At 44.3% G+C, this 144,179-nt stretch overlaps 1 protein-coding gene across 14 annotated transcripts; it reads right to left on the bottom strand.

Moving 5' to 3' along the window:
* Positions 1-63,887: 63,887 nt before the first annotated feature.
* Positions 63,888-124,002, bottom strand: GPATCH2L (G-patch domain containing 2 like). Of its 14 annotated transcripts, XM_037393667.1 has the most exons (13): positions 123,934-123,997; positions 123,403-123,483; positions 123,163-123,310; positions 122,389-123,059; positions 116,067-116,131; positions 112,663-112,839; positions 112,220-112,299; positions 110,098-110,165; positions 109,149-109,203; positions 107,064-107,149; positions 98,048-98,139; positions 64,794-64,954; positions 63,892-64,657 (listed from the first exon to the last, which is right to left on the bottom strand). In XM_037393667.1, the coding sequence occupies exons 4-13, from the start codon at positions 123,045-123,047 to the stop codon at positions 64,529-64,531; spliced, it is 1,572 nt and encodes a 523-aa protein (XP_037249564.1). In that variant the 5' UTR covers positions 123,048-123,059; positions 123,163-123,310; positions 123,403-123,483; positions 123,934-123,997; the 3' UTR covers positions 63,892-64,528. The 14 variants fall into 14 exon arrangements, with proteins under 14 accessions (XP_037249569.1, XP_037249566.1, XP_037249568.1 ...); XM_037393672.1 differs by lacking the exon at positions 109,149-109,203 and adding an exon at positions 109,256-109,295 and having other exon boundaries at positions 63,888-64,657; positions 123,163-123,483; XM_037393669.1 differs by having other exon boundaries at positions 63,890-64,657; positions 122,389-123,056; positions 123,163-123,483.
* Between the last annotated feature and the right edge of the window lie 20,177 nt (positions 124,003-144,179).

The following is a 144,179-nucleotide window of genomic DNA, read 5'->3' as shown; positions in this document are numbered from 1 at the left end:
AGTTAAACACAGTTCATACCCAAAGCATCCAGGAGCCATCAGCTTGTCTTTCCTGGAGCAGGAAAGGCCAGAAAAGAGCATCACACAGGTCTCTGCTGGGATGGAGCACATAGAGAGCCCCAGGCACCCAGATTGCCATGCAAGCTTTGCACAGCTTACAGTAAGATCCCTTCAGAGCAATAGTGCTTGAGTACACAGCCGTTTCTCTCTACTCGTGGTTCAGCTGCTTCCCTTTAAACACAGATCAAGTGTCTCTAGGGACTCAGCAAGCATTTAACAGACCTGCCTGATGGAAGGACCTCCAATGAGAAAACCAAGACCTGAAACTCCCAATAGACATCCTCAATTCAATCCACAGCTGAGATAAAGCAACCCTGAAGTTACATGCAACCGGATCCTAACTGCACAAAAAGCATACGAGCCTAGTCTGTATCCAAAGCTCACCTAAACATTCTAAACTTAAGGGGGAGGGAAGGACTACCAGATTAAACAGGAGGAAATTTGTGAACTGAAAAATCAGCATAGAAATACTATATTCTTGATATTGTATCAAGAATTCCTTTTCAAGATACAGTACTGTCTTTCCTGATGCAATTTCTTATTGTTTACCCAAACTGGAGGATGAAGAGGAGTTATTCCCTAAAATCACGGAGTTCCCATCAATATTTGGAGTTCACCCTTCACCACCAACTGAAAAAGAGCTGTAGAGACAGAGACAGACAAATCTGCCCAGTCAGGCATCTGGCAACTATCTTCTTGTTCTGGCTTTGGTCAGAGGGCCACAAAGAGGAACCAGGGCTTGAAACCATCAAACACCACCAGAATTTTTCACTGGAAGATGCTGCAGAAAAGTAGTGTTGCAAAAGGGTCACTGATGGGGACTGAACAGATTATACAAGTGACACAGCCTGCACTGTGTCAGTTTGTGTCTCCATGCAATTCATTACTGATGAGATGCCAGAGATTGAGATGAAAAGGGCAGGAGCAGACAGTGAACTACTGCTTTAGACACATCTCATTCAACATTCCTAGTTTATTCCTGCTCTGCCTCTGCTAGTACATTTTGCATTAGCCCCCAGCCATGATATTCTTCCTCAATTCTGGTTTCAAATAAGTACATTGTTTTGTGCCATTAAAGATACAGCAAAACCAGTTGTGACAGCAAAATAACTCATTAATACATAAAATGCTTTGGGAAACCTTTGAAAAGGAAGGGACTGAAGAACAAGAGAGTATCATCTTCATCAAGATCAGTGACCCAAGATAGGCACAAAGCCTAACCGTATTTCATATGAGTCCTAACTCAGACTGCCTCCTCCCCACACAAAACAAAGTGATTTCTGCATCTAATAAATGTATAAAACCAGGTTTGTTCTCCCAGTCTATGTTCCTCCAAAAAAAGGGCAGTATAGAAAGGATCCATTCTCCATTCAGTGAAACAGGTCTTTGTCTCTCAAAGGAAACATCCTTTGCTTCCCATTCAGAGACAGGTTACATTTTTAAGGTTTGTGTAACCTTTGTTTCCCACCCTGGGAAGAACATCATTAAGCAGTGATAGCTACTTAGCCCTGACAGGGAACTGCTCCACAGAGGGTTGCATCCCCTAGGGAGCTACAGCACAGACAACTCAGGCCTCTCTGGGGAGCTGTTCTGCTTTGACCATTGACTTATGGCTTGAAAATCTTTATGGGGCCAAACCAAATGCATTGCTAGTTCATAAGTGCTGGGGTTATTCATTTGCGTGCTTTAACACACATTGTTTGGGAAATTCAATTCATCCCTTGATTTGCTAAATACAGCTTTAGGTTCTAAAATCCTCCAGAGTCTGGAGTGTCCTTTGCCCCTTCATGCTCATTTGCCTTTTTTATTTCCCTTCCAACTTGCCAAAAGAAGAAAAAGTCCATTTCAATTCTGTTCCTAGCCAGTCGACCTTGCTTTCAGAGCCTGGCACACCAACTTCCCCTGCTGCAATGGTCAGGTTACAAAAACAAAAGAAGAACATTTGCTTCCTTGTGAAACACTTCCCATTGAGATTTTTCAGTCACAATAATTTCTCTAGCATGCTCTGTGCTTTCAGCGAGTCTCAGTTTTGCAGAAATACAAGGCTTAATATTGCCTTGTATAATAAAAAATACCCATTTACATACATTTGACAGCCAGGAGGAGGCCTCTTCTTCCTGCTAAGGTATGCTCAGGTCTCTCCACAGATGCCAAATGCCTTCGTACTCCTGGGCATAGGCGTCCCCCAACGGCATTTGGTATCAGTGATACCCAGTAGTGCTCACCTCCTCTCCTCGCAGGCTTTCTTTGCATGAGAATGTTACTGCAGTATAGTTCAAGGTACAATTTTAAATAGATTAACTTAAGCTGGTGCAAAAGGCACTCATTACTATTGGAACTAAACCTGTTTAGGCATCTAATGAGCAAAAATGAAGCATCCTCAAACTGGCAGGAGAGCATCCACAGTTTAGATTTTCACTAGTTTAAATGGATTATTTTAAAATCAATGCAATTTAAAGTGTACAGCTTCCTTGTGTAGAAAAGATCTTCCCTGGACTGAGGAAACAGCAGCACTTCTAAAATAAATGACTGCCTGTGCAAGGGGCAACACCCGTTAACAACTACCACAAAGGAGCAGAGAGTAGAAGGGGCTGAGGAGATGGGGTCAGTTGCTTGCACACAGCCTGTTAGGAAATACTGCATTCAAATTGACTACCTATAAGCACCCAAGAAATGGCATCCAGAAGCGACAGCCAACTAGCAAAAGTTTCAGGGACATCCCAATATTCTCAGGATCCTCCCTTGGCTGAAAAACACGAGGGGAAAAAAACCCACCAAACACATGTGGGTGCACCTTTAGAGACACAGAATGTTTTCTGACACTCGTGCAGCATGTGCATTACATAAGAGTGCAGGTCTCTCAGTCAGCAGAGGATGCAGATTAGTTATTGTAAAGTGAATGCTGCATAAAGCAAGGATGCACATCTTGCAGTACTCCTGCCCTACACCCAGGGCAGTCCCTGGAGCCTTGCTATTAAGAAAAGCCTCTCAGAAGACACAACAGCCTTTGTGGGAGGCTGGGGCCAGAATCCACTCCTGTCAAACAGCTCTCCGGACCAGGATGTGACTGCGGCTGGCGAAACATGTTAGCTAATGAAGATTGAGTCAGGCAGGCAGAGATGATCCCCTCAGCCTGTTAATCCACTTAGGGAAGGAGAAGGGAAACCTGAGCTCAATTCCTGTGCTCCCTTCGAGGAGCTGTGTTGGCTTTAGCACCTAGGCAGAGCAAACGCAGCCAGAGCTGGACTGGGGAGAGCTCTGGGTGCAAGACTAGTGGTTTTGGGAGACAGAAGCAAGAGCAGAGGCAGGGAACAGCAGTCCCTAGGGAGAGAGGCAAGGCTGGATTTTGTGTCCACTGGGAACTAATGAAGCAAACTGAGCTTTACTTGCCCTCTTACCATGAGAAAACAAGAAGGAGCTGAATGTGAGCTTTTGTCCAACAGCAGGGCAGGGAAAACACACACATCTTGCACCCATTTGACAGGGCAAAAAGGATTCCCAAGGGGCCAACTCACATTCCTGGTTTAGAAAAGTCAGATAAAAGGAGTTTGTGCCCCCAACACCCATCCCAGCAGAGACAGAAAGCCAGCATTGCTTCCCACCCAGTTTAACTGGCGGCTTGCGGGGATGATGGGTGCCAATCCCAGGAAATGTCAGATCATCCTTAACCACCAGAGGGTGCTCCCCATCTCAAAGACAGAATCAATGTCACAGGTGCACCCAGACAGCTAAAGGAGCCTTTATTTCCAGCAATCGTGGAATCCGAGCAAGGGAAAAAATAGCAAATTAATAATAAATAATAATTAATGAATCTGATCCTGTGGCTTACCTCTGTTTCCCCATCCCTTCTGGCCGGGCAAGGTAAGGCCCTCTGTCCCATTTGTCCTCTGTGTCCTGCTCAGTCAGGTGATTTTCCTCACATTGGAGGTTAAATCACTTTTATTCTTTTCTCCTAGATCGTGGATCCAGAGCAGCAAATAAACATTTTCCGCTTGGCAGGTCCATAAAGAGTAAGATTCTGACTTGCCTGCCCCTGAGCACAGTTAGGATCACACCCTCAGGTCACACACATTTTTTGCAATGCCAAGGCCTGACCTTACCCCTGCACTGCCACAAGTGGCATGGGGGCCACCAGCCTGTATGTTCAGGTTCATTTTCCCCACTCTGTCCTAAGCTGGTTTTCCAGAGAGCAAAGTGCCTATTGCGCAGAGATGCCTCAGGACGGCTTTTTCAAAATATCATTTTTGGGGCACTAACACTACCTAACTCTGTCAGTAAGACACCCGCAGGGAAGACTGTTCACTTCGGCAATGCAGTGCCCACAGCCTCTCTTCCTTCTCTCACTGAAGGGAAGCAGAGGCATGTGACTGAGGTTGCACACTCAGAGGCTATGCACCTGGCAACATGCCACCTTGTGCCTCGGCTTCCTGTTTGTGTAGGTTAGAAGTAGTACCCCAGAGTTGCATCATACGCAGAGAACAGAGCAGTTAGGATTAAATCATAATGGTTGTATTGCACCCTGAGATTCAGAAAAGGAAAGAGTTTAAAGCATGCCAAGTAAGATCAGGTGCCTATGCAAAACAGACTAGCTCTGCTGATGTGTCTGGCATAACATCTGTTTGTCCCAGCCTCAGCTTACTTTGATAGTCCAGGTCTGTATCTCCCATAGGGAAACCAGCTCTCATTGATGGCTCCCACCCAGCACATGCGCTGCATCTTGCTGTCTGACCACTAAAAGAACAGATTGTTGTATTTTTTTAATTGCCCTTTCCTCTTTCCTTTGGCCAGTAGTGGCAGGCCCAGCCTGAGGGGATTTTTCTCAGAGTTCCTGCTTTTGGGTACCCTAGCATCACTTTTTCTTCTGTCCACTTCAAACCATACGATACATTTGTCTGATGAAACTGTTAAAACTGAGAAGTTAAACCACTGCACAAAGAATGTTCATTCAGTCTCCTACAGAGGTTAATACGTTTGGTAGGTTTGGCTTACTTCATTTCCAGAATGAACCATTATCTGCAGCATATGTGGGAACCAGTGCTTTCCAAGTCATCAACTGGCCAATAGTGATACTAGTCATCCTTGAGAGAGGCATCACATTCTACAGCCTAAATAGGCTAATGAATTCCAGTATTTGAGATTGTGAATGGGGAACAGAAGGGGAAAGATGTAAGTGGAAAAGATTTTATGGTACATTTCTTAGACATTTGCCATAGAAAATTCTACTTCCTACCAAAAAAACCCCACAAAAAACCAAAACAAAACTCAGGGGTATGTGTCACAGCTCCATTTTCATACTGTTCATAATATTCTCCCTTGGAAATATAGCAAATACCAGTCACGCCATGGAGAGGTTAACCAGCATTAGGTTTGGACACTGATGTCCCAGCACCATTAACACCCAACTTCTCAACTTGATAGCTTTTAAAACTACGCCGTTACCACTGCAGTCAAAATATATTTGTTCCTAAACACACACATAATCAGTCATCAAAAGTGTGGTTATTTAAAATTAGGTATTTTGAGCATTACCTTTCTGCATACTTTCGCTAGGAGCTTAAGCTTTGCCATTCTTCCTGCACCCATTACAGCAAAGACTTTTAAAGCCATTTCACAGCCCTAGTGACATTCTCCTCCCTTGCATATTGCTGCATGGGAAAATTACTGGGGGTTTTATTGTTTTAATTACTGCTAGCAGGTTGTAAGATCTCAAATATCCCCAGTTCCTTCACTGTTAAGAACAGCAGCATCTGGGTGTCACTTTTGCTCATGACAGCAAATTACAGGGTCAGATTTGCCTTTCTCACTCACGCAAGTCCACACCTCAGTGGAGATTACAACTTGTGGAATACATAATACATAAGATGATCAGGTTTTGACTACCTGCAATTAGCTGATCTGTAAATACATGAAATGGCAACACTTAATCCAAACGGAGAGGCCAGGACAACACCACCTTACAGCACATAAATCTGCAAAGCATGACCGGACCCATGAAATAAAGACAAACCAAAAAACTGTATGTTAAATAGGGCAGACTACAAATAAAATCAAGAATTAGGAAATGCCAGAATTGTGCTTACTTGTGAGAAATACTTTTAGCCCTCATGTGCATATGCATTATTTCATAGCCCTTAATTACATGATCATATTTTTTCCACAGTACCCCATCTCAGACTGCGCTCAGAAGGGATTGCTCCCATGTAATGAGAAGCTATTTGAGATGCTGGTTTCTGCTCATTGTTCAGTGCGTGGCCCCAGGCCTTATTTACTGCACATTATTCAAACCTGACTCTAGAGATTCATTCATTTCCTTATGTGTTTTTCTATGGGCTTATCATTACACTGTCCAAGAGCTTTGCCAGTTCAAGATCATTTATTTTCACACACCTCTATGAGAGAAGGGGGTATTTTTATTCCCATTTTATGGGTGAATGACTGAAGACCGTATTAAAATATACTTGCTAATTCTGGGTGCCCAGTCTGAGACACCAACAGCCTGACTGATCTGTGCTTGTATAGCAATTTGGGTTCAGTGGATTCCCATTCACTTCATTTGCAACTGTAAGCACTCTGTTTCTGTAAAGCAAGTCCTTTGGGATCAAAAAGGTCCCCCAGAAAATCAGGAACACACAATTAAACAACCACTGGCACAACAGCTGCTTCAAAAAGTCTGAAAACTATTGTACAGAGATGGTCACAGAGAAAAAGTCAACTGGCAGGTCAGAATTTCACTGCCTCAGCTATAAAAGCTTCGCTTTCTCTCCTGCAGTCCCTTGTCTCACTCAGTACACACCTGACAAATGAGGCAGAGGTCCTACAGATGGTCTCTTTCACTGTGCAACTCTGATTTATCTCAGAGCAGGCCCATCGCATGCAGTGAATGAGGCAGGGGTCCTGTGAAAGAAATGGCACACAGTGACGTAGCTAAAACATGAGTTGTGTAAGACACACAGCCAGGTAGATAGAAATGCATGCAGAGGATAACTGGTCTTTCCCCAGCTTCCAGTTCTTGCATTAGCACCCTTCAAAGCGCCCTTTTCACAGAGTTTGTTTCTTTTAGAGTGAAAAAATTCGCTCCTGAAGCATCACAATGACACTTGTGTGGATTGTCAGAAGAGACATATCCATCACGTGGACCGTACAACCAAGGCAATGGAGTAAATGGGCTGCAAGGGTAACTCGTCCTTTGTGAAGACTAACATGAGGAGCATCAAACAGTGGGTGAATTTCAGATGCTGATGACAGTTGAGGAAGAGGCTTTTCCAAACATTCGATCCAAGTCATGCTCTCTCCTCTCCAGACCATCCCAGCACACTTTTTTCTCTTCACTGCCTTTGTCTTCTCACCCCAGCTCTTTCCTTTGCTCTCATCTCACCCCACCAAACACTATTCCCCCAAGCTCCACAGCCCAAGCCTCCTTGTTCAACAGTTGCTTTTAACTATTTGTTTTCCTTCCTCACCTTTTTACCAGCTCCCCTTGCCTGTCTTTCCATCACTGTTTGGTGGCCCCACTTTCTGACACTGCCTCTGCTCTGACACAGACCCAGCTGTCCCTGCAGCCTAGCTCCAAAACAGACGCTGATTTAGAGATTTACAAACAGGAATCTTGACTCATTTTTAAATGGAAGGAAGGCATAATTCAAGAATATGGCATACTCCCTACTTTTTCTTTAAAAAAGAAAATAAATTGCTGGTTTTGATAAAAATTTCCACAAGTCTGTCAGAGGCACAGAAAGTATTTACAGCAATGATTAAAGCTTGGCAGTGGTATGAACAACAAAACCTAAATTTTACAGGAAGCACTAGTAAAAAAAGATGGTGCTACTAGCCTGTTTGTTGTATGTGGCAGTGAAAATGAAGATATAAATTAAGAAAGTAGGTTAAGCAAGAAAGAGTGCTGCTGCCATCTCTTTTTAAGACTTACCATGGTTTGGTAGACTAGCATTTGAATAGCAGGCCTCTGAAGGGGAGCATTTGTACTTCTCCATACAATATCCTGGTAGCTTATAGATGCTAGTGCTTATTTGATATATACACCTGTACCCATCTCAAGCTTGCATCAGCTGTACACAAGATTATACATGTCTTAACATTTCACAAAGTCGCAGAAAATAGGGCTAGGAGCAGGTCAGGTGTCCCAATATATATATAGCTGATCTGTCCCAATGTAAGATCAGCTATAACAGCATTATTTTTGACAGATGTTTTTCCAGCCTGTTCTGAAAAAATTTCACCCCTTCTCAGACAGTCTGTTCTAATGCTCCTGCATCATTGCTAATACAAGTTTGGAACATCAAACGGAAATCTCCCACACTGCACTCAAAGCCCATTTATTTCCAACTCTATCAACAACGGACATAGCAAATGGCTTAATCACTTCCTTTTGGACAAAGCCTCTTACTATTTGAAGACACATTCCCCAGACCTTGCCTAATATCTAAATTTCCATGACAGAAATATTAACCTGCCTACCAGAAATAAATTAGCACCTCAGTCCCTCTAACTTAATTCCTGCATCTCCAAGCTTATTATCTGGAGGGCCACAGAATTTTTACGAACACCTTCAACAAGGAACAAGGGTTGCAACTAGCAGGCTGGATTGCTGTAGACAAGCCAAGCCTCCCTTCACTTCTAGGGGACTCCAACTGATTCAGTAGTAACACCTCACTGCAGTTTGGGGGGGGAGGAGGGGGAAGAAACAGTGTTAGCCCTTCACTGAGGCAAATCTCCCAGCTGGATTCAATTTCTCATGCTCTTTCAGAACCTTGAGCTGAAAATTTGGGAAACTTGAGAAAATATCTTCTGATAAATCAAGGCTATAATCTATTACATTCACTACGCTACTAGTTAGAGCAGCAAAATTTCTTAGCTGTCCTTGATGAAGCCGAGACCTGTGCCCATGGTCCTGACTTCCAGTGCTGTGCCTTGAGCACAAACCAAGCTTTTCTCACTGACAAGCAAGAAAGACCTGCCAGATTTTGTATGAAACAGCTCCCAGGAAACTGGAAGTCCACATCCTTGGCGCATGTGGGTGTAAGAGTGTGCTGAATGGCCAGAGTTGTAACCAGAAATGTCGTAACATTAAAAATGCGGGTCAATATTGTTTAACACAGATTTGTCTCCAGTGTTACAAACGGAGCTCCGAGGGAAGGCAGGAGCCCTTCTGTGCAGATAGGAAACAGAGGGCCCTTTTCTACCATAGGTAGTGTAACAGGGGAAGGCAAACTAACAGCTCAGAGGTGCGTGCAAGTGCTCTGTACTGTGTGTTTGCACAACTGCGTGAGAGTGTATCCCTTGGTGATGTTATTCACAGGCCTTGGCCGACAGTAAATAAGACTGTGGAGCTTGATTCATGAGGGATGACAGGAAATCTATAATGTGTGGGCTCTATAATCTGCTCGCTACTGCGTAGCAAAATGAAAGAACAACAGTCCAATTACAGAGTCCTTGCTGATCCCAAGCACATCCTCCAGATCTTGTTCTGCTCAGAGCAGCGGGAGTCCGTTGGCACCAAGGGAAATCAGACTCTGGAACAAGCCATCTTCCATTGCTGGGGTGGCAACAGTATTTTGGAAGCACCAGACTAATTTTCAGTGGGTACGAACATAGCCAAGACCATGGCATGAACTTCAGAGCAAATTTCAGGAGAGCAACAGGCTGCTGAGCTCAGTTCACCAAAGGACTACTTATGTGGACACCAATTGCTGCACTCCGTTGCAGGCATCCCATGACCCAAAGGCCAGGGAGCAGTGATCCACAATGGCAGCTTGGCCCAACCACTTGGTTTGGTGGGGACAGTGAACACCGTTCCCCCCTGTGATAACACAACCCCAGGGTGCAGCTCCACGATACTAAAGGCAGGGCTATGATCCAGCAGGACACAGCAGCTGGGTTACAAATGGTGTCCAAAAAGCACCTTAAGGGGAAGGATGCAAAAGCTGGAGGGAGATGTGGATTCTGGGGCCAGACAGAAGAGGGATCGCTGAAGGTATGATTCACATCAGGTGCAGAGCTGGTCCATGAGAGAGCAGGGAGGCAGTCTGTGACAGCAGCAGCCGCAGACCAGACTGCTCTCATACAACTAATGCTGAGGACACATGGAAAGACAGAAGGTGGTTTCTTTTGGACAAAACAGCAATGGTGGCGGTGGGAGGTAGAAGGGCTGCCAATTGCAGACAGAAGGAGAAGGAAATAATTTTGCTTCTTACTGTGCAGTGGTTAGAAACCCCACAGGGCTGTTCAAGGCTGGGAAGGCACAGGACAGCTCAGCAGAGGATCCTGGCAGCTTGGGAAAGACCGTTCTCTCATTTTTCTCTAACCAAACTTACACTTTTCATTTCTTGTGTCTCTGGTCCTTAGCACTTAACACCTTTCAGAACTATCTTCTGCTCTCTAGGAAAGGGGCAAGGAGAACCTTTCTCACGCTGGCAACAGGTAAACAGGATGGCAGGATGGGGAGTGGGGAACAATTTCCACTCCAGCCCTAGCACAGGCCGCCTTTGCTGAGCGCACACTCTGGGGACTGGCCGTCCTTTCCCTGCTTCCCCCTACAACCATCTCTGCTGCCACCTCCCCTCCCTTGTTATCTGTCAGTAAACAGTAATTAAAGAAGTGGCCTGCTTGATAAAGCTCCCGCCTGCCCTCACATGGTGCTGCCCTCTCGGACGTGTCTAATTAAAATCCTGATGAGAAGATGAAGAAATCCCAGCAGCTGGGAGTCTGCTGACTCTCCCTGCGCTCAGCCTCTTCATTACTGACTACGAGGCAGAGAGATATAAAGGACCCCAGGAAACGCTCCGACAGGCCAATCGATACAGCCTTTTGTGGGACGTGACGGACTGCTCAGGACTGCCTTTTGAACTGTGTGGATAATGAGGATGCTGGAGCATGGCTCACTGCATGGGGCTGATGGAGCCAGACTCCCCCACTAGTCCCTGCAACACCGCTGCTCCCAGGAACAGCACCCAGGGCCCCTGTAGCTTGGCAGTCACTCACACCATATAGCGAATTCATGCAGTTACAGTAGCTGGGGCACTTGCCTGTCCCCCACCAACCCAAGCTCCAGAAATCATTGCTTGTAGTGCCAGAATACTGTCAAACCTCTAACCATTCCCATCATTTCCATGCAAACACGGAGGGTGCATGTGTGTACATACACTCCAAAACGCTGAGAACCAGCGCACACGTTCCCTAAATGAAACCAACACCACACACAATGTGCACGCTATTGTGTTTACATGGACACTTGTTCATGGGAACAGTGTGTTTTCACTGCTCTCCCAGGATTTTATGCTAAGGTGAAATTCTTGGTATGCATAAAATGAAATAAAAGGTTTACGTGAAGTGCACAGCAATATTATCATCATCATGAATCACCTTAACTACGTTTAGACACACTTCAGATGCAAATACATCCACTAAATGGTTTTATTTTTGTGTTTTCTTTCTAATACGAGATCAGCTTTACATGGAAACAAGCCCATTTTCACTGGCAAACTCATGTTTATCCAGAACACCTGAGAGTTCATTGTTATTATTTCTTTCATCTTGAAACTAAGAAAGAGATGGAAGTAGATCTATAGTTTCTAAAGTTTGAAAGTGCATCTCAGGCACCTACCTCCACGTCCCTTTTGAGCAAGTCTACAGGAGGTACAGTCACCCTGGGAATTTGGATCATGTGGAAGAATGGGAGTGCATACATGATCACAAGTACAAGTGCACTGTGTATGTGCATGAACGAAATGCATGTTCCATGTGTGGAATCAATAAAAGCACAAGCTTTTATCTGTCTGAGTTCACACTTCCTGCTTCACAAACCACTACTTCTCCTGCAATCAGCATCAGTCCAGCAAGAGTTGGTGCTCTTTTCAGAGCCTCAGCTAGGTCCTTGGGACCTAGTTTACTCAATAAAGACTCAGTTGTTGGGTTTTTTTCCCACTCCTTCAATTTTAATTACTTTCCCAGACCACACAGACTGAAAAAAAAATATACTTGAAAAAATGTTTCCTAAAAGTCTTATAAAGTAAAAAAACCCTATATTATTTCCCAGATTGCCATAATCCTGCCCCACTGTCCCTTTGTCAACCCAGGCCCAGAGAGAAACTAAGTAACAAATCATTCCTGGGCTGGTTTAATACTGAGTTAAACTTGCCAAAAAACCCAAACCACCTCAAAAGAAATAGTCCATAGCAAAATATAATCAGTAACAGCAAGAAGTTAACCACATGCAGAGGTAATGGACCCAACGGTAAAAGCTCAAGAGCGCTACTGGGAAGGGACTTTGGAGAATCCCCTGGAAAAGACAAGTGAAAAAGGGCAGCAGAGGGGAGGTCCTGCTGGGAATGGTGGCAGAAGCACTGCTGCTGGGAAGTTCACAGCCTCTCTTGGCCCTGCAGCCTCCTTTGGCAAGAGATGCTGTTGTGCAGAACAAGGCAGCAGTGCTGGATGCACAGAGCTCTCCATGCAATCCCTGCCTGTCCCAGTACCTGTACTTGATGGAATGACACATTGCTGCGGCAGCTAATAAATAGAAGTAATTTGATTAGCTTTCCCTAACTAGCGATAAGATCCTGACAAACCCTTTTTAATGCGTTTCTGGAGCAGGATGAAATTGTTTCATTTGGCGAGCAGGGCCCCACGGGAGTTGCCTCCAAGCTCCTTTAGTGAGAGGTAAAAATATGCCAATCATTAATGAGGGGAGAATTACGGAGACTTTAATGCAATCAGAAAAGAGGAGCCCTGAGGCAGCTGGGGAATAAAACCTGCCCTTAAATCAGAGGCAGGCAGCCGGAGCATGGAAATAAAGGCATACACAAGCATGTACATGCACACACACATACCTACCGCACACACAAAGACCATGTGGAGCTGCTGTAAATGCACTGGGAGTTTTGCCTGGGCAACAAACACCTATCTCAGCAAATGGTATCCATCTTCCCCAAAAAGCATCTGTAAAATCACAGCAAGCTATATCCATTTGGCAGCCCACTACCCCTACCAGGAAGGGACCACTGCCCTGCAATCTCCTCCCCTTCACACACGTATTTGCACAGAACTGCAGTTTTCAACATTTCAAACCAAAGCCTTTTGTGGAAGAGCAGCAAGGCAGCTTTGCCAAGTAGAAAGGTGCCTCTCAGGGCCAGACTTGCTGCATGAACACAACATGTATAAACCCCTCACTCTGTCCTCCAACCATGGCACTTGTGCCAGAGGCAGCATCTACTGTGGATGTTGAAAGGCAACTCCTCCCATCCCCTCCCCACTCCCTCCTCAGCCACTTCAGTGAATTCCCTTCCTCAGGTGAAACAGCTCTTGCACAAATCACATAACTTCTTATTCCTAAGCAAAACAGAAGTCTTTAAGTTGCTGTCATTTCTCCTCGCTGGCAGCCAGGAGCTGGGGCAGACACTAGTGCCCTGACTAGCTCCGATATTGCAGGTGGCTGTGTTCTTTCAGAAACTCCTTCTCTGACAGAAAGCATCCCATCTTTCTGTAGCGATGCTTTAAGCCCAGCCAGCACAATACAGGTGGCTGCGTCAGCACAGACTGTCCCAGAGAATGCTAGTATCCAGTTTAATGGGAAAAAAACCAGGCCAGGAGTTTTCTCATGGCTCTTCCAGATTCCCCACCTTGTTTACTTGAAAATAGTGAGTACTCGGATATCAAACACCAGCCACCTTTCCTCTGCCAGATACACAAAACATGATACCACAAAGGCCAGGCATGCAGTGCTTCAGCCCTTTTCCCTAGTTTGGCTTAGCACTAACATGGTAGGGAGCAACTGAATGGCTGCTGAGAACTCCAAGAGGAAAGTCAGTACTTACTCTTGGCCTTAATATACACTTGAGGGGATGCAAGACAAGTATTTCTTCCTCCCGTAACTCCTGCACTATAGTGAGAGAGTATCTGTGGCACCCTTGCCCTCTGCTAGATGGAATGACTATCCTGCTTAGCGTGCACTGTAAATCCTGTACTGAGAAAGCTATACGGCTGTTTCTTCTGCCACAAGATGCACCAGGCATCTCTGCCACAAAAAAGCTGTGCTGCTCCATCATATTCTTACATACAGTAGACAGCTGTGGGACTAAAACGCTGGTGTGACTATTAGCCATTTAACTCTACAGACAAAGCAGTTCCGCAGTTACCAAGACAGAATAAAAGATGAAGGATAAGTAAAGAGGGACCTGTCCTGAGACACAGAGCCTGAAGCTTAGCAGGCACATTCCCAAATGGGTATCAAGCATAGAGCTGCATGTCCCACTGCTAAACAATCACAGAATACTTAGCCCCAGGCAAGGGGGGCTTCATGTCCCTCAACAGCAACTCCAACTGACTGCTTGAACCATTCCCAAAGAAATATGGCAAAGCTCCCTGTGGCTGAAAGTTCAGAATGAAAAGCTCCTCAGAGGGTAAAGAAAACCTCCATGGTTCTCCCAAACTCTCAAATTCAGTGTCTCTAAGACCGAAAGGATCGAAGAAGTCTTGCTGTTGGGCCACATCACTTGGAAGTCAGAGAAATCACTTTCCACAAACACAAACAAGCAGAAGACCCTACCACGGAAACTATCAAGGCTGCAAAAACTAGCTACCAGGAAATTCAGCATGGCTACAGCACAATGCTGTCTAGCATCTGGAAATTGTATTTCTGTCCTTTTCTGATCAGGGCCCGTTTTGATCCAAAAGTCCAGTCAAATTCTGTGATTTCTTCTGGTCAAGAGCTTTAGGCTATTCAAGATAGTTACTAGATTCCCTCCCTGGATCCATTTCTAGCAGTGATCCAGGTTTTATTGTGGTCACAGTCCAACCTAGTTTGTGGTGGCACTCAAGCACAGCAGCCTTGTGTGACTGCTGCCCCTGAGCAGCAGGCAGAGGTCTGAAATGGTGTCACACTCTGTGGTTCCACATGCAGGCCCTGCCCTGCTGCAAACAACTCCTTCTCATTCTGGTTTGTTATGATTAAAAATGCACATCACCCAGCGACGCCTTGGAGTGGAACCCAGCTGGAAATTGGATCATTAATATTCCTTCTCATGCCCATTGCCACAATTTCTTACCTCTCCACAAGTAATTGCTAACAATGCAACAATTTAGGGTCTCAGACTAAAAGTGAAGAGAAGTCAAGACTAAATTTCCCATTGTTACTCCAGTTCACCTACCCTTGCCCATATCCTGGCATCCCATCAACCTTATGCCATTATGCCACACATACAGCGTGCTGTATATCAGATGTCTTTCATCCCTTTGAACTGTTCCCAGTTTATCTAACAAAAGGTCTTTAAGATCCATAGTCTCCTATGGAGAATCAGGAAAGGGATTCAAGATTATCCTCATTCCTGAGCAGCTGGAAACACAAGAAAGAAAATTCATTTGAAGAGTCTAGCCACTGCGTGGCTTTCACTCTTGGTCACCACACTTTCCACACAATTAAAGTACTCTCAGAGGGCTGGAGGGATAAATGCAAATCAAGGGTAGGACTTACCACATGATGTAGAATCCCACAAATGTACAAATGGGGATATTTCCATTTCTAGCAGACAGAGTTACCTACATGAGCTCATCTCAACCTTATGTGCTGTTACTGCTGCAACTCATTAACTAAGCAAGCTGTGAGAGACGTGGAATTCTTCCATCGCTGCTACAGTGATCCTTCAACAAAAAGGATCCGGAAGCACAGAAATGGCACAGGACACACAGCAAGTCATTCAAAGCCTCCACAATAGTAATTATGAGCACTCACTGGCCTGTTTGAACCTTCCACCCTGTATGGCATTTACATTAGACATCAAGCAGCACAACGAAACCAGAACTACAGCATTGATTGTGGAAAAATAAAAATCAGAAGACATTTTCTCTTTGGACTTTAGCATCGCCACTGTGGCTTGCTCATGCACACTGGCACCAGGCAGAGGAAGTTTGTTCTTGCTTGTCAGCTCACTGAGCTGACATTCCTTTGGCTGCAGGCAGCACAGCCTCCAAGAGGTTGAATGTCTGGTGGAGAGCTGGAGAAGACAGAGGTGGAGAAACCTGCTAGACAGCAACTAGCACAAGGCAGCTGGGAAAACAGCACTGGTCACAAGAATCAGGACAACACCAACTAGAAATTCTACTTCAAACACCTATTAATTGCTATTAAACTACCCCCAAAACTTCTGCTCCCGGTAAGCATTTTGCATCTTAGGTGAATAAACTCTTTAGGAATCAAAGGGTCTGTAACATATTATTGAAATGACCATCAGGCTGAGGACTTGCTCTATGTGCCTCTCTGTAACACAAATAGCTCCAGAATGAAGTGTTCACTAATACAGTGGTATAATTTAATGCTAAACTGGCTTCTGCCACACGCAAATTTGTATGTTTGGCACTTGCACTTTGATATCACGATTTCTTTAGTTTTATGTCAGAGATAATAATTTTCAGTGAAAAAACTTTTGACAGTAAAATGCATAGCTACATTACCAGCCATCTTAGTGCAGAAACGTGAATGGTGACAGTCTCAGAGTGGTAGGCTCAATGAATGTACACAGCACTAACAGTGCAAAGGAATTTCGAAAAGGAGCTGTCTTATCAGTCAGCTAGAGCAGCCAAGACCCTGCCACACCAATCTGAGATAAGCACAAAGAAACAACAAAGAAGAACCAGGGGGTCTGGAAATGTATGACTGGTCTTACTTAAAATATGTACCCATTTCAAAACCAAAAACCTAATAAACTTACTGCACCACACCACAGACATTTCACTTCAAGGAAGAGAAAGTAACCACCACCATTGCCTGCTCCCTTTAGCAGCCCCAGCTGTTGCTGGTATCTCAGCCTAGTGATCTGTTCACGAGGCCAGAGCCTTGATTATTACTGAAAACCAACAGAGCTCCAGCAAAGTCAAAGCTGCAGTCCACATGAAGACAAGTAAGTGATTAAAGGTATTTTAAAGAGACAATAGATAAGAAAAAAGCTCTGCCACAAGATTTGCAAGCTCATGGCTCTGTCAAAGAAATACAACATGCCATCTCCACACAAGGACTGGTAACTTCTTGTGCATCACTGAAAGCCACAAAGTGCTGGGTGTGAGCAGCTCAGTCATTCAACCTTATCACAATGCTTGACTGTCAACTTTTCCTACCTGGACTGAGAAGCAATGCCTGAATCCTCCTCATCCACCAAGCCCCAGCCTCCCCAGCAGTCCTGGGACCAAATCGCATGCCTTTTCAGATGGCCCCTTCAGTGAACATGACAAGGGCAGAGCAGAAGAATGCTCTTAGTAGTCTTGTTCAGGGAGCACTGGCTGCCATGCCACAAATTAACATCATCCTCAAATTATTTAGGGGGGGACAGTCAGAAAAATTTTGACTAGTTTCTCCTTTCCTGCCAATTGTTCCCATCTTCTACCTCAATTCTGGCTGGATTCCCCCTTCCCCCTGTCCTCAGCTAGCACCGCCAGGCTCAGTCCTCCTCACCCTAGCCCCCCCTCCCCAAGGACAAGCAAAGTTATTACAATAATGAATTAGCCAGGCTGCTTACTGCTGCCAGTGGCGAAGGCAATTATCCCACTCCATGTCCCCAGCCACCGCTCAGCTCCCTCATAAAGAAAGGCTTTTGGGGCCGCTTTGTGCTTTGATTGGAAATGAAGAGATTGCTAATTAGGGAACCCCTGCTGGGATCGGGCTGGCAGGAACAATGGTGAAACGGACGGAGCACGCGTCCATTTAGAGAGGGGGGGAGAAGAGAGAAATGTGAGCTCCTCTGTAATGTAGTGCATCCTTCGCTCACACCATAAACAACAGGGCAGACAATTTTATAGAGCTTTTCACCTTTTAAAGCATGCTAATTTGTTTATAGGAAGCGATAATTTGGTGTGTGTTTGCATAGGTCAATGCCTGTAGTTTCTGTGTACAGTATGAATTGACGCATGCATGCATACATACACTCTTTAAGAAAATGCCTCTGGAAACAACTGTGTATCTACACAGCTGACTGTATATTTCTTGTTATTCGCTGAGCAGCACATATCAATCCTACACTAACAGGGAAAGAGGCTTAGAAAAGCCTGTTGATGAGTATTAACACAGTATTTTAATGCCTGAATTCACAAATCACCAAAGTTGAAAATGACTTACCAAATTAGTCAGTTCACCTGAGGCTTGCCCAGCAACTGCTTCCACTGCTTTGCCCAAGTGCTTTAAATGACAAGTGGACCTCCAGGAGGAGAAAATTTCACTATTAACACAACATTTTCTTAAAGTCATTCTGAAATTTCTTCTTAATTCAATTGCTCTAACTGTCCATGGGGGGGGTCACAGGAGCTAAATTCACCTTTCTTAGCTGATGAATTGTGCACCAAAAAATTAGAAAAGGTCTCCCTCACAGTGCCCCAGTATATCTGGACAACTTCATAAAACTGTACCAACAGCTCTTATATACATAGCATGCTCTTCTTTTGGCCTCTAGACACTTTTAACTCTTGTCAAAGAAAAAAAAAATACCTCCCCAACAGATCAACATGCAAATCATACCATTTATAAAATACAGCCTGTCAACAAAAGCAAATGCCTCACCTTTCTGTGCAAAGCTGATAGAAAGCAGTTGGAATCTATCCTGCATTGCTCAGTTAACTAAGTAATTCCATCAGGGAAGCACACAAGTACCATGTTAAAACTGAAAGTACAGCTTTCAACCACATATTTGACTTGCCATGCAGAAAACTTGCATATTGTTGATTAGCACAATGTACTGTGCACTAGGTGACTTATGTAAGCTAAAGCAAATTTCAAATTTTAAGCTTGAATTTACATTTCAGAATTCCCTTGCAGATACTGAAGCATTTGAATACACAAGTGTGCTTTCCCCTGAAAACCTTTTCAGTAAAGCACAAGTCTTAACAGAAAGTGAGCACTAAAGGGTGGAAACACAGTTGAACTGAAAATGACTTTCAAATTCACAGACTATTTCTCCCTGCTGTTTGCTCACCTCTAGTGTTTATATCCTTCAAACAGTTGTAGGTAGTTTTCATGTTCCCTTCTTAGTCATCACTTAGCCAAGCTCCACATATTTAGTTCTTTTGATCTTCCCTCATAAAAACAATCCCTCCAGCTCTGTTATCATTTTTGTTGTTCTTCTCTTACCACCTTCCAAGTTTCCTCTGTGTTTTTTGCTGCTAGTGCCCAGAGCTGAAAGTCTCATCAGAATGGTACCAAGCAAGAACACTACCTGCAGCACAATCAAGTCTCATATGAAGACCAACATTTGCAACCCACCCATTTTGCCCCCTTGGTCTGCCATGCTACAATGCCAACTCAGATTGAACTTGGCCATCACTATCATTCCCCCACACTCCCTCACTCCAGTTCTCCACTGTGTTGCACTTACCTGGTGGGAGTATTTCCCCTCATGTAGGTATAATCTGAAAGTAAAACCCTCTGCTAGAACCACACTCAAGAGTTGTTTTAGGTTGCTGACAAGCCTGTAGTTACCTATTGCACATACAAAACCTGACCACTTAAAAGCAAGGAAACATCTACCTAACAACACCAAGGGCCAAATTGTAATGTGGTGTACAGTGGCAGAACTCATTTGGTTTCACTGCAGCTGTACCGGTTTACACTAGCTGAGAAGCTATTTCCATAAATCTTATACTGTCCATATCACAAACAATCACATTATTCAGAGAAAGTACAAGGAAGGGTATATTTCACTCCAGTAGCTGCAATTCTGATGCATGAAGCCCCGTTACCGTGATTTCATAATCCAAATATTTTCTTTTTAGGGATACAGCTACAGTGAATGTACAAGCAATTCAATATATCTACCAACTGGTTCTGGAATTCTTTAGTAAAGCACTTACAATTGCTCTCTTGATAATCAAATTCTAATTTAATAGAAGAGGAATAAAACTCATGCTAAAATTATGGATGTACAAGCCACCTGCATTTGAGGCTGATGAATGGGCTTCATTACTGCATCCATTCACAGGGTCTGATTTGACTAGCCTTAATATCCTAGCAAAGGGGGGTGAAAGGAGGTGGCCTTCTCATGGCATTATAGCAGGCAGGTCGGGGGAGACATTGGAAGAAATAATCAAATGTTCTAAAATCCTGCAAGAGAGAAGAAAGCCCATTCTCAGATTGACCCTCTCTCGACCCTAACAACAGGCTACTAGTTCTGGCCTTGTGTGAAACACTTTTTCTTTTAGAATTTCCTTGAAGTAACTCTGTTCTTTACATCCATTCCTGGGCAAGGCGGGAAAGTGTAAATGTAAAAGCACCCAGGCCAGGATTTCTTCCCCTCATTCTTCCTGGAGCAACACAACTACATTCTACTACATACAGCATGGGTAAAGCCCAAATGCTTTTAGAGCACATTAAGTTTCTTTCCCTGGGAGATTTTAGTGTAAGATTTTTATTTAAAAATCACCAATGAAAGAACTGCATCTCTTCCTCCCCTCTGCAGAATTGTAGATTTTCCTTTCATTTGATACAAATAACACACACGTGTTACATTCAAAGAGCATAAAACTACATTGTTCTTGCCTATTTATTTCTTTTAGGAGTTCAGCTTTTACACATCAAGTTGTAGAAAAATGAAGTGCCTCTACGCAGGCTGCAGAATCTTTTTAATCCACCTCTGTTGCTGAAAGAGGAGATCCCACCATCCTTCCCACCCCAGCAACATTTGTCCTGTTTTCTCCCTTGTGTTAACACATGTGTTTGTACAGCTCAGATTGAGGAGCTGATCTGGGTTAAAAATGCCAGAAGGCTAGTTTAATTCAAAATGACCACAAACAGGATTACTATAAGTCCAGGTGTACACAAATATCTGTATGTGACATATGACCCCCACATTACAGCAGCTGTGAAAGTTGTGAAACCATTAGCAATGTCAAATGGTTTCTTAAAAACACTCACATCCGGGGTATTTTTCTTTGAAAACTTCCCCATTCAGGTAGGTAAATAATGACATGGTTGAGACAGAATAAGATTGAAAGACATAAATTACTGAACTGAAAAGCGTGGTGCTGTCAAACTAATACCTGCTTGAAACAAAGTCTATTCAGTGAGAGATCTGAGAAGCATAATAAATTTAATTCCAAGAATAGGCTAAGGGGTGACCTGATCTAATTGTAAGTGGGGGGAAAATTAAAAGTGGAAAGTTCTTTAATCTAGCCTTAAAAGGATGTAAAGCAAGACTATTCCTGGTATCCAAACCTAGACAAATTTCACTTAGCAATAAAGACATTTTTAAACAGCAGGAACTGGCCATTGGGACAACTTGCCATGAGGCATGCTGGATAATCTATCACAATGTCTTTAAATCAAGGTTGTATGTCTCTCCAGAAGACAGTGATGAGAAGCTGCCTGGATAAGCGCAGGAGTTACTAGGTGGAATTTAATGGCCTGTGCTATGCAGTTAGGCCTAGAGCATCAGTGTGGTATGGGTCTGCCTTAAAATCTGTTTAGATTTCTTATGGTTCTATAAGAGTTGTAAAAAGCAAGACAAATGTATGCAAAGACAGTATCTGCTTTGGTCTGCTGAAACCATTCACTAAGAAGTGTCTGTGCTGTATCCACTATCCAATACTTGTTTGTTCCTTGTAAGCTTCAATTAAAAGGAGTCATACATGGGTTTTTTTAAGGCAATTTCTTATACATTGCAGTAACCTTTCTATGAAAAACTAGCCATTTTTACCAGAGGACATACGCTTCATCTACCAGAATGTATAAAGCATACATAAAGAATGTGTAAGCAAGGGCTGTGTATTGCATGAATCATAAACAAGAGGAAAAGCGGTCAGCTAAGTCTGTCCATGTCTTGAATTCAGTAATCTTGTGGGTGGAAGGGAGGGAGGGGGGGGGGTGTGAGGTGAGGAAAAGGAGATTTTTTTTTTTTAAGACCTTCTTTATTCTTTTGAAAGTTCATTCAAACTCCATAGAGTAAGTTGCCAATAAGAACAAATACTACAAATCCAGTACATCATGGTTACAAAATGAGTGAAGAGAGCTGTTTGTTGATCAGTCAGTCTCAATACATTTGCCTCACTATCCAGGTTTGCCTTCACTATTCAGTATGCATTTTTGGTATGGGTGAGCTGGAAGCCTGTACTCAAGCCATGAACTCTGCTGTAACACATGCTCATAAACAGGAGAGGAAAATCCTTGTTCTTCCAGTTTCTCACATACTCCAGCTAACCAAACACTATTCTAGTTTTAACAGATAAAACAAATCTGTCATTTAATTCCAAGTGAATATAGCCATGTTCTATCAGAAGAGAGTCTGTCATAATACTGGGGAAAATATTTTTCTATTCTTCTCCATTACATGTCAATTTACTACTTTATTGCTTATTGAAGGCTTCTTAAAGGCACACACTGCTGTTCTCCAGCCCCCTCTCTGAATTGTTTCATAGAAGGCTGTTGTTTAAGAACTGATCACCTGTCCTTTCTGCAACATCTCTCAAACCTCAGCTTCTAAAACAATGTTAGGAAGACACACTTTCTTACTACAACTTACTGCCCCTTGGCTCTCACTAAGGAAAATCTATATTGCTTTTCCTCTACAGGGTTCATACCAGCCTTTTCATCCTGCCAGATTCTACCTTTCCATAAGGGTGACCCAGGATTAATTATGTTCAGCCCATCGTTCATCTAGAAAGGCAAAGAACTTAAAAAAAGAAAATAAACTGTGTATCCACTGAATATTTTCTAGTTTTCTTCACTCTGAAATTAAACTCTCAACTCTTAAATATTCTAGCTGAATTCAATGAGGTGTCTTTTTTTAAAATCACTTCCTGAAACAACTGATTGTAGGGTTAAAAATCCTTGGCGACACGATGCCCCAGCCATACTTACTCATCTGAAATGCTACACTAGCACAGCCTGGGGAGAGAGGAAACAGAAGTGACCAGAGTAATTTGTGTTCTCAGTTTCAAGTACCTAACCAAAGAAGAAGTCCCTGAATCTTGGCAGATGCTGACTACCATTGCAGAGCTCCAGCGATGCATCCATGAGGGCTGCAGCAAGGCTGGCCCAGATCACAGATGCAGGACTCACCAGGTGGTAGCCTCTCTAGGTAGGATAGCCCTGTATCTTAGGGAGTGTTTTTATTGTCTAGACCTTGATGGTGACATTAGGGTTGAATGTTTATGGGTGAGAATCAGGAGGAAGGCCAACCAGGCAGATATCATGGTGGCAGTCTGCTGTAGACTACCCAACTGGGAAGAAGAGACAGATGAAATACTCAATAAGCAGCTGGGAGAAGTCTCACAGTCACCAGCCCTTGTTCTCACGGGGGACTTCAACTTAACAGATGTCTGCTGGAAATACCATACAGAGAGAAGAAACAGTCTAGGAGGTTCCTGGAGTGTGTGGAAGATAAATTCTTGGCACAGCTGGTGAGGGAGCCAACTAGGGAAGGTGCCTGGCTGGACCTGCTTTTTGTGAACAGAGGAGGACTTGTGGGTGATTTGGTGGTTGGAGGCTGTCTTGGGCCCGGCGATCACAAAATGATAAGAGTTTTTGATTCCTGGAGGAGGGGGTCAGCAGAAATGTCGCCTTGGACTTCCAGAGGGCAGGCTTTGGCCTGTTTAGGAGATTGGCTGACAGAGTCCCTGGGGAGGCAGTCCTGAAGGGCCAAGGGGTCCAGGAAGGCTTCAAGAAGGAAATCTGAAAGGCGCAGGAGCAGGACATCCTCATGATGGATGGAAGAGGAGCTGGTGGGGAAGAAAGCCAGCCTGGCTGAACAGAGAGCATTGGCTGGAACTCAGGGAAAAAAGAAGAACTTATGACCTTTGGAAGAAGGGGCAGGCAACTCAGGAGGACTACAACAATGTCATGAAATTTGAAGGGCCAAAGCCCAACTAGAACTTAATCTGGCTACTGCTGTAAAAGCAATAAAAAAATGTTTCTATAAATTCATTGATACAAAAGAAGGGGCTAGGGAGGATCTCCATCCTTTATCAGACATGGCGGGGGCGGGGGGGGGGGGGAAATCTAGTGGCAAAGGATGAGGACAAAGGATAAAGACTCAGGCGAAGAAGGCATTAACAGTAAGACCAGTTGTTTGCTGGATACCCAGCCCCCTGAGCTGGAAGACAGGGAGCAGAATGAAGCTCCCATAATCCAAGGGGAAACTGTTAGCAACCTGCTGCACCACTTAGACACACACAAGGCCAAGGGGCTGGATGGGATCCACCCAAGGGCACTGAGGGAGCTGGCAGAAGAGCTCACCAAGCCACTTGCAATCAAATTTATTACCAGTCCTGGCTAACTGGGGAGGCCCCAGTTGACTGGAAGTCAGCAAACGTGCAAGAAGGGCTGGAAGGAGGATCCAGGGAGCTACAGGCCTGTCAGCCTGATTTTGGTGCTGGGAAGGTTATGGAGCAGATCATCTTGAATGCCATCACACAGCTTGTCCAGGACAACCAGCCAGGGTTTATGAAAGGCAGGTCCTGCTTGGCAAACCCAATCTCTTTCTGTGACAAGGTGATCTGCTTAACGGATGAGGGAAAGGCTGTGGATGTTGTCTACCCAGACTTTTGTAAGGCCTTTGACACAGTTTCCCATGGCATTCTTCTGGAGAAACTGGCTGCTCATGGCTTGGACAGGCATACCATTCACTGGGTAAAAAAGTGGCTGTGTGGCCAGGCCCAAAGGCTTGTGGGACAGCCAGTCACAAGTGGTGTTTCCCAGGGCTCAGTGTTGGGGCCAGTTCTGTTCAATATCTTTATCAACGATCTGGGTGAGGGGATCCAGTGCACCCTCAGCAAGTTTGCAGATGACACCGAGTTGCCTGCTGGAGGGCAGGAAGGCTCTGCAGGGGGCTCTGGGCGGGCTGGACCGATGGGCTGATGCCAACTGTTTGAGGTGTAACAAGGCTCAGTACCGGGTCCTGCGCTGGGATCACAGCAACCCCACACAGTGCTACAGGCTGGGGCAGAGCGGCTGGAAAGCTGCCTGGGGGAAAGGACCTGGGGGTGCTGGTCAACAGCCACTGAACAGGAGCCAGCAGTGTGCCCAGGTGGCCAAGGCAGCCAACAGCGTCCTGGCTTGTGCTTGAAACAGTGTGGCCAGCAGGACCAGGGCAGTGCTCAGCGCCCTGTGCTTGGCAGTGGTGAGGCTGCACCTCGAATCCTGTGTTTGGTTTTGGGCCCCTCACTGCAAGAAATACAGAGGTGCCGGAGCGGGTCCAGAGAAGAGCAAGGAAGCTGGTGAAGGGTCTAGAAAAGAAGTCTTATGAAGAGCAGCTGAGGGAACTGGAGTTGTGTAGCCTGGAGAACAGGAGGCTGAGGGGGGACCTTGTTGCTCTCTACAACTACCTGAAAGGAGGTTGCAAGCAGGTGCGGGGCGGTCTCTTCTCCCAAGTGACAGGACAAGATGAAACAGCTTCAAGTTGCACCAGGGGAGGTTGGTTCAGATTGGATATTAGGAAAAATTTCTTCACTGAAAGGGTGGTCAGGCATTGGAACAGGCTGCCCAGGGAGGTGGTTGCGTCACCATCCCTGGAGATATTTAAAAGATTTATAGGTGTGGTGCTTGGGGACAGTTTAGTGGTGCACTTGGCAGTGCTAGGTTAACGGTTGGACTTGGTGATGTTAAAGGCCTTTTCCAACCTAAACAATTATATGGTTCTCCAAAGGCCTTGTCCAGGCTGGAGAGATAATATCCTCCTACCCACAAAGAACTGCTACCTCTGACCGCCCTTGTACCCTAGCCTAGAAGACAAGTTTAAGACAAAGAAAAGAATCAGTAAACTGAAAGTGTAAAACCTTTTCAATAGAACTACAATAAAGATTATATCACAGTTCAAGAGACTGATGCAGTGTTGTAGCAGAGGGAAAAAATAAACAGAGACCCTACTGGAGGCAAGGAGGATTCAGAGACAGGACTTACTGTCCAAAAAGTATTGAAGAGTGGAAACAGTGAGGAAGGAACCGGCAACATGAGAGAGAACTAGGGAGAAAAAAGAAATTAAGAAATAATTTAAACTGAATAACCAGGAAAATTATCTTGTAGCAGAAGGAATTGAGCTGTGGAACTGTCACCCCAGAAGTGAACAGGGATGGAAGAAAGCTGTGCAAGCAAAGCAAATCAAAGAGAAGAAAAATAATTGAAAAAACCAAGAAGTTTTTCCCACCTCTGACTGCTGTGATTCCCCAATCTGGAATAGCTGGTAAACTTAGAAGAGGTGTAGCTACTATCGCAAAATATCTGTAGAAAATGGCACATCAGCACTTCCCTTCAAACCAGTAGCATGTTACTGATAGGAACGGTTTTCCATGCTCAGGAAAGATTATAGCCTTCCTCTTTAAGGGACATTGAAGCATGGGAGTATTTTTTCTTCCCTAATGATAGGAGAAGGAAATGAAGGAGGTCAGAGTCCTGTAGACCTCTCTGTACTCCCTGTGGTCTAGTTTAGGAGATTTAAAAGGATTCAGATTAACTGGGGTGGCTTTGTCGATTACACACAGAGAGGAAAATGACCCCATGTGGTAAGTGTTTCCAGGACAGCTGCTCCGTTGGTGAAACACTGCTGCATTCCAGAAATAAACTCCTACAGTCAAATTAGCAGCTCAAGTCCTCTCTCTGCAGAAATGTGCCTTTACTAAAGTTGCAGCAGTTCCCAAATGAATGGGAAACCAGCAGCATAAATTCCAGCTTGGCTCCAATTTTAAATAGAAAATGGTACAAAAAAGATGTTTGTACAATATCAAATCAGTCTTCATAGTCACATAATTGCCCCACATTACTGATGGGCTCAAAACAAAAAAGGAAAATTGGGAATATTTCAGGCTGGGTTGGAGAACTAAAACTAGCATGGTTCCCCAACACTCCAGATCTGTCATGAGTTTTTCAGGCCCAAGTGCATATCAGTGCTTCAGTGTAAGAGATTTTGGTTTTGATTCCCATGTGGGTCAGTATCTACCAATGCAAAGTACTGAAGAAACATGCAAAAGATTACAATCTACATTTGAAGCAAGATAGGAGGCACTGTTGCCCCTTGCCCAGCCTCTTCTAGCTCCCAGAAGGTAAAGCAGAGCTGTCTTCTCACTACAGAAGTGAATTCTGGGCCATGAAAGTAAATTTGCTCAGAAGCCCCAAGGCACTCATGTTTTACTGAAGACATACATTAAGCAGCAAAACTACATGAGACAGCTTCCAAGTTTACACAGGTGTACAACTACAAGTTTACAGATGGCTGTATTGGGGAAGGCCCCTAAATCAGGAGGGGAGGGGGGGGCAGTGAGGCAAGGGTGGGTAAAACACCAAGCTATACTTTTCAACAGATAACAGGGCACTTTTTCTAGGCTCACAGGGTAGGTATTGTACAAGAAGTAGGCTGCTCCACATAAGAACTGAGTGCACAAGTGTTTGTGATCCTTCCTCTCACACTGGACTCTCATCTTAAAAGCAAAATACCTTGTTCTTGTCCAAATGCTTCCTCTGTCAGGTGAGACCTGGGAAGGTGTTCCCAGATGCTCCACTGCAGAAGCAAGGTCCTGCAGGCACATCACTCCCCTTCACCCACAGATGGGAAAGATGAAGCCAGAAGTTAAAGGAACAAGTACCAGCATGGCAAAGTCCCTGCTGGATGTTTAGTGTAGTGCCCATTTATTTCAAGAAACTTTCACCAACTGGTGATACAGCAATGCAGCTCCTCTGACTGAACACACTGCCAAACCAAAACCCATCAAGTGACTAAACCTTCTGCAGACTATGCATTGCAGATTAGAGGTTGTTACACATTGAAACAAACTCACAGCTGCTGCATAATGTGGTCTTAAACATAAATATCTGAAAGCATCCTCTAACCTATTGACTCTTTCTCTTTGGGCCTGCTCCTGCCTTGCAAATTCCACTGCAAGAGCCACCCAGTCAGTGGGAAGGAACACACTACCAATCAGAAAGGATAAATTCAGGAAGCATCATTTCTGCTTAGCTCAGCCTTGCTCCCTGGTTGCTTTCTTGTCATCACTGCTACTTTCACAGTGACATAGCTTATCTATCCTAGGGATTTTCACAGCTTTAAAACACTGCCTTTAACAGTAGGAAAACATTCTGGGTAAGCACAATCAGGTACCTCAAAATACAGATATTGCATGTCTGTAACAGAGTATCGTGTAAACAAGTAATTCAGCTATCTGCAAAGAATGACAACACCGATTCCAGTTGCAAGAAAAGCTGTGAGGACAGCTATGCCAGGTCAAGGTACGAAGTCACCTAGTCCTATATTCTGTCTCTGATACCAACCACTAACACCTGCTCAGGGAAAGACTGTAAGAAGGAAGAATGTTTTCCCTGCTCTTCACCTTGCTGCACCTTTGTAGACCTCAAAATGTGAGGCTGTGGCTTAGGCTTTCCCCTCTAGACCATAACACATACTGGCCACTGATGAATTCACGTTCCATATATTCCTTCGTATCTTTTTGAATCCACCCATAACATCACCGCTGAATGATGGAGAGGCCAACAAATCCCACAGTTTAATTTTGTGTTATGTGAAAAAATACTTCCTTCGGTTTATTTAAAGCATTTTTTTTAAAAGAGAAAAGGATGACTACAGCATTGAAAAAAGGGGGGAAACAAACATGCAGCAGAGCTCTCTTCTTAACTAAGAAAATGGAGGTGCTAATTTTTTTAAGAATTAGGCAGTTATTAAACAGGAAAATAAAGGCCTATGCTCTTTTTTCCTTATCTTTTAGTTGAGTGCAAAGCAAGTAAAGCCACCTGTACTTCAAACATGCCACACCTGTAGCAATACATTACCACAAATTCCTATCTCTGTTACCCTCATCTTTCTTCTAACCACAGACTTCATGACTGACTCTACCCCCTTGAGATTCAAGTCTCTCGCCTTGAATCAGATTGGAAGCTCTTTCAGACAGAAGCTGTCTCATGGCTAAATGCAGCAGCCCCAGCAGTAGGGAACATGTCAAGATACAAACAATGAGGGTAAAATGGAAGCAACAGCCAAAGCTGCCAGTATAACTTGTAGCCATAGTCTGACAGCTGGTTAAAAAGAAGTGGAACAGTCATAGCATGAGATTTATTTAGTAGTACTAAGTAGTAGATAATAATTTTACGTTACATAATACACAATATTGCATACTATATTAAACTCAGTATTGTGAGCCTCTAATGTTCAATTACTGGTGAAGTCCCAAAATAAACATAATTATATTCTATATGATACATCAGTGGTTATTCTTATCACCCTCTTTAAAAAAAGATAGTTGGCATTGCTTTTTAGTTGTTCCCTGAAACCTGTGGTCTAGACACTTTTCTTCTTTTAAAACAAAACTGCCTTTTTTCTCATCCTTTGCTTTCACATGGTGGAGATGTAAATTCAAACACCAAGTACAACGATAAAGTTGTTGGCAACTTCAAAGAGGATGAAGTACAGAAATGATATATAGGGTAATTAAATGGTTCTGTAAGTTATTTGCGTATCTCTCTATATAAAGCTGGCCTGACTTAATAAAGAAGCATTTCACAATAGCTTTTTGGCCCTCCTGGCTTTCTACAAGTTTTTGCAATACCCTCCAAATGGTCTTGAACTTTCCTGGCCTTCTGACCTGGCTATGTGAAGCTGCAGAGACCTGCCTGAGATTCCTCAGGACACAACACCACATCCAGAAAGTGCAAAGCACGTACAAGTACAAAGCACAGAGAAAAGAGATAGAGAGCCTGAAGAGCAAGCTGCGCTTACTTCTATGTGTGAGAGTCCAAATCTTGTAGTTATCAGCAATGGTCCAGTTAACAGTGCAAGCCAAGCCCAGTTAATCAGCTGACTGTAGCTGGTGCCTCAGGGGGAACAGTGTGAGGGCTTTCCCAGCCCACTGTGCTACAAGGACAGCTCAGAGCCCAGAAACAGGCAGGAACGTACGCCCCACCAGCCCATGGTTGCCAAAGCACCCAACAGATCCTGTTGACCAGGCTGACATTCTGCATGCTGTGCTCTTTGGACATGTTTCATGCACCTGTAGGGGTGGTGTACCTGAGCAGATAAAAAGCATTGTTCCTCCAGTGGCCCTGGCAGCAGGTAGGTGTTTCTCCCTTTGCCGCCCTGAGGCCAGAAAGAAATGCCTGACCTCTTAGGGCAGGTGGGATGTTTCATCATCGACCCCCCCTCAGGCCACACAGGTGGCTAGAAGTTAGCATTAGGCTCACAATGATCAAAAGCACTCAACCACTCTGTTTCAACTTAGAAGACCAGCTGGGGGGGGTTGGGGGGGAGGTGACTGCCAATTGGCCAGAAAAGGGAAGGGAGGGAAAAGGGTGGGAGAGATGGTTACCCTGTGACATGATAGCCTGATACTTCATGGAATTCTACAGACCAAGACACTGCCAGCAAACACTCAGTATAGCAACTCACAAACTACCATTTGCAGCCAATCTCCATTAAAGACTATAAAATAACACTTGCTGAGCTACCTCTCTGCACACACACCTCTCCGTACAAGCAGACAGACAAGTGGTAAGCTAGATAGGTGTCTAGCGCAGGCTTTTCTGGAATGGGTTAGCAACAGAGCAGCTCTTCCTTTGCACTATCCAAGGTAAACAGAGGATGTTGCTGGTACAAAGTGCCTCAAAGTGGCAGGAACAGCATTATCACTTCAGTGCTGTTTCCTGAAGGATCAATAAGCCAAGACAATCAATTCTTCTGGCTAGTCCTTATTCCCCAGGAGAAGCTGTGGCTCTCATCCCCCATCATTTAACCCTTCACAAACACAGCAGCAGCCCCATTAATTCTGCCCTCCTTAAACACACATTCCATGAGCCCATATGCCAGAAGAGACTACAGAGCTGGAAGTAATGTAGCCAGGTGAACATGATGCGGCAGAGAGGTATGGCCCATTACTTCAGCACAGCAATAACATGTCTAGATACTGCCCTTTGAGCACATGGCATTGCCCTGAGCAAGGCATCCTTGCATCCGATTTCTTTGCACAGGATAGAGGGTCCCGAAGAAACCATAGCTCTGTATGCCCCACTACTTCTCTGTGCAGGGAGCCCAGAGCACCAGCTGATACTCACAGAAGGGGGCTGCATAGGCAGTAGATGGCATGGACAGTTATCAGAGGTCACAAGAGCAGAGCCTATTTAGGGACACAGAAAACTGAAGTTTAATCCTATATAGCAAAATGAGAGTAAGAGGGATGGGGAGAAAACTCAGGAAGAATGGCAGACTCATATGGTTATTTGCAATGTAAGTAAGGGAATGGGGGCTAGTGGAGGCAAAACACAGGACTGTACTCAGAGCTTGTATTAACACAAAGCATTTTGCTGTGCAGTTCTCCACAGATCCTGGAGAACAGACAAGGAGGAACCCCATTTAAGATGGGCAAAACACATCACATCAGTGAAGAGACTCACCTTAAACAGAACAGGGAGTCTGTCAGAGCTAGAATTAAAGAACAGTAAACCAAACAGCTTGCTATAAAGACTGGCCATGAATACATTAAAGCTGTACACAGAAGTTTCCACCTAAAAAGCAGTGGGGCTTGGGATAGACTCCTAGAATGACTTTTGGCCAAAGTGTTAGAAAGGATGCCGAGGCAATGAATCCCTTCTTAGCCCATGTTTGACTCACAGAATCCTTGCTGTTTGCCCCCATGCAAAGACAGCATTAGCCAATAGTTATAACTTGAGTGCTCCCATACTCTCAGTGCTACAGACTGTAGATCTAAACAGTATGACCAAGAGAATCATGTTCACATGATCTCTTCACCAATCTACATGAATTCACATCACCACAGAGAAAGGTTGAAATCCCCTGTACTTGGCCATGGGGACATGATGCAACAGGGAAGAACTTCTAATTTAGAGGGAAGCAGTAGAAAGAGCTGTCAATGAGAGTAACTGCAATTTAAAAAAGCCCAGGAGACCTGTAGGAAATGAAAGGCCTGAGGATGGAGAACAAAGCAAACAAAAAGAAAGCTGTCTGGCAAGCCTGGTGGCAGACGTACCCTCTCTTGTCACCCAGAAAGTCATCCTCTAGGTCCTGTGAGCTTTAGAAGGATGTCAATGAAATGCCTATGTTTTAATATATGGCTACCGGTCATTTGCTCAGGTCTACTGCAAAGAGTTGATCATGGGAGGCTGAGGAAACAAGAACTTCTGGAGTGCATTTCCTGCTGATCCAGCAAACACAATTATGAAGAGAAAGAGAACCCATTCTGAGAGCAGCATGAAACTCTTGTGAGCAGGATCATTCACATCTCACATCGTTGAAGGAAAGGAAGAACAGCAGTGGCTCCTTAATGAATAAAAATAGCCACTTATGCTTCCCTCTCATACATGCTGGACATATGCTTTCCAGTATCCAAATAACAAGATTTAGTTGCATTTTTTACCCCATTAGAAAAGGTAATTTCCCCTAAAGACACAGCCCTTTTTCTGAAGGCTTTCAAGAGTCCTGAGACTTTAAAACTGTCATTACTTTCAAGTCATCGTGTCAGCTAAACTGTGTGCTTTAAAAGTTTGAAGAGTTGCAGTATTTCCTTCCCCAAAATTCCTACACTACTATAAAATAATTTTTGAAGTACTTGTGGCATGCATGGAGGACAAGAACACAGCTTTCTGTGTAGCTTGTAAAGAAGTTGAAAATTGGTTTTCAGTTCCCCAGCTCTTCATAAACTGTATATACACCAGGCAAAGCTGCACTGAAATGCAGCCACCTTGGGGGTAACCGGCAGCAGGTCATTCATAGGATTTAGCATAGCACCGAAAAGGACAAAAAGGAGAAGGAAGAGTATTCTGCCTGAAAGGTCAGCAGGGGAAATTTGAGTATAAACTGCTAGGCCATGGTCACAGCAGAATAGTGCAAGAGAGGAAAAGGCGGAGGCAAACAGAAGGGGAATGGGCATGGGAAGGGGAGGAAGGCAGGAAGAAAAAAGTGTTATACAGTGTTCAGCTCAGCTACAGAAAGCTCATGTCTCAAAGTGATCTGCTGTGGGTGCCAGTTAGTAGAAGGAAAGAACACAATTATTATGTATTTCAAATGCATTTAATAACGTACACTCTAGCTGATGGTGTTCTCCTCAGCAGGTCCAGGCACAGAGCACAAAGAGAAAGGGGCCTCAGGCATTCACATCAGGTCCCAGTTTTAAATAATTTTTAAACTAGGGCAAGGTGCCAATTCTTACTTCAAGGTGCTGCACCCAGATAGACATGTCAGCAAAACCAAGGTCAGTGTATACAGGATGACCATCGATACACATGGCTCCAGACTAAACAGGAACTTACTTTTTTTAGCCAAAGTTTACCACTTTTGAGTAATAAATCTGGAGCTTCATCTCAACAAGAGTCACCAAGACCAAAATCAGTTCCAGTGCACAGGACAATGCCATTGAATATTATACTAGCCTTCTACCTGCTTGTCTTACCAAAATCAGAAAACCTTTTTGGTGACTTGTACCAAATGTATTTAAAAAAACAACAAACAAACAAAAAAACCCACAAAAAAAACCCCAAAAAATCCCCACCAAACCAAAAAACCCAAGTTGTGTAACTCTTATTGCCAGCACAAAACCCACTTGTTTTCATGCTGTGCACCTGTGTCAGTGATTTGCAGTTTTTGCCATGGGGATTTATATAATAAGATTGTTCTCTTGTAGATCTTGGAGTAATTTTGATGGTATCATTTTAAAGGCAGGGAAACTGAGGAACGTGGAGATACAACTTGGCCGTGTGTCATAAGACAGCAGGTTTCTACCCCAGTTCCTTTTCAGGACCTTTTTACAGAAAAGACACAGGATCATGGCACAGTCTTGATTTTCTGCGGTTCACCTGCCACAAATTTTCCAAGTCCAAGCTCAGGACAAAAAAGCCTACTGCTGGCTAGTTCACAACATACCAGGCCTTAGCAGCACAGAGGTCCTCTGCTTGCTGCAGGCAGGCCAGCCTGCTCTTTTTCAGCAGCAGCAGGGTCTACCCAAGCATGTATTATGAACTCATCACAAAAGCAATCAGACATTAATTTGGTCAATCATTCCTGTGACAGCAAATCCAGTTCTCCAGCTAGACTATTTGACACAAGACTCCAGCTAAACTGAAGGACAGAAAAAATGCTTCAAGATATACCAGTCTACAGAACAGAAACAGAACAATTTAGATATTGACCTACCCACACTTCTTTATCTTTCCTTTTTTTTTTTTTCTTTTTTTAAAAGAAAAGGTTACCCAAGAGTTAAGTAGAGCCAAAAATATAAAGCATTTAAAAATTTAAATCGGGACTTCCAGGCATTAATAACAAAAAGGCAGCCCACCCTCCTCATTCAGAGGAGTATTTATTTGAAGTTTCTATTAGGCTGCTGCATGCAACTGCGTGTATCCTGCTTCACTAAAGAAGAGGCTTTTTGAAGCATCACTTGACTTTGTTTTAAATATCTCGCTACAGTTTCCATTTTAGCTCTGTGAGATGATTATTTTCTCTCACCAAACTGAAGTTATACAGCAGTTGAAAATGCTGATGGCTTAACTGGTTTCCTTCCCCCCCCACCCCCCTCCACAGCAGCCCTGCGGGGTTTTAACTCTTTCTGCAGCACTGAAATGCTGCTTTTGGAGTTCAATGTTTAACTCGCGCTGGGAGACTCATAAATATTCGGAGTCACTCTCTCCCTCTCTGTTTGATTAGGAAATGAGCCTTTAACTCAATGTAATCCCCAAGCCATTAACAAAAAAGCCCTCAACAGCTCCACTATTAGAATTTCACTCCTAACCCACAGAGGATTGAATTAGATTAACATAACTACCCGCAATCTGAGTTTATTTTCTGTGCCAGATAGAAATGTGTCTTCAGGAAAGGAAAAGAAGAGAATGGGAGAGCAAGCATAGCATTATGAAATGTAAAAATAGAGAGATGAGAAATAGATGGACAGATGTACAGGTGAAGCGATAAAAGAGGTAAGAGAGAGCGAGAGAGAGATAGCTACACAATCTTTAATAACTGGCTGCTGGCTTTGGGAGGTTTATTCAGAAGGCCCCTAAAACCACAGAATTGTTTCAAGAAGAGTATTTTTTTCCTGCTGGTGTTTACTCCATATTCTCAGGGATTTACAGCAAGACACCTGAGCATGCTGTACTCCAGACACCTGTGCAGCGGATTTGGCACAGGTTTTATTTATAATTCCCAAGAGATGTCATACTCAGCAATGAAAGGAGGGGCATGAAGGAGAGAATCTGCATGTCAATCATTACTTTGCAGGCAAAGAAACAAATAAACTAGGATGAAACAAAATATGTTCTTTGGTTTTTTAAGGAATGAAAAAAAATCATGCAATAACCCTGTGAAAAACTACACTGTGTAGAATAAGTCAGTTTGAAGGTTGATAGGTGCTTAGTCCACAAAACATGACACATTAGTGAAGCAGAAACTAAATAACAAAGACTTCCTTCCACATAATGCATCAAAGTCTTCCCTCTAACCACAGATAACTCCCTCTCTCCCTCCCTCCAAATAAAAGTAGTCCCATAAACCATTGATTGGTATGCTACAGGACAGTAGTAGTTTGCTTATTTTTTTCCAAATGCAGTAATAAAAAGATATGGCAGGTTTAACAGGGGAAAAGACCCACATGCGGTTGAAAGAGGAAGATGAAGTCCAGCAATGTGGACACAACTATTGCATAGTCCAAGAAAATTCTTAAGGGTAAATATTTTCTATCTGTATACTTGAAGGACTTTCGAAATTCTTGGATTCTGCAAAAAAATGTATAGTAAAAAGCTTTTGTAGTAATTCTAGAGCATAGTCATGCTGATATTTCTGTTTGTGTAGGGAAGAAAAAGATTTTTATTTTTATTTTTCAGGTGATAAGATGTCTCTCAGTTTTCAATTTTTAGGGGGACCTCAGACCAGCTATATTCTTTGTTAGTTACAGAGTCAGCAATTTTATTTCTTTAATGCCTTTCAGAAAAATCTGCTCTCCCTTTATTACACAATAACGCTGCATTGTCACAGAGAGGCAATAAATGTAATATCATGGCAAAACAAACAGAAAAGGGACTTTAAATAATTCAAATACATTCATTTTTTAGTAAAGCAAGAAGTCTTAATAATCAAGACGAAGCCTCCTGTGATGAGAATGGTCAGGCTGACAGTTTTGTTTTATATGGGGGGAGGGGAGCTTTATGGCAAGAGGTGTATTGCAATGATCATTTTGGGCAGTATTTCTGTATGTAAATTCACCAGGTTTATCCATATTGCCCTAAAAGCCTTCCTTATATCTAGAATTCTAGGTGAAAGATCAAGTATTTATATCAATGGTTAAAAACTTAGAATTAATTTGTAGTCAGTATTTTTTGTTGCTATAACTTAAGTTAAAAACTTTGAGTATTGTAAAATGTACATAAAAGAAATGAAAAATAAATAAATAACAAGCCTATTTGCCACTTTTCTACAGTCAGTCCAAGCAATTCAGCTATCATGTATTTCTTAGGACTTGATATTTTAACTGTGAGACTGCTCTAATTTTATTATACTATTTTTATTAGACACTTGTTCCCCCAAATTATTTTATGTTTAGCTTCATTTTATTTGTTGTTGCTTTCGAAAGTAGTAAATTGTAGGGGAAAAAAGTTTTTCGAACATATATTTCATGAGACAATTAAACTTAAAAACTTAACATACTAAAATAAAAAACTGTAATGTTGGCATTTTTGGGATAGACATTATACATACAAGAAATAAAGGAATTTTTTCTATACTGAAAAATAAATATTAAAACAAAATTATGTAAAAGAGAGAACTCAAACCTCTGAGGTAAAAATATGGAACAAGAAAAACCTCTTTTTATTTTGACAGAAAATGTTATGCTAAAATCTATTAATAAAACCAATTTCTGACTAATTATTATCTTCCCTCTCTTCATATTCCTGTTAACAAGAATACTCCAAAAAATATAACATTCTTCAAACATTTTGCATTTTGGCTGCTTTAAAGTAAACAGCTCATTGGTGATGAGAGAGTAAGTTCCTCCTTTGATTGCCACTGCACCGACTTTGCAAAGACTTGCACCCCTCTTTTGCCACTGAAGAGTCTTCAGTTACTTTGGGACATTTAAGATTAAAGAAACATCAACTGCTTAACAGTAAATGCATTCAGTAAAAGAAAAATTTCATTTCACCTTCCTGCTAAGAGAAGATTTGATAGGAAGCTAGGAAGGAGGTGCTGGGGTTTTTTGATAGAGGAAAGGGTGTCGTTTGGTTCTTTTAAGACAGGACTGCTGAAGTTTCCAGGTTTGCTTTTACCAGCATGGGATAAATAGCACCTGTCCTTGGTAAGCCCTTAAGCAGAGTTACGTTATACATTGACCTTTTTGGAATGCCAGCAAACCTGACCGTTTCTATTCCCAAAACAAAACTGTTCCACTCAAACTTTCATTTGATTATTTCCATAGGAAAAAGCCACTCTCAAATAGCAAAACTGCCTGATTTCTACAAAGTTCTGAACCAACTCCTCTCCTTGTGGGTCACACTGACCTTCCTTTGACAGTGTGAAAATAAAAAAAAATAAATTATTACCTTTAACCATATCGAGATGCTGCCATAATTTTTAGCCCATATAAAAGGATTGGTGCAGAACAACATTTGGATAAAAAAAACCAAAAACCCAATGACAAAAACCAACCCTATAAATGCAATAAAACGTAGAAGTTTGCTACTTACATGCTGCAGGCTGGGAGATGAAGCTTGAGGCTGGAGTAGAATTTCCCTTGCCCTCAGGTGTTTCTAATTGCTGATTAAATATCTTTTGGTTCCGCCTGCACCAGCCGACAGTCCCCTCTGCGTCTCTGCCTCTCTTTGTGACTAGGACACAGTACTCCGAGTCCCAACCTATAAATAGATCCCAGCTCTGTGATTGATATAACAGGCAGCTGACAAAAAAAAAAAAAAAAAAAAAAAAAAAGAGAGAGAGAGAAAAGAAAAAAAAAAAAGAAAGGAAAAAAAAAAAAAGAGAGAGAAAAGAAATAACCAGGTCTTAAGCAAAGCAGCAAAAGCTGGGCTTTTAACTCTGCACTGAGCCCAGGGAGGAGTCCCCCACAGTCACCCGTGGGCATCAGAAAAAGAAAGTGCAAGGCAATTACTTTCCCAGCAGCATTACAGCAACTTGAGGCACGTAAAGCGAATGAACAAAATTCAATGCACAAAGAAGGAGAGAGAAAGCATAACTGGCAGACTGCTTCCAACTCTTCTGCAATTTAACAAAAATAAATGCCATTTTAAAAACAAGTTGGGGATTCTGACAGAATGAGAGAGGAGTTCAGAGCTGAATTCTAGGGCTTGGTCCAGGCGTGCTTGTATTTCTGCTGCAGAATAAACTAGGGCTAGTGGGTAGGTCAGCAATTTAACAGCTTGGCAGTCAACTTAGGGTCTCTGCCCACAAACCCTATTTGATGAGGCTGTTCCTGAAAACAAAACTGAGGGCATTGATGGTACCTCCCCTATTGACTCAGCAAGTTCCTTAGGTCTCAGGGACCTGAACCATCACTCCTGCTCAGGTCCTTGACCTCCAGGAGAAAACTGATGTTATAGGTATCGGCACAGCTCTTTTGCAGAGGCTGAGCTGGGAGCCCACTATCTGGGCAATGACTTGAGAGAACACATCAGAAATGCTTCTGTCCTAGTCCCATTAAGAGATCTAGGGGTAATGGTCCTGGATGTTCCCATATCTAACCTCTGCAGATACTCCTGTCAGAGCCACAGTCAAGCAAAGCCAAAAGCTTTTCCAAGAGGCAACTGGTTCTCCAAGCCTTTGACAATTCCTAGATATTCATGATCTCCAGTAGAACCTTAATGGTTATGCAGTTTCATAGCAAACAGACTCAAAGGCAAGGCAACTCCTAACAAATACCAGGAGAAGGGTGGGGGAAAAGAGGGAGAACAGTAGGCAGAGAGAGGCAAAACAGCCTTCACTACACTGCTACCTTTAGCAGTATCTCCTACAATCATCCCTAGTACCATGCTCAGCTCTGCAGGCAAAAGTACTAGTGCAGACAGAGTACCAGATCCACCAGCCTTCTTTTCATATTGCTAGGGTTGCTTAAGCTGAGATGGTAGAGAAATGCTGAACGCATAAAGAGCAGGATCAAATTCTCAGGCACCAAGCCCATGCTGAACTCCATGGTTCTTTGGCTCAGTGGCTAACAGTACCTGAACTATTTAAGCTAGTTTAGGCATGTCTACACTACACTGCAGCTGCTGCTCTTGCTGAAGTAAAGACAGTTAGTTCAACAGGAGCAGCTATCCTAAAGCAAGGCAAGGACCCACCACATCATAGGCAAGGTCTCAGTTCAACTGCAGCTATTGATTATGTGGGAAGATAAAGTCATTTTCTCTTTTTGGGCCAAATTTGGCTGTATGCATAATTCACCTCCTGTCAGTATGCTTCATGTCTAAGCTGGTAAGATTTAGTCAATGAGGTTTATTTTTTTTAAAATGCCCTTTTCATAGTACAGGGACCTGATGACGCAATGGGCAAAGACTCATGACATTTAGACATTTTCCTGAGTTGAGCTACTGCCCTGTGTGAAGTCTGGCTTGTCACTTTACCACTGCTGCATATCCCCCAGCTTTAAAAAACCCCAGAGATAATATTACTTAACACTGCACTTTAAAGCAGTTTCATATGTATAGATGAAGACCTACAAATGAAGAGGGGGAAAATAGAAAAGTATCTGAGAGGCTGAGGTCCAGTGTGGAAACACATCCTCAATTCCCTGCCAGATTCTGGTTCTTCACCTTCACTTAGTTGGGTCAGATCTCAGATAAAAACTTGCTTGACCAAACAAAGAAAACTCTGAATTTCTGCCCTCTCATTTGGGCTGACTAGTACGAGATGGTTTGGGCTTTAATATTGAGAACTGGAAAACATTTTACCCTTCCCCTTGCCATCGGAAGGAATTTTAGAAGCTCAGTACACAGAATAATCAGACTGAGGCATGGCAGATCAAGGTCCCAAAACAGGGGCACCTAAATCCAACAGTCACTTTTGAAAAATTCAGCTTTGACAAAGGCATAGTCACATAGATCCTGAACATGTTACCACTGTAGGACGGTTCTTTGCCATTCTATATTGCTGACATCTAAAGTTCTTCAAATACTATTCTGTCAAGCCTTGCATTGTAAAGAACAGGGTCATCCCTACCCCATGACATTGCCATGGGCCAAACTGAAGCCCAAGGAAACCCCATGATGTAGTCTAAATCACAAGGACACTTTGGGCACATCGCCACCAGGTAGCTGGGAAGCTCTATTCAGTTCTCAGGCCCAGGTCCAGTGCTTATCATTTGCATCCCATATCCACAGCAGAGCAAGACCTGAGCATACATTAGTCCTCCATCCGTCCACTTTCTGCCTGGAGGATGAAGGGACAAGGACTTGCCAGTATTACACAGTTAGCAAGTACGGATGAACTTGAATGGAGTCAGCATTACTCCATCCTTTCACTGCCAAATTTATAAGGATGTATGACCTTAGTTGCTCCCCACTGAAGCGCCCAGCAATCCAGAGAAGATCTGCTTTAGGTAAAACTTCAAACACAAGCCCTCTACCCTCACTGCCAGCACTGCTGTGCACAAACCCCACCTAATTCCAGCCTCCAGCCTCAGGATGAGGCAGGGAAAGAATCCAACAGTAGAGGCCTTGAGACCAAATGCCCACTTCAAAACACTGCAAAAAGAAAGCCAGAAGATTTCAAAAGCACCCTCAGATACATTAAAAAAAAAAAAAAAAGGCAACAAACAAAATAGATCAACGTCAGTGACTTGTAGACTCTATAAACTCTTTCCTGGAAGCACCCAGGTAGAAGACAGTGTAAAGTGCAAATGCAGCTTTGCATTTTTTTCTACTTGTTGTTTGGGAAGGTATTTTTTTAAATGCTTCTTGCATCATAAGTATGTATTTCAGTCTCAGATTCTGAAGTCTATGATACAGAACTAAGATTTCAGCGCTTGATTTTCTTCAAACACAGAGTTTGAGCTTTGCACTTATAAATCTGGGCAGAATTTGCTCAGCTGCATACAAGCTATTACAGAAGAATGCAAAATGTACTTTCCTTCTATTGACAAAAACAAACAAAAATTCACAGCTACCCTTTTTACATAGGGACATGGCAAAACCAGAGAGAGCTTGAAAATACTGGTCTAATCAATGTAATCTTCCAATTCCCCCCACCCGCACATTAAACCACACAGATAATCTTTGTCCCTTCTCCTGTGAGCCTCAAATGCTTCTGTGCACATCTGATCTATGTGCCATAAGTTTGGCACTCAGAACCACTGCTGCTTTTACATCGGGAAATGCAGGTATGAATAAAAGTTTTACAAGATAAACTGAGAGTCAGCTCTGCAGCTTCCAAAGCCAGCCACAAATTAAGAATAATAATAGTAACACACAACAAAAAGTTTCTTCGGCAGAGTCACACTACTTCGAAAAAGTTTCACAAACCCAAAATGCCAGGACAGCTGTATTAGTGCCCTGCTGGATTTAGTGAGGTGTGAATTGCACAGATTTCAAACAGGGACACCAAAAAAGATACTATAAAATGATAACTCTTTTAACATAAAGGAAATGAACATCAAAAAAACCCTCTTCCAAGACTGTGAAAATAACAAGATAAGGAATAAAATGTAAACAAAAGGAAAAGTTTGAGTAGCAACTATCTTCTGGATGCTTGGCACACGTAGTATGACTTGGATTTGATTTAACAGATAGTTAAACATACTATGCCTTTTGATACAAAACATGCGCTCTGAAAATCAGCAAATATTCAAGAGGGAAATGCTGATATTATTGCTAGGAGTTTAGCTGGTTTATTTCCTTATTTGATTTTGATGCTGCAAACTTAATATTACTTAAGTTATTTTTCTGTGCAACCAATATCCATAGCAGGGTATTTTTTGGCACACACTGAGCCCAACTTCCATGCATGTGCATCCAGTTCTTTCATGTATCCTCCAGGAAGGTGCATGCCATGCTGTCACGTCACGTCTCTGTCATCACCAGGGAAAGCCATGCTGCTTGGTTAATACACTTGTTATTTTTCTCCTTCTTTTGCTTCTATACATTTTACTATTTTTCAGGAATGTGGAAATGACTACGATTTTAACAAAGCCCCCTACCAGATTTAGCCATTCCAGCTAAAGATGTTACCACCTTCCAGCACCTGCCAGCTGGAAAATTGGGACTCCAAAAACCCTTTGGCAGAAGGGAACCTGCAAAAACTTTCTAAAAAGCTTCAAGCAAAGCACATCAGGTTAGGACTAAGGAACTTCCCTGGATTAGGCAGCACTCAAATCTATTCTTCCATTTTCAGAGCTGCAGGCAGAGAAAAGTCTTCACCTGGCATAACTATTTGCAGAGTTAAGCTGTGGAGAGGCACCATCTGTGGCTGCTCAGCAGAGCTTATGCCATTGGCTTTAACAAGAACGAGAGCAAGCACAGAAGAATGCTACTCTCCCTTGTTTTTCAAGTCCACCACTAATAACAATGCACTAATGAAAAATAGCTTGGCCTGAGCAACAAAACATACCAGAGTGAGTTCAGACACTATCCAGAGGGAGCATTCAGCTCTACATATACACACAGAAATAAAATCTGTAAGGATTTAACTAAAGCCTGAGAGCACTAGGACAATCAGATGCTGCATTACATTTAAACACACAACCTTTACCAGTCTATCATGTACGCTATGACAACAGTCCTTTCCACCTTTACCTCATTTTAGAACCCTCCTAAACTTCCACTGTACTATGGAGCCTTTGCTTAAAAAAGGCTTCTGTAAACACACCCAGCACAAAACAATGAAACAAAGTAAGACTTCCTAGATGTACTCCTGCCTAAATTGTGTAACTATGATATTCTCTTGCTGGAAACCACCACCATCTTCTTCCAGTCTTACACTGCAACGTGTTTTACCAGTGCTGGGCTATCAATTTCCATCATTTAGGGTAGGCACCTTCCGTGCTTTCAACTTGTTGTGGATGCCTTGCAGAAACTCATTGTTGTTGTTGTACCACTTGTTTAGGACCTTGTTTAGCACCAGCAAGTCCACACCTGTGCTGGCAGGGCATTAGCTGTGCACTCAGACAAATCTCAAAGCAGCCCTGCAGCCTACTGAGGTCAGCTTCAGGCAAGAGATACTGTTTCATGTTCACAGTGACCTTGGCCATGGTGGGGAGGGAGAGGAAGCATGGTAACTGTCATAATAAAGCTTGTAGCAATTCTGATCGCAGGAGAAGGAGGACAAAGTGAGATTTAAACCAGTTTTGGTGCCAGATCAAATAGGGACCAGGATTGCCAGAAACAGGTCCCCCTTGGGTTTTTGTTTCTGTTTTGTTTTTAATTCAGATTCCTTCAGACAACTTCTACAAAACCCAAATAACTATGTTATAACCGCAGATGGGCCCAACCATAATGTCTGGCTCAAGATCTAAACTTACAGCCAGACTCTGAGCTCAGCTCCTCAGAAAAATCATCACCATTTTCCAAATGCATGTGTCAGGGGGGTTACTGCTGCTCCCTCTTCTCTCCAAGGAGAGGCTGCATACTCTTTGATTGCGTGTCTTGCTCAACTAAAATACATTTAAAAAAAAAAAAAAATGAAGGCAAATAACTGGTGAAGCTCCTCAAAGGAGGGAAATGTTCCTGGCTGCAGACACCCAGATGAGGAATAAGCTTTTCCAGAAGCCATTCCCGTGCAAGCTGAGGGCTTTCAGGGCCGCTCACCTGCCTCCGTCCCCGCTGAGGACATGCCTGCCCGCTGGCATGGCCCAGCAGAGCTCTCAGGGGAAGGCCAGAAGCCACACAAGTTCCTCAGCCTCTAAAGCAAGGAAATAAAGAGAAATTCTGCAGTGGGTCCCTCATGAGCCCCCTCCAAAGCAACACCACTGGCCTCCTGTCCTGCCTCATCCCCTAGCCCAGTTTATCACGCCTGAGGAGCCCTTACCGCTGCCCTGAGGAGCCCTTACCGCTGCCCTGAGGCTGGGGCTCTCGCTGGTGTGAAGGCGGCGGCGTAGCTCTCATCCCTGTCAAAATGCCACCAGCCAAGTGTCACTCAGCATGTCCCCATCGGGGCTGTGGTGAGGCGCTGGCAGAGGGCTGCTGGGCGGCGCCTGTGAGGAGTGGCCAGGACCGCCCCGTGCCAGTCACAGCCGGTTCCAGCTGGTTCCAATTGGCTCCAACCAACCCACCACAGGGCACAGCTGGGCCCCCGCAGTTCAAGGTGGTGGTGCCCAGGGGAAAACATGTTTAAGAAAGGACAGAAACGTGTTTAGGAAAGGACAGAAAGTGCTGCACAGGCTGTGGGAGTGAGAAACAGCCCCGCAGACACCTGGTCACAGCGGAAGGAGGGGAGGAGGCGCCCCAGGTGCCGGAGCAGACAGTCCCCTGCAGACACCATGGTGGAGCAGGTGGATGTTTCTTGAAGGAACTGCATCTTGTGGCTGGCCAAGTTCAGCCCACCGCAGTACCTCACAACAGATGGAAAAATCTGCTTCATTCAGTAGCTCTCCCTCTGCACCCAAGACCCAGCCAAGCCAGCGCCCCCAGACAGGTGATCTCTGGCTGACAAGGCCAGGCCTCCTGTGCCAGGCAGGACACACCACAGGGATATGTAGGAGACAGGCCACCAAAAATAACCCTGAACCGTTCTGGAAACTGTCTTGTTACAGTGGGAGAGACTATTCTCCCACACAGATCACATCAAAACCCTACCTACAACTCCCAACCAACGAGGGAATTAAACCATCAAATCTGGGGGGCACTTGAGGGCACACAGGACTTCCACAGACAGAGGGATGTGTACGCAGATGCCTGCCTCAATCCCCTTGTTGGCAGCGAAGTTCTGCCACCATAATATCACTCCCTCACTGTGGGTAAACCAAACGTGAAATGGCAGGCTAAACACTACCCTCACAGAAGCTTCTCCAGCACACAAAGCTATGGCAAGGTTCACTTGCACCCTGAGGGGAACAAGGAGCTAATGCCTCTCAGCTCTGTGCCATCTAAAATCACTTCTGAGCCTACTCTGTGGCTGCCAGGCCCTTGGCAGAGAGCTGTAAACCCTTGTAATGTGTTGAACAGGCACAGACCCAGGTAAAATCCCCCCCTCCCTTGTCTCTTTTTCTTCGGGCTAACTATAGCAAGTTCTCCTGAACTTTGGCTCAGCTTCATCTTAGCAATGAGGTGTTTTCTCCCCCTTCACTGCAACCCTGCTGCAGTTTCCTTGGCCTCCTCACCCCATCACCTCAAGTCCTTCATCTCAGTGCTGTCAGCCACCTCTGAAAGCTCTCCTGACCCAGCCCCTTCGTGCTCTGCAGTCTGGAGCTCCTCAAAACTCAGAGTATTTCCTCTCCAAGAGAGTGGAGAGCGGGAAGGAAAAGAGGGAAGGAGCCTTTTCTTTAAATATAGTTATCCATATTTGCAAGAAAGAAGAGTTTTGCAAAGGGATTTACCGTTCCTTTCCTCTGCTCTCCAGGCAGTCAGAAACAGCTCCCCAGCACTGAGTTCATCCCAGATGAAGGAGCAATGCTATAGCACACACAGAGAGGGAACAAGCTGCAGGGGCTGTCTGTGCTGCTGCCAAGCTTTACTGCTTATTTCAGGCACTCAGGATTTGGTCTGAAGATGCTTTGCACTGACAGGATGTGAACAAAGTGCCACACACATGGTCCCCAGCAGAGATGACAGTGCCAGGGAGTGCCAGAGCAATGTCCCTGGTGCTCAGGGAAGTGCACCACAACTGCCCCACAGCCAGCCAGAGCTACGTGTTGCTGCCAACCAACAGCCCGCCAAGCTTAGAAGGAGCCAAAAGCTCAACAGTTTCTCTACCAACAGTCTTGGCATGTGCCACAGAGAACCATCTCCCCCCCTGCAATACCTTTGAGGCCCTGGTGGGGACCATGCAGTGCCTGCTCACCCACCCCGCACTCCTGGAAAAGCTAGGGGCAGCTTCTGGGCACAAAGGTGCCCTGCAGTTCACCACAGATGTTCAAAGCTGCTGGAACCTGAGCTGGAGCTCAGGTATAGCACAGTCTATAGCAAGCTACATTGTTTTCCATCCTCCCCTCCTCCTCCCCACCCCCCCACCTACCCCCTGTAAGAAGATGTCACATTCACTGAGACTTAACAGTGAGGAGGCAAAGAAAAATTTGTCAAATTCTTAACCTCTAGTGGATTTACCCAAAGCCCCTTGGAAACAGCTGCTTGAGGAAGGTTTCTGTTGAGCCCGTGTTTCAGATGCAGACATTTGGTTGCTCAGTCTCTTGCTGCCTCTTTAGTCTGTGCCCTTGACGCACCTGGACCTGTCTTTGCCTGGAATAACCAGTCCCTTCCATCGCTTCTGCCTAGAGCCTTGCTGTTTCCAGGAGGTGAGGCCCAGCTCCCCACCAGTCCCCTCCCTCGAGGAATGTGTCACAGGCATGGCTTCACATACACTTGCTCACACATGGCCTGGCTGTGACTCCCTGCTGAGCACAGAGAGGAAGATCTAAAGCAATCACAGCAGCTTCTTCCCTGACATGCCATGTACTACCGTGCAGCTCTCCTGTGCTCACAAGCTTGGAAAAGAAACCAGCCCCACCATGAAATCACAACCTTTCTTTAGCACCTCTATGCAGCATTAAGCTCTGTGCAAGTGGTGGATTCAGCCTTGTGTGTCTTTGCAAGGCAGGACAGTGGCACTGATGCAATTTGCACCTTTGCACACACAAAAAAATTGCACTTTGCAATCAGGTAACAGAAAGTCCAGGAGAAGCAGCCCCATTTTTATGTCACACAGCAAATAAGGGTATGTTAGGAAAACAGAGCTATACAGGGCTACTTCAGCATGCTCTGAATGAGCTGGTTTGGGTTTTGGCAGTAAGATAGCATCGTTCATATGGACTTTATATCCAGATGAGAACCAGGCTGTATTAATTCAAATGGAGAGCACCATGAGATTGTATCTAAGCTGAGTTATCACTGCATGGTGCTCTCCTGTGCCCTGTAAATACACTTCATGTAGCATAGACAAGAACAGAATATCTCTCTCTTGAATACTCACCATATGCCTTGCCATGAGATCCTGGGATTCACTCACCTGGTGAAACCCCATGGAAACTTCTGCTTTTTGGGAGCCTGTTGCTCCAGAGTTGTTGTGCTATGTCTGTGTCATTCTTCCAGAGGAGTTTCTTTTTGCCACATTATCAGATGACACAATTCATGTTTTTAAATTGGTAGAAATGGGAAGCGGAAAATTTTTCATGTCTCCTTCTCAAGTTTCCAAAGAAAACAGCTCATTTAAAAATAGTTATTTGAGTCTTTACTTTCTCACAGGTCACTAGTTCATATCCAGGCAGAAAGCAAGGCTCTAATTTGGAGGCAGGTGGACTGCTGGTCATAACCATAGGGCATTTCATATTTCTCAGCTGTATCAGCAAATTCCCCAAGAAAACACTTTCCTAAAACATGGTCATTCTTTTATGAAATACAACAAAAAGCTGAGTTTTGGAGGAATTATTTAAAAGTCTTCTGTCTTAACTACTGTTGCTCTGCGTAGCTGGCAGTAATTTGGAGAAATTGTTACTCACCCTGGAAAACTAATTAAAGAGTAAACAAGCAAACAAGACTTGACACGAAAAGCCACAATATCAGGAAGCAGCCCCCTGTCCAGAACTGCTCCTTGATTCCCTCCTTCAGAGGTGATTTCTTTAGCCAGGTTCTCCATAAATGAGAACTCTTGTTTCACCTCCTTCTTCAGAATGTGTCTGTGCAGAGAAACTGCTCCTGCATTGCTACATTATGCTTGCGCAATGTTACCTGTTCCCCTTGCAAACATTGTTAAGTGAATCATGAAGATGGACAGCCTCAATGGTCCACATAATGGCAAGACTGCAAACAAAATCCATTCAGCCATTACCTTCATTTTGTGCTATAGAGCAAGCCAAAAGCAAGGAAGTTCCCTGACAAAAATGTCATTAAGGCTGTACCATGACAGAGATGACTACATAGTTACTGTTCATCTCTGAGAGTTAGTTTGTGTTTCCAGATGCCTCATAAATGATAATTTTTACTACAACTAATTACAGACACACTGTGGTGACTCCCCAGCCAGACTTGTAACCCTTTTATGTTATTGTTATTATTATTATTATAAGCATCATTCGGAACCTGGGCACTCTGACACTAAACACCACGCATATGCAAATATGGTCTCTACTGCAAATACTTTGTAATTTGAGGCCTAGTCCACATTATTTTTGTGTAAATGTAACTATCCCACTTCACAGGATGATTTTTTAAGAATATTACACTAAATAAAATTATATAACTATAACTACATTCATGTTAGCCTAGCTTACATTTCCGAAGAAGTTATGCTGAACTAAGTATGTCACACCAAAGTAATATTCATGCCAGAACTGTACCAGTTTAACTATACTGGGATCCAAAAATCACAGTGAAACCAGCACTCAAACAGTCTAATATGATGAAAACTGGGACACACATAAGCTAGAGGGCAGAAGATACAGTCAGTACAGACATCAGCAATTTCACATCTGCACCTCAACTTACCTCCTGAAAGAATCTTCTACTGAAAATTTTGTGTGTGCATTGCCTTCTCAGATACCTGGAAAAAATATGCCTTGTTTCCAATAGCTTTCTCTGTTGTGTTTGACTGGTTTTTAAACTGTATTATACTGAGGCTGCAATGTTACTCACCTTTTATTAAATTCCAGGGAATCGACATGCATTAGCAGCATTATGAATGTCCAGAAAGAAGGAAGCTTGTGCCTTACTAGTCGCTAGAGAATCTACAAGAGACACTGACCAGCCAGTGGATCCTCTGTTACACACACAGTAAGATGTGCGCCTCAACTGAACTCTTCTGTAATTGGGGCATTTGGACAGTCCCTGTCCCATGTGGTTTTCCTGGACTCTAATAAGAGTGAGCTCATTCTACAGGCTTTCCCTAAGGGGTAATAATAAGGTCTTCCTCCTCTACCTGTCACCTATTTCACGAAACTTGCGTGAACTTAATACCTTTCAGACTTCTGACTGGGTGCAAAATGCATTTTAAATTAGATAACAGGTTCAAAAGTTACACAGACTCAACCAGTGCAATCACATATGCAGTATTCTCTCAGAAAAGCTGCCTAACAATAAATTCAAGTTAAACCAACAAGGCATTTTTCTAAGGAACACAATGTTGCAATACAATCTGTATTTCATTTTCTTTAAAACCAAAACAAAATCAACCAAAAAAACCCAAACAAACAAACAAAAAAACCCCAAAAAACAAAAAACACCCCACTTTTCAACCGCAAGGAGCTGGATATGGAATCAGGAGCCCTCACCTGTGCAGTGCTCAGCTTCATCCCGCTTCACTCTTCCTGGGCTGCCATACCCCTCCCTGCTGATGAGCATATCCCACCCGACCCTGCTCTGCCTTACATGCAGCATAGGAAGAGGGCAGGCAAAGGGTTGCATGAGTGCTTCTGGATTCTATGACTGGTGCCAGATTTAGGGACAACAGTTTCCCTGGCCCCCAGCAGATGTGCCTGGGCTAACAGCTATCTTTCACATGCTGATAAATTGTCACTGTAATTCACAAACCCCTGGAACTGAAAGCCAAGATATCCTTCGATGTTTAGCCCCTCTTTTCACCAGTTTCTCTGTTTCAAACCACTCCTGTTTACTCTAGATCTCTTGGGGAACTTGAGGATTTGAAGTGATGATGGTAGGCTGCAACCTGGATAGCTTTTTGCTTGTGTTGTATTAATCCAAGGAGGCTGGGTAGGTCCTCTGCATGTTCAGAATCCAACTTCCTACTAGACAGGTTTCTTGGAAGAAAATGCAGCAAACAGCTGTTCTCTAGAGTCAGATCTCAGGATAAATAGGTCTGGATTGTGTTGGTCCTGTATGAGGTATCAATGCTATGTCTTTGTCTTACCACTCCACTCCTCCCTCTTTGAAAACCCAAAATATTTTCTCTGAATAATGACAACTGCACTGATTTCTTCCCTCTGTAAGGGAGCCTGGAGCCTGCACTGATATTTTTAGGTAACCCACTTGCTTAGTTTTCTTCCCCTTTGTGAATAGATCCTTTGCTTAGTCTAACTCATACTGCCACACACATTCCTTGTCTCTTTCTTGTTCTGGCACTCACTCAGAGCTGTAAATGCAGCGCCTACTGCTTAGATACAGGGCTACACTATCATTTTATGCTGGGGTTTGTGTCTGGGCTCTCCCAGAGCTGTACCCACTATGACCAGAAGTACAGAGATAGAGACCACAAGGAGACCTTGATAAAAGTAGTAAGCAGTTGAAGTATTACGTAGGAAGCCAAGAAAAAATTCCAATTAGTATTTTTATATATATATATATATTTATATTTTATATAAATTATATATATATTTTAAATAATTTATATAAATTATAAATATATATATATATATATATATATTTTCTAAAGATCCCATTCCAAAGGAAGGGAGTGAGAGACCCAGCCAGCAAAAGAAAGTAGCCTACAGCTGAAGTTTCTCATCCAAATTCTCTCCTGTTTCATAGTGACACCTGGCACAAAATATCACTACTTTGACGTTGGTGTCAAGTTTGTGGAAGTACAAACAACAAAACCAGTGACAAGGATGGAGAGGCTCAGTTAGTCCTGGCGTGTCTGTGTCCAACACACGCTACTGTTGTCTCAAAGGAGCTTCCCCTTGGGTTCTAAGCATATCCTGGTTCCTTGCCTGTCTTCTGCTTTGGGAATCTTGGGAATGTCTTTTATACATACTTTTTTCAGCCTGTGTGCTTTGTCCTATCCAACTGCTTTTTTTCCTCATGCTTTCCATTCTTGTTCCCAGTCTTTCCCTTTCCTTTTTATTTTGGCCCACAAACAACCCCCTTCCCCAGCATGTCAACAGCAGTGGGAAGTAACCTAATTAGTAGTTCCTTGATAGCCTACCCCACACATGCACATACCCATCCCCCCAGTATCCCACTGGCAATTCAACAGCCCTCTCTCAAGAAAGGAAAATATTTCCATACTAATTAATAACAACATCGGGTATTTCTGAGCGGAAGGATCTGGGATTCCCATCTGGGCCTAGATCTCTCGAGCTGACAGAGCAACTGTACCTTAAAGCACATTTCCTTTTCCAAATCCTTGTGTCGTTAACTGTTTACACTGCTCTCTGTACGGAACATCTTTGTCAGCCTGGCTTGTGTATTAGCTGGTACCTTTGCAATTGAATTCAGGCTGAATTCCTTCAGCACTCAGCCTGAGTCTCTCTCTCAGCACATGGCACTTGCTCGTAAACCTACATTACTTTCCTTCTCTGTTCTCCAGCAGGATTCACATGAGCCAAGGACCTTTCCACGCTGTGGTTCTCAAAAGACACAGATGTTACTAGATCCATTTAAAATGTCTCTGCTGCTTGACATCCCCTGACATCCCCTTCACTGTCTGTTTCTGCCACAACCACTAGCCAAAAAATCAAGCGCTGTTTTTGAAGCATGTCTACAGAAGAGGAGTATTTCCCAGTGCTGACTGACATACAGCACAGATTTTTTCTATATGTAGTAGGATAGTCCCATTCTTGTCTTCATACAGGAGAAGGGAAAAGTAGGAAATGCTTCCCCCTAAGGACTGTGTTCAGACATGGGCTTCCAGAGAAGAGAAGAGAAGGAGCATACGTGAATTTTGCTATCCCATCTTGGAATCACCAAAAAAGGGAGGGTTGTGTCTCCTGCCTCTAGAGGTGACCTGAGACAACATGACTAGTGGGTTCTTCTGCACCACAGGCCAGCAAGAGAATGAAAAGCAAATAAAGAAAAGTGTGGGAAACCCTGGTGGTTTTGAAAAAATGCAAAAGACAGCTCTTCCCAGTGAGAAAAACCAATACAGGTCCTATACTACCTATCAGCTCCTTAAAGCTATGACAAATAAGCAAGACTATTTCCTAGAAGCCCTATACGGACAGCACTGTGTTTGGGGACGCCAGTGTTGAAGCGGGACTGCCAGATCCCATCCCACACACTGGAGGACAGCAGGCTGTCTCTGGGGTCTGTTGAAGTAGCAAAAACACCAGCAGCAGCTACAGAAAGGTTTACAGCAGCAAAAAGCAGCCCACAAGCATGCGTCCTTCTATACCGAGTGAGCTGGAAAAATACTTTCAGATAAGCATTTAGGTAAAACAAATGCACAAGGAGCACATTTACTAAGCAGCGGGCCAGTGAAAGGCATCTTCAAAACAGAGTAATAAGGAAGGAACTGTAAAATAGAATAAAGAAGGGAGATAAGTGAGGTGCCTCCACTTATTCTGTCACTGCAGTATCGCCTGCACAGCCTCCACTGCGTCACACACTCTGCATGTCCATTTCCCATGCCAGCCTCCTTCTGAAGAGCTTTTTATGCCCTGGCTGCTGCCCAAGCCTCACTGCATCTGCACTGTCCCCAGTGCCTGCCTGGCCACAGTCTTGCCCAGTCTCCCCCACCTCTGCAAACAACCATCACATTTCCATCCACAAGGCTGAAGTAAGGAAGGATGGAAGGAATGAAGGAAGAAAGGATCCCTCTTCAAGGAGTGGGAAGAAGGATGGAGACAGAGGCAAATAGGAGGGAGAGTGAGAGGGGCCATAAATTCCCTTCTAATTCCAAATAATTCCGATTACATGGATGAGTAGTTTTCAATCAGAAAGATAATCTCAAAGATAGATGGCAGGATAATTGCTCGTCGGCGCGACGTAAATATTGTGTCGTTTCTATTAATCTCAGCGAATCGGGTGTCAGGGTTGTCACTCATTCATCAAAACAAATTAAAAAAAAACATATTAAAAAAAGAGAGAGATGCTGGAGGGAGGGGGATGTGTATCCAATAAGCAGCTGAAGGCGTGCAAGGTAATGAATGCTGCTTACACGCTGTTTGTATTTTTTGGTTTATAAAACCTAAAGGTAACTCAAGCAGTAGGTCTTTATTAACCTCTCAGTAGGGACTGCAAGGGGCACTGCTGCATGCAGAACAGAGCAATAGGGCTGCAGAATGGGACTGTGGTTGCACAACATGGGGAAAGTAGTGGACAATACACCCTAGATATTGGGACTGAATAGTCTGGGCATCAACAACAGGCAGAAGGTACTGCAGAATCACAGTACCTGGGGAAAAGGACATGGATCACAGCACAAAACAAAGGCAGTGCCTCCATCTGCCATGTATAGGAGCGGGCAGGGAACAGAGAGCGATGTGGGGAGGCTGGCAAGCATGGGACACAGTAGTCCTTGGTGCAATTTCCCCACTGGCTGCAGGATGACAGCATGTCTCTGCCCCACTACTATATCCCCTGTCTCCTTAGCATTGCATCCCCAGGCATTATTCACCCCCGTTTCCCTGCCCTTGCAACCTGCCTGGCCCCAGACACCCTCCTCTTTGGTCCCCTGGCCAGTCACTGATTAGTGTATTGGCTTAATTCATTTCAGCTGACCCAGCAGGACCGATCCCTGCCTTCCTGCACCCCCTAGCACTGTCTCTCTCTCTCTCTCCTGGGAGCCCTCATTTGCTGGGGAGAGTGCCCTGACTTGGGACCTACAGGTAATAGCTTGGGTCACACACTGGTCAGTCACCAGTGTTTCTCCACTGACTGCACAGAGAAGTTCCTTGGGAAGACCGCCATCCCACCCATGTCAACCCATTTCCTGAGGGTTGACACCTGTTTCCCCAGGTTAGGAGCCCTAGCCTTAGCTTCTGCATGTGGGGCTTTCTCCAGTGGATGCTGGGCTGAAACTACCACTCACATCACACAGCTTTACTGGTGGAGATCAGGTTGGCTCAAGCAAGCTTGAAGAAAAAGTTCTCCATGTGAATTTCTCCTTACCCATGGACATAGTCACATCTTTCCAAGAGTGAAAAACTTCTTCTAGACAGTAGCCCCCAGCCATGCCATTTTGTGTTGCAACCTACAAGAGCTGGTGAACCAGTCAAGGCTAGATAAGCATCGGGACAAATGACTTCCCCAGCAAACTCAGTCACGGGCAGGAAGCAGTTCCTAACTGCGCAGGGAGGTTCTCCACGCCAGGACTGTTTGAGCCCGATGCTTGCTGCTGCGATGTGACAGGGAGCCCCTTCAGTGCATCACGATCATCTGTAGTCACTGAAGTGGTGCTCTTTGAATAAGTCACTTTGGTTTGCTGTCACCTCTGTAGCATTTTTGTGGGGCTTAAAGAAAACTGTTCCTTTCCCTGCCTGCAGTCTGGAGCAGCCAAAACACTGCCTGAAGCTTATGCTCTGACTGACGTGTCATAAATACTTTGAGATGAAAGAAATGCAAAGATATTATGTTTTTAGACCAGACTTAGTTTGTCAACTAAGACAAGTTTTGCCCTCCTGAGCTCCAGGAAGAAGCTGACAGGTTTTGGCTGTAAGTTAGCTTAGTGCTTTGCAAACAGCCCACTAACACAAGGACCTGAACCAGTGCCCAGGGACTGTCTTCACCAAACGGATTTGAAAAATGCTAATATTTCATCCTTGGCCATGACAGTGTTTCTGTTCATTTACTGCTGCTGTTTGCTAAGTGAACTTATTTATTTAAAAAGCCATTCTATGGGTTTCAACTCCTGTTGAAAGTTGGAAACAAATTCCCCATGGATGTCCTCGTGCCAGGCTATGGCAGAACTGGTCCCAGTGTAGGCCAAGATTCATTAGGATTGAGTGCTGATCTCACTGCACAGTCCTCTGGGACAGAGGGAGCAGGGAGACTTGTCCCAGCAATACTTTTAACCTGTCAATCCAGCCAGCAACGCAATATCCGCTGGGGATTTCAGCTGCTTCTGTGATCCTGCCTTATCTCCCTACATCCCCCGGTGTGCCCGCCACTCGGTGAAATGTCACTTCTCTCTCCCTTTCTTCCAAGCTGGAAGTGAACTTGTGTGCCTGGCAGGGGGGCTGACAGACATGAGCTGAAAGGCTGTCAAGGACCCACTGAAAAGCGGGCAAGCCACACTGTGTCAGATTTCGGGGTCTAACACTGCAGCTTTCTGTCTGCACTCAGGCTAGCTCTAAATGGAGCCTTTGATAGGCAGCCAGGCAGCTGTCATCACAGGGTCAGCCTCAGAAGCAGGAGGGTATGAGCACCTGGGAAGCACATGCCAGCGAGCAGAGAATAGCAGAAGTATTGTAAGGCTGGGTACTGCAGGGAACCACGAATGCCAGAATGAAGGGAGAGTCAAGCACTGGACAATGGGATACACCAAGTGCACCCACCCACAAGTTCTGGACAAACCTCTGTTCCACAATGACTTCTCAGGGGTGAAGTGTCCCACAAAACCAGCCTCTGACTAACTCCTCAGTGCTTGTTTCCTTCTCTAAGAGATTAGCCCAAAGGAGACTCCTCGAGGTGGAAGAGTGCAAAAGCACTTACCTTCCATAACCACCCAACATCATTTTCTGCTTCCTATGAGTGGGTACTGTACTAGCCTTTGCCTTCCCCATGGCTGGAGTCAGGGTACGTAAACATGACTTGATGCTCAAGAAGAGTACGCCTCCTCCCAGTACGTCACGGCTTTCCCAGTGAACACCTGGACGGCTACCCACTACAAAAGATTGAGGTCACCCATAGCGGAGGTGAGGGAAGAATAAAATCAGGAGATCTCCCTGATTCCCACACTCAACAGCCTGATCCCTATACTCATGCAAGCTGTAGTTACAATTATGACCTTAATTAATTACAACATATAAACTATACACAATTATACATAAATAATTAATTTACAGCTACCAATTGAGCCAGTGCTTTCACTCTGGAAGAAAGAGTTGGTCATTTGCTTAGTGAACTCCTTTCAAAGTACCAGCTGACAATCCGGACCTTCATGTAGTGCATTTTTCAGAGACATTCTCGGAAAACAACCATCTGTGGAGTGAAAGTTTGTCACAAATGAGAAACTGGATGAAACTGAAAATGTTAGTGAAGAACAAAGAGTTAGTCTTCAGCACGAGACCAGATCAGAAGCTCAGTTGCACCAGGGTCTATGCTAAGACTGTTGAGGTATTTTATGAGGGACCCGGAAACTGAGAAGAACAGGTGGTAGAAAACTGCAGGTGACAGCCTCGTTTAAATTAATCAACACAAAAGTAGACTGAGAAGAACCTGAGAGTGACAAAGCTGGACAGAAAGGCAGACAATTGTGGGTGAAGTCCAGCGTCAGCCAGGCAATGCAGGCTGCCCTCAGACAGCACTTCCATGGGGCTGGAATTTCCAAATGAATACAGGAAACATAGACAGTTCAATGGAAATGACCTTTCACTCTACAGTGGTGGTGAGGGGGGAAAAAAAAGCAGGGGACAAAAAAAAAAAGCACTCATTCAGATACACCAGGAAGGAAATAGTAAGTGATAACGGATAGGAATTTTTGTCCCTATGTTCTGCACTCTATAGTAGCACTATCTCTGTATGCTGGAGGAATCTTTTAGGGGAAACATCTCTGCCTTCCTTTTTCCTTCCTTAGATACTACCATAAAAAGCACAAGGGAACCATGCCCTCAGAGAGAGCTACCATAGTCAGTTAGTACTGAATATCTTCTGGAAGAGAGCAGAAACGGGAGTGCAAAGCCGGGAGAGAAAAGTGCCTGGAGAATATAGAATATATGAAGCCACATTAACTCATGGGACTTAACCCCACCAGGTAGCACTGAAGATACAGATTAAGCAGGATTAAAAATAGGATCAGATAGGTATACGAATTTTGATCTGATCTACGCAGGCTCTCCAGTCATCTATACTCTCACTGACAGCGGTCAAAACTTGCAAGAACCTCATAGTAGTCTGGGACAATCTACCTCCTTTTGTAAAATTATCATCCTGAAAGTCAGAGGTCTGGTTAAAACTCCCAAATTGGTAAAACTCTGAACATCAGAGAATAATGGTGCACCCAGTGCCACATCAGTGACTGGATGCCAGCTGAAGGAGCCTTCCACGAGCTTTATGAATAAACTGGGTGGCAACCCCTCAGCCTAAGTGCCTGACTTGGTTTTAGGCTTTGCATACTGACACAATAACTGCTTCTATATCCAAATATAGATATATTACAGATCTCATCCAGAGATGAGAACTGTACAGAGCTGCCCCCTCAGCTCACCAATGCACCACCAGCTAGACCCACCTTCCTGGAGAAAAGGCAAAGAACATCCAAAATTGGAGGCTGAAGCCAACCTCAAAGCATCAGAAAGAGAAAAAAACCAAAACCCTTACCCCCCAAACTCAGTTCTCCTGGAGTATCAATGACTCTGGGAAACAGGACTCAGGAGAGGGGGATATTTCGTGCAAAGTGGTGTGGTAACTTCTACTTTTCTACATGTCACCCTTCTTATAGCTCTATTTCAAGTGCTGAATGGTTCCTTTCAGTGTAACTCCCCTGCACCTTCTTCTCTCCAGACCTCCCTCCTGTGCTTCTCTAGATGGGGAGATAGGTGTGGACACCAGAAGCTGCAGCAAGATAAGTCTGCTTTGTTACCCAGAGGCAGAACAACTGTGCTGGCCACGTGAACCCAGCTTGCAGAGGTCAGGCTGGAAAGCACTGCAGGGTACAAAAAGCCATCAAAGGGAAAAATGATAAGCTTCCTTCCCTTGTTATATTTCCCAGCTCTGCCTCACCCTTCCATGACCTTTACAGACCAGCAACCCACTACTACTGAAATCTCTCCCCTTGCACACAGCTTCTCCCACATGCTGTAACAGCCCAGGACCAGCCAGCTCCAGTATTTGGTGGGTCTAAACAGGGACTGAACTGAGCAGCAATACTGCATTCAGAGCTTGCTGTAAAAAGTGGTTCTTGGGCCCGTCAGAATCAATGCTACCCTACAAAACAGTTTCAATGTATATTCCCTTTAACCTTCTCACTTCTCCCTGCTCCACCGAGGCTAGGATAGGCACAGCAGAACCTCTCCAGACTTGGTGAGATGCATAGTAAAACTTGCCCTGAGGAAAGTTCATCCACTTCCCTTCAGCCCCTGCCAGCCCCACCTGAGCACTGCAAAGGCCGTGCAGAGACTTCGTCACTGCGGTGAGCACCCCTGGGACATCCATGACCCTGCTGGCTGGAAAGCCCACACACAAAGCAGCCGGGCACTCCAGGCAACCAGCCATGAGACAGACATGCAGAACTGCTCTTTCAAGGGATGGATTTTCAGAATTCTCTCACATGACCTCACTGTCCAGAGCTGCCAACTACAGCTGGTGGGGGGATGAAAGGGCATGTTTAGCACATGGTCCACTGAACAGGAATGTCAGGGGCATAAGGAAGAACAACCTGCAGCAATGGCCCAACACAGTCTAGGTGGACAATGAGGCAGATTCCTCAACACCACAAAGGGTGAATGTTGACCTCCAGGAGCCCTACCGCTCCCTTTTGTCCCTCAAATGCTAAATGGACAAACCACAGAAAATGAGACTCCAATGTCACAACAAAAGCCTGGGACTCCCAGGACAGAATGTGGTTCACTCACATTAACACCTCCCTGGCGTCAATCTCATTACTTCTCTGCTCCTCCATTTCTCCACCAGAAGTTTCCCTAGGGATGGTGTTGATCAGGAGGCCATACTTGAGCAGCTCTCTGGAGATGCTGGCAGGGGAGCATTGGAGAAGGCCAGAGTATGTTAGTTATAATGCATTTGGTTATTGACGTCACTAATTTTTTTCCTTGTCATTCTCCCACTCCTGCACTGCAGCAAAATCCTTCTGCTCTCACCCCGACCCCCATTCAGATCCCTTCTGACACTGTGATTAGCTATGTTGTCCTGTGGACACCCTGAAGTTGGAGCTCCTTACAGAGGACATGGGTTCCCTGATCCAAAGCATGCCTACTGATGACTCTGCTGGGTGCACATAGTGCTTCTGACCGCTCTCCCACTGGTTCATCCATCAGCATTCAGACAGTCCACAGGCCATAGACAAACCTCACTGAAGCCTCTGGGAGGCTTTCCATTGACTTCCACAAACAATGAGTCAGACTTACTTCTCTCTCCAAGCAGCAGTCTTAGGATTCCTCCAATGCACAGCAAGTTGCCAACCATCAGACACCAAACAAACACACTCACATGGCTGCATCTCCTGGCACTATGGTCTTTTAGGTTTCTCCTCTCTACACATCAAGTTCAATGTGGTTTTCTTTTACTTGCATGTGTCCTGGCAGCAGAGACCTTTATTTGTTACCCTTGTTTCTAATTTCAAATCCCACACTGCAGTCACTGGTTACAGTGCTCCCAATTTGGTATCCTTTACAGATTTAATTAATAGTCTGTTTACCTCCTCTTCCATATATCTAATGAAAAGGATTAATCATATCAGCTTGAATGCTGATCCCTGTCCCACCTCAGTGGCCATTTCAGGCTATTAAATGGCAAAGACCAGATCCTTCTGCCTCAAGCTCGTACGTATGATCCTTTTACAATCATCACTGTACTTTGACCAGTTTTAAGTTCCCAGTCTCCCTCCTACCTGGAGAACAAATACACACTGCTAATGGGATTTCATATAGCAGAATCAAATCCTTCACCAGCGCTCAGATGCATGCAAAATTCAGACAAAGAAAACATAAGGGAACAAGCAACAGCAATGGAAAGCCAAGAGCACTTGCGCAACCCGGTTTGTTCTCCATACTGTCTTTACAGATGTCATTGCCTGCTCTCAAGAACTCCACATAATTCCTTTCTCTTTTCCATCTCAGTTTCCAAGGAGTTACCAGCACTGCAAGAACTCCAGTGCTTCCGCCATCCCTCTCTGCCATCCCTGTCCCTTACTTCTAGCCTTCCTTGAGCACAATTCCCCTGCAGATGCTCTCTTACACAAAAGCTAGGGGCAGGGACAACAAAGGTGTATGCTGAAGAGCTCAAGAATTTGTACAAAAGTAACTGCAGTAGCTGAAGGTACTTGCATTTCCACATGCAGGTATGCCAGTGGATGTAAGGGTCACATTCTGCCCTGGAAAACCTCTCACTCTATTTATCCCCATTTAGAAGATGGAGCACATGGAAATCTCCCTTTCCCTCTGGGAAACCAGTAGGAACAGGACAGCTTCTCAGCAGAGCTGCTTCTCTCACCTGAGGCCACTGCAAGTGACCTGACAAAAACATGCTAACATCTGATACTGGGTTGAAACCTGCCCTCTTGCCCTGAGGCCAGCAGCAGATCAGAAGAGGTGCTTGAAATGGCTACCTCTTCCCCTCTCTCAGCCTTATCGCCTTTCCTCCTGGCCTGCCAACAAGAAAATTATTTCTCTAGGCTTCTTGCAAGAAGGAATTGGGCACAGAAAGCTCTCAACATACAGAGGAACTTTGCAGCTTTGATTACAACAGCTGTGTTTAAGCTGCCTGTGGATCACTAACTACAATGCCGACAGGTACACCTTGAGAAAAATGAGACCGATGCTCCAGCTCCCTCACTCTGAAGCTTGCAATAGAGGGATGCACTTATTTTTAACCGAACTTGTCTCAAGGAAGACGGCAGGGCAAATGTGTCCTTCCAACGTCCATGACATTTGTCAGGGTTGGAGTAGAAGTCCGAGAGATACATGGCAGACAGCATGAGGACAGATGCCCAAGCATGAAAGCAGATCTCCCTCAGTGAGAGGCAGAGTGACACTGCATGGAGGAGCAAGGAAAAGGGCTTTAAGGCCTCTGAATCAAATCCCTCAGAGATCTTTTCTGTGGAATAAATGTACTCACCCAGAGTCTGTGACTGGGGAGCAAGTAGCAAACCCTCAGTTAAACCAGTCATTGCTTAAAGGCCAGCTCATGACAAAACCCACCATGTGCTCTGCCCACCATGCTCCCCTATGACCTGCCTGCCTGTGATGGGCTCTCTCCACTTCGGCATTGCAGCTGAGTACTCTGCCCCTTGTTCCACTCCACCTCTCCACTAGCACCTCCACGTGGATTAAACCCCACCTTTGAGATCCCACCTTCACTCTAACCTACATCTTAGCCCTTCCTGGCTTCTCATGTCCCTTGGTAGCACATCTAAGGCAGCCAGAAAGCTCTCGCACCCCATCCGGGCATGTTACCAGCTACTCTCTGCTGGCTGTGAGCTGACTAAGGAAAAAGCAGCCTAAAGCAGCTGACTTTACAGACTACGGGTTTCTCTTTGGCCTATAACTTCCTTCTGATCCATTTTCCAAAGAGGTCCAAAATCCAATAAATTAGGACCAGTCAGCATCACCTGTGTCCTCGGGAGAATGATGTAGTGAGCCCCCTTAGAGCATATTTTGGGCACACAAAGGAGAAGAAGGTGGTTAGGAACAGTCAGCGTGGATATTCCAAGGATAAATCATACCTGACCAATACGATTCTCTTCTATGATAAAATGGGACTTGTGGACAAGGGGAGAGGCATGGAAGCCATTTACCTTGACTTCAGCAAAGCATTCAGCACTGTTTCCCAGAATGTCTCAAGTTTGATATAAAACTATTATGAGTGGACTATCAGATGGGCTAAAAAATGATGGAATCATCAGGCTCCGAGGGCAATGTTTATATGCTACCTGGAGGTCAGTAACAAGATGTATGCAGGAATGTATCCTGGGACCTGTCCTGTTTAACATCTGTATCAATGACCTAGAGGCTGCAGCAAAGCACACTCTTACCAAGCTTGTATGTGACACCAAACTGGGGGGACCAGTTGATATGCTCAAGGCAGAGCTGCCATCCAGAATGGCATAGACAGGCTGCAGGAACTGGGCTAATATGAACCTTACGAATGTCAGCAAGGACAAATGCAAAGTCCTACACCTTGGAAGAAATAATCCCCTGTGACAGTACATACTAGGGACTGCCTGCCTGGGTAGCAGCTCTGCTGGAGAGGACCTCAGGGCCTGATAGGGAGTAAGCTGAATATGAGCCAGCACTATGCCCTGGCAACAAAAATGTCCAGCAGTGCCCTGAGCTGTATTCACGGGACCAGAGCCAGTAGATCAAGGGATGTAGTTATTGTACTTCACTTGGCACTTGTCAAACTCTGTCTGGAATATGTTGTCCAGATTTGGGGCCCCAGTATAAAAGAGAAATTGATAAACTGGTGCAAGTTAAATGGAGGGTGAGCAATGTGGTCAGCAGGCTGGACCGTTTGCCCTGTGAAGAGACACTGAGGGAACTGGGCTTGTTTAGCCTGAAGAAGGTTTAGAGGGACCTAATAGCAGACTTTCAATAAGGACCTTATCAAGAAGACAGAGACATTGTGGGTTGGCAATACACAACAGATACAAATGGGAAAAAAGAGAGGTTCAGACTGGATAGAAGGAAAAGCTTTTCCAGCGTGAGGACAGCCAAGCATTGGAACAAGCTGCACAGAGCAGCCTTCATTTTTGGGAGACTTTCAAGATGTAACTGAGTAAAACCCTGAGCAACCAAGACTGAATTCAGTCTTGATCCTGCTTTAAGCAAGGGACTGTACCAAAGACCTCCTGACATCCCTTCCAACCTGAATTATTCTGTAATTCAATGATTCCACAGACGGCAGAAGACTTTCATTTCTTGCAGAGGTATATCTGGAGTAGGAGCAGGTACAAAAATGACAGGACCTGGCTACCACTTCCCACCAGCTCTGCAATTACTGCCTCTTCACAACAGCTCTTCTCATAGCACCCATGGAATAGGTGGGCCAGGGCCCCTGTGAGAGAAAACCAGCTACTCGCATGCACTGTAAGGTGAAGGCCTGGCCCTGGCCACTGCCAGACCCAAAGCAGAGATATTTTTTCTAGTACAAGTGAAGGAATGGCTCATGGCTTCTCGGAGGTACCAGCAATCACAGAGCACTCTGCATGCAGTGTGCTGTAGAAGTATCAGCTTCTCCAGTATGTCTCTCCATAAGAACACAAATCCTTCAGAAGAAAACCCGTAAAAGACGGTTTGTACCAACAAATATGCAAAGCTATTTCTATGGGAAAAAACCAAAGTGGGCTTTGAGCAGAACTGCATCACAAAGAAGTTGGGGCAGTTGATTGCCCCTCAGTCTTCACATCTGTAAAAAAAATGTTATTTCCCAGTAGCACACACATAGAGCTGTCTCCTCATAAAACCAAATTATTATGGTAGGAAAAATGTCCTTGTCTAGGCCTAAATAGTTGGAGAGATGGCAGAAATTTGTAGCTAGTAATTCTTTCTAGAACAGGAAGGACACAGGATGGCTCATCCCATATATCTTACGATGGAAGAGATCCCTTGTTCTTTACAGTCAAGGGAAACATGAGGAAATATCTGTTGAAAGTAAACACTTCCCACTGGAACAACCTGAGGGGCCTCCAAAGAGCTCAACAGTGATGTCACCTAACACCTTTTTTAAAAAAAAAACAAACAACACTGAAGCAATGATAGTGAGATTCCTGTATTTTGAAAAGAACAAAAGGGATGTTGGCAGGGAATTCTAGATCAGTTAAACTTGATCTCAGGCTGGACAAAACAATGAAACAGTTAATCCAGAATTATACTGGCAAAATAAAATCAGAGGCTAAAAATATAGTGGAAAGTAGGTCTTGTTAGGCTGCTACCTTCTCTTTCCAGCTCTTGCTTTTTTTTTTTTTTTTTTTTTAAAACAGGATGACACATCTAGTAGGTAACGAAAGCACTGCTAGTGCAGCATACCTGGACATCCATAGCAAGGCTGCAGCCACAGCCAGTTTAGGTGTCGTTTCACACCCAGTGTGCAGGTTCTAACACATTCCTGGCCCACAAACCACACTGCTGTCCCTGTTCAGTACATGCAACAAGCTTCAGCCCCAAATGTGCTCTGTGTATAGCAAAGAAGCAGGGGCAACGAAGGCGGCAGTAGCGGCAGCCTGATGACAGTGGCATACTGCCTGCAATATGGGGAGCTGGACATGCTGCTTTCACTCAGTCTGCCCAGCGCCCTCTGCTCTGCACATCCTGGAGCCAGGGCAAGCTCTGGGCTGGGCTGCAGGGGACAGGGACACAGACTGACAGGCACGAATGGCAGGGAGATCCATATCCCCATGGAAGGAGAAGGATAGAGCTGAGGATCACAAGCCCTGTTCCTGGTCACAAGCAGGCTGCAGCCCCTGTCTCTGGAGAAACAAGTGCCATGAGGAGCCTGGGGCAGCGCAAGCCAGAACAGGCATCTGGGCAGGGTACAGAGACGTGCCATGGTCTGGGCCAATGAAAACACTGAGCAAAGTTTTCAGGAACCAGTCTTTCCCACAATCACCTTCTCATGAGGAGAGGAACATGAAGGACAACATTCTTTGCCTCAAACTTCCTTCTGTGACATCTCAAGTAACAAATGTATGCTGTGAGCAACCCATAGGGTATGCAATCTATGGATTAAAAACTGGCTCCCCATTTGAGATTCAAGAGTGATTGCCAATGGAAAAATAGCACTAAACAGAGATGTTAGCAGGTGCATGCATTGGCCCATTGCAATTATAACTCATTGTTGGTATAGGTACAACACACAGGTGGGTGAGATGAGAAAAAACAAGGAAAGAAGCTACACACAATCACATGACTCACATCATTCTCTATAACCCAGCAATGCACAACCAACGCAACGTACAAAGTGGCTCTGATGCTGCAGGGGATTGTCACAGAGGTAGTCTTGGGGGTCCCAGGCACAACATGAGCTCTCATGTAACCATTGGATCTACAACATGGGAAAGATTAACAGCAATATGTAAGCATCTTGCATGCATCAATAAGGCAGTTACTAGATCCCTTGCCCCCAGCAGCTGCAAGCTTTTTGTGCCCTTGATTATTCAAGACTGAGAGGATGTACTTACCATGGTAAAGCACCTGCGAGCAGGGTGCCGGTCTTGCAGGCAGAACTGTAACGACATCCAGAGCCAAAAAGTTGAAGTTGATGGGTTCAACTTCAGAATACTGCCATACCGCCTCCTCATGGCAAGGGGAATTATACACCAGCCATCACTGTGGATTGCGCCTGTTTACACGAGGTGAGTTACAACATGGAATTGTCTTCAAACACTGCTTTACCAACCCTTGCAGGCATTCTGGAAGAAATTCTGTTGCAGGAATTTATTTTCACCCTGAGGAGAACACACCACCATGGACTACTGAAGCAAGACAAACTGTGCACATCTGAGAATGTATTAAAAGCCAGCTACCTACGGAGGACCTGCAACAGGACTCTGTGGAGATATGGAACAGATCACACAAGGTCAGCAGAGACATGACTGGCTCAAAGCTATCCCAGTTGCATCTGCTGTTTCCAATAGCTCAGCTCCCCAAAAACCTGCATCGCTGTCCTTCAGTAATCTGTCAAGGGTCAAAAGACATGCAGAAACTGTCCCAGAAAATGAAAGGGCAGCTGCTTTCATAAAACCGATTTCTCTTTTACTGAGAGCCACCACAAATCATTCCCGGTGCAAGTCCTCTTCGGTAGGCAGGCTGAGAGACTGTCTAGCTCTCAGCGCTCCAGTGTCACTCCATAAAAGCATCGCAAGTCTTACCCTGCAGTAACTGATCACTAGCTCTCTGTCACTACAGTTACTGCTCTGTTTCTCATACTCTTCTTTTGCCAGGAGGTATTGTCTATTCAGTCCTTGTTGGATTGTTTTGTGGAGCACAGTGATTAGCACTGAACCAAAATCACCCAACCCTTATGGACCTTTTTTCCCTTCCTACTATCAGAATGAGATTTCATCTTGATGTTCAGAGCCTGGAGACCCAGAGGTCGGAGGCCACCACACGATCCACTGAGCCACCCAGTCCCTAGATCACAATGTTAACAAATCACCATTTATCTTTGTTACTGCAGCAAGTGTCCAAGGCAAAATGGTGCCAAAGATCATATCTGTTGGGATAACCTATTGATTTGTGTCATATTCTGCCCAATCCCTATTTTATTCTTGCTCAGGCAGAGGTCAAGGCGGGTTAAAAATAACTCCTTCAGTCTGAGGTGCAGGACTGAGGAATTTAAAGCCAGCTTGTTCTTCCCAAGGGTGGGGGTTCAAAAGCCTCCAACGCAAGCAACAGGAGCAGTAAGCTACAGCAGCTACAAGCAAGAACTTGCAGTCAGGGAACTCAAGCCATGGCAGAAGGTCTTGCAGCTTTAACTAAAATACCTTTTTATTTTTTAATTTTTTTTTTTGAGAGAGAGGGAGAATAAATCAGTCATCCTAGTTCATTCAAGCAACTAAGCATTACAAAAGTTTACGTGATGTACATACACAGCAAATGCTTTGAAGTACGAGTGCAGACTGGTGCAGATTCTGTTACAGCGTTCATACATCCTAGCCAAAGTACACAGCCAAACATCAGCATAATCTATTGTCCTTATTCCACAGTAAATTAAAATTTTGAACTTCATTATAGGGGTAAAAAAAAAATACATCAAAAATACTAGAGTTGAAGTTGTCACTGCTGTTCCTAGCACTAATGTTCACGTGTCATTTCTGTCAGAGAATTCTCTAGGTAGATGCAAATGTTTATTTATATTATTTTATCCCATTTCAAAACCTTTTCTACAGGAGTTAAATTGCCAACACTTTAGAGATATTTTGCCTTCCATTAACATTATGCCCTTCAGGAAATTAAATTTTAAACTAATACCATTTCCCTGGCTTTTTCATTAAAGAAACATAATGTACATGCAAGCAGAAAACACTTAGAGCATCTACATGATCTCCTGAAAATTTTGCCCAATGATGCAAAAGAGGGTCTTACCTTTACACTGGCTTCATTCTCCCACTCTTATATACAGATTAGATGATTAAGAAAGGAACTCAGTTTGTTATTTCTTCTTCTGACAACAGTTTCTGACACTTGTACTAAAGCCAAGCAGATTTTAAGGGGGCTCTAACAGGTGGACAAGTCCTCTTTTGCTCACCTCACCTTAAATTACAGCTGAACATCATTCACCCAATGCCCACACTACTGCAGGCCTCTGAAGTGTTCTGTAGAAGGAAGGAGATTACACCAACCTATGCTACCAGGAGGCAGAAATGAGCACTCTGAGTGACAGAGAGAATAAAACCTCCCACTCATTACCAGCTCCTTGCCTGCAGAAGAGGGGGTATCATGAACTGTGCAACATATCTTAGAAAAGCCACTCACTTATTCAATCAAATGCCAATAAAATTGCTTCCCCCTTGGAACTGAAGGGCCAGTGTCTTTTAGGAGCATGCTTTAGTCATAGCACTCTGGATGAGAAACAACAAAAGAACTAACCACCCTTGTGCCAAAGTAGGGTGGCAAGGATGGTGCAGCACCTCCTTGGGAAGTGGACCAAGCAGAAACCCCACCTCTGACAGGACATGGGTATAAATTCCCCAGGTGGCATGTGAAAAATCTCTCTATAGGGAGGTTTACTGTATTAGAGCAGTAAAACCACCCAGGCTGAAGAGGCTGAAGTTTTCCTGGGCTCACAGACGGGCACGGGGGGGGGGGGGGGGGGGGGGCAGGCTGGCTCACTGCACATAGCCATTTAACCCTTCCTCAGCATCCTGTGACTTTGGCATAGAGGGGGAAGGCATGTGAGAGCAGGCAGGGGATACTGGGGCAAAACCTCATCGGCACTACTGAGAAACAGGGACATGTTCATTTCTGCCCTGTCCCAAAACTGACCCGCCTCTATGGTTAAGCAGGCTCAGAGATGCCTAACCTTGCTGACCATCACAGGTTTCTGTCTGTAGCAACCAAGAGGTGGAAGAGCCAAAGGGCAGTTTAAGTCTCAGCAGTACTATGCTCGCTTATATGATATACGCTCCCAAGTCATCTCCTCCCCTGCCATACTCCTTCACTGGTCATTTCTGGAGGGGCAAGGCAGAGCTCAGCGCTGGGCTGAGTTACAAGAGTTAAGCAGCTGTGGCTGCCCACTTACAGGTTAAAGAGGAGACCACCAGCACAGGCAGGAGGAAGAGCAGCCAGGGGCAGGAGGCAGCAGAGACCTGGCAAAGCACTCTGTTCTGTTCTCTCTCTCCTGCGGTTCTGCGGGCGATTACTCCGGAGCACCCAGCCATACCAAAATCAATAAACAATTTCTACGCAGCCCAGGGAACTTTGCCACACTTAATAAAAGTCTCCAGTCACAGTTATGGCTTCATTTCAGCTTAACGTCTTCTTTAACTGTCCCTTCTTTTCAAGATCAATTAGAGGCACATGCAAAGAGAATAAAAAACCAAACCAAAACAAAACGACAAAGGAAAAACCTAAAAAGCAAGGTCATATGAAGCAGTCCAGCTCTCTCCCCCTCCTCACCTCCCTCCTGAGGGGAACATGGAAATACAGGGACTGACAGGTAACGCATTCGGACACCTTGTTTACACGTGCTTATTGCAGCCTTTCGTTCTGGACACATATCAGCAAGAGACCAGCCTTATTTAGGAGAGCTGGACTATTCCATAAGACTCAATTGAGCCTGTAGAAGACACCTTTGCTCCCTGCAATTTCAGTGCAAATTCAGCACCCCTGAAAAATAACTAATACGAAGGATGAAAGTCTACTGGTCCTCAAAAAGGATACAGCACATACACTCTTACGTAGATCTTCATCTGGTGCGGGGATGATCCAGTCTCACTGTTCCAAGCATGCCTTGGCTTCTGACAAGACACCCAGAACCCTGCCACTGAATCATCCTCTATATTCCAGTGACTTACAAGAGGAAAGGGGTAATGAAGTAGGGTAACTTCCAATTAATAGCAAAAGGAGGCAAACAGCTTTTGGTCTCTCCTCCCACTCTGCACACTGCAGAGCTAATATTGCTTTGATGTTCTGTATTAAGGTTGAAAGTATTAGAAAGGTTATCTGTGGTTTTTTGGTAACTTGTCTGAAATAGCTGGTTCTGCACCTGGGACATCTGCTCTTGTACAAAGTCTATGACAGTCACTTTGCTCAGAGCCTGGCCCATATGCCAGACCTTCAGTCCTTATGAGGCCTCTGGAGTTCAAACACTTCCTCAGATAGAACCCAAAGTCTGCCCTAGCTGAGCTGAACCCACAGGCCACCACGGTTATTACAGACAATAACAGCTGAGCCAACTCCTTCATTGTTTTGCAATGTTTTAGACCGATGGAAATTAAGATTTGACAGCTCCACGCCCCTGATGCCACCACTGCCATTGTATATTGCCAACTGTATAATGGAAACAGACTGAAATCATTACAACTCCTCAGTTCTTCTCGCTGCTGCAGGAATCGGAAGGGAAGATCTGCTTTGTGTTTATGCCATCAGACAGCACGGAGTCACCAGAGAGCAGCCCTGGGTAAACAGCAATTGTCGGGACTGACCTGTCCAGGGAAGACACTGCTAAACTGCTGCCACTTGGCAGCATTGGCCCTGGAAATCCTATTCCCACAGGTAACAGTTTGGCCTCTTAGATTGCTCTTGGAGAAATGGATCCTCCCACTAGAAGTATAGCTTTGGAGAGTAAAGCATGGGCACTGCAGAAAGTGGGACAACACCTCCACCATGCCTCTGTCACCAGCAAAACGTCTCCCCGACCTAGACCTCAAATCAGTAGTGCATCTATACTGAGCCTGGGTCTCCTCTTGTGCCTCCTTCACCAGAAAAAAGAGCAGAAGGGAGGAAGTTTGGGGACAGGCAGACACCACTCTCTAGCTGGCTCTCACTGCTTTGGTAGGGCACACAGAGAACTAAACGCATGCAGAGTCAGCAGGGCAGTCTAGCCTTTGAAATTTAAAAATCCAAAGAAGGTGGACAATAGGGCGATTATAGGAAACAAAAACTCACTCAGCCTTCAACCTAAATCATATTTCTCTGACAACATCTCCGAAGTGTGGGCTCTGCTCCCCAGCTAGATATCTATTCAAAACAAATCTACCTCTTATCTTGGTTCCTCTTCTTTCTGCCTATATGTGCCTTCATACGCGTATCTTCCCTGATGACTTTCAATGTGCCTTAGCTGGTATCCCAAGATGCCCTGGCTCTGGTCCTGAAAATGAAGGACAATTAATTCAGCATTCAACAGTTCAGCAGTCTCTTTTTTGCCATTTTATTTCACACTGATGTCATCGCAGATCATGTATCATCCTGCCCTTCCTCTCCTTTACTACTTGTGGCCTACACCCACATCTTTCTCTGTTTGAACAGCACGTTCTCTGGACAGTAAGTTCTCTTATTAGTAGTCTGTGAAGCCTTGGGGTCTGCTCAACTTCGGTATTGACCAGAACCTTCTAGGGACTATAGTAGTACAGAAAGTGATGAAAGACTGAGTTTACAATGATCCCACAGGCTAGAGCAGTTGCTCAGGGCATCACCTTGGTCCATGGATTGCTTTACTGAAAGTAATTCTTACGTCTCCCAGATAGAACTACTACTTTTCCAGGAGGCCACCCCATGCCTTTTCTTCACTTGACCTTTGCTGGAGGAGTTTAAAGCTCTTCAGACACCACTCACTGGACACTGCAGATTTTTCAGCACGCTCACACCACGGCAACTCTAAAATAACCCAAGTATGCATCAGATGGAGCGAAGCATTTCGAAGCAGGTTATGCAAACCTGCGCCTGGTTATACCCTCATAATTTGAGGCCTCTCAGGGAACATTGAGATCACCAATATATTAAAGAACACATCCAAAACTAATAGGGTGTTAAATATTTCCAATTCAGAAGAGCCTACATGGCTGGGAGGAGACAGTTCCAGTAAAAGACTGTACACTGCTGCATCACAAGCCTTCAGCAAGAGCAATGATTTTCTTGCTTGCAATATTTTACAGACTGTTTGAGGCTAAAGAAAATCTGAAAATCTGCCTTTGTTGTTTAAATGCGAGATATCTCAGTGATACCCTGTGACAGAGAGTTGGTCATCATCTTTAATATTTAATCTTGCGCTGTGGTTCTGCCACCTGTATGAGTGGGTAAACAGCAAGGCCTAGAAACTGCAACCTACAACAGAACACAGTGACAACCACCACATCTGTAAAATAACAGAAAAGTACTGTCTGAGTAGCTCCTGGTTTGGTTGGGAGCATTTGGAGGAAGAGAAGAGGGCTAGACAGAATAGACACGGAGGCTAAATAATGAAGGCTCTAAATTAGTCATTGCATGGAGCCAATAAAAACATCACTTGAAACAAAAGAATTCAGTGAAAGTATCACTGGGACAAAGGTGACTGGAGGGATGACATCTTGTAAACCATCTGCTGGCTGGAGTCAGAAGAGAACTTTCTCCTCTGCTAACATGTTACTACAGGTTTATTACACATCCCATTTGTATCTACCTGGAAAGCACCAGTGAGAAGCAAAGCAATCTCCTAGGCTGCGACAAAGCTTTCCATTAATAATCCATAATTTTCATCCACCAAGAGAAATCAGGAGGTACACAGCATTTTCAGAACTGCTCAAGATTCTCACCTGCCCACTCAACCCAGTTTTGTAAGCATACACTACAGGTGCAAGTAAGATGATATTGTTGCTGTTGTTGTTTTTCCTTAATATCCAAGCACTTGGATGTAGCCAAGCAAGGTCAGGAGGTGACCATTAGCATTAACAGTGTCTTGTCTCCATGGAAGCAAAACTACCTTCAGGGACCTGATTCTATGGGAAATAAAAAAAAGATCCTCCAGGAGAAAGGTAAGGCGGCATTAACCACAGGCTGTATAAGAACGTTGTTCAACTGTGCAACCTATGATGGCTGAAGCACTTTTTGTTGTTTGGAATAAGCAAGCACCTTACACAGAAGCTTCCTCTTATGATACTTCCTGAACACTTGATGGTTTCCATCTTCAATACAAAACCTGTCTCCATGCTGAGCAACCAAGGGTCCTTATCTAGGGATGGGAATGGAGACCTAGTAGGATGCGTAAATGAAACTGGATCATGTAGTCAAACTGAATAACATTCAGTTCATAATGACCTGTCATAATCATCTGCCAGGATATGGGGAAATGGACCAAATGGTTTCCCAAAGGGAGGTACATGTTGGAGGGGGAATGGTTAAAAACACAGACTAAGGCTAAGGTTCTGAGCACTGCATTGCATGCCCTGGGTACAAGAGGGAAGTGGAGGGGCAGCTTGAGAAACAGGTCCCTTTTCCCTGATCCCTCTACTGCTGGCAAGGCTATCATTTTATTCAGGAAAAACAGAGCACTAGAAGGGTCTGGAAGAGAAAAGACCACAGCTCTTCTTCTCCCTGCCAAGGTGACAGCCCTAAGGGCCCAACAAAGCGACATATCTGCTTGTCTTACTCTTCAAGGATCACTTCAGCTGTGGCATTGTACTGCACCCTCCCACCCAACTGGGATCATCTCCAGTGGCACTTATGCTTCAGTTGAGAGGAGGAAGGATTTAATACAGGAATGCCCTGATGCTAATGCCTTGCCAGAGGTGCATGAAGCACTCCACGTTGCCAAGAGGCCTGAAAAATATACAGTTCTTTGGGACAAGGTCTTTTGTCCTCCTTATCGGCTGATGTGCTCTCACAACTGGAAGTGGGACTGATAACCCGCAATACAGGTCACTGCAGCACCTGAAAATAAGACCATCCTTCCCTTTAAACCAACCTGCTTTAGTGCTTTCCCAGATGAAAAAATATAGTCAAATGTCATGCTCCTTCCTCAAAGCCAGACCCTACAAACCCCAGGAGCAGACAGTGACTGCACTTCTGCATCTGAGGATTATTCAGCACAGCCCACCTCTGCCTTGGGGGGTAACAGCGCTGCTTGGATCGTCTCCCCACAAGCACAAGAGGGCTGAAGGGTCTGACCCTCTTTTCAGCTGTGGAGGAACACAACCCCTGCGCTTAGAGCCCTGTCCAACATCAACCTGATGTTGAATGTTTCCAGTGGTGGGACATCTACCACCTCTCTGGGCAACCTGTGCCACTCTGGTCTTGTTATAGCACGCACGCAGGCTGGAGGGTCAGACCCTCTTTTCAGCTGTGGAGGAACACAACCCCTGCACTTGCACGCACGCAGGCATGCAGAGCTCAAACAGCGCTGAAGCACCAGCGCTGCCCTCACAGGGTGTGCGTGGCCTGGCTCCCCAGCACGGAGACCTTTCCAGATCTGAGTGCACCCCTCAATACATCAGGCCTATTTCAGGCTTCTTCTCCCCTCCCCTCAACACCCCCCCCCCCCTTTTAAAATGGCAGTTCTCTCTCTTCTGGCTTCACAGAATCCTTCAGAACTCCAGCATCCTTTGGCATTCCCTATCTGGCAAATTTTCATCCACCTTACCTACTAAAAGCAGACAAGAAGAACAAAACATCTGTGCTGTACAGGGCAGATGGATTTGTAAAGCTAAATGGTGCCGGGCAAGTGGAGAGTTGCTTGTTGATATGACAGTGAACTTGAGGGTGGGCTCAAGAGACAAAAAGGTGAGAATAAGTGACCCCCGCATTGCCTGGTGTCCCTCATTCCTCCTGGGACAAATTTGTCACTCTGGTGAAATTCCCACTTGGCCATCTCGTCCTTCTTTAGTGATTCAACTGCTTAGCAAGCGTCCCCCTCAGCAAACCCTACACCTCTCTTTTGCAAGTAGCAGCCTGCTGTAGAAGGGAGCCACTTTACCAGGCAATAACACCTGGTGGAGAGAAAATTCCTGTAAGCAGATTCCTTGTGACTGAAGCAGCAACCTTGACCAGTCACTTCAGAGCCCCATTACATCCATAATGATACTGTCTCCACCTTTCCCTTCCCCCCAGCATGAAAGATGAGTGGTTGTGTGGAACGAGTCCCCGAGCTGTGATGGGAATCCGTCTCGCTTGGCTGCAAAAAATATATATATCCTGGTATGGCTGTGATGAATCCTTTCATTATTCATCTGCAATTGCCCTGCTACTGCTGCTGTTCCATTCTCACTCTCTCTCTTTCTTTTATAAATAAAAATGGAAACAGATTAATGACAAATGTTGACAGAGATTGCTTTTAAACAGCCACACCTGAACGTGGGCTATGGGGGAGGAGCAGTGGCAGAGCAGCAACAGAGAGATGGGAAGACCAGGAAAGACTAAGTAAGAGATGGGAAAAGATGAAGATGCTCACTCCAACTGTGCTAGACGAGCAGTGACTGGAGCAAGGTATCTTTCTGGTGGTCAATTTGCTCCAACAAACGAGCTCTGGATTAACAGAACTATGCATCCAAAATATTTGAAATAACTACCAGTAGTCAGTTGTGCTGTCAAAGATACTCTGGAGCAAAGTTTGTGGAGACTCCAGCAGAATATTCACGGACAAAATGGCAACACACAGAGGGGCAGTTACACATCCCCAGTGATGAACACATAGTACCTGATAATGCTGTTCATCCCGCTTTACTCCTGGTGACCAGCAAATATCAAGGCTCTAGTCCGTACAACTGTCAAAGCGATTTGTAGTTTGGGAATGTGGCTCAGATGGGCAAAGACAGTCTGTGACCAGTCACGCCACAGGTTGACACGATGAGTGCATCCAACAGCGGCAAACCTGGCCTCATGACACCCTTCCCTATCCCTTCCCACTGCATGAAGAAATACAACAAGCCTTTTACCCAAGCAGCACTCCAGGAAGCTCCTTAATGTTTTATCCCCTTATTGAAGAAAGGATGGGAGCAGGAGAGGAGAGGCAGAAGTGATATCCAAGTCTAAGGGAAAGAAAAACGGACTCACTTCGGATTCACTTCTGATCTTAAAATAACCCGTTGCAGCCATTCAGAGCTGGGCTGCAGGAGACTGAGAGCTGTTAAGGTGCTGCCCTCTCATAACCAAACTATATCTGTCTCTTGTAGCTCCTGACACAGTGTTCTCCTGAGCCAAACTTCAAGTTCTCATTGTACAAACAGGTGAAAGACCTGACCTCCAAAATGGCCAACTCGGACTGCTCGGTGTGCCATGCGCTGCTGCAGCATCACAGAGAGGGGCAGCGAGCTGCAGCTATTGCACCTGCCTGAGTATTTAGCCCAGATCTTGCATCTTAGACCTTTGATGTGCTCTGTAAACCCTGCACATTGGAATAAGTCTCTTCTCCCCCACGGGAGGACTGAAGCCACTCTCTTGTCCTTCATACCTACTGATGCCCTTTAAACCATCTAGAGGTCCAGAGATGACGTTATTTTTTTTTCCTCCATTCTTCTCTCTGCTTTTAATGTCTTCCTCCTCCTCCACAGACAACCTGAGTTCTGTAATCACTTCTCTATGTACCTCTACCCCTGTGGTGATCTCCAGTGGCTGCAGCCTCCTCCTCCTCTAGGTCCCATACTTCCTACCTCAAGCACCACCTGAAGATACCGCGTCTGCTAAAACCACCCTCTACCAAACCATTTCCAAGGCTATCTTGCCTTCCTGCCACCACTAACACCTCCTAGCTTAACTCCTCACTCCCATCAAAGTGTTTGGCACCACCTTTGAGGGCAGAGATGTGCATGGACTCATTGCTGCTTGCTCGTTGCCAGCCTCCCACTTAACTAAACCCATTTTCATCCTTCCCTCAGAATTGCTCCTGCTCTGCTGGTGCCAAGCCACCCTCCTGTCCTCCTGAAAGCAAACTGCTCCTTGGACTCCTTTCAACAGCAGCTAATGCAAGACATTACAGCACAGAAGCCTGCGCCAACATCCAGTGCGTAAACAAAGGCCGGATACATGAGAAGAGAGAAGGCACTGTCAGCATTTAATGACAAACACTAATTGCAAACAGGGGGATGGAGCTCTCCATCCCTGTTCTCTCAGCAGCCAAAAGCCATCTGAGCCAGGAGATGCGGCCATTCACAAACCAGGATCCATTAATGGCTGAATGGCCCCCTGCTCAGTGTCTGACTGGCTGCCACCAGCCTGCTCGGTGTCCGACTGATCCACTGAATGGACAGCCAGCCTCTCGGAGCTTTAGTTTGTACCTCAGCAGTGCAGGGACACAGAAATGTAAGGCCTTTAGCGAGGCAATTTCAAAAACCTTTCAGGCCTGCCACAGAGTTGCCCTGTAATCCTTGCAAAGTTTTAACTTCTCTCTGTGTCTCTTGTTTTCCTGAGAAAATTGCCTTATATCCCATCCCAGAGGGCTACGGAGCATGCTGTTTGTGGGCCTCAACTTCAGTACTTCTATAGACAGCTGTTGCAAAGGACTGATGGCTTTTTTAGTAACATTCTCATTCACCAGAAAGGCTGGTTCTCATCGCATGCAACATGGTGCAGAGATACTCGGTATTGTCCATCAGTTTGCCCCATCATTCGTTACACCATATAAACAAACAAATCAGCCCCCTAAAGAGAAGAGATCCACATGAGGCACTTTGGGTTCTCTCGAGCAGGGAAGATCCGCTTTTTAGGAAGCGTATATGGTTATGTCACAGGAAATGTCCCTTCTCACCTCAGCTAAAGATGGTATCGAAATCCCTAAGGAGCACCCGGCAGAAGAGGAGCACGCAGTTCTTGGAGGCAGCTCCACATGGCTTTAAAACCCTCCCAAGGACCTCTTTCAGCCTTGGACTTCATAGAATTCCTACGAGCTGCTGAATCCTTGGAGAGCATGGGGTGACGGGCACAGGCCTGTAAGCGATTGAGCTGAAGTTAAAACCTTGGTGCTGCCACCTGGGCAAATGTCCCCATTCAACCATTACTCCCCAGAACTTTCTCCCAGCCCACCCATCACCCCAGTTCTACCTTCAAGCCTTGGGCTGCCTCTGGCACTCCTCACACACGTTGAGCCATGCCAACTGATTAAACCAGCAGAAATCAAGTCATTTTTTGCAGTTAAGGGGGTTGATGTGACTCAAAGGGGCCCAAGGAGTGAAAGGTAAGCAGCAGGAGCTTACAGCCAGGTAGGGGAAGGCAATGGGGTGGAGATGGAAGGAGAAGGCTTCCTCTTTCAGCAGAGATGCAGTTTACCTCACCTCATGGCCTTGCACCCCATATTTCCAACAAAGAAAATAACATCCCTAAAATTTCAGTCAATTGCAAAGACTTTGTACAGTGCTTTAGGATGGATGTGTTTGGGTAAAAAAAAATAATAGTAGCAAAATGGAAGGCCAACACCCTTCCAGATTCCTACATGCTATAGGGTTTCAGCTCCCACAGACACTCAAGGTGATGCTGGAAAATCTTTGAGTGCATTGCAGCTGACCTTACTGTCCCAATCTATCCAGCTACATTTGCAATCCATCCTGCTCCAGTCCTCACCGTACTTCTCCGTTGATTTTAACCTACACAGCTCTTGAGGGTTCAGAGTCTCAGTCCCCCCAGTACCCACCCCTCTCCTTAGGCTCTGGGGCCAGCAGTTGCGTAGTTACTTGTATAGTTACTTAAGACAGCCACATGAGAGATGGTCAGCCATTGTTTTGCTTTGGAAACTTTATTAGCTTTGATGCTAATTGTTGTTTTCCAAACCAACACCCTGCATTAACACACGTGAAGTTTTAGCCCTCCCAACATTGAGCAGATTTGAACTCTGTGGAAAGGCAGAAGATCTGGAGTCTATTGACCTTCATTCCCCATCACAAAGTCCAGCTTTCACTCAAATTTACGTTTAATGAGATGACATGAAGCGCCTAAGCAAGAGGGTATAGTATTCACGTGGGTATCAACCTCCCAAGCAAAGGCCCAGCTCAGCCTGTCCCTTTTTCCTCCTTTATCCTGCCCCTTGTGTCTCAGAGCTTTGCCCCTTTGCCCTTGCTCTGACTCTCTCCTGATCCTCCCATCAGGTGACAATTTGAATTTTAAAGCCATTTACACTCCAAAAGGTGCATAATCAGATTTTTATCCTGTACTTTTCTGATGTGACTTTTTTATTATGACATCAAGTACTGACCCATAATAAGGATGTAAATGCCCACTTTAATGTCTATTACCAGTATCTGCAGATGCATATAAAATTATAGTATCATCACATAACTACATATTAACCTCTTGAGCTCCATGACAGACAAACTCTCCAGGGAACACTGTATTCCAATTTTCAATTACCAGCAGTAGTTCAGTGACAAGCAGTAGAAGTTGTACTCATCCATATCCTAAACACTCAAGGTACTTGCAGAATGATAGAGAGGAGAGTAGTCACATTCTGAATACACCAGTTCTGGTGCTTCCAGTTGCCGGCTTCTTACGACAAGCGTTTGGGTCCTTCCCAGGAATAAATACACAATTACATTTAAGTATACGTACAGGTGGGATGTAGCTTACCCGAAAGAAATTTGTGGTTTTCAGCAAAGTTGTTTCTGAGTCAGGTGGTAGTGCATGATCATCACTTTACCCACAGCCGTTAGCAGAAAGAAGATAAGGTGTACGGCAACACACCACGTCGCATCTTTTACACTTCTGTTGAGCAAACAATGCATTTTTCTCAGAAAATGCCCAATTAGCACAGGTGTAAAGATGCAACGTGTGAGCAGGGAATTATGTGGTCCACAGTACTTTATTGCATGGATAAAGGTACCACAACTGCAGCTACCTGCCCAATCTCAAGATGGTATTTGTAGAAACTGAAACACTCTGATTTTCATCTTTCAGGTTAATGGCATTGTTTACACCAGAAATTGGGTATTCAGCTGCAAACAGAGCCTGCCAACACACGTCCGACACAAGAATCCTACAAAAACCTGGAAAAGGAGATTGTTTGTGAGGTTTTGGGTTGGGTTTCTTTTGGAGAAGGGGTGGTTTTGTTGGTTGTTTGGGGTTTCTTTTTTTGTTTTGTGTGTGGTGGTTTTTTTAAGATGCACTGATATTCCTAGAAGATCTAAACCTGAGAATCAATGGAGACAACAGAACAAAATACAGGATAAAAAAGACGACAAAAGTTAATACCATTTTTTCTTTGTACCCTTCCCCTCTTTCTCATACAGCTCAGTCAGATGATTGATTCTGGTTCCAAAGAGGGTCTCTGAACCAAGGGCATTCTTCCCAAAATATACACTAAGATTTCTGGTATTTTAAAATTCTGCTGAGATGGGCATTAACAGGCAGCCGATTTGTTAAACAACAGTCAGCTTTTCTGCACTGGAGAGCATTGCTTTGGAGTTTAAGGAAAACAATCAGAGGACAACACTTGAAATATCAGTGCAAGATGTGAGTCAATAGTCCTACCATCCCATGCTGTTCAGGTAAAAATATGTAAAGTGTAACTGCTCAAGAGCAAGTTTTCACCTACCTATTGCTCCTTCTGGAGTTGTAGGAGACAAGCTACCTCACAGCAGATCCCCTGTGGAACTATGCATTTGGGCTGCTCTTTGAATTCCTTTGGTGTCCAGGAATAACAGACGTTTCCAGAGACAAAGCATTTTTTAGACAGCTAAAATATGAAATGAATACATACCAAAAATTCCTAGCTCAAAAATAAACAATATATATACATATACACACACCTTGTTGCAGATAAAAATACTCAAAAGTGAAAAAATGAACTGCCATCCTAATTAATCCCTCTGTGCATGTGCATTACAATAATCCCAAATCAAATGATCCCATCGTTTATTTTCTGGGAGGGACTAGCTTCAGACTGACCACAGAACACACACCTCTGGAAAGGTGGGGCCAGGAACCGACGGAGGTTGGGTCTGATGCATTTGCTGCTGAAGACAGAAAGGACAAAGTGGGAAACTGCCAAGGCAAAGTTCTTGTGATGAAAGCAATTGCCCACCCACGCTGGAGCGACACCTGCCTGTTGCCATCTCTCTAATATCCAAGAGGCCAGAGAGCGACTTCAGCAACGGGGACCGTGCTCCCCACCTCATCAGTTACTGTGGCTGGATTTGCAGAAGCTCTGAGCCTTCATACCTGCCGTGGAGCTTCGTGAGAAATACAATTTGAACCTACAAAAAAGTACAAAGCAAGCCACTCCAAATTTCCAGCGCCCAGGTGTCTCACCTTGGGCCCCCCCAATTCAGAGACAACTCCTGAGTTCTGCTTCAGTCACTCTGACTTAAAACTCCCCATCTATAAAATAAGGGTGACAGTAACATCCAAATTCTCAGCACATAAATAAATTCATTAACATTCTATGCTGCCATAGCAGGAGGTACCCTGAAAACACTAACAAGGAAATTACTTCTTCCCTCTTCAGAGCAGAGCCTGGATGCTGTGCAGTCAATAAAGCTTGAAGTCAGCTGAAATGAGGCAAATAAACCCAAACTCCTACACTGACTGAGGCAGGAACCTCATGTGAAAGGGGGAGGAAACAGGATGGAACACCCAACCCTCAAGCCCACCAACAAACCACGCAGCTGCCTGACTGCATCGTACCGTGCATGCAGAAGGGCATCAATTCCAGCAACACAGGCCATTTGAATTGTAGCCTTTGTCATGGGAACACAAATTTTCCAGTTTTCCTTTTTTATTGGTGGGTTAAAGAAGGTTATTTGTTTAAATGTCTAAATAAATACGTAGACACGGAAGCTTGTTTTCTTCTGTGAAACGCCACCTGCCCTGTGGTAGCCCTGTGGTAGCCCCTGTACTGCTTGAGTGCAGGGCAATGGCTGCACCTCATGGTACCTCTCCTGGGAATCAGACCCCGCACTCCCCATTCCCACTCCTTACTGTCTCCACAGTACCTGAAAGGACCAGCAAGGGATAAAAGGCACATGAAAGCTCCCCTCACTGCTCTTGTTTTATATAGGCTCCTCTTCGTGGTGACACTGGACAGTCAGGAAAGAAAAGACTGGACTCCTTTCACTCACCATACAACGCTCAGCATTAAGAGCATCTTCACCTCTGGCTTTCTCAACTTGGGAATGCTCGTTTCCCCATGGTGGGGGCTGAGTGAGGCCAAACACTTGCAAATTACGTGTGATGAAGCAGGATGAAGAAAAGCCCTAAGGCAATGGTGGTGAACCTCTCAGAAAGCTGGTGTCAAAATTACTAAAAAACCATCAGTGTCAGTGCTGGCATTAGTTTAGCAGAACCACTGGCTTGGCATCATTGCCCCTGCAGGCAGTCTGTGTGGAGGAAGCTATGACACCTCTCAAAGTAAGATTTCTCCAACTACATGTGATTTTAAAAGTGTGTTTTGCAAAATCAGTGTGTTTCATCTGCCTAATGGCAGAAAATCCTGACTAAGAACTGCTTCTTCTCATCTTTAGACACCTCCCTGTTGCTCCCCCACTAGAAATGAATGAATGAAATTAATGTCCTTTAGCATTTTGAAACTCTAACCTATGTTTCATTGGAAAACTACTATCAAGTATCAAGTATTGCTTTACTTCAGTAGAGAACAAAACTTGTACCCCCAGATTTGAAACACCCTTTATTTAGATGTGAGAAATCCTCCCTCAGTCTGTAGGAAGTCTACTTGTATTCATTTGTAGGTTCAGTTGATTCTCTGAGCAAGAAAAGTATGAAGCAAACATGTTCTGAAAAATATCAAAATAGCTAACAGCCACCACAGTCAGCCCTGTTACCGAATTTACCACCAGCTATTCAAACTGAACTGAGAAAATTCGCAGCCCTTGGGTGTAAAATTAAGGGCCTGTGAACAAGAGTCATTCAGCTTTTTCTTTCTTTTTTTTTTTTTAAATAGAAATTCCTCCAATTATCAAATTAAATGCTTCGTTACTCAGAAAAAAATGCAAGTGTGGGGAAGACTGAACCAGTTCATAATAATTTTTAGGTATCTGACATTTTTGACTGTGACCCATAGCTCATCACGTTTGCCAAATCTGGGCACTTCCTATAGGAGAATCTAATGTTAAGAGCTCTTTTCCCCTTGCTCCCAACAAACATCAGCACATTTCACCAGGAACACTTCCCAGTTCTCACAGGTGCAGCTTGCAGATGACAGAGGAAAACCATAACTTTTAGAAAATCGGACATCCCCCCTCCCCTTAATATAGTGTTGAGAACTTGAAGCAATTTCCCGAGGATCTTCACCTTTTTGCTTAAAAGCATTTGATCAACTTTTGATCTATTGTGTTATAATTTATTCCTTGGAACAGTTAAGGCAGAGGGAGTCCCGTTTTGTTCCTTCCACAAGTGTGCATAGCTATGAATACTGGGACACAAATATATGCAAAAGAAAATTCAAAGTCCACTGGTCATTGGATCTTTGAAGCCACTGCTATCATGGTAAAAAAGAACGATGCCAACCTATCTACAAAGGATGTTAGCATTGGCAAAATGAATAGATATCCATTAAAATATCAATGGAGACTGACCTGCTCATTTAAACAAAATCCCTTTTGGGACTGAGCAGATCTGGAGGAGTGACTTGGAAGTGAAAGACTACTTAAGAAACTCTGGAATTGTTTCAAATTCCAAACAGGGAGCATCTCGCTTGTCTAGAAACTACATCATGACAAACTGGGAAACAAAATCATTGCAAAAACCAAAGAATGGACATGATAGATTACCTCAAATCCTTCACTCAAGTTTGCAATTCAATGGAAAAAAAGCATAGTAACTCCCTACAGACCTTCAGGTTACAGTTTATCCTGAAGGAAACGGTCAAGGAAGCATGCAGATTAATGGACATTCCAACACTGTAAATCTCATTAGATGTCAGTGAAACCTCTCTTCTCCCACTCTCAACTCAGTTCGCTTTATATCAGATAAAACACTTCTTTCATATATTGATTTATTTCCAGTTTCTATAATCAGAACAGATTCTGCAAGAACCTCGCTCAGAGAATACAGATCATGTTTAAGACAGAAGAATACAAGCAAGAATCTTCCTTATTTACATGTCACCCCCAAAACAAGAGTCCATTCCCCTTCAGTTAAGTCTTATGACCACACTAAATATTTGGGACATGCACAGCGCGGCTCATAAAGATTTTGAGTAGTGAACTATCTCTAGGTAAGCCCTCTGGGACAGGAGGAAGCTAGAATACAGCTAATGGCAGCTCTGGCTACCTGCCTGATGTTGCCAAACGTGAGAGAAAATCCAACGGCTTCGGCAGTGCCCAGGGACTCTGCTCAGGCCAGACCAGGCTCAGCTCGTGGCACTCTTACAACAGCTCCCAGCAGTGAGGTCTCACATACACCAATCTGGGCAACAAAACCAAACGCTACATTAAGACTATGTCCAGGACTTGAGATCTGAAGCAACAATTCAAACGCGGCACTATTCCATCGATGGAATTTTACGTTCATTTTGAAACAAAGGTACGGCGTAATGTATTTTTAAAGCTGAACAAGCTGAACAAGTCATTGCTCTGTTACTGTTACAGAATACACTACCAGAAAATTGCTTCCTCCAGTCACATCATCTCCTCTCAGATGACTGCAGAAGAACTCTTCCACTTGGAGAAACGTACCATCTGCTCCTTCAGTGTGATAGCAAAGGCCTACATGCTACCAAAAGGGCACTCCTACAAGGAGTGGTCCTCCTTATATGCCATCAGGCAGAAAAGCAGAAGCAACTGCGATAGTGACTAAGAAAGATTGCATACTTTTTTTTGGCAAGTATTCTATCAAAGTAATAAGCCCATCCATACTCTCCTCCTTTTGTTCCTGATTTCAGCGCAATGTGCAGGCAGTTCACACAGCTGAGCAAACGAACTGAGACAGAGCTGCTGCAGCAGAGTGTGTACGCAGGGAACCCCACCCTAGGACAGCAGAACTCCAGCTGCCAGCACCGCACAGCAAGGAAGGAGGAATCCTCACCAAGGACACTCTTCACCTGCGTGATTGTGTAGGTTCTGGGGATTGCACATTCTTATGTCATTATAATATAAATAAACTGGCATGCAGAAATGATGCTTCATTTCAGTTTGCACAGGTAAATTTCTTCTCACCTCACCTTCCCATGCAAATTTCATGACAATCTTTTGGTAACACCATAACATTTCCATCACCATGACTTTTCCCTGTTTGCCAAAACACTTCCCATTTTTCAACAGATCTCTATACTGCAGACAGTATTGTGTCCTCTCTGAGGTTCTAAACCAGAAGCAACTAGCATTTCATGTAGACTGACCGTCACTATACTGTAAAATCGACTATTCATTGTCTTTAGATGCCTCTGTATTTATTTCAATGGCTTATATTTGGATACAGCATTCCTTCCATAAAGCTGCTGCCTGCACATTGGGAAGCAGTAGCTTCTGTGTATCTTCAGGCTTCACAGTACTTTATCCCAATAGGTAATCCGTCCTCACTGTTAAAAGCTCACACCCTATTTCTATCTTTAATTCATTTGGCTTTAGCTTCAAGTTTGTTTTTATGGCCATCTGCACAAGACAAGAGATGCTTTATTACCTCGTATTTCCATAAAGGACTTCCTACCCCACACAGGCAAGACACCTCCAATCCTCTTCTGATGAAACTAAACAGACTGAGCTCTTAACTATTCCAAATTATAAAAACCATCAGTCCAAAATTGCACTGTAATACTCCTAAAGAAAATGCATTTTCGAATAAAAAAAATAAAATTAAGATTATTCTTACTTTCTAGGATCTTACGCATCGCAAAGCAGTGGTAAGAACTTTTGATTCAGAGTCAACTACCTGAATATCACTTTTATGGTAGGGTTACAGCAGTGTTTGGGCAGCAAGGACTAGCATGGTGTTGGGATATATGAGCGTATGAAGCGTGAACAGCAATAGGGAAGCAAGTGTTCCTGCTTCTGTAAAAAATACTCCAAGTGCAGACACTAAAATCGAATGCAGATGGATGTGGAATACTGGGTATTTTCATGCAGCAGCATAATTAAAGGTTCAATGAAAAGTTTTACAGTGTGAAGCTTATGAAAAATGACTTATATGGGTTAGTGGATTACATAGGACTTGTTGATCGGTTATAGGTAGTTATACATGACAAAGAAGCCTAATTGTCAAGGAAGAATGGGACTTTTCAACGTTGCTGAAAAAAAGCATAGCAAGAAACAACATCAGGATGTTGATATTAGGAAAAACTATTCCAAAAGATGCAAATTCCTCATAAAGAGGTCATCAGTTTTCTTATTAATTACCCAAGAAAGATGAACTATTCCTTACCTGATGTTTTTAAAGTCAGGTTACATGTCCTTCTTAAAATATAAGTAAATGCAGTGGCAGGATAAATACTATAGCCAAAAAGGTTCACAAAAAAGTTTTCTCCAGCCTTGAAGAAAAAGTCTGTAAACCTTTTTGAGACAGGACACTGGGCTGGAAGAACGTAAAAGGGAAGTATCACTGTGTAACTACTTCATCCTTACAGTACCCCCCAAGCCTCCAAACCCAGACACTGTGAGAGACAGATGACCAAGCCAGGCAGAACTTTGGGCTGACCCAGTGCAGCCTTTCTTATACTGTTCATCCCATTTCCTTCAGAGGTTACAAGGAAAAGAGGGCAGCTTTGCCAAACCCCGATCATCCTCATAATATTGGCAGCTCTGCTTGAAGACAATGCATACTCTAGATCATACATGTAGGGCTCAGCAATACCTCTCCCTATTATCGTCTGCCGGTATATATATATTTTGCATCTCTCTGATACAACAGGCTGTGCCAGCCCATTTTCTACTTTTACCAATTCTTTGAGTGGGTACAAGAATACTCTTTTCCTGGTATGCCAGTTAACACATCTTTGTCAACTCACTGGAGTCACAGAAACGGTCAGGTTTGCAGTTAGGAAATGGGTAAAAGTTAATGACCTAAGATAATCTTGTCTTGGCTTCTGTAGAGCAAGCGGCCCCTTATGCATTATGCCTTAAGAAGCATTGCCGTAAAGTACTTCTCCCATATTTGATGGTACAAAAGCCAGGATGTCTCCAGCACAAAACACGAACTGAAACAGAACACAGGGGACAAAGACACAGTAATGCGGTATCACAATGACAACAGAAGCTTGTCATCCTTTGATAGTCTCCTAACAGACTATTAAAATACGTTTTCCGAACAAAGGACTGGTAGCGTCCTCCACTTTTGCTTCACTGAAGTGTTCTCTGGTTACAAACCTGTTCCTCAAGACAACAAAGCAAAGTTCTCATCCGCTTTACATAATTCCTTTTCAATATCCAGATACATTGCTTTTTGTAGCATCTTCTTTCTTCAGTGCAGAAAGGGTTACAGCAAGAGGCACTCAATCACCCTTCCTGTTGCCCTTCCTCCAATTTCCCTTCTCATCCTCTGCCCACTCAGCAGGTCTCTGCAACATCCACAAAGTAACAGTATGAGCTTCCACAGTTGGAAGGACAGCACTAACAGACTCCATGTCATTATTCAGAAATGCTGGCAAGACACACCTCTGCATACCACAATCATGAAGCTAATCTATCATTCAGCAACTCTAGTCCCAGCCTCTTACGAGTTTCTCTCCACCTACTGTTTTGTTGCCTTCTTCACTCTTTACTGTACCTTACCTTAAAATCATAAATCTATCAGGCCAGAAACTACATCATTTTAATTCACACTTCTCCAGTACCTACCAAACTGGGCATTAAGCCTCACTAGAGCTAACTGGAACTACTGGAAACGTGCAATAGGGGAAATGTGCTTCTCCCAGCTCTCAATTTCTCCTTCACTGAATGTCAATCTTCTCCCTGCACATAAACAAAGCCCTGATTGCAAAAAATCGTTAGAAGACTGGTCTCGATCATCTATGAAAAACTGTGGCAATTGCATGAGGTCCCCAGTCATAGGAAGGGGTATGTATCATGTCACCTCTCTAAAAAGGCAGGAAGGAGGATCCAGGGAATGGCAGGCTAGTCAGCACTACCTCAGTCCTTTGCAGCTTTATGGAGCAAGTTCTGGAGACCACCTCCAAGCACCCAAATGACAAGAAGGGGACTAGAAAGACAGCCAGATTAAATGAGGGAAAATCATGCCTATGAACCTGACTGCCTTCTGTGATGAAATGACAGGCTCTGTGAGTGTGTAGAGAGCAGCAGATGCTGTTTATATTGACTTCAGTAAACCCCTTGATGCAGCCTCTCATAGCATCCCTATAGTCAAATGGGGGAGCTACGGACTGGATGCCATCCAGCAACTAAAGTCAGTGAGAAACTGACTGAACTGTCAGGCTCAAAGAATAATGATCAAATGCTTGAAATCTGCATGATGGCCAGTTATGAAAAGCATGCCTCAGAAGAATACCAGAGTCAATACTGTTCAGTGATCATTAGCGATCTGGTGGAAAGAGACAGAACATAATATCAAGATCAGAAATAATGGCATGTTGGGAAGGGGACCCGCTGATATGCTAGAGGGTGGGGATATCACTCACAGGGACCTTGACAGATTGGAGGAATAAAAAGACAGAAACCTCATGAAGTTCATTAATAGAGCAGACTATTTCAGTGGGAAGGAACCTACAATAATCATCTAGTCCAACTGCGTGACCACTTCAGGGCTGACCAAAATTTAAAGTATATTATTAAGGGCATTGTCCAAATGCCTCAGACACTGACAGGCTTGGGCCATCAAGCACCTCTCTAGCAAGCCTGCCTCGGTGTCTACCAACCATCGCTGTATGGAAGTGTTGCCTGCTGTCAAGTCTGAACCTCCCCTGGCACAGCTTTGAACCATTCCCATGCAACCTGTCACTGGATATCAGGGAGGAACAACCAGTACCAACCTCTGCACCTCCCCTCCGCAGGAAGCTGTAGAGAGCAATAAGGTTGCCCCTCAGTATCCTTTTCTCCAAACCCTACAAACCCACAGTCTTTAACTGCCCCTCACAGGACATGCCTTCCAGCCCTTTCATCAGCTTTGTTTCCCTCCTCTGGATGCCCTCCCATACCTTAACATCCTTTTTAAATTCTGGGGCCCAGAATACTGCACACAGTACTCAAGGTGAGGCCACACCAGCAGGATAATCACCTCTTTTGAGGGGCTGGTTATGCTGTGTTTGATGCACCCCAGGATGCGGTTGGCCCTCCGGGCTGCCAGGGCACACTGCTGCCTCACACTCAGCCTGCTGTCGACCAGCACTGCCAGATCCCTTTCTGCAGGGCTGATCTCCTGCCACTCCTCTTCCCAGTTTATACTTGTGTCCAGCCTTACTCCACCCCAGGTGCAAAATCCGGCATTTAAATTTCATCCCATTAATTATAACCCAACGCTCCAACCTATCTGGATCCCTCTGCAAGGCCTCTAGTCCCTTGAGAGGTCAACACACCTCCCCCTTTAGTATCATCAGCAGACTGCACTCAACTGTATCATCAGGTGCATTCAACTCCTCATCTTGATCATCGATAAAAATACTTAACTGTCGCTAGAGGAACACTGCTGGTGACTGGTTGCCAGCCAGATGCAGCTCCACTCACCACAACCCTTTGAGCCCTGCCGTTCAGCCAGTTCTTCACCCAGCACACCTTGCTCATCTCAGCTGGAAACTCATCCAGAAGGATGCTGTGAGGGACAGCATCAAAAGCCTTACTAAAATCCAGAAAAATGGCATTCACCACCTTCCCTTCATACCCTAGGCAGGTGACCTTATCATAGAAGGATATCAGATTAGGATTTTCCCTTCGTGAACCCATGCCGACTGTGCCTGACGATTGCACTGTCCCTTAAATGCCTTTCAACAGCATCTAGTATGACATTCCCCATAATTTTTCCAGGTACTGAGGTTAAACTAAGAGGCCTGTAGTTTCCTGGGTCTTCCCTCACGCCCTTCTTGTAACACTGGCTAACTTCCAGTCAGCAAGGACCTTCCCAGACTTCCAAGACTTGGCAGACAGTTAAGAGGGGTCCTGCTGTAATATCCACTAGCTCCTTCAGTACTCTGGGATGAATCCCATCCAGTTTCATGGACTTATGAACATTCAGCTGGTAACAACTGGTCCTTTACAATTTTAGTGTCCACAAATGGAAACTCATTGTTCCTGCAGTCACGGTCCTCCAACTCTGAGGACCGGGCAGCCCCAGGTCTATCGGTATCATCAGACTGAAGCAAAAAAGGCATTGAATGCCTCTACCTTTTCTTCATCCCAATTTGTCAGGTGACCATCTACAACAATTATCGGTCCAATGTTTTCCTTAGACCTCCTCTTGCTATTACTGTACTTCCACAAGCCTTTCTTGTTCTCTGACACAACACTGGCCGCTTTCAACTCTAATTAAAGTTTTGGCTTAATTTTTAATTCTTCTTCCTCCAGGTATGAACCACAGCTCTGTAATCTCCCTGCAAAGCCTGACCTTGCTTCCAAAGATCATACAATTTCTTTTTCTTCCTGAGTTCCAAAAGGAATTCACCATTCAGCCAAACTGGTCTTCTGTGCTGCTTGCTTGACTTTCAACACAAAGGGATTGCCTGCTCTTATGCTTTGGAAAAGTGGTTCTTAAAAACTGACCAGCACTCACAGACCCCTAAGCCCTCAAAAGCAGATTTCCACGGAACACTGCTAACCAGCTTGCTAACTAACTTACTTGAAATCCAAGGTATCAACCCTGCTGACCATTTTTCTCATTACACCAAAAATTGTAAACTCAACAATTTTGTGATCCCTGCGGCCAAGACAGCCATCTACCATCACATCTCCCACAAGTCCTTCTCTACTCACAAATAACAAGTCTAGGAGAGCATCTTTCCTAGCTGGTTCACTGCGTACTTGTGATAAGAAATTATCTTCAACATACTTCAGGAATTTCCCAGACTTGCTCGTCACAGAAGTATGGTATTCCCAGGTGATGTCTGGGGAGTTGAAGTCTCCTATAAGGGCAAGGAGAGAAGACAACTTGAGGGAAGACAAACCTGGAAAAAGACTGGGGAGTCCTGGTGGACAAGAAGTGGAACACGAGTGAGCTGTGTATCTTTGAAGCAATAATCACAGACCTGACTGCCTTAGTAGAAGCACAGCTACCAAATCAAGGCATGTTATTATTCCTTTCTACTCAAGCAATCCACATCCAAAGCACTGCCCTTCACTGCGAGTACAGTGTGAGTACAGAATGAGTTCTAAGGAATCTGCCTTAGAGGAAAAGAGACAAAACAATGCATCTAGTTCATTCATCTAAGAATGCTGCTGATATTCAAATACGTATCAAGCTACTGAAGTCTAAAGACAAATTTTGATAAATACCTGGAGTAACAAGATACGCGATTCATTTTTCTTGCCTACCAGGAATTAAATTTGGTTGAAAGCCTGACTGAACAGTAAATGGATTATTCTAGAATATTTCTAGGTAAATTCTAGAAATAGAAAAGAGAGGGCAGCTGCAAGAACTTGAGTCTCCTGGTGCTTCCAGAAAGTTGCCATGGCAGGAAATATGGCTTACCAAGACAGGCCTGCCACAGTTACTCTTCAGCACTGCCACAGGTACATTCAACATTTAAAAGGCAACAAAGACCTCCTATGAGTTTACAACCTAAGTAAGGGCTTAACCAGATAAACAGTGCTACTGACCTCAATAGGAAAACCTGATAAATTATCCTTCTCTGCCCCCAAAGAAAAAGTGTGGCACCCCCACTCCCCACCCCCCAGTGAGTGAGATGATGACTGTTGATTCCCTAAACACCTCAAACATCTCTCATAAAAGTTTTAAACCAATCCGGACTGCACAGAAGGAACAGAACTACTCTGAACAATACTCAGAATGTAGAAAGATATATCAGAATTGGTTTTAAAAATGGGAACACAGGGGCCAAAATTTAAAATTTTAGCTGAATGATCAGCAATCTAAGTCTGTTGAATAGACTCAAACCAAGAGAGGCTGTGGCGCATCCTTCACTAAAAACATGCAATTGCACAAATGCTCTTTTAGGGAACCACTCCCAGTCACTGAAACAGCCTGCAAGTTAGGTTACAAAGCTTCCGATCCTAAAATTTATCTGCAGGTTGTCAGGAGAACATGACCACCTTTCCCCTTTCCCTGTAGTCATGAGTACTAGATAGTCAAGCTACTAGTTTTCAGGTTTACCCTCTATAGGTGTGTTCTAGATTACAGTGCCGAGACTTCCTGTGCTACTTCTTAGGTACCACTGCTCAAAATAACTATAAAATAAAACAATCCAATGACTACTTTAAAACAGGAATACTCCTCTCCTTACAGCTTGTCCCGTAATCCAAACTGACCTCTGTACTCCTTCAGCAAGGTAAAAAAGCTTTCCCCGTTCTAATTAGTTCTAAAATAATACCACCACTGAAAAAAAAAATGTTTTGGGAGGAATTTACAATGACAGGTCTGGCAGTTTTCTTGCTTGTGAAATATAAATCCAATGTGGATGTCTCCCCAAGAATAAGTAGGTATTAGGGGATCAGCCATGGACAGCATGTCTGTTGTATAACTGTATTTGCCAATCATGATTTAGTGAGTCATTCAATTTTTGTTTTGTGTATGTTATGGCCATTTAACATTTTAATACAGAGTTAAATATAAATCTGCTTTATATCCTCACAATCAAACCTGTCCCTCAGCTATTTGATTTAAAAGGGAGAGCAGAACACTGCAAAACCAGTGAAAACATGCAAATTTTGTTATCTACGTGACAGTGCTAACTGCACCTCCACATTCAAAATGAATTTTACAAGCTTAAATGGTCCTGTCTGAAAGCTCCAGCCAGTGAGGAAAGCAAAAGGAGTTCTATGCATACAAACATATCCTATTTTTAAAGGGCTTAAACTGTGAGGCCACCTGTTCCTTGACACACGCTATGCAGGTATATATTCTAAAAACATAGCCCAAAATAAGCTCCACACAGAATAACTCAGGAAAAATAAGCGGAGCATGATCAAAGATTCAAGAAAAGAGAGGGAAGAAATCACTATCCATATACCGCACAGAAGGTAACAGGGGACCAAGTGGAAGTGCTATGAAGGAAGAGCTATGTATGCTGCAGAGTGAAGTACAAAAGTACTTAAAAGTAAAGTACACCTCCAGTAGATAGAGCAGACAATAGTTTTTGAAGTGGACAGAAGTGGTCTGATCAATACACAGAATGCTCTGAACTCAGATGATACTTTAAATGGCATTTTTGTTCAATGGCATGTTGACTTCAATGGCAAGCATCCTTTTGAAACGCTAACAGTCATTTTTTAATTTATACACTGAAAAATGAAAGTTTTGTATATCCTCCACAAATATTCTCGGAGATTGAAGAGCCCAGGTTCCTTTCCAGGACACCAGCTTGCACATTTATGTCCAAGTAGTTCTTCCAAATCCTTATCCAGTAGGAGATTTAGGAAAGAACATGCAATACACAAGCAAGACTAAAGACATTCAGAACAAGGGAGAAGGAAAAGGTCTAATGGACCATGCTGCCAGTGAGCCAGTTGCAATTTCTGAATGGACAAGCATCACATTTGCTTCGCTAGAAGCAATATGATTTGAGTCCATTAGCACATGGCCTGAAAACATTCTGCTAATACAGAATTCAGATTCCATGTTTCAGCTTGTTTGCATTCCCTCCTCATTCCCCATCCAAAAAGTCCTCCTGGCCTGGAAGAAGGCAGGGGGAGACTTTTGCCTCCCTGAGTGGCAGTGGGACTTTCACCCATAAAATGCCAAATACACAAACAAGCAACACGTCCAGGGGGTGAATAAAGATCTGAAAATCCAAAAGAATCTGTACATGACCCAGCACACATGAGCTGGCATCAGGGAAAGAGATGAATGCATAATAAATACAGCAATAGCAAAAACATTTTTAAAAGCCACTGCGGTCCCAACACTGATTACTTTTTTTTAAACACAGATTCGCAAACATGATTTAGGTGTGTGGGGCAAGCAGATCAGTCTGGATAATGGCACGCATCACACACCAATACTGAAGATACCACTACTGCCAAACAAGATGTCTGGTGAAGACACACACCAGAGTCAAAGACTTCCAAAATCCAGCAAGCTTTTACAGTTGCAATGCTTCCTTTTAGCTGTATCCAGGGCTCTTCTCTGGTGGCATTTTAAAAAAGTTACTGGAGGGAGCAATAGTAGCTTTCTCGGCTCCTGGTGTTTTCCCTGTCCACTCAGAGTTCTGGGACCTCAGGGATGGTGTTGCTGGTAGCTCTGACTCTGCTGCATCCATGTGGACAGATAAAGTTGCTGGAATACAAAATTGCAGGAAAAGGGGAACAGAGGAAGACAGTAGGAAAGGGCAATAAAAAAAAAGTTAGTACAAGTGACTTCATGGCAAACACTTTGTATATATGTAATTTCTTATATGAAGTTGTTATTCACTAGTTCCTACAAGTTCCCCTGCCAAATTCCTTTGAAATACAGATTCTTGATAGCGTTAACACCTTTGCCCTAACGATTCACACATTCAGAACTCTTCAAGTTCCCAGTCCACTAACTGGTTCCCTTAAGTCAAAGTTCCTGTTGAAAATCAAGAGCTTTAGCTGTCCCATACTTAAACTGAATCAATTCATGATCACTCAACTGAAGATACCTTGATCTCTTCACAAAGACTCAATTAACCCTGTTTCTGAGAATTTCAAAGTCTCTGAAGGCTTGGCAAATTTCAGATTGCAAAGTTCTGTCAAAGAAGAAAATACACCTCTCCTCCTTCCCCAGTAAAGGCAATACCACAAGCCTCCACATATATCCAATACGGCAAATCAGCATATTATAACAAGAAGCTGCTTGCTAAGCTAGGTTGGAACCCATTTTCGTTTTCTCAATACAACCACTGCTTCAAAATGGGACAGGCTATAATTAGCTGGACAGATTTGCACAGCCATAGCTCAACCCAACAGTCATCCAAATTTCCAGATGGATTGTCAGAAACTAGAGATGTGAGAGTTTACTCCCATTCTCAGTATCCTGAATCACTCAAATCCTCACAAGCAGGGTGGATTTTTTTAATCCTAACAGGGCAGGATTAAAAAAAAAGACAAATAAAAAAACCACCAAACAGTAATTGCCACAGGACTCTTCAGGGCAACTGGAATTTTTTTGAATAAGTAACTACTTCAGTACGAAACACATGTCTTTTTCATTGTATTCTCACAATAGATAATAGTTGTTTGTGTGTTTTTATTACAAGTTGTGTCTGCTGCTCTGTAGTGGGTGAAGGATAAAGAGGCTGTAACAAGCCTCAACTAGAGGACTGATTGCTTTGAAGTTTAAATAAAAAGCTGGTTCAATGCTTGAGGTTCCACACTCAGTAGATCTGGAACCCCAACAATCCTGCCTCTGTACATCCAAAACAGCGAGTCATTCCCATACAACCACAATGGCACAGCTGACACCAGAACATCGCATATTTTACCTCTAGCCTCATCAACTTCCTCCTTCTGAAGGTCATATATGAAAAAAAAAAAAAAGTCAAAGCCCTCTAAAGTAATAAACACCACCAGTACTACACTATGGGCCCCTTGCTAGCAGCCTCCCCACATCTTTGCTCATAAAAAGAAAAAAAACCAAAGGACTGAACGGGCTTCTTGCTGCTGGGTACCACCATGCTACGACAAAGAGTGAATGCATCAGCAAAATATAGGAGAGGGAAAATTCACCAAATTATTACTACCCATCAGACTGTTCTCTGATATGCTGTTTCAGAGGCTGCTAAACTAGCACCTTTTAGAAATTATTATTTTTCACAAGCTAAGTGCAAATACATGCCAAGGCAGACAAAATCGATTTATGAAGATTTTTACCCAAGGCTCATTGTAGTACCCAAATAGGATGCCAGTTACCATGTGCACTGCTACACATAGGGGACCAGACCACATAAACATTAAAAACATCAATGCAAAGCTGGACAATTGTTCACCATTTATTTCACAACCATCTATACTTGTGGCCTGTTCTGACAAACAAAAGACACTACAGTCTTCACAAAATCCCTTTCAAACCAGAGAATAACTACCAAAAGAATAACATATTTCTCAGACAATCTCTGTTGTGCCACTGGGGACATTATTCCACATCTATTGCACTGCAGTGGGAAGTAACTAAACACAAGGACACTGTCCATGCCTTTTGAAGCCCCGAAGTCTTAGATCACTTAGATCAAGTTGGAAGGACCTTTATCACTACAGACTTTCTTCCTCCATAGGTACCGGCTGTTGGTCACCGAACTGAATGAAATTCTGGTCTAATTAAGTACAGCTAGTCTTACTTCCTTCAGATTTCCTTATTCTACTGCCAAACTACACCAGACAGACTTTTGCTCTTACTTGGTGAAAGCCTCATGCTTTAGGGCTCATACACTGCTCAACTGTGTAGCATGGAAAGCACTAACTTTCATTTTCAATCTCTCTCAACATTTATGTGAGTTTGCTCAACTTAATTTTGATTACAGTCGCTTCCTGAAGTGCAAATGAATTCTGAATTTTCTACCCACTTTTTGTTGCTCTTGACAGCCAGGCCTTTTTCCAAAATGCCATTCTTTAACAGCTATCTGTTATGATATTTAGGCCAGAGAGCCTCAAAGGGCAGGACTAATACCAGAAGTTTAATTCTACAATAATACAGTAGAGACCTAGGCACTTCTGCTACAGTAATGCAAGCTTTTTAATGTTCATACAAGGGCCTCTGACAAAAGGTGCCTTCCCAGAACCCAAAAATACTCACATTCATGAAAGTACATGAGAAGATGTGGAATAAACTTAGTTTGCTTGGCTCCCAAATAAACATCTCTCTAGCTCCCTTCTGTCATTCCTGCAGCTAGAAGGGAGATAGCATCCACATCTCATATGCCTTTCATTAGCATCTTCTGATTTCAGCCAAATTCAACTCAAAACTTTCGGGGGGGGGGGGGGGATGAGGCGACAGAGGAAGATTTGTAGCTGCATGTTTAAGAAAGAAGCTAAATTCATCACAATGACAGGGGAGAGTGTTGGCAGAGATTTGAGCTATTTATTCTTTTAGGAAAATCCTATAAAGAATGACACGAGGAAGCCTCTATCTGCAGTCTTGTTCATCACACTGGTGAGGAGTCCGATAACAGATGTATGCAGTAGCGTGATTTAGTGCCGGGAGCTGGCCCCTGATGTGTATTAATACAGCGGCAAAGCGGAACGAGCCCCTCTTCATCACTCATCTCTATAAAAGAGGTGGAATCCGAGATGGCCCGATGTTCGGCAGAGCAAGCCCATTTGTTCTGCTGACTGATGGAGCCAGCTCAGGCTGTGTCCTTCACCTCCATGGGGCACTCAGGTTGCAAAAAGAAGATCACTGAAGCAGGACCTGGTCAACAAGTGAGACGAGAGTGGTTGGACTCAGCTAAGGAGCTATTTAAAGGTGAAGAAATCCAGCACACTGTGTACCTGCAGTCACAGGGACAGGCCTGCATTCTGATTCACCCATGTTTCATCTTTTGCAGAAGTAAAACACCACAAACATAAAACACCTCTGTAGTGAGAAAATGAGGCTGCCACAGTTTCTCAGGTACGGGAGGACCTCAGTATGAGACATTTATGTAGGGGCGTGTAAAAGCATGGCAAGGGAGAAAAATCTATATCTCATCAATGTCTAACAAGCATAAGAGTTTTCAGTTAATTCTACATTATTGCAGAGTAATCCTATGTATTTGTTTAGGAATTATTAATTCCACAGTCAGATCACCTTTGACAGAAATAATATCAGTTTTCTGAAGTTTCCAAATTACACGCCCAGGTTGTGCTCCAGCTGCAACCAGGAGACTGCTGTAGAAAGTCAGCTAGGACACAGCTTGAGTTACCCAATCATAAATGTTTCTTTCTGCAAGTCAGTATCGTAACAAACCCTGCCCTACAGCTGTTACCTGTGCTGGGGATATTTCTCAAGAGGGTCTAAAGAAGAGATCTTTACCGTTTCTGACCATTAAAGACCTTGCAGCACTTTTCTCTTGATGATCAGCACAAGCATCCTGTCCAGATTCCAGTAACTACACTCTCCTTCCTTATCTTGTAATACATACTCTAATTCTCTCTCCCCCATCCCTAAAACCCCAAACAAACAAAAAGAAAAAACAACAAATCAAAACAAGCCCTTTCAAACCTCTGTACTACTTTACAGTGCTGAGTTCCACTCCAGATGCAGATTCAACTCTTCCACGAAGTGTTCACTACACAATTTGCCTAGTCAGGTAAGCACAATTTACATAGTATTCTAAAACATGTAGGCATAGAAATAGAAGCACTCCCTATAGAAAGCGACCAGCAATGCAGTATAGAATACACTCTGAGCCGTAAATAAATGGCCAGGTAACAGTGAGACACTAGCATTCATACCAAGAAAACATAGTATCCCAAAACTAAAATTCTGTGGCTACAGATAGATGATTTTACTAACCCTCTCGCTATAGACATGTTTAACTATCTTAGCATGGAATACTCAAAAGCCAGGAAACAATCCTAAATAAACAGTCAATAACAGATGGCAATTTTGCTGAGCAACAGATTACTGATTTTCTTTTTTTTTTTTTTTTTTTAATACAGAACAGTCTATAATCCAGATCTGTGGTCTGGAAAGCTAGCACAACTTTCTTCCCTATTTCATTATTCTACTGTCTATCTACCAGCCCAAGGAAGAAACCCAAACTTCATTCCTCCTACTCATCATCAGTTCCTTTGGCCTTCCCCCCTGTTTTCACAGCACCATTTTTCTCCATCAGCTTACCCACCACCTTGTTACTGGATTACAACAGGAGTTTTTTAATAAACTAGTTGGAAGAACATGGGGTGCCTGATAGTAGGCAAAGTATTTCAAAAGAGCGTAGGGTGAGAGGCCAGAAAGAAGTCTCCTAAACCCCTCTGCGTTCTGCACACTAAAACTTTTTCAGATTCTGATGTGTAATCAATCACTTTTCAAAAATATGCCACATGAAAATAAGAGCATTTTAATCACTACATCCCCAGAGCAAGAAAAAGAAAACGGTGACTATTTTCATCCACAGAAGTAAGACAACTCCCAGGGAACAGGTGGTCTCACCCAGCGACAATACAAAAATTGCCAGGTTTCTGCTCCTGTGAAAGTGTCTAGAAACACCCTGAAAAGCGGCACCAGAGGCACCAGCTAACGTCAGCCCAACACTGAAGCAACACACTGTGTATACTGATCACCTCCTTATCACCGGGTACTGCATAACGTACGAATGGTAGACATAACACCTTATGAAGAAACAAGGTTATTACCCACTGTACAGTGAAGCACTGTAAATTATATTAACTTACCATAGCTGCATCATCAAAGATGTTTTTAGTAGGCAGCTTTTGATGCTATGCAAAACCACATTCTCCCTCACACATTGCCTTCCTCACACATTCTATTAGATTTCAAATCTAGGTAATGCTATTTTTAACTATTGTAACTCTGGCACTTTGCTCAAGAGGGACACGACTTCAGAAATGCTGGCACACAAATAAATCCAGGTTACCTGATGTTGGGCTGGACATGGAGGCTGCAGCTGGCTTTCGCTTCCTCTTGATGTCCCTTGAACATGGTGGTCCCAGGTGTACATTTGCTTGCCTATACAGAAATTAAAAGAAATTACACTCTGTTCCGTATCACCTTCCTGTAAGACTCTGGCCAATCACCCTCCAACTCTCACCTTCCCAAGAGCTTCTCAACTAGCAGACAGCAGAAATCAAAAGCTTCTCAGGGAATTTTGCTCACATTGTTTGTTAATATACCATTATGCTCACATTTCTTTTAAGAGCTTACGCACATAAACTGCTCAAATAATAAATATTTCTTTGCCTTTAAAGAGTATCAACTTTACAATAGCTCTTTGCGTAAGTAAAGATGTGATCAAGCCATGATATGACACATGTCCTACCCTTACTTCTATACAAGCATTACCAAATGTCTGCAAGACTGCTCTTTAAAGAAATTCCGTATTTGCTCCCTTATTCAGAAATTAGTTTGCAACCTATTTAGTAGTGTAAGTCATCTTAGAACGTACTTATATTCCAAATGTCTATGCATACTGTTGCCACTACAGCAGTAAGTTCACGAAGTGAGGAATGCAAAACTGTCTCATGTATTTTCAAAATTATGGTTATCTTATCAAGGTGCTGTGAAAACAGCTGAGTCTGGCTTATGGTAAATACAGCCTTGCTGCACCTGTAAACTGGCTGAAAGGCATATCTGTCCTGGTCATATCAACTATGAAGTCTGAAGCCTACTGATGACCACTTCAGTTCAACCATTGGCCAGTTAAGAAGAAACCTGCATTATTGGGACTGACTTGAACTGAGCACTCCCCCAAGTCCTAGACATAGGAAGAAGTTTAATTCAGAACAGACAGTCCTGGCAGCAGACCAGAGAACTTTCTCCAATACAATCCACGTTGAATACAAATGGCTAATTTAGCAATGACGTTGGGTTCAAATCCCTGCTTCGTCTGAGGTAACAGAGTTTGTTTAGCAAGTTCCTTGGTCACTCTCTGCATCAGAACGGATGGGGAAAATGCAGAACTACAGTGCAAATAAAATCCATTAAAGACTGTGAGGTGCTTCCATGGTGTAAAGATTGGAACCATATACATTTTGAAGATCAAGTGATGAAAAGCTTCTGTGTTTTTAAAGCTTGTTATTTTGACTTTTTAAAAAATCCTGAAAGTTTTACAAACATCAAGTAATGAAATCTTTGAGAAAACAAAAGGAAAAGTTCATAGCTTCATGTTTGCATGCCAAAAATCTACTAAAAAAACCCAGCATATTTATAATATAGACAATTTTAGACACTGAATTGATGCAAAACCAAAGTGTGCTGTTGCAGCTACACACAACAGTGTAGGGAACACAGTAAATTTCCTATGCCAACCAAGACTATAAATTCTTTGAATGCTACTGGGTCTACCTACTTACCTGTAACAAATGCACAACCACAAAATAAGAAAGAAATATCTACATTTCCTGTCTTCTCAACTAAAATTTAAAAGTTCTACAAGAAGTCTACAAGATCTGTCGTCTAAATCTGACATTAAGGAATAGTTCCGAAAATTTTTAAATTGTGCTGTTTCACTGACAGCCAATTTCTCAAATCTGGGTATGCATATTAATATTACCACAGACACAGAAGCCTCCTGAAAATATAACTAAAGGCTTTCAAAAATACCAGCGCACCTATAGACTGCATATTCAAGTCTTGTGTTTGCACACAGAAGTGACTAACCTCTAAGTGACTTCGCATATCCTCAAAACTGCTTTTATACATGGTTATGATAGCGGCTATACAGTATTTTAGCATGGTTCTACCATGTATTCTGAAACATTTAGGCACACATAGCCCAAGGAAAAGATAGTCTCAATCAAGTAGAACTTCAGGTTTTTTATTTTGCATCAGTGACACAGTATTAGATTACTAACTAGATGACTACATAATTATATATAATAATCCAACTCATTTTATCATATAATAACAAGGCACCCTTTTTAATTTTATGAACTTATACCAACATTAGGCATCTGATCCTTGGTGGAGAATCACTACAGACTAGGAAAGAAGTATGCACTATTATTTCTAACAGATAGTCATGCAATTTTTCCCAGTTCACAAATGTTACAGCTAGATTCTGAGTAAGAGCTCCTGGCTCTCAGCTCCATTCTCAAACCACATCTACCTTTACCTCACAGTTACACAGAGCATATAAAAAAGAAAACTTAGGAGAATCTCAAAATCCCTTCTTGTAGTGAAAGTACAGGCAAATCATACTCCAGCTGAGACTCATAGCAAGGATGCTGCACCTAGCAGCCCTGCCTCCAACACACAAAGGCTCAGAGGTCATAAATTGTCTCTGTAACATGTATTTCATTCAGGTTTATCCCTTATTGATCACCCACACTTCAGTTAGTAAATCAGGAACCTATTGATTACTCACTGGCTCTGACCGACCTGGTGGTAAAAGTGTCAGTTTCAAGTGGCTGGAGCACTTTACTGGCACCATAAATCTGCATACAGGGAACCTCCAGGTGGTAGGTACCTTGGGGGAGAGAGGAGCAGAATGCATGCAGGGATGATAGTCCTCATTAAGACATGGACAGAAAGGCTATCTGAGGTATAATTTATTCAACATGCATTTTTTGGTAGATGCCACACTTCAATCTAAATTTCTAATCACTAGCTCTCATACAGATGCTATACTGGTAGAACGGAATTGGTGAATCCCAGTTTAACAGCAGACTCCTAGACGCATCACCACCAGGGAAGTCAGGTCACGGGTATTCGCAGCACCTGACATTGCAGTGGACAGGCTGAACTATAAATTGTGAAAATCTCACTGACAGGCTGCAACCATGAATTAGTTTTTTCTGCCAAAGTTGAATTTTAACAACTCTTCTGAACTGTTTAAAAATGAGTCTGAAGTAGAAGAAAACAGGGCTGAGAGGAAAGGCTGACAGAAAACGCACGTTTGTGCACTGTCACAAGCCCCTCTGAAGAAGTCTGAGGCAGAGCTTTGTGGGATGAAAGGTATGGGCTTAAACTGAGAAACTAGAATGGTACTTACTCTGTCCTTACCGGCTTTCAATCTCTTCCGCCAGACTTCTATACTTTCTCCAGCATTGCACAAACAGTAATGAGAAAATAATTGCCTGGTTAACTTTTGAACTATGGCTGGTTGATCATAAGAAAAAAACAAAGTCACAATGTTCAGTCACAGTTGGATCTGCTAGGTGACCAGAGAATAATGTGGAAACCTAGTTTACAGTCTAGCGAGGACTGAAATTCTAACCTGGGAAGAGAAAACGCAGAACACACCTGGAGAGACAAAGCAGGATCCAAAGCGCATCTGCGCTGATTGCTGCAATATATCCAACTCACACTGCAGCCCCTCGCTGCTGGGAGTCAGTGAATGAAAAATTACATACATGTAGAAAAAAATGGGTTTATATGAAGAAAAGTCTATAGTGTCTTTCTGACAGTGATTATTTTTTTTAAAAAATTACAAGCTAAAGGAATTATCCAGGAAATATGGATTTGTCTCTTGTTCTTAACATAATACTTAAGGTACCTGATTCTGCATGCAGGTCATGCTGGAGGAAAAGTGGGCTTTGCTATGCAGAAAGCTGAGATTCATTACTGGTTTTAGTGTGTCAGAAGTAATGCTTCCTTTCTTTTCTTTTCCACATATTTGTTCTATGACTTCATTTATCTATTTTTTTTTTTAAAGGAACTGTAATTGCATACACCAGACTCCCATCTCTGTCCTACAGTTCAAGGTGACCACATGCTGGACTATAGGGTCACAGGAGCTTGCCACTATTTTACAGTTACCACAGGGCTTCAACAGAAAAGTAGGACTGGCAGTACAATCTGGGGGAGACAATACAGAGCACAAGCAGACATCTGCCCACCAGGAACCTTACTGAACAGCACCAAGCCTAGATTGTGAAGTGATGCCTGCTCTCTCAATATTTGGGGTAAAAAACAACTTATCTCACAACGGAGGTCTCCAAGAAGACCCTACAGAAGTAACTGTGACAGCCTATGGCCTTCTTGAAGGCAGGAGGCGCATCGCTTGGGGGTGTATGCCTGTTGCTGTAATCTCCCATCATCCAGCTTTTCTGCTGACAATCTTTATTCTAGCCCTATCCTTATAGGAAGTAAAGCACTTGGATTATGTAGTGAAAGTGAGAGGCAGCCATTAATCTACTGTCATATAAACAAGGGATGCCATTATCCTCATGTTAAATTAAATGTTCAACAGAGATAGCCTTCTAACAAGGATACTGCTACTAAAACGCCACACAATCCAGCTGTTGCTGTTGTGACACTATATCCCCAGCAAACACAGGCCAAATAAAAGGCTCTTTCTCTAAGCCCCGAGGTGTTACCTGAGGCTGTTGATGGTGGCTTCACAAAATTAACAGTAAAAGCAGAGTTCTTCCTTCTCTTTGGCTACAGAACCAGCTGGGCACCGAAGTCTGATCTGCACGTAACACATGTACATCAATACAAGTTGCTCTTCCAATCTGCGCCCAAAGCTCCATCCATCCAAGTGGTTCTTGCTATCATATCACACTGTAGATATTTCCTGTGCATAGCGGTCTCCTCTGCCCTGCTGAGCCTCATGGGAAAGCTTCTAGAGCGCATTTTCAGATTCCAAAATCACTAACAGGTCAGCTCACATCTTAAATCATCCAAATCTCATAGGTCTTCATGCAGAAGCAGTCTGTTCCCCAAGTAAGCATTCTAATGATGTAGCAATTCCATTCCTAAAAGTCTGTGTGTGGCAAATGGAAGTGAACACTTTTTCTTCTAGTTTTCCATGTAACTATTCTAAGCAAAGATGATGTGATCCCATATACTGCATTCTCTGTTTTCATACTGAATCACATGATATGTGTGCCAGAAAGAGTCCTAATATTTGCCAGACTTGCCGAGTACACAGATTTGATAATGGCAACATGTTTTATAGGCGAGGAAAGCAATAGCAAGTAAACAAAATTCTGAAGGGGAATTTATTTGTCACTCCAGAGAATTAGGATTCACCAAAATGGGAGCATTAGGCCTCAGACAACTGCGTGTGACACTGGTTGATAGCTGCTGTTCATTGCATGCCTGTCAGAAGAATTCAGTTATATCCCCAACTGGAATATTAGCCAGGCTTTAGCAAAGGAAGACATGAAAGTGCTCCAGCTAAATGGAAAAAAAAAGTGTTTAAAAAAAAAAATACTAGGGAGAAAGATGCCTAAAGCAGTCGGCAGCAGACATTTTTACATAAAGACAATTCCAGGAAGCTGAAGACGTGGACAGGTTATGTGGAATGAACTGGATACTGTCCTGGTCAATTGGGAAAGCATGAAATTGCGAACATCCGTTCACTCCTTCAGCTGCCTCAGGAAAGGCTTGACATTGCAGGCAATCCCTGTACTTCCATGTGCTCGGTTGAGAGGCAAAAATGTCAGGATCTTGCCACAGATACAGAAGAGAAAGAAAAAGATTTATTTTGACAAGCATATTTCTAGAGCTGGAACTAGAATTAGAGACATTCAGACCTTTTTACTCTAACAGCACCACCAAATCCAGGGCATGAAAGAACTGGAAGTTTACTAGGAGATGATCACTCACCCCTTTAGATCTTTAAAACATGTTCCAGGCAAGACACAGGACTTGCTTCTAAACCCAACTGAACTCTAGGTTTACAGTTAATATTAACTGAGAGGACATGCAGAGCGATTTTCTTCAATTCATCTGTACTGTTCAGAGGTGTCTCCAACACAATTCTTCAAAGCTCCACCTTCAACATCTACTTGCCATCCGAGGTCCACTTTTCCTACAAACTCCAGTGGGACCATTTAAATTGAGTTTTTCACCCACAGCCATATTTTCAAGGCTAGGCAAACAATCAATGGCATTAGGGACAATTTATCTTCTACTTTCCTCTCTTATTCTACCTGCTATTCAAACTCAAACTTAAGGGAAACATTGGCTCTAGGCTCTTCTGAAACTCTTAACCTGCCTCAAGGGAATAACATTCCACCAACCAACAATCCGTAACATCTTCCTACTGGTAGAGCCACTGAATAACCAAAATCTAGTAAGATATTCTGCTTGAACCTGTACAAAATCATCTTAAGCAGAAGGAGGTCAAGAAGAAGATTCTGTTCAGACTACTCCTTTCTCTCACAGAAGCAAATGGGCAGAGGGGGAAAAAGGGGAAGGATCACCTGGGCTGTCCATGCAAGTCTTTACTTGCTTGCTTTTAAGAGCCTGCATCGTGAAGCCGAAACCTTAACAGACAAGACATGATTAGCAAACGCTTTGTGCTCTTAAAGGAGAGTAATTATAGGCATGTGAAAAAAGGAAGAGATCCCTGAGGTACTCTTCCTTGCATGCCTCCCGAGAGGCAGCAGGGCCATTAAAAATTCCATGATGAAGAGGAAAAACAGCCTGGGAACAGCCAGGAGGCAATACAGCAAATTAATACACCAGCCGTCCCTTGGGAGGACTGCAAGAAAGCAGGAAACTCTCCTCGCTTCACAAAATAAAATTATACCACTAATGATAACAGTCACCACACACACAAAACGGCTTCTAATGATGGGTGTGAAATTCCCAGTGCTGTGCATACACTTTGAATGAAATCTCTTCTCATCACAGACATAAAGCAAGAAAGGTAATCTTGGTAGTGTACAATTTATACAGCCTTTCAAATAAGGCTTCCCAAGGAACCCTCCACATAGAACCTCCTCCTTGACACTGAAAAGCCTTTTTTGAATACCCCCAACTGCGCTCAGTATTCCAGCCTTCAGCTCTGCTTAAATGAAGCACTGGGTTACCAGTCTTCCAGATGAACTGCACCGAATCCACCACTGAGACAAAGAAAAAAATTCCATGGGAGAGAAAAAGACTCCACCTGGTAACTATACTCCATTGGACACATTCATGACAGCAGAAACTAAGCAGAGAGGTAATTCTGCATGGCATGGTGGGCATCAGGTTGAAGAAACTGGATGTCCACAACATCAAGACAGTTTCTTCTCTAATACACTTCATATCGTTCTCAAGGGATTACGTCACCACCACCACTCTTCCAACAAATTTCTGAGAAGAGTTTCTCCAGGATGAGGTGCAAGCTGCTAGGAGCTTACCAAAGCACGAACTACTGGAATTGACTCCATCCACGACAAAAGAGGAAGATGTTAACTAGGGCAATGACTGAACAGCGATTACAGAGATCACCTGAACCTCCTGTAAGAAAATGGACTACTAATAGGCTTGGCTCTTGGAGCACCTAAAGACCAGATATTGCCAAAAAACCCATTTCTGCAAATGAACAATTTCCTTCTGTGCCCTTGGCAGCATCTTTACATAAAATGAACACCTTACACTTGAAGAGTCCTTGCCACATACATGGAGACACATAACACATTCATTGTTTCCTTATTTCTTTCTCCTATAAAGACTCTTAGCACGTTTCAGACTAAAATAGCAACTACCTTCTCAAACTACAGGCACTTAAAACACAGCCACCTCCGGGATAGGTGGCTTCTGCCAACATTCTGTAACAATTCACCAAGAATTGTATTTTCCAGGACACCAGTCACCTGTTCGCTTGAGGAAGGAACCAAGCATATATTCACTGATTAACTAGACTACATATTTGGCAAAACCAAGTAAACATGATCCCTCCAGATTCAGAAATTCCTTGCCATACCCAGTAGCTTTGGAAAGGATCTTCAGTGATCATGATAAAGTGATCATGAGATCATTTTAGAGACTTTGCCTTGTTTGAATTTGTGAGCAGGATTTGTCTAGCTCTGCTTTCCAGAAGGCAAACTTTACTTAGAGCACTAAGTAAAACACTTGAGGCACAAGAAAGTTTATCCTAGATGTAAATGGGGAGACCAATCAATCTTCTCACTTCACGGGCACAAAACATCCCCAGGGTGGGGCAAAAGCACGGAAAGGAACCAATTTGCTGATGCCCAATCTTCTGAATTCTTTTTATTCTCACCCAGTTGAATGCTTAAGAGCTGATTTCTTCCTCCCTCCCCCTTTCCAGCTTTAACATGCTGGCTACAGCAGCATGAGGTCATGGTGCGACATCACAAAAATTCCCTGCAGAAGCCAGTGGGAGGAGAGGCTTTGTTGGGTGGGTGCCAAGCTTTCGTTCAGACACATACAACCTCAGTACATTTTTCATGCTCTATTTGCTAATTAACAAGGGAAAGAAAGCCATGAAGCTGAAAGTCCAGACGTTTCTTTCAGATTTGGTCCTCTGTACAAGCACATAAGCGAAATTGTGTCCCACACAAGGCTTTGTCTCCTTGCACAGGGAAAGAGCTCAAGGGCACCTTACCTTTAGATAGTCACCTGCGGCAAAGAACAGGAGTCACCTCCAAGGCCAACACTTGAATTTAATTTAGGATTAGTCAGCAGAAGGTGCCTGAATAGCATATTAACCCCAACTACGCAGACTCAAAATATACCTCAACATTTGGCCAGACCAGATCTACATTTCAGCTATAGCAACAGAGAAAGATATCAAGCCATTAAAGGTCACCTCAGGTGAGTTCTCAGTCTGCACAGAGGGTCTATTTTAGGCACCCAGGATAACAAAATGTCTCAGCATGTCACCCACACAAGCTTGTCAGCTCTTTCCCTCTCATCTTGTTCAGATTTTAATAGTGGGCAACAATACTATGCCCATTTGTACCTATACAACAGACCCGCAGCGACTTACTGCACAATCCAGAACAGATCACGTTTACTTCTAAAAGCACAGTATGTTCTGCCTGTCTGTCATATACTCTTTCATATACTCGGTGTATTGAGAGTCTCAAATAATCTGCATTTTATCTGTATGCTTTGTGCTAAGTTTGTACACAGGCCTCCTAAGGAAACTTCCAGGTCCCTGGGTATTGTTCAGACCACACAGTACTACTGAAGATAACCATGGGAGGGAAGACAGACACCCCAACAGAGCAGAGCAAGGGAGTTACCTGGCAGTGCAGTGTGCTGGTGAGCATCTTCGGTGGGAAGCATCAGCAAGCACATCCAGAGAGTACAGAGGAGATAATGGATTGAACTGGAAAGTCAAGAGATTTTATTTAAGCAAAGCATTAACAGAAATAGTCTCCAGATACAGCTGCTCGGATCTATTCCCTAGTTATTCACACAGTATAAGACGACCTTTCTGACACATCAAGGGGTAAAACTACAGAACTGACTTTCACTTCAGACAAAAGGCTACCATGAGGTGCAAAAGCAAATCTCATGACCATCTTCTCACAACAGACAGCCTTATAAACACACTCCTCTTTCCCTCGATATTATTAAAAATGCTTGTTGACTAAGAGCACACTCAGAGTGCTCTACTGCTGTATACCATGAGCAAAAAGTCTGCCTCCCTTTCAGGAAGCCTCTTGTCTACCTTCACATTGTAGAGAGAAAAGTCACTGTTATGAATGGTGCAAGCATGGAACTTCCCACAGAGCAGTTCAAATATTCCCTGTGGTCATATGCATCACTGAAACAGACCCCTGGAAGACTCAGGCCCACCAGGTTCAGTTCACAACAAGCTGCCAATTCATTCCACAGCGAGCGAGATGCTCCTCCTGCTCCCAACCCACCTCACAAGCTTTCTTTGCAAACAGCTTAAAACAAATTTCTGAAACACTGTATAGTCAAGCTAATCTTGGATCCTCTGTTAGACATACACTAGACAAATCCTGAAGGCATCAAACCTGTGCAAGACAGCTTGCTGTAGAAGACACAACTCTTAAGATATTTTTTTAAAGGTCAGAACAAAAATGGAATAATGCAGTCAAACAGTACATGGAGTAAACTTTGCTCGATATGCAAATTGAAGGTTTAGACTGGTAGTTTCTCTGGGGTACCTGCATTACACTTCCATTCAGCATCTCCTCTTTATTTATAATTCACACCTCAAGCAGGAAATTCATTTCCATCTGCTTTGCAAAGCGCTACGCCAATCTCCAGAACGCTTTTCTTGTGTTACTAGGATTACTGATGCATTTTTAAATAAGGACAAATGAATAATCCACCGCTGTAGCAGGACTTGTCACAAAAGCTATCTGCAACTCTAGAACTCATTACTAGGCTTTTGCCTTCAACCTTTCTGAGAAAGAAGGGGCGCCATGCACTACAAAGCTGCTGCTATCAGGGAGCTTCTCCTTAAGCTGGACTGTTAGTTTACTGTCAGTAAACTAACATTGCAGCTGCACAGTAGGGGAGAATCACCAGTAACCCTCTGTAGATGATTCAAGTTCATTTAAGAAAAACAAAAGTAATTCATTTTGGTCATTTTAAAGCTTATGTAGTTATCATTCTTACCTTTATCAATATAGAAGTGGTATGTGAAATGTTCTTATTAACGGAAAATACACAACTGCATAAAGGCCTGAAGATTATTTCTTGCCATATATTTATTTTTAGCTACATGGAGGGTAGAACAGATTTCGATCGTACTGCTCACCAACTGAAAACCAACTCGCAAAGGAATAGAAGGGAGTGTGTGTAGCTAGGAACACTTATAACACAGCTGCTCAAACGGAAGATCCTTTTTGCTTTCTGCTATTAAGAACCCCAGCTCTTATATCTTAAGTAAAAAAGCCTCCTAGCACTGAAGCTATGGAAGACTTACTGGAGAATATAGAAGTGCACACCCAAGTTTCAGTTAAAAGAATGCCTATTTCTCTTGCTTATCACCTCTTACATTTTCTTGTTACAGCTGCTATTTAACTACAATCAGCTCACCAACTTTTTCCCTTTCTCTGTTGATGACTCTGAGCTAAACAAGGCAAAACAAACCATTTAAAAAGAGAAAAATGTTCCAATTCTTAGGGAATTTCGAGAGGCCAAAGCTCCCTCCTCCTACCAAGAGGCATTTTCCCTCCCACTTACTGTCAGAGAGGAAAGCCTATACTAACCTGAAACAGGGACATAAACACAAGGAGTTCCCGAGCTATTCATTTAAATAGACAATATAATGTCCAAGACATGGATTGTGTTCAAAGCCCAGAAGATATCAGTTAACCAAATGAGAAGGGACAGGGCTGCCTTACCTCATGTGCACAGGCCACAGTGTGTGGGAAATCAGAAGCCAGCACTTTGTTCTTTCTAGAGAGAAGGAAACCAAGAAAATAAAAAAGGTAGAGCAGAGTCAGCTTACCTGGTTGCGATCTCTCTTCCCCATGGATGGTAACCAAAAACTGGAAGGAGGCAGAGTTGGAAGGACAGGTGGGAGCAATGCCAAGGAAGGAACAAACACAGAGTGGGGGAAGGAGGGTCGGGGGTAAGGAGAGAAGGAGAAGGGAAGAACAAAGATGGAGGGAGAAGGAGAAAGATTAAAAATCAGCAGGAGTCATATTAAAAACAATGAATTTCAGATCCAAGGAAGAAAAGCAGGTATCAACAGCTGGTGAAGGCTGGACCCACTGCACTACAGTCAAGAGGTTACTTATCCATTGCCCAACGAGAACAGCATTACAGGGATGCCAAAGGATAGGCACCATGGCTATTTCCGGTGCTGACTACAATGTAAAAACACTAATTGGGGAAGAAGACAGAACACCAAAGAAAGAGAAAGCAGTTTTGTGGCTGCCTTGTCAGCATCATTTCTGCAGTCTGGGTATGTGCCCATAGCATGGCTCCACACAGAAGCTTTTTAAAAAATTAACATATAGGGCTCAGTCTTCTCATACTGTGCAAAAGATCTGCAGTTATTGCAATGGCATATTATAATGGAGGGGGAAAGAAAAAGCTGACTGTAACCAAAAGGGCATTTGAGCAATGTCCACACACTGGGGCAGCCTTATAAATAAAAAGGAAGTCAGCAATTGCAAATAAGAAAACAGAGGAGCCATCAGTAGAAGCCTGTCTCTCATTCCACAGGTCACTGCATGCTTAAGTTACCACCCAGCTCTTCATTCCCTTCTGCCCCAGGAGGGAAGAGGACCCTACAGTTCCTCCTCCCCTCCCAAAGTTCTACACAACAACTGTTAAGGGCCTTACTCTTTCTGGCGTGGATCACTAACAATATGACCCAGCCTCTCGGTGCCCAGAGTGCTCATGGAGGTCTCCTGAAACACAAAGACAGGTAAAAGGTTGCACACTCTCACACAGTGAGCAGACATAATAGTTTGCTGCTGCCAATCAGAACAGATCTCACCCCCCTGGGCCACATCCTTTCCTTCCCAGGCCACTCTCAGCTAAACATATTCACCCTCTCCTTTTAGAACCTCAGCTGAGCTGATTTAACTGATTAGAATGGCAGAGAGTCATCCAGTTTTCTTTGTGGGGCTTAGTTTTTATTATCTGAGTGATGATACTTGCTTGCACAGAGGCACAGCAAGGACTGGACCAGTAAAAAGTATGCAGCACAAGGATGCAGTTCAGAACAGGGGAAATGGCTAAGAAGTGCTTATTTCCAGGTTTCTGGGGTCAGCTGGGCCAGAAAAACGTTGGGAGGCAGGACATCACACTGTCCCTCTAACAACGGGGACTCACCAAGCACAAGTGAATGAAACAAGGAGTATGCATGAAGCTTTTGCCCTTCCTGAAAGCAGCAATTCAGCAGCAGGACCTCCAGCAACTAAAGAAATCCTGGTAGAAAGGACCTGTTCTTTTAGAAAGCCCTTTTCTCCCTGAGAGACACTGCCCTGTAATATATGCTTGATGCTGGCATACACGTACACACACAGACTGAAGCACCAGCTGGTCATATCAGCATAGCAACTACCTCCAAGAAATAAATATACTTTGCAGTAAGGGTCTGAAGATGAGGGTGAAAGATTTGTTTGTACCATGTGCGTAGGCAAAACACACTCAAAGTTTGGGGGGAGCTGTAGCAGCAGGGGTAAAAGATGGGCTATTTGTTACAGCAGGAAAATTATTAACTTAAAGTGCCGTAATGTTTAAATTTACGGTTTATTACTGTGTAAATTACAAGCCGTACTTTTGGTAATTAGCAGCTCGCTGGCGGGGAGCTCTGAATGAAACTCATTATTTATGATTACAATTTAGAGAGAGATGGGGAAGGGGGAGCAGTGACCTCTGCTGCAAATGACAAAGATCCCTTTAAGGTGATGAAGATGAATTAAACAAGTAAATATTATCCTTCTCATTTGGATCATTAGAGGTGCTGCCCACAGGCCCAGCCACTTGCAGGTGGCCTGAGGAACCCTACCCAAAGCCAGTCTCTTGCCAGCTGAGGATTCATATTTTAAACACTGGTTACAACTCAGCAAGGTGAGTGGAAGAAAGAAGGGGCAAACAAGGATCTTTCAAGTGTGACTGAACAGAAGGAAAGTCACGCTCCTCTAGACTCCAGGCCCCTCTAACACACCTTGCTAACTGACTCTTTCTAAAGCCAGTCAGCTCAGAACCGTATTTTCAAAAGCACAGAGCACATTCCAATAAAAGAAAAGCCAAACACAGCCAACATCTTCCTTCTCAGAAACATTTTTTCACAACAGGCAGCAGCACTCAATACTCCAAGGTCCAGACATGACCAGGTGTATCTCTCGCTCTTTTAGACAGGCATCTGCAAAGTATTGCTTATTCCTTTAGAAACTGGATTAATATTTTATTTGTTGTTTGCCCTACATATAATAAACCTAGGCTCTGGGTAACTTTGCCTGCATTATTGCATATACCCCTTTATTTTTCTGTTGCCCCACTAAAAATGCAACTGCTAAAACCACCTTCCTTTGCTGCCGTTCATATTAGTCTGCTTCCCTACCTAAAATCTGGTGTTCCTTCACCTTTGAGTCACCTCTCTACCCTTGTAGTTTCAGATTATGAGCCTGCACAAGTCTCATGCCATCATTTTCTGCTACATTCTGTCTAAACCTTCTTGATACTTATGCCTCCTGTCATTCATCTTCAAACCTCCTTTCATACTGCTTTTAGCACTGATCAACTGTCTTTGCCACTTCAAACCTACCTTAAAATCCGCTTAGTCATTCAATCAACTTCTGACAGTCAAAACAGTTAAACAAATCAAACAATACATGAAACAAAAAAATGTACAGGGCCTCTTTCTGCAAAAACAATTCACATGCTATCTTAGACTAGTACTTCAGGACTGATCAGCATTGGAAATACAAAACTGTCATCTTGCAAAAGGGAATACCTTGCCAACAAGCCTTCTCCGACCTTTTCGGAGACAACGGGCAGCAGCTCCTGGAAGGCGATTCAGGCGAGCATGAAACCCTGAAAACAAAACCCAGAAAATTTGAGCAATGAATACAGAAGATTCTTCCTAACAAAGCCACCAGGAAAAGCAGTTCAGTGGTCAAATCAATCCTCTGTCTCTTGTTTCTCAATCTGCAAGAGGCAGATACACCAATTTATTCACAATGAAATAAAACCCCTATTTAAATAAATAAGACTCAAGAATGTGGGCAGCTAGTATGAGTATTTTATCATCCTCTCCAGCAGTGCAGCTATTTTTAATTGGATCATGAAAAAAACAACCAGAGATCACTATCAGTTTAAACTGCAACACCTATGAACAGAATCTACTCCTATCACGTCAAAAGTTCTCAAACACATGGCATTCCTTATGGGCCTCACCTCTCTGAGCTGGCCGTGAGGGCAAAAGGAACGTGGAATCTGAGAGCTTGTCCAGGCCTGAGTCAATCCGCTCTACTTCAGATCGGTGGTCAGCTCCCCACTTGGGAAGAAGGTTGGGGACGGTGAATCCTGGAACACATTCTCCTTCATAAAACCAATCACTTTGCTCATCGTCTCCTAAAGAAACAGAATGGAATTAGCTACAAATAACATCAACGTGCTCTGTGACTGTCCCACAAAATACTACAGGTAGACATTTCTGCATGTGAAACAGCTGAAGTCTCATTAGGAATTCCTTCCTGAAGAGCCTTATATTTGTATTCTGTTTCAATGATCTGCAGGAACTATGGGGCCTCACTAAATGCTTTAAACTATCCAACTCATCAGTCTAGAGAATTTCCCTATAGAACAAAGCCCTCTTTACAGACCTGCCTAGGGCAGCTTTAGCACTCTGTTGCGACTGCATCTCATCAAGCTTAGTTCAATGTTGTGTGATGTCTTATGCAGAACTCTTTCTCTGAAGTAATTACTGCAACAGAGGTAGAGGCCGATCATTTGGCACACGTTACAGGCTGTCACAGGAGAGACTTCACAACAGGAGAAGACTAGGCTCACAGAGTAAGCAAAAGGAGCACACTCACTGACCAGAAAGATCCCTAGTCTCCTAAGACAGCAGCTGAGAGGAAAACACACAGCTATTGGAAATGGTGACTCTGAATGTAAGTACTAACCATGCTGTGAGTCTCTCAACCAGAATTTCTTAGAATCTCTCAAAACTACAAACCCTCTGCCAAACTAGAGCAGCAGCAACACAAGTCATCACCAAAGTCTCCATAAAGCAGGGTCACTGGAATTAATGCAGTTGCTGTCTAAAACTGAACTGCATCAGACACCATTCATGGTAAACCTGCCAGCCAAACCCCCCCTGAGAGCAGTAGCAACATGAGCAACATAAGAAAAGAAGAGGGCAAAGAACCTGACACACTTAGCTTTTCAGCAGCCTAACGAACAAACAGTCTCATGTAATTGCAAGGTACTTCTCCTTGCCTTGAAAAACTGACATACTTGACTTAGTGAAAACTCTCATTTGCCTACCATTAAGTCTCAACTCAAGCATCCCCACTTACTCTCCTTTCCTCACCAATTACATTACTCCTGACTGAAGTTCATTATGCCAGACAAGAGAAAAAGGAATACAAGAACTCACCATAGTAAAACTTCTGCAATCTTGTACATAACAGAACAAGCTACACCCAAAACCAACTCCAATCAGCAACAGGTAGGACAGCCAGAATATTTCACCCCAAAGCTCTGACATTGCTTTTTATTTCTGTGCTACATCAGCTGACATAGCATGCTTGTGACAAATATATTTTAAAATATAAATATCCTTACCCACCTTATAGCAAATTAAAGCTAAGTAATGTTGGATAGTTCTTCTAAGCGATCACAACTTGTTCAAAAATATCCCTATGGTTTCGGATCTATGAGCATAGTGCCCTGTCATATCTCAAATAACTTTCCACAAGACAAACTTTAGCAGTCAGGATCATATGCTAATACCACTGCATTTAACAAAAACAAACAAACAAATAAAAAAACAACCTTACAATCAAATTATAAGCTAGGACCATTCTCTGTTCACAGAAGTGCACTGGTAGCTGGAATTGCAAAGGCAATCCATTTAATTAGCAACAGCACAAATATTACATGATATAACTTCACAAGCAGCGGCGGGGGGGAAACCTACATGCAATTTAAGTACACTGCTGTCTTAAATCTCCCATTATTCAGTTTGGAATTGTACTAGAAAACTACTTCTAAGATGATGATCTGTGACATTAAAAAAAAAAAAAAGTTTTGTGCTCTCCCTCTTACTGGAGAGCTGTTGCTTATCATTTATTTTATGACTAGAAAATGTCTAAAAAAAGGAAAGGAAGATTTTTCTTATTTAACCTGAAAGTGCAACATTGTTTAACCCTTTTCAACATAACTGCAAGCTAAAACATCTTGACCAGAAAGCTATTCTAGCATAAACTGTTTGAACAGACAAAGCCCTGTTGACTAGGATGTCAAACCTCTTCTGGTACCTAGACAGGGAAGGCTGTAATTGGATTTTATTTATTTATTTTATTTATTTAAGCAGTATATTTTACATGCTTTTATATATCTGGTATCCTACTTCTAGCAGCAGCCAAAAGTTAATGTCTAAAACAGGGCATAAAACCAGGGCAAGTATATAGGGCAAGCATATAGACAAGTATATATATATATATACACACACACACACACTATCCAGTCTACATCAATCTTGCCTCGGGTGATGAAGTAAAAATTCAACACTTCAGTCACCACTCAGCTTCATCATCTGATATGCAAAAGTCCACTAATTTCAGCTCCCCCAGAAGAGTCATCAGTAAAAAGAGAGAACAAAAGATTTGACTTCACTGTTGCTTTTGAAGGATGGGAGGCTGGAAAAAGTTATTTTTCAGCAAAGGTCAAAGCTGAAACTTGAAATCCCTACTCTTAGGGAAAGTATTAAAGCCACCTAAGATCACAACAGATCGGCCCTACAGCCTAACATATCATCAGAAAACAGACAAGCCTATGTGCTACCATTGTGTGGCCTCACACGCAGATACCTGGGTCACTAACAAGCTAGTGGAAGCAGCAATTCCTACCAAAGTTACTGATACTACCTCCTTTAGCACTCATATATTCCCAGAAGAGAACTCATCCAAATCTTAGCTTGTGAAATGTGACAGAATCAGAGTGCACACCAGCAGAAGCTGCGCGGAATTACAGGTCTCTAGGGTCACATTCCACCTGCTCCAAATATAATAGCCCTGAGTGCCTATGTGCCTACTACAATCTCTTTCACACTTACTTCTGCCATATCCCCCATAAACTGGACATTGTGCTGTCACTGGTAAATAAAACCAGATTACACTCCACAGTCAAACCTCCTAAGAAACCATTTCTACAACAGACATTGAAAATACCCTAGTATTTTGATATAGGCTCAACCAATGCACACAACAAGTAACAGATTCAGGTACTAATGGTATGTAGACAACAATTAACACACAGAAACAAATCATAAGTTCTGCCCTTTTATTTTATAAAACTGCTCTCGTATTTCTGTGCCTTTCCATAATAATAGCTTCTTATATTGCAAATACTATGGATCTGATATACAAAGTATTTCAGCAGGAAGAATATACTGTTATCAAAATCACACCTTTGTAGCTCTCAGCTCATTTCTGAACTTCTTGCTCCTCCCAGTCACTGTCCTTTCTCCCATACTTCCCTCTCTGTCCCTCCAAACACAGATCTTTCTTTGTAAAGAAAGTAAGAGAAATTCCCCAGCAACACATGAAGAAAAATCACAGGACAGTTGTTACCTTGGCGGCCCTCATCATTGGTAAACAGGCCAGTATCACTGCTGCTGCACACACTGCTGGTTTCACTGGAACAAAAACAAACAGAAAAACCCACCATTAAAATTGTGGCAGATACAAAACAAAAAATGCTTTATTACATTTTACTGCTTCTCTGAGCCCAAAATACTTTACAGATCTCACAAAAATTGCATTTCAGATACATGGCTGGCTCTAGCACGGGACATAATTGCTTTCTGTTAAAACCTACCAATACTGCAGCACTTGAAAGTAGAATCCTGTATCTAGTCTAGGTCTAAGTTATCAAAAAGTAATTAATACAGTGGCATTTGCCTCAGGTACTAGAGTTAATAACCTAAGTATGACATTGTCTGGAATACTCACTAGGAAATTAAGTGCAGTTAAAAACTCTGTCCTTGGGTCACTTAACAGTTACTGAAAACCCTCTGAAGTTTTCTACTTCACATTCCTTTTCTCAAAAATGTTATACATACACATAACCCCCCCTTCAATCTACAGCAACTTTTATTTTATTTGGAGGGAAGAGCAGCTGGTACCTTCACAACTCTTCAGCTAAATACCTTAGCACAGCATGACTTCCTGCTGCTGAATGCAAACTCATTAAAGCACGCTTTGCATTTGCTGAAGCAGTTACAGGAGACTTAATTCTTGAACCAAAGAATTAAACTAGATATTAATGCGTAGAAAGCCGTTAATTGACTGTAAAGCTGGATGAACATTTGTAGCAGAAGTACATGCTCACGTTAGTCCCAAGCATCTGATGGCTTTAATGCTGATACTAAACGAATCCTTGGACGCTTCCAGCAATAATTCCTCTGATTTAGCTGAGAGGTATCAGAACAAGCAGAAGCTACTTACTGCCCACCCTCTTCACACTAAGGCCTTATAACTCAGCACTACAATCAATCTCCAGTCAGGGTGTGCTGTCAGAAAACATCTCTGGGTCCCTCTTTCCCAGGGAAATTGGATCATACTATACACCAGTATCAACTGGAGACCCCTTGACTCAAAAGGCTGAAGGATGAGGGACCACAAGTTGTGTCACCCCAAAGAATTGCAGGCACATAGTAAAACCCCATTTTGTGAGCTTGTTACTGCTCTTAGAAAATCCACTCTAAAGTGTAGCCAAATCAACTCATCATGCTGGGTACCTACAAATTCTGCACCTTCATTACTGTATAAAGGCCATTTAAACTTAAAGGATGAACAGTCTGTACATTATTCCCACATTTCAGTATGTAAGTTAATATCAGCTTTCAAATCAATCCTTTACAAAGTTTGGCCATCCATGCACCCTCCCACATATACACCACAGCAATTAAGGCCAAGGGCTGAGAACCATGAGTCATTAGTTTCGTTCCTAGCTCTCCTACCAACTCACTGTACGACCCTGGGCAAATCTCTTAGCGTGTCTGCTTTCCCTTTTGAAAGCCTTGGATTAACAGTCCTCACAAGCAGCAGATGCGAGGATTGAGTGACTGCTTCATAAGGGTTTTAGCATCCTCAGAGGAAAGGTGCCTGAGAAAGGAAAAAGCATTGTCAAGATTCCAGATCATATTAACAGTACTTTAAGCATTCTGTTGTACTGAGAGCTCTTTAGTTCCTTATAGATAGGTACACATTACTGGCAGTGCTTCACTGGAACAACCTTTCACTGATCTCACCTTCTTCACCACCCCTTTTATACTTCAGGGCTGAACACAAACTAGACTCCTACACAAGCCTTTCTGCAGGTCCAGTAAGCACTGATTAATGACCTCCACTTGCAAAGGAGGCTACTTACCTTAACCATGAAATAATGAATGCTATTGATCCGACAAGCTACTGCTATAGAGTGTTATTGATCACCCAATCTTTGGTTAAAATGGTCCTCATTTAGCAATTTCACTGTCGCAAACACCTGGAGCAAAGCATGCTTATAATTAAATAGTTTGGGGGAGTTAAAGTGAGAGGTGATGGACAGAGATCTCAGGTTTCCCCCATTTATTCTTTGGCCTGAGCTATTGTTTGTGTCAGGAGGGATATTGATTTTCTATAAAAATAAGAAAACAAGAGGCACTGAGGGGCTGCAGAAGGTCAGGCTGGGCTGGAGAAGGAGGGGAAGCTGAACACTCTGTCTTTGTCACTTGCCTTCCAAGAGAGAGGAATTTTTTCTTTACAGAGACTGGCCTCCAATTCATCAGCTTAGGCTCGTGACTGCCACTGCAGGCTGTCACCGAAACAGCTCCCCCGCAAAGGGTACAGCGACTGTACCGCATGCTCAGGATAAGCACTGGTGACACACCCAGGCCAGAATACTGTACTGGTTTTGGCTGGGATAGAGTTAAATTTTCCTCATAGCAGCTCTGTGTTTTGGATTTGTGACCAAACCTGTGTTGGTAACACAGTGATGCTTTAGTTATTGCTGAACAGTGCTTAAACAGCACCAAGGCTGGCCCTGTTTCACACACTGCCCTGCCAGTGAGTAGGCTGGGGCTGCACACAAAGCTGGGAGGGGATTCAGCCAGGACAGCTGACCTTAACTGACCTCAGGGATATCCCACACCATAGGACATCATACTCAGTCACAAAAGCTGAGGGAAAGGTGGAGGAAAAGGGGGAAATTTGGAGTTACGGTGTTTGTCTTCCCAAGCAGTACACGACTGAGCCCTGCTGTCCTGGAAAAGGCTAAACTTCTGCCTACAGATGGGAAGCAGCGAACAAATTGTGCTTTGCTTTGCATGCATAGCTTTTGCTTTACCTATGAAACCGACTTAAGGCACAAGTTTTCTCACTTTTACTCTTCCGATTCTCTCCCTCATCCCACTGCAGGGGAGTGAGAGAGGCGGCTGTGTGGGGCTTAGCTGCTATCCAGGTTAAACCACAACAAACACATCAGCATCAAGCCAGTGAAGTCACATGGCACTGGTGGGTCAGTACAACTGCCAGTTTGAAAAGTCACGTTAAGAGTTATGGCACTTCAGCAGATTAGGAAAACCTCACATCTCTCACTAGTAAGCACATCATTCAAAGTGATTTTTCAGACAGCTCTTGTACTACGGTTTGTTCTGCCCTCAAGCCAAACCCAGACCATTCTGGGAGTGCTCGGCTTAAACCAACAAGAGAAAAAAAACTTCAGCACCCTCTTTTGCCTTTGCTTTATTACAGCTGCAGGCTACCTCAAAGAATTAAGGGACAGAAGGGCACGTTACTTCCAACAGTCTTAGCAGTTAATTGTCACCTTTGTACAAATATACAAATGGCTACTTAAACTAAGACCACTTGCTTCCTCTGTTGTTTCTACAATCATTTACAGATTAGGCTCTGAGTCATGTCATTACCCGATTTAGCACAACCATCGGAACTTTTCATGTTCCTGCACATGCTTCCTTCTCTGAAGCTCATCTCTTGCTATGTTTGGCAAACAATTTCAAAGATTTCATTTCACACGCACTTTGAATCATAATACTGCAGCACATCTTCACCCAGGAAACGACTGGGCACAGTCCCACAAGCAGACTATGAAAACTACCTCCTCATTAAGGATCCATATACAAAGCGTTCTCAGGGAATGGAGTTTATCTACTGAATACAGTAGGTTTTTGATCTGACTTCGGATAAGGCACCTTCTAGAAAGTAGAGAAAATGCTGGATGTTTTAGCATTTACAGAGATTCATTCCTACATAAAAAAAGAAAAGCAAATGTCAATGGAGGGGAGGAAAAAGAAGGTGAAAAAAGAAAAGAAAAAGTTCTGAATATACAACTTAGTTTGCCTAAAAACACATTAGTTTCATGACACTCCCACTGCCAGAGGGATGAACAGTAGTGGAACCAATTCAGTACCAAAGCATTTCTTAAGCCACCAGATCACCACAGACTGCTTCCAAGTGCCACAAGCCTTATCAGTCATTTACCCTCTCATCAGCTTGTGATGACAACCATACCACTTGCTCTCCTAGGCATCCGATTTTCTTCTTCCTTCCTCAGGATATGACCTTGTCATACATCTGTGCAAAGTACTTCTCTTACAGTACCAGAAAAAACAGCTACAGCACAGCAAGAGCGAGGTAAGCACAGCCAGTTTCACTCTGCTGCTTGCAGTGAAGGGCTATATTTAGAGCAGCGGAGACTAAAGCATGATCCTTCACTGCCATGAGGGATATTCTGCAGTGAAGAGGGGTTTATGTATTTGTCTCTCCAACTTTGACCCTCCCTAGTGAGTCACAGCACAGATCACACATGTGGTGTCGGAGAGGTCAAATATTCCAACCCCTGGCTTTCCAAAGAGAATCCCAAGGATTGGCAGCAGATGGTAAATGACATTTGATGCAGACACTCGCACAATAATTAGCTTGAGAGCAAGGGACAACTGAGAACAAAGCAATCTCCCAGCATGGTCCTCAAGTAACAGTCCAGACAAAGCTGTTTATTTACTCTTTCAAAGGCTAGCACAAATAAAGGCTGGATGAAAGCCTGTTGGTTTAAGTTCAAGTCTGACATGATGGAACGCACTTTGACTGGGTGAAAAAATCCTCAAGGAACACTGTCTATCACTGCCACATCAGGTAAGGGTATCTCTCAGTCCATCATCACTAACATGCAACATTCAGGGGCTACTCAGCACATTCCTTCTCCTGGACTACCAGCACATAGCTCTGAAAAGATAAAAGCACTTTTCACAACTAGTAGCAAAAAAGCATTCATTAGTCTCTTGAAAAGGCCCACTTCACACACACTTTTTAAGCAAACAATAGCCACTTTTTAAGAGGGGCAGGGGGAAATGACCACTTTTTTGCTACTTCCAACCTGTATCTTACTGATTTTACTGTATCAGTATGACACAAATCATACCAATTCAGTAAAAACACAATAGCAGTCCCCTGGATCAGGACAGTGAGGATGTATTACAACCTATGCTTTACACAGTCTCCCAGAAAATACCCTTGAGAAGTTTGCACTTCCACCTACTATCCACAAAGCTCTCCATAACCAAGTGCCACCTGCCCACTCTGACAAACTGCAGGAGCTAGACATCCAGAACACTTAAATGAACTCAACATATGAACAATTATACTGGATCAAACACACTTTCCAAATCCACTGTCCACTGTTTGATAGCACCTATTACAGTGGATACTTGAGGAAAGAGCAGGAGAGCATGACAAATACAGACCAACTGTTTCCTCTGTATATTCCTCCAGCTTCTAGCAGTCAGCAGTTAAAGGACTTCCTGAGCCAATCATCCATCTGGGCTGTAATGCTTAACAGCCCCTGATAAATCTCCAGATTCTGCCTTCCAGAATGTCCCAAAGTAGAAATCCGAACCTCACGTTTCATGAAAAAAGAATACTCTTTCTTTTTCATTTTAAATGTTTCCTCAGTGTCTCCTGATTCTTACACAATGATAACTAGCAAATAAATAACCCTATTCACTATGCCATTCATTAACAAATCTCCTCCATTTGATTCTCAGCAGTTCTTTTCTAACCTGAAAAATCTCTCTGTACAGAAGCGGTTTTATTACCCCAAACTTTCTACAGTTTGGGTATACAAGGAATAAAATTCACAGTCAAGGGGAAAACTTCCCAAGAGTGACACAAAAGTTCAGACCGTGACATTTACATATCTCATTTTCATCCCCTGTATGAGATTCTGCCACAAATTCAAAGTTCTCCAAAACTGGACACGAAGACATGCCAGACTCCATTGTTTGCACAGGCTCATCCTGTAATTAATGTAAGTTTCCCCAAACTTCTTTATCGTCTCGCCACATTTTCCTCATAGCTAGCCTTTAAGGACCTTATTCCAGATCCAGAGCAGAGATGCAGAACTGCAAACAAGATGTTCTGATTGAGGTTCACACAGCACATGCACAGAGGGCTAGCGGTCAGGATGGGCAATCCGATCTGTTCTCTGTTACTACTTATGGTAAATTCTAAAAACAAGAAACTGAGATAAGTTCCTATCAATCACACAACACAAGTGCCAACGGTGGATTAACTCTCCAAACCTCAGGACACCAGTATGTCACTTTAGCTGCCCAGCCACAGACATTTCAGAGGGCTCCTTGTGTAACAGAAGCCAGAAACGTTATCAGCTTGCCAACTTTTCAAGGAAGCTGTTTGGGTCATCAGTACAGCATAGACAAGAAAGACTTGGAAAAAGTCTACAGTTTAGAAGTAGCTGAGATACTTCTCCTCTTCAAAAAGAGAACAGCGCTGAATAATTTTGATAAGAACCTCTAAAAGCAAGGTATAGGATTTACAAGCAGCTGTAGCACAAGGAAGCCATCTGACTAGCACAAGGAAGAAACCCAAATCTCACCATTCCGACATGTTTTCATCAGAGCCCTGCTTCTGTTCATCAGCTTCACACTCCATCCGCTCCTTCCTTCCCCCTTTGCTAAGGAAGGGCCTGTTCTCTCCTGATTCACAAAGGCCATGACTGGAGGATGTCCAAGGGGCATTTTCTTTCCAGCGTGAAAGACGCTGTTTCTTGGCTGACTTGAACCTGCAGCCCCTCTCATAGTTCCACTCTGACACCCTGAGCTTTTGCTGGAGACTGGCAGCTACCTCTGATGTCACACGTTTGACTTTCCGTCGGCGCCTGAGAGGTCGGCAGGGTGCATTCTCTGTAAAGGAGTCTGACTCATGCCATGAGTGTTGCTTGCTCCTCAGGGTGGCACTAAGAGCTGGGTGTCGTTTCACCACTGCCATGTCATCAGAGTCACTGAAATTGGCTGTCAGCACTTCACGGCAATCCTTGACAGCTTCGTCCAAGCTTGACTCTGAGGCCTCACTGTAGCAGCAGGCATGCTCTGCCTGATGTGTGAAGTCTGAGCGTCGTTTACGACCCCGTCTCTTGCGAAGCTGACGTCGCTGCTGCCGTGGGCTTAGGGCCATCTCTTCCCATAGTTCATCCAGCTTGTTTTGTTCTGAAGTCTGCTCTAAGGCTGAGGCCAAGTCATGCACCAGTTCATCCATTGGCAATGACTGCTAAAAATAACAACAAACAATTACCACCAGACGTAAGTGCCAACACATCACTAGACTACGGTATGCTACAGCTTTTGTCACGTTAACTAAGTCACACACTTACTTTGGAGTTGCTTAGGTGAACCCAATGCGGGACAACTGCTGCTTCTTGGGCTAACACTCACTCCTTCCTTTTGCAAGGGTTAAATCCCTCTTCTAACCATGGTAGCAAAGATCTCGCTCCTGCAGCAGTTGGGTCAAGTGCTCTGTGTCTGAAAAGGCCTTAAGGTTGCATCTTTTGCATTACAGCAACACACGCTGTTACACATCTTAAGGGTATGACAGCCTGCAACTAGTTCACTACCTGCTGTCGGTAAGCCACAGAGAAGGGTTAGCCTGCCCGGCAAACAGATCGAGTCTTCCAAAAAGTAGAAAAGCAGCAAAGCTGAGAGTAAAACAGGCGGTAAAGCAGACAGTTTGCAAGCCAGCGCCACTTCCAAGAGCAAAACAAGTCGCGCGGGACCCTGTGCGTATGAGACCGAGTCCCAGCTCCTACTGCCAAAAAATCCCACCCCTCCCACCACAGGGCTGTCAGCGTGCCAGTCCCGGAGCGCTGGCCAGATCCCTCACCCGCGCCTTGCGGCGGCGGCGGCGGCGGCGCCGGCGGGACCCCTCCCCCCACCCCCCACCGCGCTCAGAGACACCGCGCCCCCACCCCGGTGAAGCACCTGCAGCCGGCAGGCCGCCCCCCTACTCCGAGCGCCCTCAGGGAGCCGGCCACAGCGTCTCCCTCCCCCGAGGAGAAGCCGGTGCTTCTGCCGGACACCCCCCGCCCCCCGCCGCCGCCCCCACGGCCCCGCCGCCCCGCGCCGGGCCTCCCCCCGGCCCCGCTCACCGGCCAGCGCCCCGCTCCGCCAGCCCCGCGTCAGCGGCGCTTCCGGCCTCCCCGGGCCACTTCCTCCCCGCCCGCCCCGCCTGAGGGGCGGGTCCGGAGCGGCGCAGCGGCCCCACGGCCGGGCCAGCCCCCGCCGCCGCACCCGCCCCTCGGGCCCGGCCCTCCTGCCGCGCCCCGCCGTGGGCGCCGGGACAGGCGGTCACCGGCCGGCGGACCCTCGCCCTTCAGCTGCCCGGGGGTCGGGCCGGGGCTGTTCAATAGGCAGCCGGTGAACTCGGAGCACAAACTCCGCCGTCTGGCTGCGGCACCCTAATTGCGTACATCAGGGTGGAAATTACGCATCTCCTCAAGTAAACCTCACGGCGGTGTTCCCCCCTCCTCAAGCCTCGCACCTCTCCTGTCATCCTGCCCATTTCACACGCCACCCGCAGCCATCAGAGTAACGCCAGCTGTGACCCTGCCACCGTCCACTTTTGCTTAGCATTCCCTTTTATTTCTCATCGTAATGTGGTTTGTTGTTGGGTTTTTTTTTGTTATTTGGGGGGGGGTGGCTTTTTTTTTCGTTTGTTTGGGGTTTTGTGTTAGTTTGGGTTCTTTTAACCCAGGTGGCTGTATTCACATTCAAGCCCATACTGCTTCATTTTTCAAGTGACATTTTACCAGGCAACGTACCAAATGCTTTGCCAAAGCCCAGATACATTATGTTCGTGGCATCCTCTTCACTAATTTTGTAAATTCAATCAAAGGAAATAATCAGGTTTGTCTGACATAATTTGTTCTCTATAAATCTATACTGCTGCTTATTGCTCATAGACCTTTTATCCTTTGATTTTTACATACTTTTTTTTTGTGCCTCTATTCCATCGTGTCACCAGGATCAGAAGTTACTCTGAAAGGGTGATAATTGCCAGGATCACTGCTTCCCCCCTGCTCCCCCACCACCACCACCCCCCCCAAAAAAAAAAAAAAAAAGACCAGTACGGCGCTTGCTTTTCCTCAGTCCTCTGGCACCCTCCCTAGTTTGTCAAGATACTTCAAAAACCACCAAAACCTTGAGTTTGCTGTTGATTCCTACACCCCAATACGATAGCTGTAGTTTTGCTTCACTGAGCTTTCTACATGTCCTTTCTCTAACTAGTCCTTTATGTTGGTCTGAGCTGTCACGTTAACATTTTCATTACCTTTTAGTTCTCTGAGACATTTCCTTGGAAAAGAAATATTAAAAGAAGAAAAACGGTCATTAGGTAGATCATTTTTATCCCACTCTTCCAATAGCTGACTTCATTTAAGTTACTTTCTGCTCACCAATTTGTCTGTAAAATTCTGTCCTTTTGTCTTTTTAACTCTTTCTGTGACAGTAACTACCCTACTTGCCTGCAGTATTTTGTCTTCCCTGCCAGTTTCCTATTTGCAATACAGGAGTTTTCTTTTTACTCTCAGATCTGAGAGCCAATCCCTCCTAAAATCTAATCCTGTTTCACTGCTGCAATCCTTTTTCATGCTTCAGGATATAAAACAGCTACAAAATGTCTGGGTTAGAAAGAAACTCCCCTGATGGGAAGGTTATTCTGTAAACATCCACTTCAGAGCTTCTTACCCCTTCATTTCAAGCACTGGGTACTGGCTGCTGTTCCAGGCAGGATAACAAATCAGACAAACAATTGTGTACAAGAAATCCTGCGTTTGGATGTCCTGGGGAGATGGCAGCAGATGCCCACTCTAATTTGTCTTTTTTTCCCTTCATTTTCCCAACTAGTTCTCTGCTGTTTCTGTTGGTCAACACACTGTTTTGCAACTGGTATAATCTGCACTTTACCTATGCAATTTTTTTGCCATTTTCAACACTTCTAAAGAAATTTCAGCAGATGTTGGCAGTGTTTGGCTTGAGTAAAGGCAACAGCCTGGTGTATGGGGTTGGTTTTCTGGGACAGGGATAGGGCAAAAGGGAAAGACAGGGTGAAGCTGCTTTTGCAGCTGCTAGAGTCCCAAGAACTAAAAGGGTGCGGCAAAGGAGCATTGATGTGTACAGGGAAAAATCAGAAAACTGGGAACAGGAGTTGGAAAAATGTAACGAAGCAGTTGTGCCAAACTGGTTTTGAGCAGTTTGTGGTATTTATGTCCTGTCTTACAAGGTTCACTCTGACACGGGCCAGTGACCATAAATTTTGAATCCTTGCCTGCACTCAACTCCATCCCACGTCCCTGGCAAATTATTTACTCTCTGCACAGTTTGCAGGTTCCCAGCATGGACAAAGTGAACTGGCCTGTCTCCTCAGCACGAGTTTTGCTTTTGAAATGCTCAAGGGATTCAAAATGTTCAGCACTCTTACCCAACTGGAGTGTTATCGGTCACTGGGCATTGTACGTGCAGGTTTCTCTTTGCTGCCCAGAGGCTGTGGTCTCCAGTGCTGAACTGTTGCTGGACCTGGAGATGGGAGAGGAGATGTTAGCAGTGAGGGACGTTTTGGAGGTGACCAGGAGGGGAAGCTGGGCTGGTTGCTGGCAGCGCGGCGTGGCAGTGCCATGGCCCAGCTCCCTCTCCAGCGGGCAGCCGCAGAGGGACAGCCCAGCAGGACGGGGAGAGCAGAGGGGTCACTGCTGTACCCCAGCAAATGCTCTGCCTGGTCCCATGGTGCTTCTCAGCGAAACCTTCCAGGGGTTAAAAGGAAAAAGAGAGACAGAAAGGGGACAAGAGACAAAGGGAGGAATAAAGTCAAAAAATGTGCCGTGAAGCTTCTTGCAGCAAAACGCAGAGAAAGTCATTTCCAACTTCTTTCATCTCGGAGATGAAGCCACTAAATAAAAGGGCAGCGCAGAACACAAGGGCTTTTAATCTGTCTCATCTCCTTCATAATAACTGCAAATTTTCCCTGGGCTCCTGGGAGTGAGCCTCTTTCCTCTGTCTTTGCCTTATCTCCCCCCTCCATATTTCACAGCCGGCTCGGCTCCCCTCACTCGGCTGCCCCCGGCCTAGTCTCTGCGAGGCCTGTGGGAGCCGCCAGCTCCCAGGGCCTCATTGTTCCCGGCTTGGGAGGAAGCTCAGGGAGGGAATTGAAGGCAAGTCAAAGGGAAACGGCATCATCGCTGCTTCATTAATGGGAACCTTTCAGCAGAAAACATATCAGAGCGAGGTCTTTTCAGAGGCAGTAATTAGCAATTTGGAGCCTTCCCCCCTCAGGAGATGCAGCTGCGATCTAACAAGTGGGAGCAGTGCTCGCCTCCTTTTACGCTTCATATTTATTGTTTTTCATTTTCTCCATCTTCCTCCCATTGTCCAGCCTCCTCCTCTCTGCCAGATAAGGGCCCTTTATTAATCGCTCCCTTTTAATTCTTCATTAATGATAATAACTTTCTCTGGTGCACGGAGAGGAGTTAATCTTTCCTGGGTATTGAGAAAGGACAGGGCTGAAAGGGAGGGAGTGAAGAAGTGCATGGTGGACAAGGCTGTACCGCCACGCTTCCCTCCCACCCCAACACCCGGAAGGAGTTGCTGAAGGCTTTGGCTGCCGAGCTGTGCCTTGGAGAGGCTCAGGCTGTCGGCTTGGTCAAGCTGGGTGGGTTTGGTGGGATGCACCCTGGCTCCGAGATCCAGCCCTTACCAGAAACAGGTATACATGGGCCGGAGGGAGAGACCTCTGTGTGTCTTTGCTAAAAAACCCCACCGCATCTTGGTGTGACCAACAGGCTGTGTCTACTTCTCTTCTAAGAATGCTCCCTCAGACACCTTCAAAGCCCAGCTTCCCAACTGCCAACACCGTCCAAGCTTAAACAGCACCTGAAGCACCAACTGCACACAGAGAGTGGACATCTCTGTGAGGTGACTGCCACCGAGCTGGCTCAGCGTGGACAGCCCAGCCCAGCCCAAAGATAGATGAAGATGGCAGGGAGGGGAGGAGGCCATCACACAAGCTGCAGCCATGTGTGTGGGGTACAATCAGGGAATATCAGCCCCAAGAACATGGCTAGGAAGGACAGTGCCACCATAGCCAACACGCTCACAAATCTTAGCTTCTCTTCCTAACGTTTTGTGTCTCTGGCTTCACGGGAACTGCTGCTAGTAAAGGCCATGCAACTGATCTTGCCTTCTAGTAGTAACCTCAGTCCTTTCTGGGTAGGGTAGCTGGGCATACCACTACCAATTAAGAATATTTTATTACTACCAAATATGAGGAAAAAGGGGACAAGTACTACTATCACCAGCATAGGTGGCTCCATAACCTCACTGAGGATTATTAGATTGGCAGCAGTGAGAGATGCTGAGGGAAGGGAATGAACGGCATGAAGAGAACCCTGAAACTACAATACAGGAGCTCAAGCTCACCAGACAACTGCAGAGACAGCTCTGTGACCTTCCTTCACACAATGGTCCCACCCCAGCTTCACACCTTAGTGTTATTCCACAGGTGTTGCCGAAGGAGCCAGCCACAGTTCAAATTAGTGACTCCCATGGCCCTGGAAGCAGGAGTCCCCACAAGCTCACCTGTGACAGAGGTTACCACAACACCATCAGTACTGCTGCAGGTTGATCTGAGACAGTTGTCTGGCAGCGCTGGGAACCGGAGGAGAAACCAAACTGCTGAGGGAGCCAGCGCAGGAGGGGGGAAGAGAGAAAACCACTGAAATACGGTGGGTTTATTTGCTGGTGCCTTGCTGTCATTTGCAGGGCAGATATCCTGTCTGCATTCTTTTACGGGACATGGTAGTAGCTATGTTTTTTCTCTACAGTCAATGCTCTTTCTCAGCCCAACATCGGGATTCTTGCCAATGGCTGTGGGACAGAGAGGGTCAGTTTATTTCTGGTTACTGTTTTACCAGCATCAGCTGGTGTTTGCCTAATACACTCTGGTTCTCAGCTGTCTTTGAGGGTGAAGCGAAACTCAGGTCTACTTTTATGTTCCTCTGAGTAATCTGCCACCAGCATCTTTGGTGTAGATTTAATGTGGACTTTGAAAGATTTCTGATAATCCCAAGAATTAGAGATGACCTGTATTTCAGTGTCCTGTGACAGACCTGTGCTTAATTTCCAGTGACCCTAGTACACTCTGGGGAGATGTCTAATAGAACTTTCTAGCTATGAACTTGAAATAATATAGAAAGTGGGGCTGGCCCGTCTGTAAATGTTGCATTTTAATCGCCCAGTGGGTCAAGCTAATCCTTTTAAATGTGGGCTGGCTTTTAGGACTTACTGTTTTCCCACAGCATCTCTGCATGAGGCCAAAAAACTTCACTTGCACACAGCAAATGGAAGAGATTTTCACACTTAACAGTAATAAATTATTTTTTTATTTTAAAACATGCGTCTTTTCTTTAGACTCACTGAATCAGATCTTCTCTGGTCTAACACTGCTGCCCTGCGCTGGCAGGCCAGCAGGGGCTATCAAATCACCTCCTCCATCCTTGCTGCCATGCCTTTCACAGAGATGCTCCATACCTTCTGGGACTGCTTGCCTGCCATCACACATCTGGAAGAGAACGGGCAAAGTCTGCATGGTGGAGACAGAATGAAGGGAGGGGAGCCAGGAGATTTGTGAAACATGGTGCACCAGGGCCACATTCTTTCCAGTATTGTGTACTGAGCACTGAACAGAGGTGCAGAGCCTACCTCAGTCAGGATTCATGGGGACTTTGTGGCTGCTAGCAGCTGGCTGAGCAATGACCATGTGTGAGGTACATGGTCACAACTTGTGACAAGGTGCCACTCCTGCTGACATGGCCAAGTCAAATTCCTGACTGCTATGGAGAGTACATTGTAAATATAGGTGTGAGGCAATATAAACCTAACATGATTATTACTGTGACAGGCAAAAAACAAGGCATTACAGAAGCAAAGTTCTTCAGGAAAGAAATTTTAAAAATTAAGATAAATCAGTTTTACTTGGATTCTTCCACAGAAAAGATATTTAAATATGGCAAGCAAGACGTTAATAATGCTGTAACTTGGAAGCAAGAACTAAATAAAAAGAGAAACTGAGCACAAGCAAGGCAGGAACTGAAGAATCACTAAACAAATTACAAGAACCTCCTTGGTCTTGCAACTGAGAGTCTGGTCATGAAACTACTCATCTCTTATCTATCTCATTTTACTTGACAATTTTGCTTAATTTATCAATAGATCAAGGACTTCTATAGGAGCGGAATGGTCTGCATTCTTACTACAGTGCCTGTCTACCTGCCATTGCTGGTGTAACAGTGGCCTCTGAGCCACCCAGAGGGGCACTCAGCTGTCTCCCAGCCAGCCTCAGGGACCCAACTAAATCCCCTGAGGATGCTTTGATGTTCAGGAAAGAAACACATTCTCCATGGACAGCAGAGAACTGGCAGTGGCAGCAGTGATGCTGATGAGGGCTGGAACATCGTGGATGTTAATTTCAGGTGGCAGACACTGAGTGCTAGCTCACCCTCAGCAAGAACAAGCAGTGTTTCAAAAGCTATAGGCCTCAAAGCAAGCCAGCACAGTCAAGTGGGAATCACCCAGAAGGACTGGTGAAGCCTCAAGGAGGATGGAATGATGCCTTTTGCAGTTATGATTGCAGGGTTTGCTTCCTTAAGGTTTTCTGCGGAGTCCCTTGCTTCTCTCCTGCTGTCCCTGCATGTTGTGATTATCTGCCCGTTGCCGTGAGATCAACTGGTACAAAGAGCAGCAGGTCTATATAATATAGGGCTGCAGGGCATGTCACAAGTCTGTATAAATTAAGCAAACAGGGGTTGCCAGAAGGCCTCATTGGATGCATTGTTGTTCCTTATTCAAGGGGAAGATGAAGGTGCTCTACTCACTGGATGTGTGAACCAGGCTGGGTGTTTCAGCCAGGGGCATGCTCGTTGGAGTAGCCCTGAAAGTTGGCTGGCACCCATAGGTTGGGCTGGGCAGCTTATTTTTAAACATGGAGCTATTATGCATACGTGTTCCATCAATGTGTAGAAAGCCACAAAGAGGACAGCATTTTTTGTCACAAGTGTGACTGGAACACAGCTGCATGCAACAGCAGACAGATCCCTGCCTTATGCTGCACTTAACCTCCCCCTGCCCTCCAGACCAGCCTACAGCTAGGGCTCTCCTCCCTTATCTCCACGCACTCGCTCATTGTTCCTACCACCACTTTCTTTCTGCAGAGTGTATTTACCTGGCCCTTGCCTCTTGTTGCTGGAGACCCAAGCAGACCTGCTGCAAGCCCCTGCCCCTTGAGCAGATCCTGCTTGCTGCCTTCCCTGGCTTTTCTGTGCTGGGTGCTGTGGCCTTCCTTGGCCGTTCCCAGCACTGCACCCAGGTACCCCCTCCTCCTCCCCTGTGCTGTGGCCAGGGGAGCCTGCGGTGCTGACATTGCCAAGCCTTTCGGAGGGTTGAGAGCACTTCATGGTAAAGAAGACGGCAGCAAGCGTGGATCTGCAGGGAGGGGGAGGGGAGCAGCCTGACAATCCCCTTCGAATTATAAACATATCCTCTTTAAATACATTTCTAAGGATAACATTTGTATTACTGCGTCCTGTGGCTGCTGATAGGGCCCTGCTTATCGCCTCGGTCTCTCCTCCTTTCTCTGGGCCCTGCTGGGAAAGGTCCCTATCTGGAGCGAGCTGGCAATCCTCCGCCAAGCAATTGTTTCAGTCCAGGGGAAAAATTAATTTCTGCCTATCGTTAATTGAGAGAATTGTGTGGAGAGCTGGGAGGGGAGCTGGCGGGGGGGAGTGGGGGATGGAGTGGGGAAGAGAGAGATCGTGTTATTAACAGTGTCCCTTTCATAACCAAATACCCTGATTTCCATCAGTGAGATGAGAGGCTCATTACAGCAAGAAGGTGATTAGAGAACTTGGAGGAGCTATCAGGCTAAGCAGGAGAGTGGCATGGAATTCGGGAGGGACTCCCAGCAGAAAGGCAGCCGCATCAACCAACCATCCCATCTCACCCTCACTGCCATCTCCTCCACCCCTCTCCCTGTCAGCCCCAGTGACCCCCCTACCCACATCTGAGGAAAAAGCAATGAAGAAATTACAAAGATCAGCAGTTTTAGTGACTGGAGAGATGCTTTATGTGGTGCCAGAGCCTGCATACTCATAACCAAAAGCCCACCAGAGTTGTTCAGCTCCTAAAGGTCCAGCTGACAGCTCATCTTAAACACCTTTCCCCAACTGCCAAAGAAGAAGATGCACAAAAGTGTTGGCCTCCCTCCCAGCTGTGTGGGGAGGTCAGGCATAGCTATTCAGTCTCTCTCATTATCTGATTCCTCAACAGGTGGCTGAAAACTAGGACCCCTGACTGTCTCTCTCACAGAAATGACATACAAATGGAAGAAAACTACCCCAGACTGTACTATGATCCAGCTTTTGCACCACTTTTCCCATGGATGTCTCCGTCTGAGATATTTCCCCTATTTCAGAGGTATCACTGCTGCGATACAGCCCACCAGCCCCCAAGCCATCTCATGCACCTTGTTTATGTCTTCATGAATTTGTTGTCCTTCAGCTCACAATCACTCCCCTGACAAATAGCTACAGAATCCCCTTGATTCCTGACATTGCTAGAAATAACTTTCTCCCTCTTTGGGAAGGTAAGCAGCCTTGAGAATTGATCCAGCCTGCATAAACATTAAGGAATGGGACTAGGATAAGAAGTTGAATTTCTCCTACCTTGCATGTGAATGATGTAATGAACTCCATCACTTTAATTTTTCTTCTTTTTTCAATATAAACCTTTGACATCCCAGAAAAATTTGCAGTGGGCAGGAAGATAATAAAGATTCTACTAAATTAGAGTACTCTATCTAACCCATTAATCCCGTGGTTAATATCAGTTAATGCTTTAGTTATTAAGATTTTTTGTTGTTAGTCTGTTGCCAATGCTGTACTTAAGACTGTCAAAAATCCTATTCTGAGATGACAAAGGGGTCTTTGGCAAGGTCCATACTGGAGAGCAAAGCTGCAACAGAGAGCTGAGCAGCCACAGACTGAAAAAAATGTGGACTCAACTCTCCCCTTCCTTTGACTAAAGTCATTCCTCTAGATCTGGGATGAGGGGCAGATTGTCTCACTCTATAGACTGCAGGAAACTCAATCCAGCACAGTACTTGCAATAAATTGATGTGAAAACAGAAATACTTCTCATCTAGATCATGCAGGAGAAAATGAAGGCAGACAGAAGTGCTTACTGTCGTCACAGTGTATGGAGTTCTGCATAAAGTAGTACAAACAACCTCTCCTAACTCCCACCCCAGGCAGATCTCCTGCCTCTTCTTAGCCTAATCCTATCTACCCATGACCATGAGTTGAGCTCCAGTAATCTCCAGCTCCTCCGGGAGATCCAGACAGAAGCAGACCCTCCGCACAAGGCAAGGCCTCCCATTTAGCACCAAGTTTCATCGCTGACAAGTAGAGGACACGTCCAGGCATACGTGGCCCTTTGGAAAGCTGGCTGGAGGGCAGAGTGGTCACCAAGATCCATTCAAGCCTTAGCAATTTCTCTTCATTCACTTATCCCCATGGGACAATTACTGGCAAAGAGCAAACCGTTAACAGACGGTTAAGAGCAGGCCCAAAGCCAGACTTGGAAATCTTTGAAGCCAGAATGGTTTGTGAGTCTCTATATTTAGCTTTTCCTCTGAAACAAAGTGTCCATTTCTTGCAAATCACCAGTAAAATGGAAACTGAGAAGGACACTTGTCATAAATACTTTGTGTGTTGGGGTTACTCACGTCATCTTCCTCTAAAGATGCTGAGGGCTCAGCCTTGATTTTCTAGTATCACCAGTCAGCTAATGAGTAGAGGAAGATCCCATATTAATAGATAGCTCTGGTCTAATAAAATTGATAATAAGACCAACATATGCTTCATGCCAGCCCCTCAGCTAATCTGACCTCTGGTCGGAGGGGTTCTGGAGACAAAGTACATGATAGGCAACCTGACCCAGGGACTAAACACTCAGTCCTGGGCTGTTGAACACAAATGCCCTCTCACCGAGCCTTAAACAACCGAGAGCTCCACAGAGGCTACTGCAGGCTGGTAGCCTCCAGCTTTGGGTACCCGGTCTGAGCTATTGTCTGCACTCACACAGCACAGGTTGCCTTCAAGGGGAGAAGTCCAGACCTTGCATGTCAAACCAAAAATGATCAGGCATTTGCAAAAGCCTCTACAACTAGCTGTTTTCTGTCTCAGACAGTATTCTGCCACCAGCTTTGCAAAGCTGCAGCAGTGAGGTCTGAGGAAGAGCTTGTATGGCTGCTTCTCATTCTCTTTCTCTCTTTTTGTGCAGCCCATCATGAAGCAGAAAAGGGGAGAGACTGCATGGCCAGCCTCCCACTAAATCCACCCCAGAGTATAGCTCTGAAGCATCAATTATAACAACTAGAATGAAATGAAACTGGGAAAGGGGACAACAGTAATATGTAAAAGGAACAGAAAGGGGAGGTGTTTGGGGGAGAAAGAGCCAGGTAGTGACAGTGAACCAAGGACAGTGAATGAGGTAACACAAGAACACAGATGGGAAGAAGAAGAGAGGATTACAGCTTCTCAAACAGGAGAAAATGCTGAAAAAAGGGAAGAAGGAAAGACAGAACTTAAATATTACAGTGATATAAGAGCTACACAATCACTTCATTAAATGGGTCAGTGAGAAGAAAACATGGAAGTTGATAGATGGCATACAAAGAGAGAGGGGGAAATAAGCAAGTTAACAGAGAGAAGGTGGGGAACCAAACAAGACAGTCTGTGCAGCTTCAATGATACTGAGCTAAAATGACCAGTGTTCCTATGTATTATTAGTTTCTTGGCCATCACTCTGTACCTTACCTCTTTGCCACTATGTGTTTGGCCCATCAGCATGGGATTCAAAAAGGACAGCATGATTATTTTGACCACGTGTTTCTATAGTATCACGCATTACTCAAGATCTTATAACGAGAGAGCTATAAAACAGAGAGCATAAATGAACCCCCACCAAAGCACGTGGAGGTATTTCAGCAAGTAAGAAGGAACCTCCCTCACACACACAGAGCCAGTCCTGCTGAAACCCTTCCTGGTGCTCACACTGCCTGGGCACTGCTGGGTGATGCAGAGCACCAAACAGTGGTTAGGTGAAGCCCTTGGAGAGAACGGGATGAGGGTGAAAGTGCTGAAAATCAGTTCATAGGGCAACTCCAAGATGCTCTGATGATCTCTGGAGTCCCAGGGGAGGGCAAGGTGGGGCAGACCCTATGCTGTCATAGGGATCATGCACTTCCCAACATCTTTCCTCCAGTTCAGCACAGAGAAAGAAGTGAGATTAGCCAAATTCATGGAGTGAAAGTGAGCATGACACCTGTACAAAAACGGACAGGCAAACAAATGGAGCTGCAAGCAGAGAATATGAGAGAATTTCCATAGGAAGTTTGAAAAACAGAAATGTGACTACAAAGAGGAGAGAGTAAGGGTGAATTAGAGAGAGATGGAGACATGGGATGCGTTTGGAGGAAGGAGCATAAGGGGAGAAAGGAGGGGACAAAGTCCGAGGTACTCAGCGAGTTCAGAACAATCTCCATTCTCTACAGCGCTTTCTGTTTAAAAAAATAAAAAAGGAATGATGGAGAAGGGGAGAGAGTCAGACAAGTTTAATGATGTGTGTTCAAAGCTCAGATTGGAAAAATGACAGAGAAAAGCAGCCTGTTTCGGCTCTAATAAATTGTTCTTTGCTGTAAGAGACGCCTGTCGCAGCATTAATACAGGGCCCTAATACACGGGTCAGGGTTAAGTAATTTTCTCCGGCAACTTAAGCGAATAATGAAGCTGGCAGCGGCTAGTGGCGCAGTGGGAGAGATGGCCCGGGCCGCCAGCACTTTGTCTTCATTTATTATGCCAGCTCTCATGATTTGGGTACTGGCTGCAGCGACGGGAAGCCTCCGCCGAGGAGATATCGCTTCATTTCGGCAAGGTAATGAAAGCTGGGATGGGGGGAGGATAAACCAATTTGCTGGCTGACATGGGAAGGAGTGATTTGCAGACCTGGGTAAGGGAGGGGGGCGACCAAGCGAGAGGAAGCACAAGGCTAAACCAAGGGGGGTGCTCAAGGCCCTTCCCCGAGATAATGGCACCGTGTGTTTGTAGCAAGGGTAACAGAGCAGGACCAGGGAGGAGGGGATGGTGGGGCTGGAGTGCAGCACATATGAGGACCTGAGGGTATGGGGAGCAGGGAAGAGCCACCAGAAAGAACAGTGCGGCCAGGAGAGGCTGGTGGAGTAGGAAGCAGCAGGAGCAGGTCCAAGGGCTGGTGGAAGTGGTTGATGGGGTAAAGTTGAAGAACATGTAACGATATGACGGTGAAAGATAAGCAGAGAGCAGCCATGTGGGGGAAGGCAGGCACAAGAAGCAGGGTGAAAAGGACAGCAAAGGATGTTGTCCTTGCACTGTGGGGAAGGGAGACTCTCATGAGCAATTTGAGTAAGGCACAGACATCCAGGAGCTGCAGTGCTAGAGCTCACTGAAGTTAATCCCCACTGAGCCCATCGCCCTTCTCACGAGACAAAAACTCCAGATAAAACACAGTGCAACCCTGCAGCCACATCCTTCCCTGGAGAAGAGGGAATTTCGGTCTCCTGCACTCCATCTCCACCATACAAGCATAAGCAATCTGTCTCCAAGCCTACTTCCTCAAAGCAGCTTGGTAATGACCAGTTTTGTGGCTTAATTCCCAAAATGTGGGTGTCACTGACCAGCCTGGACATACTGTTCACATGCTCAGAGTCTCTTCTGATTACCCCTGCACTGTCATCCTCTCGTCTCAACCTGAAAGGATATACGCCTAGTGGCTAGGATGCCATCTATGTCCCTGCTTTAAAATACCTGCATCACTCTGAGTACATCCCTACCTCCTTCAGCATCCATGCTCCCCAGTACCAAAACAGTGAAGGGAATGGGGGCAACAGAGCTCTGGCAGAGTCAAGTCTGGGACTCTTACATTTTCCTTCTCTCCCCCTCCTCTCGATGTGGGTTAAGGATTTCCAATAAGGACCAAGTGTTGGAGGCTTAACACTGCAGTCTCTGGAGAAGCAGGCCAATTTCACACTAATCTTCCCCATGAAGGGAGAGAGCATCGGAAGCAAGAATTACATCAAAGAGAAGTTAATGCTGAGAAGCAGACGACAAAAAGGACCTGCTTTCAGTTTCAAATGAATACACACAGCTGGATTAAGAGATCAGGCAGCTCAAAGCCTGTATCACAAGCTTTGGTACCCAGGATTTAGCCAGCAGGGAAGAGTTCTGATCTGGGGGCTCTTTTGAAAGGAGAGGAGAGTCTTTATGGAGCACTGCAGGTATTTGAGAAGAGCTGGGTAGAAGACAGGGAGGCTGATCTCTTGGTCTGGCCTCTGCTGACCTTTTCTAATAAATATCATGACAGACTCAGATAATGGGATGGGTTTGCACAGCCTACACAGCTCCTGAAGCCTTTTGGTTTGCGAGCAGTTACCCCGTTATTTCGCCCTGCCCTGCACAGCCCTCCCAGCCGCTTTGGTCTGGGGCATTGCAGCAGTGTGGGGAACAGCCCTCCAGGTCCTGAAATGCAGGCAGTCTTTTCCCTCATGGCAGGAATTGTGTTCAGCTTCAAATGCAACCAGCAAAAGCAGCTGAGCTCCCTGTAATATAAAACACACCCTGCAGAGGAAAGAAGAGCAGAGGGTGATTGCAGTAATGTGTCTGTTGTCCCATTTTAAGTGGTGCTGAAGTGAGTCCCAGCGTGCTCCCCCCGCTGGGAAGCTGACAGGTGTAAATCCTGCGATGAATGAAGGCACCGAGCCCTATAAAGCTGGTGTCTCTCCACGCATCTCCGCTCTGATTGACTTGTCGGCTCTCTAAGGCTGGCTATCAGCTCCTCACTGCCTCCAATTCCAGGTGTGATTTAGTTTGGAGATGAGAGGTGACAGTTAACATTGGTACTCGTCAGTGTAGATCAGACACAGTCACGCTGTCTTCTCCTGGCTCACTCCACCGCCTCCCCCATGCTCCCACCCCTACGGTGTCTCCCACTCCTATCTGTTGCTCTCATTCTCCCTGCCTGTCCCCATCCAGTCCCTCTGTTTACCACCATATCCTTTTGCCTCCCATCACCATTGCCAGTAAATTCTTCCCTTTCTCTTGTCTTTTGTGGCCCAGAATAACAGAATCCTAATGCCTTCTTCAAGCAAACTTCTCTCATGCAAAGACTAGGAACAGCTGTTTTGGCTTGTCCTCTCCAGTCCCCTGTAAAGCTATGCAAGCAATATCTAGTAAAGATTTTATTTGCCATATTTAACCTATTTCTCCGTTGATAGGTTGTTCATTCTAATTGAATTGTCTCAACTGTATTTGCTGTTTGGAATTCACCAAACCATTTTGAAGAACAAACCTGGGCTTGAAGACAGAAGGGGGATTTTGCACTTGGTATGCAAGATTACAACGGAATTGTTTGGCATGGAAAAGTTCTTTGTAGTCCATATGCTGTAATATCCTAGAACAGCCCTACAGCCAAGGTTTCTGACACAAATGCTCAGATTTCACATCTGGAACTCCTCCTTGATTTAAAATTGCCATTTCACCAAATATTTCCTGCCATTGCCCACTACCTGTAGCCCTAATGGGAAAGGAATCCAACTTTTTATTAGAGTTAATAGTTGCAAAAAGTCTCGGACAGATTCACATAGCTGTTTTTAACCCAAGTAACTCTCTACTTTGTCTTTCTTGGTCTCCCATTCCCCAGTCACATTCAGTTTCAGTCCTTAGTACTTCAAGTGACAGGATTTCTGTAAGCCACACTAAAAAAGGCAGCTGTTCCAGTATCACCAAATCGGAGTTGACTCAGTGGACAGCACACTGGTTAGGGGTTTATCCTTTTCAGCTCCCGCCCTTCTAATTTCAGTAACTTTTGTAGCTGATTCCCGATGAGGTATAATCTTTTCCTCTTTTTCCAGGGGGTTGGTCACCCATCATTATAGGTTACACTGTACCAGGGAGTTTGCTCATAAATTTACGGATTATTTAAGTAACATTGTAGGATGGGCTGAGAATCCAAACTGACCTTGACAAACTGCAGAAAAGGTCTGGAAGATGCAGATCAGCCACAGCATCACACCCAGACATCAGGTAGGAATAACACAAGCAGATGCAACTATACAACTAAACAAAAGGTGAGAGACTTGCAGAGCCACGTTGCCTCAGCACAGGACATATCATATGCATATTGTACTTGGAAGTGATAAAGGAGAAGGGCTAAAGTTCCCTTAGCATACTCCTCCAGTACATCTGAGCCTGAATAAGCAAGCACAATCATGAGTCTGGAGAAGAATCAGGCAGGTAGCAGCAGTACAGAAATGGATGTAGGAAGAAATAGTGGGTCACAAGCTGAAGACAAATCCCCATGCCAAGCTGTTGTGACAAAGCAAACTAGGCAGTGGGCTGTAGTACAAGAACTAATCCTTGTGCTCTCCTTAACGTTAATAAGGCCTGAGCTGGTCTTCTTGGCCCTTCCTTGTTTCCTTCTGAACAAGGAAGAAAATGGATGAACCAGAAGGTCCCAGGGAAGTTAAGCAAGAATGATCAGAGATCTAGAAAACCTGGCCTGCGGGGAAAAGGTTATAACTGAGTTTATTTAGCCTAGAGAAAAAAACAACTGAAAGAGACACGATGGCAATCTTCAAATATACAGCAGTCTGCTTTGAAGAGGCAGGGTCTTTGGAGCGTGGGAGAAATAGCCCTAAACTACATCAAGAGAGATTTAGAAAGCTTACACAACTTTTTAGCTATGTGTGTAGTGAAGTCTTGAAATAATTTGATTAGAGAGGCTGTGGTAGCACCATAGTTTTTCTTAAAGACCAAGTCAGGTAAGCATTTGGAAGGAATCACATAGTATCTTTGGGCTGGTGTCATGGTTTAACCCCAGCCTGTAACTAAGTACCACTAAACAGCTCACTCGCTCCCCCACACCAGAGGGATTGGGAGGAGAATCAGGAAGGAATGTAAAACTTGAGGGCTGAGATAAGAATGATTTAATAATCAAAATACAATAAATAAATATTATTATGAAAAATATAACAAAAAAGAGGGAGAAGGGGAGGGAACCAAAATCCAAAGGGAAAGGAGGAAAGAAACCAAGTGATGCACAATACAGCTGCTCACCACCCATTGACCAATGCCCAACTAGCCCCCAGGCAGCGATCCCAAGGCCCCAGCCAACTCCCCCCAGTTTATATACTCAGCTTGACATCCCATGGTATGGAATATCCCTTTGGCTAGTTTGGGTCAGCTGTCCCAGCTGTGTCCCCTCCCAGTTTCTCGCGCCCCTCTTAGCCTTCTTGGTGGCAAGACCTGAGAAACTGAAAAGTCCTTGACTTAGTATAAACATTACCTAGCAACAACTAAAACCATCTGTTATCAACACTACTCTCACAACAAATCAAAACACAACACTGTACCCAGCTACTAAGAAGAAAATTAACTCTATCCCAGCTGAAACCAAGACAGCTGGATTAGACGAATTTTCAGCATTCCTTCCTGCTGTATTTTCCCTGAATCTTCAAATATAATGATGACACTTTGCTACCATGACAGGAACTGCCCACAACACTTAGTCCCTTCTGAAAATAAGCACCTAGCCGAAAATCTGCAGTGGAGCCACACCAGCATATGACTGACAATAATATGAGGCACTAGCCAAGTCCTGTCTGTGCTTCCCAGCATGGCTATGACAAAATGAAGCCGAGAAGAGCCACTATACATGTACCATGACACTACCGAGAATCTGAAGGATTGTGTCCTTTTCTCTGCATGAAAGGCCAAGATGCATAACTCTGAGACTGAAGATTGCCTGCTGCAGATATTGCTGAGTTTTGTGATTCTTTCTAAGTTTAGGTAATTTAATGATAAATTAAGTCCTGAGCCCTTGAGCTTCAATGAGGTGTGACAGTAGTTCTGTCCAGTGCTGGTGAGAAAGACAATGTTTAGAATACACTTATCCTTTAATTCAGACTGCATGAATAATATTTACTCTAGTTTATTCAGTGATTTTTATTTTTTTTTCCTCTAACCATAAATTATTCCTTTGGCTGCCCTTAGAGCAATACCCATGTGGAAATAGTAATGCTATGAGAAGCTACTGAGGTTGGTTGGTTCCTTCTTGTTTGGTCTGGTTTGGATTGGTTTCGTTTTGTTTATCACAGGTAGCTTTTTCTCTGACATTATCTGTAACCACTCATTTTTAGTAACCAGGAAGCATCATGAACAAACTACATCCATCCCTGGCCTATGGATCACCAAGAAGTTCCATCTATTCCTCCGAGAGAAGAACAGAGCAACTCTGACTTATATATTCACCCAAGTCTGAAGGGCTGCCATTCCTTGTATGGTCAAAAACACTCATCAAAAGCTGTAAGCGGCACTAGCTACAGCTGTTCCCATCACCATCCTCCAGCTACAAAAGTTTAGGCAAGACCGTAGTGGTGGGGCACATCTGCCTGTTTCATGAACCTCCCCATGACACACTGATGACAGCCACTGTTAGAGGCTGGATATTGAACTAGATGGACCACTTGCCTACTCTACAGGAGCATTCCTGCATCCCTTGATTCTGAAGGCACAACAGCACAGTACTACGTTCTTCACCACCTTCCCACACATAGTCCAAGGTCCTAATACTAAACTTCAGGCTTGCCTGTACTGAGAGATACCCATGTTATTTGTGACTTACCAAGACAGTTTAGGTCTTTGAAAACATAGGAACTGGAAATGCTCCCATGTATACTCTTGGAAACTGGAAGTTGTGAGCTCTTAGTCCTAGCCTAGGGAACACCTCGATTAAGTGTTTCCCAGGTAGAAGAACAGCAAACAAGAAATTCAGGTTTAAGTGACAGAGCCTTAGGAAGGCACAAACAGAATCCATGGGAAAACGTTGATAACCTGGAATTACCAGAGTCACATCAGACATAAACAGTGAACTCTGAAATGTTCCCACAGATCTTCTCAGTTCTTGCCCCAAAGCTCAGATGTGCTGGAGCCTGACCACACTCATGACTACACTCACTGCTAAGACATTTCTCAACATCTTCTTAGCCTCTTCAGCCCCTATCTGCTAGCCAGCATTCTTAAACTTCCCATTGTCAGAACCTAAATTATTTCTCACATTTATATGACTATGACAGCTGTCCTCCCATTCCATCCAGAATCCTCTTCTCCAGGATAGAGATACGCATCGCTCAGTCTCCCTTCATCTACTTTTTTCCTTATTCTTTGCTCTGCTGAAGACCATCTCTACCTTCAGCCAGAAAGGGGACATTCAAAGATGCAGCCTGCTCGGTGTATCTGGGACACTATTCATACAGCAGCCTCCTCTTGTCCACAAAAGGCTCCAGGCAGGGGAATCGCCGAGAGAAATGGGCAGTGTCAGCCCAGAGCACTGGGTGGACTGAGCCTGCCAACTTCTCTGTCAAATTGCCCCAGCAGAGCACACATACATCACATTTTTGAATGTCTGAAGGCACTCTTGCCTGTGTTTTGTTGCCAGTGTTGGGGTGCAGCAGCAGAGGGAACTTAAAACATTTTAAAGCAGCCAAAAGCCCCTCCAAACTGAGGGCTGCTTCCTGATCCCAGCAGAGATCCCTGCAGCTCTCCAGATGCCCTTTTTCTCTTTCCAGAGGTGAGAAGTTCAGTTTGGGGCACATACTGGGCTTTACACTTGCCAGTTTCTCCCCAAACCAGAATGCCCCTGCCTCCCATAACCCCAGTGCCCGCTCTCGCCTTGTGTCCATCCACTCCCCCTCCCTGCTCCAGCACCTCCCTCCCCACCTCCAGCCCGGGTGACGATCCATGAAAGCCCCCAGCAGTATGTCACAGGAGTGATAATTACATCCCCCCGCTCGCATCATGCTGCCTGCTGCTGACCTCTCACCCCTCCTCTCTTTTAATCACCCCCTGGCATCAGTCACTGTGACAGGGCAGCAGCATGAGCCACGTGACCTGTCAGCCCAGGGACATGACTTATAGGGCCCGGCTGGTGGACAAAGGGAAGGGAGATAGGCAGCATAAATCTCCAGGGCAAATAAAAGAGAGTGATGGGGCGCTCTGCCGGGGCCTGCGTTAGCAGATTCTCGGCCTCTTGTTATTCAGTCCAGAGTTATGGTGATGAGGAAGTGGCCGAGAGTGACACGCGCTGGTCCCAATCAACCTTGCGAAACCTGCAGAGACCTAGAGGAGCCTTAATGTCACACTTGGCTGGAGAGCCTCAACGAGGTGGGCTAGGGCCAGGGGAGCAGCCAGAGCAGTCCCCAGCTGCCAGAGGCATCTGACCAGTTAAAGCTTCAGCTGTCAGAGCAAGGCACTAAGTCACACAGAACAAGGATGGGGAGCCCCAAAGTTGTGCCTCTTTATCCCTGCTGCATGGCTGCAGCAGGATTTGCACATCAGAGCACCCATCACTGGCTCAGGACACAGGTTTCTCCCCAGCCAGCACATTCCTCCAAGTTCCCCATCCGTCCTCTGCTCATCTGCAGGCTCCCTGCCATATATCTCCTCACCACCTGCTCCCTTGCACTCACCTGTTGCTTGGTAGGATGAAATCACTGGTGCATCAGTCAGCTGCTGCAATTATATAGATACAGGACATCATAAAGATACAGAACAGCAGTTCCCCATTGCTCCTCTTGGGACTGCAGAAACCTTTTACTTCTGTAGAGGGTACAGGAGGGAGTGTGGTCCAGTAACATCTGCTATGAGGGGTGCTGCAGTGGACAAAGTGCACCAGAAAGACCAATCTGGATCACCAACTCCATCCTGTGACAGTCACTATGCAGGGTCTCTACAGGTCATCTTGTTCCCCTCATCCGTATGTTTCTCAGGAGGCAAAGTGGCAAGGGAAAGCTGATGTCCCCAGTAGTGCTGTAACTCCCCTAGTACCACACCTTCAGAGAAGAGAAATCCAGGACCTTTAACCCAGAAGACGTAGAAAGGAGAAGAAAGCCCAGAGATACAAACTGGGGGTGGTTTTGAATATACAGGTGGAGTTAGGGAGAAGGAAACACCTGGGAGGAAGACAGGAAAAATTTAAGTACATTTTCTTTCATCTGTTTGAAAATGAACAGCGGTATCTGAAATTGTAGCTCTTCAGCTGAAAGACAGAAACATCAACATCAATGTCTTTCCCTTGTGCTTTGAGGAGCAAACTAGTTAAGCCCATTTCCAGTTTTGGGTGCAGTTGTTTCTGACTGAGCACAAGGTGAAGGTCAGTAACCAGGAAGATTTTGGCTCCATAAACATCTTTATCCGGGAAG

The sequence above is a fragment of the Falco rusticolus genome, chromosome 7 (genome assembly GCF_015220075.1).
Source record: "Falco rusticolus isolate bFalRus1 chromosome 7, bFalRus1.pri, whole genome shotgun sequence".
NCBI lineage: Eukaryota > Metazoa > Chordata > Aves > Falconiformes > Falconidae > Falco > Falco rusticolus.
The sequence above is the reverse complement of the archived record's forward strand: the minus strand, read 5'-3'. Positions and strand labels throughout refer to the sequence as shown.

Coding starts and splice junctions, on each gene's coding strand:
- GPATCH2L (XM_037393671.1), bottom strand. CDS start 123,047: ATGGATGAACTGGTGCATGACTTGGCCTCAGCCTTAGAGCAGACTTCA. Junction 98,140..107,063: donor CCAGCACACTGCACTGCCAG/GTAACTCCCTTG, acceptor ATTTCTGTATAG/GCAAGCAAATGTACACCTGG. Junction 64,955..98,047: donor CATGTCCAGCCCAACATCAG/GTAACCTGGATT, acceptor TCGTGTAAACAG/GCGCAATCCACAGTGATGGC.